Source organism: Barbus barbus (genome assembly GCF_936440315.1).
Source record: "Barbus barbus genome assembly, chromosome: 4".
In the NCBI taxonomy this organism is placed as follows: domain Eukaryota; kingdom Metazoa; phylum Chordata; class Actinopteri; order Cypriniformes; family Cyprinidae; genus Barbus; species Barbus barbus.
Window position 1 is genome coordinate 39,613,308 of NC_136732.1, and position 144,179 is coordinate 39,757,486.

General features: G+C 37.6%; 7 protein-coding genes across 8 annotated transcripts; 2 read left to right on the forward strand and 5 right to left on the reverse strand.

The window, feature by feature from the left end:
- Positions 1 to 20,529: 20,529 nt before the first annotated feature.
- Positions 20,530 to 25,852, reverse strand: LOC306863521 (uncharacterized protein). The gene is made up of 4 exons (XM_079406898.1): positions 25,794 to 25,852; positions 25,465 to 25,703; positions 25,291 to 25,356; positions 20,530 to 22,318 (listed from the first exon to the last, which is right to left on the reverse strand). Exons 2-4 carry the CDS (start codon positions 25,631 to 25,633, stop codon positions 21,132 to 21,134), a joined length of 1,422 nt encoding a protein of 473 aa, XP_079263024.1. The 5' UTR covers positions 25,634 to 25,703; positions 25,794 to 25,852; the 3' UTR covers positions 20,530 to 21,131.
- Positions 25,853 to 30,270: 4,418 nt separating this feature from the next.
- LOC306863373 (uncharacterized protein) lies at positions 30,271 to 40,594 on the reverse strand. Its single transcript, XM_079406672.1, has 2 exons — positions 40,402 to 40,594; positions 30,271 to 32,580 (listed from the first exon to the last, which is right to left on the reverse strand). Exons 1-2 carry the CDS (start codon positions 40,568 to 40,570, stop codon positions 31,019 to 31,021), a joined length of 1,731 nt encoding a protein of 576 aa, XP_079262798.1. The 5' UTR covers positions 40,571 to 40,594; the 3' UTR covers positions 30,271 to 31,018.
- A 695-nt stretch (positions 40,595 to 41,289) lies between these two features.
- Positions 41,290 to 49,259, reverse strand: LOC306863481 (uncharacterized protein). The gene is made up of 7 exons (XM_079406828.1): positions 48,860 to 49,259; positions 47,256 to 47,591; positions 45,619 to 45,945; positions 45,384 to 45,524; positions 44,698 to 45,039; positions 43,562 to 43,852; positions 41,290 to 42,939 (listed from the first exon to the last, which is right to left on the reverse strand). The coding sequence occupies exons 1-7, from the start codon at positions 48,891 to 48,893 to the stop codon at positions 42,836 to 42,838; spliced, it is 1,575 nt and encodes a 524-aa protein (XP_079262954.1). The 5' UTR covers positions 48,894 to 49,259; the 3' UTR covers positions 41,290 to 42,835.
- Positions 49,260 to 58,159: 8,900 nt separating this feature from the next.
- LOC306863715 (uncharacterized protein) lies at positions 58,160 to 61,654 on the reverse strand. Its single transcript, XM_079407227.1, has 3 exons — positions 61,444 to 61,654; positions 60,305 to 60,431; positions 58,160 to 59,627 (listed from the first exon to the last, which is right to left on the reverse strand). Exons 1-3 carry the CDS (start codon positions 61,465 to 61,467, stop codon positions 58,744 to 58,746), a joined length of 1,035 nt encoding a protein of 344 aa, XP_079263353.1. The 5' UTR covers positions 61,468 to 61,654; the 3' UTR covers positions 58,160 to 58,743.
- A 3,019-nt stretch (positions 61,655 to 64,673) lies between these two features.
- On the forward strand, positions 64,674 to 67,904 carry LOC306863937 (uncharacterized protein). Of its 2 annotated transcripts, none has more exons than XM_079407546.1 (4): positions 64,674 to 64,827; positions 65,242 to 65,547; positions 65,707 to 65,841; positions 66,500 to 67,904. In XM_079407546.1, exons 1-4 carry the CDS (start codon positions 64,779 to 64,781, stop codon positions 66,628 to 66,630), a joined length of 621 nt encoding a protein of 206 aa, XP_079263672.1. In that variant the 5' UTR covers positions 64,674 to 64,778; the 3' UTR covers positions 66,631 to 67,904. The 2 variants fall into 2 exon arrangements, with proteins under 2 accessions (XP_079263672.1, XP_079263673.1); XM_079407547.1 differs by having other exon boundaries at positions 65,734 to 65,841; positions 66,500 to 67,900.
- Positions 67,905 to 94,447: 26,543 nt separating this feature from the next.
- On the forward strand, positions 94,448 to 100,407 carry LOC306863724 (uncharacterized protein). Its single transcript, XM_079407239.1, has 2 exons — positions 94,448 to 95,044; positions 98,931 to 100,407. Exons 1-2 carry the CDS (start codon positions 94,666 to 94,668, stop codon positions 99,560 to 99,562), a joined length of 1,011 nt encoding a protein of 336 aa, XP_079263365.1. The 5' UTR covers positions 94,448 to 94,665; the 3' UTR covers positions 99,563 to 100,407.
- Positions 100,408 to 112,430: 12,023 nt separating this feature from the next.
- On the reverse strand, positions 112,431 to 126,314 carry LOC306868639 (uncharacterized protein; the record flags this gene model as incomplete). The annotated part of the gene is made up of 3 exons (XM_079414898.1): positions 125,716 to 126,314; positions 118,692 to 118,839; positions 112,431 to 112,545 (listed from the first exon to the last, which is right to left on the reverse strand). The coding sequence occupies exons 1-3, from the start codon at positions 126,242 to 126,244 to the stop codon at positions 112,431 to 112,433; spliced, it is 792 nt and encodes a 263-aa protein (XP_079271024.1). The 5' UTR covers positions 126,245 to 126,314.
- Positions 126,315 to 144,179: the final 17,865 nt, after the last annotated feature.

Sequence of the window (144,179 nt, forward strand, 5' to 3'; positions counted from 1 at the left end):
CCGCTTTCCAGCCAATCACAGAGCAGGAAGCAAGGTCACCCTTCCCATAGGAACAGAGCCAGCGGGAGGAAACCGGGACAGCGTAATAAATTAACTTATTTTCATCTCTCTCTGTTTCTCGCGTAATGCGCTCAGAGTCTGTTTTCCACTAATGACAAACTCATGAGAGGAGATGCTTTAACGTTTTAAATTTAGCATATATAAAATCTAAAAATATTTCCTCACCCTCATTAATTTGTGTGATGCTTTGTGTGCAACAGATCCCGAGTAACAGACCCAAATTTATGAATCTGCAAGCTGGCTCGAACTTTCAACAATCAGCGTTAACATGTCTGCAAATCAGTGGAGATATACGACTTAATCAAACATCCCACCCCGCCCTATTTCATCTTAACCGAAAGTGATGTAGCTGAGTGTACTCTTCTGTTTCGAAAAAGAGGAGGAAAAGTGCATTCGCTAATAGATTGAATCTAACAGATTTGATTTAATTTTGCTGCGCGTATCTGAACATTATTACAATTTGAAGCTTTGGCAAACTACTGTTCATGAACAAGGTGAGAACCAGACCTGTTACAAACCTAAAATATACTCAAATTAATTAAAGTGTACTATTAAAGTAGCAACAGACGATGCTTAGTTAGATGTTATATAGAAGATACTGAAGAGGTTACTAATTAAATAATTAAATAATGTTTATGCAATACTGCATGCATGTAGCCTAATCTATATATATACTGTATAGATAAACATATAAGATGTTTATTTTAACTGGCCTTTTTTAACTTTACTAAAAGGACATTTTTACATCAAAAAATAATCCAGAACCTTTTTGAATTTTGTTCTCATATTTGGGATAATTACAGAAGTGATTGTATTGCTGATCATAACTTCAGTCCATTTTCATTATTCCCCTTTTAATAAATAAAAGGAGGTTGCCTGATGATTATCATTTTATGAAATATAAGAGAAAATACTTTAGATTTAATTTCTAAAATGTAAATCCTTGATATAGCCTAATTTTCTTTTCTTATTTTATTATACCATTTCCAAAAAATCTGTACATTTTACAAATAATTTTATTTGAGAGAATTATCACATTTATTCAAACAAATAGTACACTTAAACATCCATATAATATATATATATATAAATATATATATATTTTTTGCTCCTAAGTTTCTTGCCAGTGCATTTTTCCATATGTACACAGTACAGAAGTGCAGTACTCAAATAACTTTTTAACCCCAAGACTTTGAGCGTGATTTTCTTCATAGAAAAGGCGGAAGCCACCACAACCTCTGCTGCAAACTCTTTTCAAAGCTTTAACAAACGCTGGCCATTAAAAATCTGGCACTAAGGGGAGTCACAGAAAAACTGTATTCTCCATCAAATACAAATTTCCTCAAAGAGGTCGAACTGATGGCACAATTTGATCCAGTCCTGAAAGAGCACCTTAACCGTGCCCAAAAACGGACCTCTAGTCACAGCACCTACCTTGGCCACCACAACAAAATTAACTCATTGATTTGATGAGCGACAAGGACATTTAAATTATGTTGAATGACATAAAGCTGACAATTTTTCTCGATTGCATTCCAGATATCAGCCACACTGAACAGCTGTCAGTTGTGATCAGAATTGTTTCACTACTTTATCATCCTACACAAACCATAAAACCATACAGCCTATTCTCAGCCCCCAGCACTGGGCCACCCTGAAAAAAACCCAAAAAAACATGGACATCACCTTGAAAATGTGGCCTGAAACAAGGTTGGGGGAGTGCCATTGAGCCACTGAGGTTTCAGGCAGCAGCGGAGAGAGAGGCACTGATAGAGGTTAGGGATCAAACCAAACGCTCTGTGATAAAGACTGAGGCCCAATCCTTCTCAGAGGAGCTGGGATCAAACCGTTTCAGGTTTATTCCCTTTCATGAATAAACACCAGCAGCTCAAGCAGGGTTATTGTCCTTGATGGCAAGTCCTTTAATTCCACTGCAAGCTCTTTGCCATTCAAGTCTGAGTGTCCTTTATAGTGCAGGGCATCACATTGTTCTGTCAGCACATCATGTGAGAGTCTTTTAAAGGGCTGAGGTCCACTGAGGTCATTTGATGAATCTTTAAGTGATGCCCTGAAGAATCTGGAGGTCACATTTTTTCAGTGTTGATGTTGACCTCAGCCCTTCAGGAAAGATTGTCCTCATTGGAAAAAGTGGAAAAGAAGTTTGGAGTCCCTCCCAGTGACTGTAGCTGAAGCAGAGAGGCGCTTCTCAAAGCTGAAGCTCATCGGATCCTACCTGAGGTCCAACATGTCACCAGAACACCTCAGTGGCCTTGCTGTCATCTGTATTAACCATGCAATTGCTGGTTAGATTTGTCATTAGGTGCTCTCACCCAGGGCGCAATAAAAGCTAGAACCACCACTGATTTCATGAAACAAATTGTATTCTGTTGTATATAGTTTTGCTTCTAAATAGTGAACATATTTTAATATGCCTCAACCCATTCAGAAGTACCAGTACTTACATAGAAACCTATACATAGTAGCCATAAAGACAAGCTCATTTTAAAGTAAAACGTCAGAAGTACTTAGGCTTTTGCATCTGAACACAATTATATAACTTCAATTAATGTAACAGTATGGCATTACACAGTACATACATTAGTACAACAGTTAACAATACAAAAGTCAGTAAATTCAGTAAAGTGTAATTGTTATCTGCAGTCAGCACGGTTGTTTTCTCCGTGGCTGTGAAGTGTGCTGAAGTGCAGTCATCTCTGCAGGGCTCTCAAACTCCACTCCTGGAGCTACAACAGTTCAAACTTGGCATCTCGTGTAGAGCTGATGAATGAATGAATTTCTCATGTACAAACTGATGAGGTTGTGGGTCAGTTTGGAGGACACATGAAAAGGTTTGTTTTTAGTAAACTCCACCAAACTCACACTAAAACATCAGAGTCATGTAAAACCCAGTAAACCTTGAGATTGTCGTTTGTGTCATTAGAATAAAATATTTGGATATAATAATAAAAGTAACTAAATTGAACAATAATGTCTTTTTTCTAATTTAATTTAACATTTTAATTTCATTGACAGTTTTAATAAACATGGACTTTCATTAAAAAGGCTTATTTCTGCTATTGCAGGCTCATTCTGTAAATGTAAGCTATACATTTAAATTACAAACAAGCACAAACTGGGTGCTTAATGCTAATTTGCCACATTTGCAACATCAGGTGATTATGTTGGCCCATCTATGCAAATATGTCTTTCTGTATAGAGACAAAAGAATGAGGTTAATCACGTCAGTTTATAGTGATTGTCTCATCAAACGCAAAACAACGTTTTTGCAAACAGTGTTACATCACATCTAAATGAATTCTAATTTTATTCTGACTAGGAGTAATTGTCCTCTAAAACCATCAGGAATCCAGTGAGAAGTTTGCTGGTACAACACTCCAAATATTATACATTATTATATCCATATATTTCATTCTAATGTCACAAATAATAGGCTATTCTTAAGGTTTTTATAGGAATCTTTTACAGTGTGGGTTTGGTGAGGTGTACTAAACACAAACATGTCGTGTTGTTGCAATCAGTGAGTGCTGTTGGAAATGTTCTTCTAGAATGAGCATTGTATCAAGCTCCTGTGTGTAGGTTCAGTTATTTCAATTTAATGGCAAAGAAAATAACTTATTCATTTCCATTAAAGTGAAATTACTGAACCTGCACATAGACGCCTAATAAAAATGCCGATTCTAGAAGAACATTTCAAACAGCACTTAAAGTGTAACCACTGTTTATGCAACAATATCTGAGGTTGTGTCTGCCTTGTTTTCATCGAGTACAGCTTGCCTGCTGTTTTAAGTTCAAGGCTGTAGGACTCATTAAGAACTCTACATTCATTTTAGTTCATTAAGGCGATTTTGTGTTTTTGTATGTTCGTGTGATAATGTTGCTGTTGCTGATCTGTGAGGGGAATGGATGAGAAACAATAAGTTTTGCTGCTGCAATTTTTATGTATAATTTTTTTTCTTTGACATTTATCTTTATAGATCAAATTTGCTATAGTTACTTCACATGGTTAAAATTAAGAACAGATAATGCTAAATACTTCATATAAAAATGAGCCACATAGAACAGTTTAAATGAATATGAAGAGATTTATATGGAAATATTACAATTCTGCTTTGTGGTACTCTTTCTGTTTAAAGAAGATTTTATGATTTCTGTGAGTTTCTGCACACATGAAACTATAACATGTTCATTACTTTATTGCTCTGAATGTAGTTATTACAAAATAAGACTATATTTAAATATTGTGTTCTCTGGTGTAGTTACTTACCTGTAATTGTTTTCGGAAAATCTGCTCCTCCCACAACAATCACGTCATCAGTGAAGCTCCTCCCACAACAATCACGTCATCAGTGAAGCTCCTCCCACAACACTCACGTCATCAGTGAAGCTCCTCCCACAAAAATCACACATTCAGCAGTTCAGCAATAAATGCAGGAATATTCCCATCAGTTCAGAAGTGAAGACGAGCATCAGAGCATCAGGAAGAGCTGAAATCTGCAGAGACTGAGTTTATTAAAGAGGACAGAGAGAAGATGAGAGATCCCTGCAGAATCAAACACACTGAAGATACTCAACAACTAACAGGTTGGTCTTTATCCTTCATTAACGAAGCCATCTGATAAGTTTTAATAAGTTTGTTTTACACTTTGAGTAAATTACTTTAATTTCAATGTTAGAAATTGTTCAAATGCTAATACTTTTGTTCTAATATAAACAATTGTGTATTTGTGTATGACTGTTAAATAAAGTCATTTTCATAATTTAATTTTCTCAGGATTTATTTATACACATGATCAGGGCAAGATTAGGCTGTTATGGCTGAGTTTTGGGGTTTCTGGTTAAAGGCTGGTGTTGATGTGGTTTGCTTATGGCTGAGAGTCTGTATAAAACCTGTTATGGCCACTTCAGGACCAGTTATAAGTAACTTACTGAGACTTGGCCCAGTTATGGCCCATGTGTGGCTCCTGTCTTTAATTCAGATTAGGGCCACTCTAGGGCCGCCGTTGCAGTATGTGGGCCGAGGGAAAAGTGGTTGTGTGGACCGGAGCTGGGCAGAAAACAATTGATATGTGGGTGTGTCGTTTAAATTTGAATGGACAAATACACAAATATATCCTATATCAAAATATCCTTCTAAACACTGTCGCTTATGTCTTAAGCATCAACCATCTATGTGAGGACATATCAAATACCATGTGAGACTAATTTTTAATTACTTTTCGTTTATTTGAGCAGATCGGCTTTTTGTAAAGAAAAACAAAAAAGTGATCACCTTATAGAAGCACAAGTATATGTTCCCTGTATTATTTCCCTCCTCTCGCCGCTTCACACTCCAGTCCAGCGGGTGGCACTAAAACACAAACATTTGGAGGAAGAAGTAGTTTAGTTTCACCACACTCTCTGTTGTTTTGCTGGGATGCTGTTTTAATGCAAACTGTAAGAAATGTTGTTTCTTTAAATATAAACATACAGTTTTTGGATCAGGTCAGTAAATATCTGTAATATTCTCATCCTCAGAGTCGTGACTAAGTTTTGAAGCAAGCAGGAATATCTGGAGGAGTATCATCTGAACTGAGATCTGCTGTGAAGATGGTGTTTGTTAAAGAAGAGAGTGAGGAGAACATGATTGAACCAGAAACCTGGAGAATAAAACAGGAGGAACCAGAAACATGGAGAATAAAACACGAGGAACCAGAAACCAGGAGAATAAAACACGAGGAACCAGAAACCTGGAGAATAAAACAGGAGGAACCAGAAGCCTGGAGAATAAAACACGAGGAACCAGAAACATGGAGAATAAAACAGGAGGAACCAGAAACCCGGAGAATAAAACACGAGGAACCAGAAACCAGGAGAATAAAACACGAGGAACCAGAAACCAGGAGAATAAAACACGAGGAACCAGAAACCAGGAGAATAAAACACGAGGAACCAGAAACCTGGAGAATAAAACACGAGGAACCAGAAACCAGGAGAATAAAACACGAGGAACCAGAAACCCGGAGAATAAAACACGAGGAACCAGAAACCTGGAGAATAAAACACGAGGAACCAGAAACCAGGAGAATAAAACACGAGGAACCAGAAACCAGGAGAATAAAACACGAGGAACCAGAAACCAGGAGAATAAAACACGAGGAACCAGAAACCAGGAGAATAAAACACGAGGAACCAGAAACCTGGAGAATAAAACACGAGGAACCAGAAACCAGGAGAATAAAACACGAGGAACCAGAAACCCGGAGAATAAAACACGAGGAACCAGAAACATGTAGAATAAAACACGAGGAACAAGGAGGTTGGTGTTTATTCTTCATTCATATTTAGTGACTGTTTGTGGTATATTAGGCTTACAAAGCTTTAACTCTCTGGGGTCTGAGGGGGTTTGGGGCCCTGGAGGAGTTTTGACATGCCCTGACATTTGTGGGTTTTTTTTCAGTATTTCTAAAAAAAATATATATATATAGTTTGGCGAGTAAACAAAAATATTATATAAAATGACACAGCTTTTTAAATATCTAAAAGTACACTCTTAACATCAGTCAGTCAAGCATTATAAATATATTATGATAATTAATCACGTATTATTTAATGATATAACTTTACTTTAGTGATTAGAATTAAAACTTGGTAACCATGTATGAATGCATATTAGTCATTTTAACTGAACTTAAGACTATGGTGGTGCTTTATTGGTCATTCAGTGTTTCTGTAAAAAATAAGGAAAAACTATCAATAATACTGATAAGATTCTACTAAGGATTAATGAGTTTCTGGATTCATGAATATTAATCACGTTGTCTGCACTGGCTTGAACTGATTTGCTGAAATCAAAACATGGACGATAGTAGGTGAGCACCAGCCAATGAGATTTTCATTTGTGCATTAGCTCCACCTACTACCGGAAAACCGGTAACAGTTCCAACCAGAAAAGTTCCAACCGGTAAAAAAAACATTCTTAAAAGCTGAAGAATTCCAAAGGAACTTTGAACTTTTGTATTTTGACAGGAAAATACAACATAGAATATCGTTTATATGTATATAACAGCGCTTTTCCACTGTGGTACGACTCAGCTCGGCTCGATTCAGAACGGCACAGATTCAGAACGGCACAGCACGGCATGGCTCGGTTCGGGTTGCGTTTCCACTGCAGTTTATTACCGCTTTAGAGTGGGCTGGATTATTCACGTGTCGTTATAGTTGCACCGCCTCTACTTCCGTGACTCCTGATAAACTTTTTAATTCCGTGTCGCTCCATCAAGCTCTCGCTGGATCCGCTCCTCGGCTGTCAACAAGAGGACAGTCTGTACTTCCTCAACAGACAACGAAAAATAAATTTTTCAGTTGTTTGAAAAAGGTGCTCTCACTTAAATCAGTTGCGTTCGATCCTTCGCTGACTGTGCTGATTTAAATCTAACGGGTCTGTTGTGTCTCGTGCCGCAAGTTCAATGACACAGGCAGTGACAATTCTCTCCGGCCAATCAGTGATCAGCAGAGTTTACACATCACGTTTTGGTAACGGTACGGCTCACTTGGAACATTGTCTGAGGCGTTACTAAAAAAAAGTACCAGGTACAAGGTACTGTACCCAGTGGAAAACCCCCCAAAAGTGAACCGTACCGTGCCGTACCATGCAGTGGAAAAGCGCCAATAAGACACATTCTCTCTCTCTCTCTCTTTGCATGTGAGACAAAAAAAGCAAAGTGACACAGATCGCTTGTCTGAGAGTGAAACTCTGAAGCGCTCTGTCAGAGTGTTCAGCGAGTGAAAATATATCTGTGCTAAACTTATACATAGCCTCCAACTCACACACTGGCGAGTAAAATCTGAGCATTTATTAGCCAGTGGCTAATATTAGACATCATTTAGTCGCCCTGGGGTGAAGATTTAGTCGCAAATGCGAGTGATTTACTGGCAATGTGCTAGCCCGTTTGTATTTCTTCTTTGCTAAACAATAGGTCTTGTTTAAGAAAATGGTATCAGATCGGTACATGGGTTCAAGTACTCACCAATACTGATGCCAGCATTTTTTGTGGTATCGGTGGAATTTCCGATACTAGTATCGGAATCGGGAACAACCCTACTTTCAAGTATTCCACACAGCTGTTTCCAGCACTTTAAAACTCTAAAAATTATCATTATACACAATGTACATTAAAAGCTAGTTTTGTGGTTAAAAAGCACTTGTGTAAAATTTAAAAATACATCAAATTACCACAATAACCAGTAGATGGCAGCACAGGAGTACTTATTGGCTTATTAGTCATTCATTTGTACATGCTTTATATTTTGAAATTATAAAATAACTATTATAAAACATCAGATCATCAAGAAATCTAATTCTGTCAAAGTTTTCTGCTATTTTTGTGTATGTAGTAAGAAAAGTTACATATCACCAAACTTTTCTTCACTTTGCATCTGAATTGCACACTTAAAATTAAAATCATCAATTAAAATCACTGAAGTTGTCTGTCAGTTCAATAAAATGCTATAGAAGAATAATCGTACATTAAATAAGAGTTGAATATATTAATTTTCTACATGAAAATTAGATTTTGCATGTTACTGATGTTACTAAAAGTAAATTTGCTATGCTTCCCAACTCAAGCTTAGTGCTTTACTGTCAAATGTGTATTACCAAGAATGTAATATTATTAGTAACTGCACTTATTAATGCAAAACAGTAGTAATTTATGATTAAATTATCTTTATTTTTGATACCCCACACACCAGCCCCCCAGCGCTACCAAACCTGCTTCTGGCACCACCATTTGTAAAAGTTAGTGGCGCTGCTCTGAAATGTTAGTCTGGAGCCCTGCACTGTTATATCAGGGTTCACTTATATGTTCACATTTAACCATTTTTACTTTGATTTCAGAGTTGATTGAAGAAAAAGAGAAGAATGAAGAATCAAGTGAAGTTGAGGAGAAAAATGATGTCAAAACTGAAGAAAAATCTTTGAGTTGCCCTCAAAGCAAACTGAAAGATTTAAAGAAAAGAAGAGCCAAGAAATCTTTCACCTGCACTCAGTGTGGAAAGAGTTTGACACGCAAAACAAGTCTTGAGCGTCACATGAGAATTCATACTGGAGAGAAACCGTTCGCTTGTGATCAGTGCGGAAAGAGTTTCACACAGTCAGCAAAACTTAATGATCACATGAACATCCACACTGGAGGGAAGCAGCACGCATGTGATCAGTGCGGTAAAATATTTTTATGGGCTTCAGTTCTTAAGGAACACTTGAAAATTCATGCAAAGGAGAAACCACATTCATGTAAATTGTGTGGTAACAATTTTGTGCGTCTACAAAATTTGAAAGTAGGTCAGAAAATACACACCGCTGTGGAAGAGTACATGTGCTTTCAATGTGAAAAGACTTTTACTTCAGCGACGTGTACAAAACTGAATGAAAGGATCCACACTGGAGAAAAACCTTACAAGTGTTCACACTGTGACAAGAGATTCAGTCGGTCAACACATCTGAAAACACATGAGAGGATCCACACCGGAGAGAAACCTTATAAGTGTCCACAATGCAATAAGAGATTCAGTGATTCAGGAGTCCTAAAAAGACATGAGAGGATCCACACTGGAGTGAAACCTTATAAGTGTTTACACTGTGACAAGAGATTCAATCAGTCAGGAGAACTGAAAAGACACAATAGAATCCACACTGGAGAGAAACCTTATAAGTGTTCACACTGTGACAAGAGATACAGTCGTTCAGCACATGTGAAAAAACATGAGACGATCCACACTGGAGTGAAACCTTATACGTGTTCTCGCTGTGACAAGAGATTCAAAAGATCAGAAGACCTGAAAACACATAAGAAGATCCATATTGGAGAGAAACCTTACAAGTGTTCACACTGCAACAAGAGATTCAAAAATTCAGGAGAATTGAAAACACATGAGAGGATCCACACTGGAGAAAAACCCTATAAGTGTTCACACTGTGACAAGAGATTCAGTCATTTAGCAAATCTGAAAAGACACGAGAGGATCCACACTGGAGAGAAACCATATAAGTGTTCACACTGTGACAAGAGATTCAGTGATTCAACACATCTGAAAACACATGAGAGGATCCACACTGGAGAACAACCTTTTAAATGTTCACACTGTGACAAGAGATTCAATCATTCATCACATCTGAAAAAACATGAGAGGATCCACACTGGAGAGAAACCTTATAAGTGTTCACACTGTGACAAGAGATTCAATCAGTCAGGAGACCTGAAAACACATGAGAGGATCCACACTGGAGAGAAACCACGTGGGAAGCGTTTCATTCAATCTTCTGCTCTACACAGTCATACAAAGAAACAATCACAGTGAGGCCCCGTACACACAGAGACGTATTTAGCTGTACATGTAAAAACAATGGTGGACTATATGCTTGTGTTCTTTCTGCAGAAGCTACTGAGCCTATTAGCTTTACTAATTGTATTAGCTTTTCTTGTTATGTTGGGTTTGTATACAGTGTGCAAGGTTTATGCACATGCTCCAAGTCTTATCTGTTTTTAGTGTATCTTTGTGGCAGAATTACAGCGCCACCTACTGGTCTGTCATGAATGCTACATCATTCTGTTTCAGTGATTTTGTATGTATGCACATATTTCTTCAGACAACACTGTGTTTACGGAAGAACAAGACAATAAAAGATGGGAAAGGGAAAACTGACTTTGTGTGGATGAGCCCTAAGCAGATCATCTTCAGATCCGATGCGGTCTCCTCATCAAATACGACACAATAATGCATCAAGCTGTAGAATATAATCTGTATAAATCTGTTCTAACCAGAAATTACAAGTGACATGACAAAGAAACATCATCTAAAGTTTTCACAGTGAATAACGTTCATCTTCATCTTCAAAACCAGCAAATTCAACTGTGATTCAGATCAACTCAAAGATGGAGTTCCTCCCCAAAGAACAATGTTAAAAAGTTGTATTCTTGTATATCAGTTTGTTTCATGATAAAAATGATATAATTTGGTTTTCTTATGAGTTTCATATTATGTTCAGTTGTCTTATAATGCATATGTATCACTTGTAGTTTTCTTAATTGTAGACACTTGACACAAACTGTTCTTGTTCAACACTTTTAAAGAGATTGATTTTTAATTTGTTCTTCACTGTTGTTTTTAAAATGAGGTGATTTTCAAAAATCACCACTTCCGATTTGGACTCATTGAGCTGCAGGAAACTAGAAGCCGTCCACGCCCTTATTTAATCCAAACACTCAAACAAAGTAGAAATATTGGAGTCATTGTTACATCTTAGGGGCAGATACAGCTGGATGTCATCAGCATAACAATGATAAGCCACATTAAATTTTTTGACAAATTATACCCAAAGGCAGCATATATAGAGAAAACAACACAGGACCAAGGCATGAGCCCCGAGGAAATAATCTGTGAAGATGATATAAAGCTTCAGAGCTCCACCGCAAAGGATCTTCCATGTAGATAGGATGAAAACCAATTTGAAACAACCCCTTCAATCCCCCCAACTCCTGCAAACCAGACTGAAATTTCTCAAAAATTTTGTTTCCATTAAAAAATGTAGAAAGTTGATTAAGAACCACCTTCTCCGATAATTTAGTTTAGAAATCGGTCTGTAATTGTTTAGCACTGAAGAATCCAGAGTGGGCTTTTTCAAAAGAGGCTGCACCAATGCATGTTTAAAATATGAAGGATCAACACTCTTTGAAAGACTCTGATTTATTATGGACAGGAACATAGAACCCACCACATCCCAAATCTGAGTTAATAAACAACGAGGAATTACATCTAATGACTAGAGACTAGACAAACCCACATTACTCCTGTGCTTAAGGCCCTTCATTGGCTTCCTATTGGTTTTAGAGTGCATTTTAAAATTTTGGTCATAACTTATAGAGCTCTGCATGGTCAAGCCCCTGATTACATCCAGGATCAATTACATGCACATTCCTCTGGCTGGTCTTCTGACCTAGACCTTTTAACTATTCCTAGAACACGTCTAAAGACAAGAGGTGACCATGCTTTTTGTGTTGTTGCTCCAAGGCTCTGGAACTTGCTTCCTTTAACACTGAGGACTATGGCTTCTAGACTCTTAAAAAAAATCTTCTTGAGCATATGCATGCAAATTTATGTCAAATGGGCTTTTTTGACGAATATCCACATAAACACATATTGTTCCTGACCTGGGGGCTGTTTCATAAAAGACGCTAAGAAAAGCAGGGATTAAAGTCCAAAACCTTTTTTGAAATAACCTAACAAATCAATCGAGAAGTTGTCAAGTTTCTTAAATGACAATTCAAGTGTACGCAATCTCACTAATTCGATCCAGGTTCAATGAGTCGAGATAATTTGATGTGCATGCTTATTCGTAGCAGCCCGTCGACCATGGATCAAATCGATCCACCATGGCAAACAGCAAATATTGGGCTGCTTAATGCATTTTAGACACTGTATTTTCCTCAGTGCATAACTGACACGTCACAGGTATATGTTTCATCTGTAAATATTAGAAAGTCATGCAAATATATCCATTTTGCTGTCAGGAGTGGGCGAGGCTTATGCGAACGAGTGCCGCTGAGCGCATGCGCGATACACAGACGGAGCAGAATAGAATAATAGCGCAAGAATTCTGAATAAAATATATATTCTGCAAAAATATTTGTTGTTGGACATTAAATGTGACACGTAGAATTTTAATCCTACATATAAGTGTATTTTTATGATAGCAGTAACTGTAAATCAGATGTAAGCTGGCTAATACAGCCATACTAGCTCAAATGAGTTAAATGTGTGTTCCTCTTATCAGTTAAAATGTAGTCTGATTTCTATTTGTAATAGATGTTCTGAGAGATAATTGTTAACGTGAGTGGCGTTTCTCTTGCGTGAGTCTCAGTAAAAGTAAGTAAGCATATAGAACGTGTGTTCTGTCGTTCCTCTTCCCCAATTTCCCTCCTATCAAGATATATTACAGTGGCGACGAGGATTCAAAGTACAACCAAATATGGCGAATGACATTGCAAATGAGAAAAAGATTAGTGTGTTTTTCTCTGTTATCAGAGCAGATACATATGTACTGTTAAAGAATCTCGTCACACCTACGAAGCCCAGCGCAATGTCATATAACGAGCTGAAAGCAGCTTTGCTAGCGCATTACAGACTGCAACCACTAGTGATCGCGGAGCGGTTTAAGTTTCAGAAACGCAATCAAAAGGAAGGCGAATCTGTGGTGGATTACATTGTGGCATTGAGGCAGCTATCAGTGAGCTGTGAATTTGGACAGTATTTGAGTGATGCGCTCAGAGACAGATTTGTGAGTGGACTAACTTCAGAGTCGATGCAATGCAAACTGCTGAGTCAAAAGGATCTGACATGCCACCAGGCTTGTGAAATTGCCTCATCCATGGAGCTGGCCTCAAGAAACACGCTGGAAATTTTGGGTAAGACAAAGGATTTACAGTGAATGAAGCAAAACTTTTTCAAAGGAGAGGAAAAGGAAAGTTTAAAGGGAGAGATGATTCTGAAAAAGCAAAATACCAGAAGAGAGAACAGAGACAAGAAGAAAGCAATAAATGTTACAGATGTGGTGGGAAACATTCTGCCAGGGACTGCAGGTTCAAGAATGAGAAGTGTCATGTGTGTAACAAAATCGGACACATTGCTAGAGCCTGTAGAAATAAAAGAGCAGTTGGACAGACAGTATGTGGAAGCAGAAAGTTGTAATGAAAGAAAAGAGGAGGAGTCTGGAGTTATTTGGTCGATGGGAAGTGTATGGAAATGCAGCTGGACACGGGGGCAACTGTGTCGCTGATGTCAGAACTGTCATGCAAGGAGTTCCTGTCACACTTACCATTAAGCAAAACCAGAAGCCAATTACTTATTCAGGTGAGACAATTCCATTGCTTGGATCCATAGATGTGCCAGTGCAGTATGAAATGTGACACTGCCATTGGTCATTGTCAAAGGGGAAAGACCAACCCTGCTGGACCGGAACTGGCTGGAGAAAATTCAGTTAGATTGGCCAAACATTTTCACTGTGGAGAAAGCTGAAGTGGCCTCTGACCCAGCAGTAAAAGCAGTGTTGAGACGTCACGCAGAGGTCTTTTCTGACAAATCGAGTGCAATTAAAGATTTTAAAGCAACTATCCGAGTCCGTTCTGATGCAACACCGATCTTTCAGAAAGCTAGACCTGTTCCTTATGCTTTACGAGAAGCAGTGGAAAAGGAACTGGATAGACTGGAAAAAACAGGCATAATATCCAAAATTGACAGAAGTGACAGGGCAGCGCCAATCGTAGTCGTGCCTAAAAGTGACAAGTCCATTCGCATCTGTGGTGACTATAAAATCACTATAAACCAGAATCTGGAAGAGGAAACATATCCACTACCCAACACAGAGGATTTGTTCGCTAAGCTGGCAGGCAGAATATTGTTTAGCAAACTGTACTTGGCGCATGCCTATCAGCAATTAAAACTGAACCAGCACTCAGAGAAATACCTCACACCATTAATACTCACCGTGGCTTGTACAAGAGCCATCGTCTGAGTTATGGAGTGGCCAGTGCTCCTTCTATTTTCCAGGATGTCATGGATCAATTGCTTCAAGGGCTAGATCATGTCACCTGTTTCCTTGATGACATTCTTGTCAATGTCAGCTCAAAAGAGGAACATATCAGGAGACTGGACAAAGTGCTTACGAGACTGGAGAGGTATGGTCTCAGAATAAAACTTTCCAAGTGTCAGTTCATGCAAACCAGCGTTGAGTATTTGTTAACACCCCCAAAACCAAATAATGTCACAGAGCTACAGTCTTTTTTGGGCCTCCTGAATTATTATGGTCGGTTCTTGCAAAATCTCTCCATTCAACTTCAGCCTTTACATAATTTGCTTAAACAGAAGCAACCGTGGAGCTGGACTGCTGCTTGTGATATGGCTTTTGAGGAAGCGAAACAGCTGTTGCTTGGAAGCACAGTGCTGGTGCATTATGATAGTAAATCTGTGTTAGTGAGCACTTCTCCTTTGCCGAGATAATCCATCCACCTCACAGGTGTGGCATATCAAGATGCTGATTAGACAGCATGATTATTGCACAGGTGTGCCTTAGGCTGGCCACAATAAAAGGCCACTCTAAAATGTGCAGTTGTACTGTATTGGGGTGGGACCGGAAACCAGTCAGTATCTGGTGTGACCACCATTTGCCTCACGCAGTGCAACACATCTCCTTCACATAGAGTCGATCAGGTTGTTGATTGTGGCCTGTAGAATGTTGGTCCACTCCTCTTCAATGGCTGTGCGAAGTTGCTGGATATTGAACTGGAACACGCTGTCGTATACGTCAATCTAGAGCATCCCAAACATGCTCAATGGGTGACGTGTCTGGTGAGTATGCTGGCCATGCAAGAACTGGGATGTTTTCAGCTTCCAGGAACTGTGTACAAATCCTTGCAACATGGGGCCGTGCATTATCATGCTGCAACATGAGGTGATGGTCGTGAATGAATGGCACAACAATGAGCCTCAGGATCTCGTCACGGTATCTCTGTGCATTCAAAATGCTATCAATAAAATGCACCTGTGTTTGTTGTCCATAACATAGGCCTTTTGTGTACATAGAAAAAGTCTTCGATCTTTGAGTTCAGCTCATGAAAAATGGGGGCAAAGACAATAGTGATGCGTTTATAATTTTGTTCAGTGTATATTTACGGACGGACATTCACACTCATAACTGACCACGAGCCTCTGCTGGCGATTCTCGGACCAAAGGCAGCAATACCAACTTTGGCAGCTCTTTGAATGCAGCGATGGGCAATAGTGCTGATGGCATATAATTATGGCATTGAGTATCGAAAATCAGCTGACCACATAAATGCTGACGCAATGTCCAGACTGCCAACTGTGGTTAAAGATTGCACTGGGGAAGAAGGAAATGTGTTCTATTTTTCCCAAGTGGATGAACTTCAGGTGTCTGCAAGGGACATAGCCCAAGCAACACAGAAAGACTCTACACTATGCAAAGTGTGGAATTATACAGTGAATGGCTAACCCAACTATGTGTCGGAGGAGAATCTGAAACCGTACTTCACACGTAGACATGAGCTGTTGGAGGACCAAGGCTGTGTGTTGTGGGGAATGCGTGTTATAATTCCACCCAAATACTGATCAAGACTTTTAGACGAGCTACACCATGAGCACTCGGGGATCTGCTGCATGAAGGCCCCTGCTCATAGCTACCTGTGGTGGCCCGGATTAGATGGCTGCATTGAAGAGAGAGTGCGCACCTGTAGCTGCTGTCTGGCAGTTCAGAAGTCACCTGCCGGGGCACCTCTTCATCCGTGGAGATGGTCTGAAAGGTCATGGCGGAGGATCCACATTTATTTTGCAGAAAACGACAAGCAGTTTTTTCTAGTAGTGAACGACAGCTATTCTAAATGGTTAGAGGTAGTGCCCATGTCATCAATCACCTCCTCACTAACCACTGATGCACTTCGAGGATTGTTTGCAGCTTATGGAATACCAGAGGAGGTGGATAATGGGCCACAGCTCGTGTCTGCCGAGTTCACTGATTTCCTGAAGGGAAATGTAATAAAACATACGATTCCCTGCCTATCACCCAGCCTCAAACGGAGCTGCAGAGAGATCTGTTCAGATACTTAAACACTCACTCCTGAAAAGCATCTGTGAAAAACAGGGTAAGCAGATGCTTTAATTCAAGCACAAATTGGCAAATTTCTTGGTAATGTCCTGTAATACACCTCATTCAGTAACAGGAAAAACACCATCAGAGCTGTTCCTTAAGCGTCACATCCAAACACGTTTTTCACCATTGAAGCCTGATCTAGCTAAATCTGTTCATGAAATACAGCAGGGACAAAATAAACTGTATGACCAAGGGAGATAAGTCTTAAGATCCTTTGTGGAGGAGGAACCAGTACAAGTCCGATATTTGTGAGGAGGACAGGAGAAATGGTTGTGTGCTTCAGTGATCGAGCGGAAGGGTCCTGTAAGTTATCTCGTGCAGGAGGGTCAGAGAAGGCGCACTGTGCATGTGGGCCTTATGTTGACAAGAAATGCTGCAGAAGGATCCCCCATGCATGGTGTGCTAGGGATCCCAAATTCACATGTAACTGAGGACAACAGTGGACCATTGAATTTTCCTTCTGTCAATGACTGTTCCATGCCAATCACTGAACCTAAGAGCCCTGAAAACAGAGAGAACTTGACAGCACAAGATACAGGAAGTGCAACACCTGAAGCCGGTTTAGCTGGCTAGCCAGGTAAGTTTCAGTTTAGTTTGCACCAATCCTGGGTTTTAGGTACCATGAAAGTGGCTTGGCTTTTAGCTGCGTTCATTGCCATAGTAAGTTACACTCCACAGCTAACCTGCTCCGGGGCAGATTATGTTCTGAGTTGGAGATTTCAAACTGAAATTGGACCAATCAGGTGTGAGCAAAGTGACACATGTCTGACACAAAAAAAGTCACTCCCCCATTTTCTCTTCCTAGAAATTAAAGGTCACTATGAAGTACTTAAAAAAAATTATAATAATTAGATAATTAGAATTTACATATGATTTATATAATTACAATGATTTCTATTATTATTACTCCATTACACACAAGCACTTTTAGTTTAACAAAAAAAGCATTTATTTTAAATGAATATTAATATATGCAGATATTATGTAATATAAATGAGTAGTAGAATCAATAGATAACCATTTAAAAATGGCTACATGTGACCTTACATGTTTGAGTCTCTATCACTATATATGATCAACTATATAAACTAACTTCACAAGTTTCACTTGTGACTGCACTGATAGCGCAAGATAATTTCCTTTATTTGTCCTCTTTCATGGACAAGTACTTCAGTGGAAATGCATTTAAATTCCTCATTTAATCTCTCAACCTTTAACAAAAGAGATTTGAATCTCGCTTATAGGTATAAATGCCCTGTTTTTTTATCTGGTTTTAATCTAAACAATTTTTAATAACAGGGGATTGTAAATCACACAATTTTTGTAAAAGTCAATGACCGGGAGACTTGAAGTTTCATTGAAAATCTGTTATGTACATTTGAAAAACAGCCACAGGTCAAATTTACCCCGTGGCAGTTCTAGTGTTAAGTAAACAGACAGGTTTTTATGCATAATAGGACAGGTTTTTTATGCATAATTATTAGGCTACTTTGACCATCGCCCACTATAGATCAACTAACAATCTATAAAGGTGAGAATCAAGATATTTTGTGATAGTTAATGCGTTTGGGAATGTTTCGAATAAAAAGGAAAAAATAAATAAAACATAAGTGCTATTGTGGCTGCTGTGTCACATGACGACCACCCCCCCCCACCCCACACACACACACACTTGTGCCCCCCTTTGACGTGTCACACATTTGATTGCTTCACCATTAAGTACGATATCTCGATTCACAGTTATTTTTTCGTGCAGTAAAATACATGCAAACTGTCTTGTTTACATTAAGGAACAAACAAGATTTATTTAACCAATTCAAGACTTCCACCATTGCAGATGTCAGTTTGCTTGCAACAAGTTCTTTAGTTCTTGCATGGACAAAAAGCACAGTATCATCTGCATACATTAAAACGTTAACACCTGGACATACTTGAGGGAGATCATTAATATAAATACTAAATAAAAGTATTTATATTAATGATCCTCTTTGCAGATCCTCTCCAAGTCATCTAGGTTTTGATGCTGATGTATGGTAACTCGAACCTTCAGCTCCCTCCACAGATTTTCTATGGGATTAAGGTCCGGAGACTGGGAAGGCCACTCCAGGACCTTAATGTGCTTCTTCTTAAGCCACTCCTTTGTTGCCTTGGCCGTGTGTTTTGGGTCATTGTCATGCTGGAATACCCATCCACCACCCATGTTCAATGCCCTGGACCTGATGATACATGGCCCCGTACATTGTCCCTTTGATGCGGCGCAGTTGTCCGGTCCCCTTAGCAGCAAAACACCCCCAAAGCATTATGTTTCCACTTGGAATAGTAAAGACAAAATTGCTCTGTTGGCTGTGGAGTCAAGACATTTGAAAATATGATTAAAAGATGAATATGAGACAAAACTACAGAATGTCACATTTTATTATTAGCCGTTTCAACACATACATGTTTTACCAAATAAGAAGAACAGCACACATTGATGTGATCATAAGTATTGGGACAGTTGAACATAAGGCAGATATAAAAGATTAAAAGCTATTATTTAGTTGCAGATCCCTTGCACACAATCACAGCAGTGAGTCTGTGACCCATAGACATCACCAGACTCTTGGTCTCATCCTTTGAAATGCTTTTCCCAGCCTTTAATGCAGCCAATCCCAATTGTTGCTTGTTTTGGGGAGTTTCTGCCTTTACTCTCCTCTTCAGCTGGTGAAATTCATGTTCAATCAGATTTAAATCTGGAGATTGACTTGGGCAATCTAAGACTTTCCATTTATTTGCCCTTATAAATTCCTTGACTGAACTGGCAGGGTGTTTTGGGTCATTGTCCTGATGCAATATGAAACACTTCCCAATGAATCTGGTGGCATTTTCTTGAATATTGGTAGGAAAGATGGTTTTGTACCCTTCCAAATTCATTCTGCTACTGTCATCATACATTAAGTCATCAGTAAAGTTGAGAGGGCCTGTTCCAGAGACAGCCATGCATGCCCATGCCATTACACCACCTCCACCATGCTTTGCAGATGAGGTTGTATGCTTGGGATCATTTGCATTTCCCTTTTTTTCTCCACATTTTGCTTTCCCATCACTTAGATAAAGGTTCATCTTTGTCTCATTGGTCCATCATATTTGTAAATGTGAAGTGAAGTGGCATACTGCCAAGTATGGTGACCCATACTCTGAATTCGTGCTCTGCATTGAACCCATCCAACGTGCACACACACAGCAGTGAACACACACACACCGTGAACACGCACCCGGAGCAGTGAGCAGCCATTTATGCTGTGGCGCCCGGGGAGCAGTTGGGGGTTCGGTGCCTTGCTCAAGGGCACCTCAGTCGTGGTATTGAGGGTGGAGAGAGCGCTGGACATTCACTCCCCCCACCTACAATCCCTGCCGGCCCAAGACTCGGACCCGCAACCTTTGGATTACGAGTCCGACTCTCTAATCATTAGGCCACGACTTCCCCAAAGTCTTCACTTCCCCAAAGTCAAAGTAAATGTCTCGACTCCACAGCCAACAGAGCAATTTTGACTTTACTGTTCCAATACTTTTAGAGGGCACTGTATATCATTAATTGAAAGGAAGACCATGTTCTTGTTTCTTTGAGAAATGGTTTATTTTAATTTCAAGATAAATTAAGACATTGACACATTTAAATCTGTCTGTTGCATGTTCAAACCTTAATATAATTCATATTAACAAATTTATATATATATATTCTGTTGTATATATATATTTATTTTATTTTTTTTCATCCAGAAGTGAATAAGTTTAGACACTTTTGAGAAATGCTTAATGCATTACAATTCAACTAAATTTAGTCAAGTAAAATCTTGCATGTAGTAGACTATACGTAGACTAAAACAATTCAGATGATTAACATATGACTAAATGGCATTTTAGTCAAAAGGCTATGACTAAAACTAAATAAACATTTGCTGTCAAAATTAACACTGCATGCTTCAAGTACATTAAAGATATTAAAATTATTTTAATGTGTAACAGTGAATAAATTATTTACGAGTGACATGCCCCTTAATGCTAACTGACTACAAGTGCATTGTGGGGCTCTGATTAACATTCAACAGCTTTCTCAAAAATTGCGTACTGCACTTTTAAATCACCTTACTGGAAAGTGCAGATAAGCTTTGAGACTTGTTTTCCATTTAAAGCTCTTTTTACACAGATTACCTGCGTAAGGAATCGCTTTAGTGTGAATTCTCATGTGACTATTACATCCTTGTTTACAGGTGAAACACTTTCCATACTGAGAGCAAGTAAAAGGCTTTTTGTTCCCAGCATGAATTAACATGTGACTTTCAAGGCTTCCTTTACATGTGAAAGCATTTCCATGCTAAGGACAGGTGAAAGTCTTGTCTGAAGTGTGAATACGCACATGCTCATTGAGTTGTTTTTTTTGTGTGAAACTCTTTCCACATTGGGAGCAGGTAAAAGGCTTTATTCCAGCATGAATTAACATGTGGTTCTTAAGGCTTCCTCTACGTGCCAAAGTCTTTCCACACTGAAAGCAAGTGAAATTCTTTTCTGAGCTGTGAATAAGCACATGCTCATTGAGTTGTTTTTTCTGTGTAAAACTCTTTTCACACTGAGAGCAGACAAAGGGCTTTATTCCAGTATGAATTAACATGTGGTTCTTAAGGCTTCCTCTACGTGACAAAGACTTTCCACACTGGGAGCAGGTGAAAGGCTTTTCTGAAGTGTGAGTTACCAAATGATCCCGAAGGCATCCTTTGTACGTAAAACTCTTTCCACATTGGGGGCAGACGAAAGGCTTTATTCCAGCATGAATTAACATGTGAGTCTTCAGGCTTCCTTTACAAGTAAAAGTATTTCCACACTGAGAGCAGCTGAAAGAGTTTATTCCAGTATGAATTTTCATGTGATTCCAAAGGTTTCCTCTTTGGCGGAAAGTGTTTCCACACTGAGGGCAGGTAAAAGGCTTTTTCCCCATATGAATTAACATGTGATTCTTAAGGTTTTCTTTGCGTGTGAAAGTATTTCCACAATCAGAGCAGGCGAAAGGCCTTTTTCCAGCATGAACAATCAATATGTGTTTGTCAAGGCTTCTTTTCTGTTTGAAATTCTTTCCACACTGAGAGCAGGTAAAAGGCTTTATTCCAGTATGAATTAACATGTGAGTCTTAAGGTATCCTTTACGTGTGAACGACTTTCCACACTGAGAGCAGCTGAAAGGCTTTTCTGAAGAGTGAGTTACCAGATGATCCTTAAGGTGTCCTTTTTGCGTAAAACTTTTTCCACACTGACAGCAGCTGAAAGGCTTTATTCTACTATGAATTCTCATGTGATTCTTAAGGTATGTTTTACGAGTGAACGAGTTTCCACACTCAGAGCAGGGGAACAGCCTTTTGACTTCTGTTATTTGAATGCTGCTTTGTAAGCAACTGTTTTCAGTTTTGGAGCAACTCGCTGATTTTACTCCAGTGGCATCATGAGCTTTCTGATCCCGAAGCTTCTCCTCGACTTCATCCAGATCTTGTTCTTCTTTCACTTTCATCAGGCCTAAAATAACAACAATAAAGTGATGAAAATCAATTATTCATATTTCAACCACAGAAATTAGATTTTGTTTTAATAGTTATTGCTATTATTGGTCACACCACAAGATGAGTGGTCGCTCCAAATGACACAAAGACTTCATATCATTAAAAATCTATTTAAAGACGTGTGAAAAGTGCAGCACGTGGCATTAACTGCAGGCATTTCTTTAGCCCCAGTTATTTCTGTACTTTGCCCAATATTGGCTGCTCATTTGACCCTTTCGCCAGCAGTTTGATTAACAGGCAGTCTGACATATTATAAAGCCTAAAAACAAACCAAACAGTAGAGTAGATTAACATTGGTGAAAAATAGTGTGTATTGACATCTTTTCACAGTTAAAACAAGATACTTTCTGATGTTCATTCATGTTTATTTTGTGCTATGACTAGTAAAGATGAAGAGATCATGTGCCACTTGAACTGAGGCGCTATAATCTGGCAGTATAATCTGATAGAATATATTAAAATAGTTATTAATAAATAAAATTACTAAGAAATACATAATTGCCAAACTAAAATTACATGCTCTGAATTATTTGCATTTATTTCTCATATTGTACAAAGATTAAACAAACCATCTGAAATGACCCAAATTGCATACAAATATATTCCAAATTATACTAAAAATGTTTTATGTTTATAAACCATTAATTGAATATAAAAGCACAAAACTGCCAATCTGGGACATTTATCTAGAATGGAAAACACTCTGCAGTGGTCGCGCCACATGATATTTTCAAATTCAGTCAAAATTTAGTCACCTAAACAAAACAGGCTAGCTTCCCACAAAAGGTCACTGTGAAATTTATAATGAAATTAAATAATTGCAGAAATAACTTATTCTATTTTTTTTTAGGTCATACCACATGATATCCAAATGTGGTAACTACATACCAGCCATTAAAAAGGTTATTTTTTTACGAATTTGAAAGAGACTTACAAACTTGCTTAATGCTTCCATGGGTCCTTGGAAAATTGGAATATGATGCAAAGTCCTATCTTTCAATGGATTTCAACATAAAAGTCCCAAAATGGTAGTTTCTTGATGGTCGCACCACATGATATTTCATAGAGAAAATGGAACTCATTGGACAAAGTTTGTTTTCAGATCTCAGTCGAATATTCACCTTAGGTGTTATGATCATGCCATTTTGGCTATATGGGGGTGCTCAAATATCTGATTTCACATAGAACTACCGGTTTTCCCCTAATAGGTTAATATACTATGGAGCCCTGTTCGTCACCTGTAGGACAAAAAAAACAACAATACATTTGCAATCCGTCCCCTCAGTTTATAAACCATACTCACGATTTCTTAAACTGTTCCCTCGGTTTAACATATCGTGCCCATGGATTAATAAACCGTACCCACGAATTTCTAATCCATGCACTCAAGATTTTGTAAACCGTACCTTCGGTTTTTGAATCCGTACCCACAAATTCATAATCCGTGCGCACGCTTTCGCAATCCGTTCCCGCGGGTTTGTAAACTGTACTCGCGGATTCATTTTAGAAGAACAGCAAGCTAGCCAACGTATTAACGAATCATATTGTAGCTTATTATTGTTTTATTGCATATTATTATGTGGAATAGACCTACAGCAAATTGTCTTTAGTGATTCTCTATCTATTGTAACGAGGTGGAATACGACAATTTAATAAGAAAGATGTGCGTCAAAATCTTGTTTAATTTGTGATAATTTGTCTTAGCACTTGATTATTATTGTATAATAAACCTGGCATTGTGATTGACTTTAGAGTAATTTGTTCCTCTTTTGTAAGTCGTTTTGGATAAAAGCTTCTTCTAAATGCATAAGTAACCTAAATGTATAATAATAATGTAACTAACAAATTACAGTTACTAGATTTTTGTATCCTGGTTACATAACGCTGTTACGTGTATTCCGTTACTCCCCAACCTTGCATAATTGTACATTAATTATTTTTAGGTGGAAACGGCAAGAAAACAGGTAAACCTTTGTCCACAAAATGTTTGAGATTACACTAATTAAAAACAACATGAATCTGATGTCTCACACACTCTGAGCTCAACAATTGTACTATTCTAAAAAAAGCAGTGAACGGAAATAAGATATAAATCTTTTCATTGTCAGTTCCATCGCATTTTTAAGACGTTTGAATGATCATCAAGCCCTTATTTTTACATCCAGGTAACAGGCCCGTTCATCGGGAGCACTGAAAGAATTCCCAGTGGCCTGGTGGCTGATTTGGCCCGCTGCCCTGCGTTTTTTATTTTTATAGTTATTATTTCATATTTATGTCTTCCCAGTATACCAAAGTGAAAATGAATGAGTCACAGCCTAATAATGCAATAGTATGTTCAGTGTTAGGATTGTTCAATAAATATATTGTACTAATTTCGACATTTAGAAAATATGCTTTAATATATTTGTATGAAATATTGGTTTGTTCAATCTAGGCTATTTAAGTCATTTTAAGATAAATAACAACATACAAACAATTTGCAATGATGTGGTTGTTTTGAAACAAGTTCATAACAGTAAACCTGCTGGTGAAGAAGAGACAGATGCAAGAAAATAAAGGGAGAGACAGATATTGGGGGAAAATTAATAAAAGGAAAAGTGAAGTGATGGTGCAGTTCAAGAGAGAATGGCCATACAAATAATAGGGTTGTCTGTGGTTTCAGAAATTGTTGTGGGTGTATAGTATAGTCTTTAGCTTTTGAAAAAATTGCTTTTTGGGAACAACAGCTTGAGCAGTACCCTTAAAAGAACATCTTTGTACCTTGTTTACCTCTAATAAGTACATATTAGTGCCTTAAGTGTACAAATTACTAATCTAAGGTATTAATATGTACCTTTTATGGTTAAAAAAGGTACCCCTGTTCTTTTAAGGGTATTGCTCCAGTGGCAAACTGTTGTACCACAAAACAACAGTGGTTGAAAAAAACACCTTTTTTCCTGTGTGGCCTGGATGAGTGTGACATTTCCTGGCCTGAAACAACATCCCAGTCCAGCCCTGGAATATAAAACTTTTTAAGGATCTGCAGGCACCCAGTTAAATCTTCCTAAGCCTAATATACCACAAGCAGTAATGTAAGATGATGAATGAAGAATAAACACCAACCTCCTTGTTCCTCCTGTTTTATTCTCCATGTTTCTGGTTCCTCGTGTTTTATTCTCCTGGTTTCTGGTTCCTCGTGTTTTATTCTCCAGGTTTCTGGTTCCTCGTGTTTTATTCTCCATGTTTCTGGTTCACTGGTGTTCTCCTCACTCTCTTCTTTAACAAACACCATCTTCACAGCAGATCTCAGTTCAGATGATACTCCTCCAGATATTCCTGCTTGATTCAAAACTTAGTCACGACTGTGAGGATGAGAATATTACAGTTATTTACTGACCTGATTCAAAAACTGTATTTTTATATTTACTGAAACTACATTTCTAACAGTTTACATTAAGCCAGCATCAGGTCAAAACAACAGACAGCGCGGTGAAACTAATCTTCTTCCTCTGAGGTTTAATGGTGTTTGGGAAGCAAACGAATGTGTTTTAGCGCCCCCCGCTGGACTGGAGTGAAGCGGCGAGAGGAGGGAAAATAATACGATAAATATTTATTAAACATATGTACTGGTCAATCTCAGATAAATTTATTTAATTTTGTACACATTTTATAAGTGGAAGTTGGATGCATTTTTCTCAGGATTGTTACCAAAACTCTTTTTAAAAAAAGCATGTTTCAAAATATTTCAACAAATTCCTTCATTTTCCCTCAGGCAGGTGTTTATTTTAAAGAAATTGTTGGTTTCATGGTCAAAAAATAATATTTTTCATTAAAAAAAAATAACTCAATAAATAATAATAAATAATATTTATCTACACAAGTTGTTTTTTCTAAGGTACACTGTCATGGCAATTTTAAATAACTCATCAGCATAAGAGACAAACTCACTCAGTAGTCTTTAAGGTTTATTCTTTGCAAAGAAGGTCAGACAGTCATACAGAAACACACAAGTCACTGCAGAGTGTGACAAACGGGGTCCTGCACTCAAGGTTACAAGCTCACAGTTGTACTTTTCCATACTTGGTGAGTAAGCAAATAACACTTTACTATATCATGGTTTTAAAGCCCATTTCCCTTTAGGGCCCAAATAACCCTTCAGGTCACGAACATGCATCTTAGGCTAAAAGCCCCAGACCCAATTCTTTCTACACAGCCATACCAAAAAGGCTTTGCACTACATATTCTCATAAGCATATGAAAGTCAACATAAAATTTATTTTCTTCAACAATTCCCCCTTTTTATCATTCATTGATAACTCATTAAAAATGAAAAATTCATTACTACATGTAGAACTGATTCTCATAAATGGTGGTCTACCAAAGATAATTTCAAATGCTCAGGTTTACCCTTGCCAATGTGGGTATTACAGATGAGACATCGCTTACAAAACTGTTCAGCAAAAGTTGTGAACCCCTTTGTAAACCACAGTTCTTTGATCATTTTCACCATTCCCCCTTTCGATGCATGGTCTTTCCCTGTGTCGAGGTAAATAAGGCTTGCCATCACAGCTCATCCATTCACCATCAGTCATTTTATAGCCACACTGTTTCCACTGATTTCTCTCTGCTCCGAAGGCAAATGCCTGCACGCTCTATAAGGAAGAAGAAACGTCAGGGGCAGTGTCAGATAACAAAGTACACTCCGTTTCTTTTGTCTGCTTAACCACTGCAGCCTTCGCAGCTGTGTCTGCTGTGGCGTTTCCTGTGGATACAAAGTCTTTGTTATTTGTGTGCGGGGCACATTTACAAATGGCTATTTTGTCTCTGTCCTGGACACCTGCTGCCACCGAAGCCTTCGAAAAGCTGAAAGAAGCCTTTACCCACGTTCCAATCCTCATCCACCCTGATCCCAAGAAACCTTTCATTGTGGAAGTGGACGCCTCAACTACGGGGGTTGGAGCCGTTTTATCGCAGCAGCAGGGGACCCCAGCCAAACTCCATCCATGTGCCTTCTTTTCCAGGAAACTCAGCCCGGCGGAAAGGGATTATGATATCGGCAACAGGGAACTTCTGGCCATCAAGTTAGCCTTCGAAGAGTGGAGGCATTGGTTGGAGGGTGCTCAACATCACTTCTCTGTCCTTACTGATCACAAGAACCTGCAATATGCAATAACCTGCAAAAGGGAAGTCGTGGCCTAATGGCTAGATTCGGACTCGTAATCCAAAGGTTGCGGGTTCGATTCTAGGGCCAGCAGTGATTGTAGGTGGGGGGAGTGAATGTCCAGCGCTCTCTCCACCCTCAATACCACGACTGAGGTGCCCTTGAGCAAGGCACCGAACCCCCAACTGCTCCCCGGGCGCCGCAGCATAAATGGCTGCTCACTGCTCCGGGTGTGTGTTCACGGTGTGTGTGTGTGTGTGTGTGTGTGTGCACGTTGGATGGGTTAAATGCAGAGCACGAATTCCGAGTATGGGTCACCATACTTGGCCATATGTCACTTCACTTTCACTTTCAATATTTGCGTGATGCCAAGAGACTCAACCCACGCCAGGCCTGATGGGCTCTCTTTTTCACCCGGCTCAATTTCACTATCTCCTATATTTAATTTTGTCTTCAGATATTATGGCATTCCTGAGGACACTGTATCGGATCGGGGCCCACAATTCGTCTCCAGGGTATGGAAAGGTTTCTTCAATCTCCTGGGTGTGACCGTAAGTGTATCCTCTGGATACCATCCCATAGGTTGACCTTTGTCTCTTATCTTTTTCACTTTTTCACAGTTTTTACTGGGCAATCACTGCATTCGACAATTATGCCTTCTTTTAAAAGAGAGTCAAATACTGGTTTTATTCCAAGTACTGCGTCTCTTTTCAGGGGATATTGACGTTGACACGGCCTGTAATCAGATTTTGGGGTGATTACAATTGGTTCACATTTTTTAATCAGTCCCACATCATACTTATGCTTTGCCCACAGCTCGGATGGCACATCTGCTAAAGCTGGGTGAATTTCTGAAGCGCAAATATCTGTCATGCAGTGATTTCCCTTTTGTCAAATTTCATGCTTGCACTCTGACATAAATGCTCCTAGACTCTCGCTGTGTTTCACACCAGCGCTTATCTCACACCAGTCTGTAGCAACAACATAGTTTTTCACAAGCTCCCCCAGTTCAGCCCATGTCTGCTCTTTAGCCTTGGAGAGTGATAAGTGAGGCACAGACTCTAGCATTAGGAAAAAAGGAAGCTGTTTTTCTGCCAGGCTGACTGAAACAGCACACATATTTTCTGTCCAAAATATCTTTTCAAAACTCAAAGTTTTTCCTTTTAATCCCCGAAACCAGTCTTTTTCATACTGGTTTTCCCGTTCCATTACAACATGTGACGTGCAATGCAAATTGTCAGGCAACGTAATCTCTGTGTTAAATGTCTTGGTCTGACTTTTAGCCAGTTTGCACATCATTGCAGCCCAATCGTGATTTATGATGTGCCATTCATAGGCCCACTGAGGCTCTGCTCGCAAACAGCACCATTGCTCCCCCTCTTCTGTCTCTCTGACACCCGAGGAGTCTGCAACTAGTATCAAATTTAGTCTGCATAACAGATCTCGACCCAAAATGGATACAGGGCATTTTGGTGAATAAACTAATGCATGATTTAGCACTCTGCCCCCCTCTGTTTCACAATTCAGAGGCACTGTAAATCTTTCGAAAATCGTATGCCCTGATGCAGAAATTGACTCATTTGCTTTGTCTGATAATGACGGTTGACATGGCAAGTCACATGGTCGTATGGATGATCTTGAAGCCCCAGAATCGGCTAAAAAATCATTACCCCCTCCACCAGCATGGGGTTTTTAGGCAAACATGCTACAAAATGTTAAAAACGTTCTTAAAAATATCTTCCTTTGAGTTCAGCAGAAGAAATTTATACAGGATTTATATCAAGATTACTTCCATCAAAAAATACTACCAAATATGCAATATTGAGTCTCAGACCTTTCCAATGATATGTATGTTTTAAAGATTATAAAAAAAAAAAAAAAAGATTTTAAAAGGCCGTGATACATTTTGTAAAATAACACTTGACTCCACCCACTAAGGGAAGGAGACTGCTAAAATATTTTAAAGTACCATTTCCATGGTAACACAATGACCAGTTTTTCACAGGATGAATACGGAGGAGGTTTTAAGCTTTCAAATGATATATAATTTATGATTAGTAAAAATTTTTATAGAGAGAAAAAAAAAAGACACTTAAGGGTTAACTTCAAATTAATTGATAAAATCTAAAAAAAATGCCCAGCCCTAGCAGTGACCTTAGGAAATATAATATTTCCATTCCTGTTTGGTCCAACAGTGAAAGAAAAGGGCAGACAGAAGAGATAAAACATGTGAATTTGACCTTTTTTTGTGCCAGGGTAATATAACACAAAGTACAGTGTCATAAATATACATTAATTATTTTAGGTGGAAAACAGCAGGAAATCAGGTTGAGATCACGTAAAAACAAAGTGAATCTGATATGTCTGAGCTGAGTTCAAAAGAGCATTTGATTTCTAAAAGGTTTTGAGGTAAACAAAACAATATATGTAAATCTTATTGTCAGTTCCATCGCATTAAGACCTTTGAAATGTGGATTTAAGACATTTTAATGATAATTAAGCCCTTATTTTTGCATTGAATGTAAAATTCATTGCTCTTCGCTTCCAAAACTCTTTCAAAGAAACTTAATTTTTAATCTTTTTTATTTATTTTTTAAGACGGAATCTAGTAATACACATACTGAACTATTCAAACTCTGTACTGGTCAATCTCCAGTAACCCTTTTTTTTTTTTTTACACTGTTTTAAGTTGAAAATAATATATATATTTTTTAAGTCCTGGTGTTATGGGTGTCTAGTGTGTAAAACAAAGAGCACGACAAAGGAGTACAAAAGGAGTTCTTTTAATTAATCACTGACTGAGAAGGGCACAACCAAACGTAAATCCAAAATAATAGCAAAGGAACATGAACACAGGCTTTAAATACTAAACTTAATCATCGGAAAACAGAAACAGGTGAGGAGCTAATTAACTAATCAGGAAAACTATAGGTCAACGGAAGACATGGTTCAAAACACAAAAGCCCATCTCAAAATGTTCCTTCATTTTCCCCTCAGGCAGTGTTTATTTTACAGAAATACCCTGTTAACACACAACGTAACAATATTGTAATGTATTGGTCATTTTTGGTCATTTCACAACTTATCAGTCGTAGTTACATCAAACTTTAAAACTGTTATTTTAAACACAACAATGAAGCTCAAATTAACATTAAATCTCAGTCTCTCTTAACCAGAATAGTGTCCTGAACAAGAACCGTTTGTGAAAAGCTTCTACTTTCCCTTCATGAAAGAGTCAGCAAACTACAAGTAACATAATAACACAAAACTTTTTGACAGTTCTTTGGGGAGGAACTCTATCTTTGAGCTGATCTGAATCTCTCAGTTGAATCTGCTGGTTTTGAAGATGAAGGTGAACTTTATTCACTGTGAAATTTTAGATTATATTTCTTTGTCATGTCGCTTGTAATGACTGGTTAGATTTATCCAGATGATATTTTATTGCTTGATGCATTATTGTGTCTCATTTAATGAGGACACAGCATCAGACCTGAAAGTGCTGCATCTGAAGATGATCTACTTGCTGTGATAGTTTTTTTTATGACTGTGTAGAGAAGATAAATGATTGAAACGCTTCCCACATTCAGTGCAGTGATACGGTTTCTCTCCAGTGTGAATCCTCTCATGTCTTTTCCGCTGTCCTGAAGAACTGAATTTCATATCGCATACTGAGCACATATAAGGTTTCTCTCCAGTGTGGATCCTCTCATGTGTTTTCAGACTTGATGACCGACTGAATCTCTTGTCGCAGTGTGAACACTTGTAAGGTTGTTCTCCAGTGTGAATCCTCTCATGCAGTTTTAAACCGTTTGCTGTAGTAAAAGTCTTCTCACACTCAAAGCACAAGTACTCTCTCACACCTGTATGTATTTTCTGATGTTCTTTTAAATTTTGTAGCTGTGAAAAACTCTTTCCACACAAATAACATGAATATGGCTTCTCCTTTGTATGAACTCTCAGGTGTTTCTTCAGGACTGAAGCCCACAAAAACATTTTGCCGCACTGATCACACGTGTGCTGCTTCTCTCTAGTGTGGATGTTCAAGTGATCCTTAAGGTTTGCGAAGGATGCAAAACACTTCCCACAATGATCACAAATGAACAGCTTCTCTCTGGTATGAACTCTCATATGTGTCGTAAGGTTTCTTTTTTGTCTGAAACTCGTCCCACACTGATGACATGCGTACGGTTTTTCTCTAGTGTGGATGTTCATGTGTTCCTTCAGGCTTGCTGATAGTGAGAAACTCTTCCCGCACTGATCACATGTGTACGGTTTCTCTCCAGTGTGGATCCTCTCATGTTTTTTCAGATTTGTTGAATCCCTGAATCTCTTGTCACAGTGTGAACACTTGTAAGGTTTCTCTCCAGTGTGAATCCTCTCATGCCGTTTTAAATACCTTGCTGAAATAAAAGTCTTTTCACACTCGAAGCACATGTACTCTCTCACACCAGCATGTATTTTCTGATGTTCATTCAAATTTTGTTGACATGAAAATCTCTTTTCACACAAATTACATGAATGTGGCTTCTCTTGTGTATGAACATTCAGGTGTTTCTTCAGTACTGAAGCCCACATAAATGTTTTGCTGCATTGATCACATGCATATGGTTTCTCTCCAGTGTGGATGTTCATGTGATCCTTAAGGCTTGGTGATTGTGTGAAACTCTTTCCACACTGATCACAAGTAAACAGTTTCTCTCGTGTATGAACTGTCATATGTGCCGTAAGGCTTCCTTTTAGTCTGAAACTCCTCCCGCACTGATCACATGTGTACGGTTTCTCTCCAGTGTGGATCCTCGCGTGTTTTTTCAGGTCTCCTGAGTGACTGAATCTCTTGTCACAGTGTGAACACTTAAACGGTTTCTCTCCAGTGTGAACTCTCATATGAACATCAAGATTATATTTGCATGTCAAACTCTTTCCACACTGAGTGCAGGCGAACGCTTTCTTGGCTTTTCTTTTCTTTAAAACTTTCTGTTTAGTTTGAGAGCAACTCAAAGTTTTTTTCCCAGTTCTTAAGTGAATTTTTCCCTCAACTTCAGTCAATTCTTCATTCTCCTCATTTTCTTCAATCACCTCTGAAAAAAAGTAAAAATTCTTTATTTTCATCAACTCACAAAAAATAAATGTGAAAAGACTGAATCCTGATGTAACAGCAGAAAGTAGACAATTGCTATACATCATTTTAATTGTTCAGATGTAGTTTTATAAATACATCTAGTATATTATACACATACATATATATTATACACACACACACACATCATGAATGAGGTACATTGATCTTCAAATTATGATTTTTAAAACATTATAGACACACATTCCATGTTTCTATAGTAAGAACTATTAAATATGCTTGATCAACTACCCAGTTATCAAACGAAAATAATTTTGTTGAATAAAAAAAGTACCCAGTTTACAGAAAGTGTCCCTTGCTATTTGATTATTTAGCTATATTACTGCAGAGCTCTAAACAATTTTCAATTACAACAAACACAATCTAAACCTACTTAAAGGTCACCTATTATGCCCCTTTTTTACAAGATGTAATACAAATCTCAAGTGTCCCCAGAATGTGTCTGTGAAGTTTTCAGCTCAAAATACCTAGGGGTGTGAATCGGCACTGGTTTCACGATTCAATTCCATCACGATTATCTGGTCAACGACTCGATTCAATTCGATACAGCGATGCATCACAATTATTTCAAATTTATTTTGTGCATTTTATTAAATTATATAAGCAGACTACTTTTTTAAAATAATTGTTACCTAATTAATTAATATATAATTAATTAATTATAATTAAGAATTCTAAATAAATATAGAATTCCAAAAAAGATAGAATGATAAAGAAAAAACACTTCAGCATCTGGGAGTGCTTTAAGTATTGAAAGTTTACAGATAATCATAGTTATGTTTTTTTCTTTTTTTTCCTCAGCATTATTGCCATTTGATTTTTACTGATGAGATCATAGACACTGGCAGCTTTAATAGACATTCACACTAATGCACCAATCTATTTCTACATAGCCTAGTTTTTTTGTCCTGTTCTGAAAACATGACTATTTACATCAATTTAGTATCATAAAAGTAGATGCAAGTGCATTTAACCACAGCCGTGAGCTTCAGGACAAACACAAAGCGCACGTGAAAGTCTGTCAGTACATGAGATTTGTGCATGTATTACGTACTGCATTCCAAACGGCAGAAATGAAAGCATATCTAAAGTAAAACACTAAAACAACAGTGAGAGGAAGCACTGTCAAGCAATGCGCCCTTGTCTCACAGCGCATATTCTGTGCAATGAAGCCTTCCGCATTTGTCTCTAGCACATGTGCACATGTGCCATAGGCGGGAAAAAGCAAAGCTCAGATTTTAAAATAGCACGTATGCAAATGACGTGACAGGCTATAATCGATTATAGTCTATTACTGCATCGATGCAGAATTGTCCACCTCCACATCGCGATGCATCGATTGATTTCGACACCCCTAAAAATTCCCCACAGATAATGTATTATATCATTTTGAATATGCCTGTTTTGAGTAGAATCAGAAACAGGCTGTTTTAGCGCATGTCTCTTTAAATGCAAATGAGCTGCTGCTCCTCTACCCCTTTTCCAGGACCAGTGGCGGCCTCTCCAAAATTTTGAGGTCAAAATTCACAATTCATGTCTCAAAATGTGGGTTTTTGGGGGGGTCACAGCTGTAATATCATAACGTGCTACTGAAGTTGGAAAGCACTCCTTTTCTATCGCAAAACATGAATGTGCCGATTCTGCTGATGTAATTACAACCACTAAGTGATGGAGTAGTGGAGGGGGAGGCCAGGTGAGTGCTGAGCTCTCGTGCCTCCGTTGGTAAAAAAATAAATAAAAATAGCCAATCAGCATCGAGTATTCACTTTCAGCGCTGAGGATTGTTGAGAAAAGAAACCTGGGTAGGGAGGCTAGCCTCCCTTCTGGTATATCAACCAATCATTATAGAGACGTAAATAGCGTGATATTAGTTTGAATGTCTCCCGCTGAGCTGATAATGTACGAAGTAAGTTACTTATGATGAGTAGCGATATTGAATATTTGATCGCCAACAGATTTACCAAGCTGTCAGTGTATATACAAATTAAAAATAAAGGGAGAACACTGGATGTAGGCTACAGCAGTCGGTTTAATTAAATGGCACAATAGGCAGCTCTCTTTTAACACAGACTTTTAAGAAGGGATGGATGTTTGCTTCAAGTGATAGGCCAGGTAAGTGAAATTATATTATCTTGCTGTATGAGTCTTTTTCTTTACGTTTTCTGACTAAAAGCAACCAAAAGCCATTTTAAAATGGTTAAGCAAATACGTTAATAATATTAATAGGCAAGGATCCCCAGACCAATCAGTGTGCCTCCTCTATTTCAAAACCCACGAGCTGCCACTGTCCAGGCTGAAATTTCAGCTTGTATCTCAGATATCTGCCAAAAAAACACATCTGTTTGGTTTTGATTATTATGTATATCACGCAGGGACGTGCAGAGAGTTCTTCAGGCAGGGGCTCAGATGTAAAATAGGGGTTTTGTAAAAAATAAATAAATAAAAATTATAGCTCAAAAGTTTGGATACGTTGCTATTTTATAGTTTTGCAAGAAGTCACTTATGGTCATCAAGCCTGCATTTATTTGATCGAATTTTTAATATACTTTAAAATACATTTTATGCAATTCTAGGCCTGTAGGTGGCACTTGGGCTTCATTAACTATGAGAGTTTCATCAAATAGTAAACGGTGCATCATACATAAACGTAAGTGAATTGAATACTGATTACCATTATTGCGATTTTGACGCTGCACGGTTTTGTGCACTGCTTTTGTAGTCATTTAGCATCCGTTTAATTTAATCTATAAAATGAGACAAACCGCAGATCCAGATCGCTCCACAAGTAAGCTCGTCTGTCCCATGCAATTTTCAATGGATTTATGAATAAGAATGGAAAATGACCGCTCCACTTCACATTATTGTCCAATGAAATTTGAACTTGTGCCAGATCATGATTGGTTGGTGTAGTATACATGACAAATGGGCATTGATGAATTATGTAATATTCTAAATTATATATGGATTTGTAATTAAATCGACACACTAGATTTGATTATTGATCAATTTTAAAAATATATATATATTGTTTGGTTTATTTTTTTCCTTCCGTGACCCACTCATTGAAAGAACTATATTTGAGAGCCTAGGTTTCCGAGCAGACTGTGGAATATCAGTCAGTCAGGCAAAACGCACGTGGCACGCTTCAGACTGACAGATATGTAAAAAATAAACATATGGAAGGAAAAAAATTTTTTTTTCCAACTTTTGAGAGATTACTTGCCATTTTGTACACGGTCATGTTAATTATAATTCAAATGCATTTTGTTTTATTGACTACAATATCTTTGCTATTTGTCTGAGAAGGGCACTTTTGAATAATTTAGAAAAAGGACAGGGGCTTGAGCCCCCAAAGCCCCACTTCTGCACGTGCCTGATATCCGCTGAAATCATGCGTTTTAAAGCCATATAAGTTTAAATTTAAAACACAGTCTGTTGAGAAGTTTTTGTGTCCCTTTGCTGCAACCTTAAGGCAGTAGCACACCCCTCTCGGCCTGTTCATTTCCTTGTTAGCCCCAAGCTCCACCCACCCAATCTCAAGCCAATCAGGACTGTCTCATCTGTGCCCACAGCTTGCCCTTTTGTTGTACATGGCTGTACTGTGCAGAGGATTGAGTTTTGTTGTTTACATTGTGTTTTTCCTGTGTGTGTGTGTGATTGAACATGTAAGTGCTTATTTTGTATGACTTAAGTTTATCCTAAAATGTGTTCATGTATTTCATACTTGCCATATTTTCTGTTTAGTCATGTGCTTTATTTAAATGTTTATTGACTGAAACTCTGGATTTCTGTCCCCTTATAGAAACCACACGCACAGCACTATACACACAAAACCTCCTTGGTTGTGTAATAAAGACTATTATACCTGATGTGACTAGACTGGACCTTCTGGTCTTACCGACAGCCCCACTGGCTTCAAGCTAGCTACCTAAGCATTCCTGCTACCTCCTTCTCATGGTCTCATTGTCTGTGAAGTTAAACAGTGGGTAAAGAAATTGCATGTTTATATTAGATCAGTATATTAAGTGACAGCAGCGTAATATACAGTGGTGTGAAAAAGTGTTGGCCCCCTTCCTGATTTTTTTTGCATGTTTGTCACTTTAATGTTTCAGATCATCAAACAAATTTAAATATTAATCAAAGAGAACAAGTAAACACAACATGCAGTTTTTGAATGAAGGTTTTTTTTTATGAAGAGAAAACAAAATCCAAACCTACATGGCCCTGTGTGAAAAAGTGTTTGCCACCTCTCCACCTCTGAATGGCTGAAGAAAAACAAAATGAAGACTTTGGAGTGGCCTAGTCAAAGTCCTGACCTGAATCCTATTGAGATGCTGTGGCATGACCTTAAAAAGGTGGTTCATGCTCAAAAACCCTCCAATGTATCTGAATTACAACAATTCTGCCAAGATGAGTGGGCTGCAATTCCTCCACAGCGCTGTAACAGACTCATTGCAAGTTATCTCAAACGCTTGATTGCAGTTGTTGCTGCTAAGGGTGGCCCAACCGGTTATTAGGTTTAGGGGGCAAGCACTTTTTCACACAGGGCCATGTGGGTTTGGATTTTGTTTTCCCTTCATAATAAAAAACTTCATTCAAAAACTGCATGTTGTGTTCACTTGTGTTATCTTTGATTAATATTTAAATTTGTTTGATCTGAAACATTAAAGTGTGACAAACATGCAAAAAAATAAAAAATCAGGAAGGGGGCCAACACTTTTTCACACCACTGTACATTTACCTATACTAGGGATAGGCGATATCTTATAATTTGCGATAATACTGGTAAAAATTGTCCCGAAGATAAAAATTAGTCTTCCCGCAATAATAGCAATAAAGTCTAGTTGTTGACATCTTTCTGTGTACGCCTGTTGCGGAAGGCGGACGTGAAATTGAGGAGGAGTTTATCGCAAAAATTGGTCTGAATAAGTGTACTACAGTAGCATGTGTGTGATACAGTTTTGCAAGTGTGTATGAGCCCGTTTACAAACCTGTTGTCCAACAAAGATTTCTTTTATTGACATGCTTTTTCTCCAAATTAACTTGACATAGTTGAGGGTTTGAAATAACTTCTTTTTGTGACCAGACGTGGTTTCATATTATAGAATGATAGTATTATACAGTGATAAAGGCTATGTGGATTCGCATTGCATTACCAATATACTTTCCTCATTAAAATACCTAAGATTGCTTGAAGAACATAGATAAACCATTTATTTTGTGCAATCATATGTTTATTGTCTTCAAGTTTCATCAGTTAAAATTTCTCTATCTCCGTTGTGCGTTTTATTCAGCGATAGCTGGATACCTTTGTCCATATTAGAAACACTAGAAAGCGTCATTAATGTTCAGTGTCTGCTCTATATTTCCCCGTTAAATCATGACTGATAAAAAATATTTTTGAAACCAAAGCTGAGCTGTCTCATACCCTCTCACTCACAAGCACTCGTCAATGTGAGCGTTTGTTTGTTGTCGTTGTCTGTCTCTTTAGTTTCGTTTTCTACTGTGAAACAACGGCTAGGGACAGTGTAGTCTCAGCCTCAGATGTCACGCCCACGGACCGTTGGCTAAACGTCTGATGCATATGGCAAACTTTTCTGGAAACACTTCAGGAATGTCAAAGTCGTCATCTGACTGGTTGAATTAAACCGGATTTCTGGGAGACGTGAGTGTCGTGTTAATTTTCAGTCTGCCGGGAAACAAAGACCAAACCCCCTCACGAAAGCCGTCGTGTTTACAAACGTGACAACGAACGCTTATCAGGGTCAACTAAATGCTGGATTTTCAAAAGTATGTGAAATATTTAAAGATAGAATCTTTAAAATACATCCGAGAGTTTCACACACCGGTCAGTTATTGTGGCGACATTTCCACGCCCCGAAATGTGAGGCTAAACGAGACAAGCTGTGATTGGTTGTTTGACATGTCGGTTAAACGGCCTCATGGGTGGGCCTTGGCCAACGAAAGCGGCCATCTATTCCAGACCTTCAGCCATCAGTCTGAAGGTCTGGCTACGCGAGACTAGGGACAGTGTTGCCACCATGTGGGAAAACCTGATTACTGCAAAATAACTTAAGTGCGCATGTGCGATCTGAGCGTACAAAGTATGCGCGGTTACAAAAACCGCACGTACTACTCTGATGATGCAATTCGTGTCACGCGCACTGTACGCTGCCCCTCGCGTACGTGCAAAAAGTGAAGTATTTTGGCCTTTAGTCATCCCTCTCCAACCGTAACTGCAAGGAGAATAAATTTTGAAGCTGGAATAATGAGTGGATTAAGAAAGCTCTTTCAGTCGGCAAGAGACGGGAACAGCCTAACGTGGATGAAAATGTATTGCCAAGGAGGATTGTATGCATCGCAGTCAGGGAGAAGGCTACTGACAGTAGTTTAGGCAAAAAGCTTTTTATTTTTACCCAACTTCAATATTCTTTATTGACTTAGCATTTGCTGTGCAATATGTGGCAATCGGAACGGGTGCAGTCGGGCCTGTCTCTTCCCAGCTGGGTTCGGGTCCAACTTTCAAATAATGGTCAGGTCCGGGTAGTACATTTAAGGCATTTCTCAGGTCTGCACAGGTTTGGGTCCCACTTTCAAATAAAATATGGGTCCGGGTCAGTTCCGTGCAGCACATTTACAAATTTTTGGACCCTTGAAGACCTCTAGTGTGTACTCAGTAATGCTCACAACACCCTATTTTGGGTAAAAAAAGGAAAGATAATATTTCTCTCTAAAGAAACAGGATTCCCTGAATTATTGTCATTTACATTGTTATCGCAATAAATACCAGAAATATTGTGATATATTTTTAAGCCCATATCACCCATCCCTAACCTCTACTGCGATCTACACTGTTAATATGACCCAAACAATCAAATAAAAGAAGCAAATCACTCACTGCTCTGGACATAATAACGTCTATAGCTGTAGTAAGATGACATTTCTTACTTGAATGCTGTTTTAAAATGCTCTAGTGTGAAGATAAACATGGCGGATTGAGTGTGTGCAGCTTACTCAGGGTGGGGTCCCTGCTAATACGACTGGGTCACACTTTACGGATTCTGTGATCATTAAACGCTGAGACACTGCTTATGATTTAAGGAAAAAAGAAAAAAAAAAGGTGGGCAGATTTTTATCATTATAGGGTGGATGTGCACACACACTGCCGACACTTATGTTCAAACAATATGTAAAAGTGAATTTTGCATCATAGGTGCCCTTTAAAATTTTCTGAATGAAATGTGAATGGTTGACAGGGTGTTGTTGTGCAGTTGCTAGGGTAAGTAAAAAAGAGCCCACCACCAAACCTCTACAATTTCTGCTACTTTGTGATAATATGCACCATATTGATAGCATGGCATTCTATCACTGAATTAAAGCTGTTCATCTGGAAAATTGTTATTTATACAGCATCATGTTGTTCAAAGCATGTAAGTTATGCACTTAATTTTTGAAAATAAATTCATACGGATCTACTACACATCATAACACAGACTCTAACAACCGACCACTCAGATCTAATCATCTGTGCCATTATTTATATTATTTACTAGTACTTCTGATTCTACAGAAGTTTTCATATCAGTGAGCATCTTTATTATTATTTTTAAGCCAATTTACAATTTGCTTCAGTGTAATGATTGAATAGGCTTCGCTATACTGACCGACTACAACCATAAAATCTGATTATATTCTTTCAAGTTTTATAATATCCTTAATGTTTCACAGCATCATTAATGAAGAATCAGGAATAAACACCAACCTCTTTCGCCTTCAGCATCTTCATCCTTCCTTCTGTAGAGATCTGGAGCACTCTTCTTCTCACTGTACTCTTTAATAAACTCTTCCTGCTGCTCCGAATCCATGCTTTCACTCGTAAATGATTCGAGATGCTTTGAAACGACGCAAATCTGTTGCAGCTCGGTGCGCATCTCTTCTCGTGTTTTTACAGATGACAGTCTGGGAAAAATTAAAATGAAAGGCACCTTTCTGCCACCCACTGCTCCGGAGTGTGAAGCACACCGTTTAGCGCTCAATTACTGAGGATAACAAGGGGATAAACAGAGAAAAAATGGGTTTAAGAATAAAGGAGAGAAAAAAAAAAACTTTTTAAGTGATTATTTCTGTTTCAACACTGATAATTCCTCAAAGAGGCGCACTGTAAAGATGGTTCAGGCTGCAGGATTGTGTGGAAAGACTTAAAGTGATAGTTCACCCAAAAAACAAGACTTTTATTTACTGACTCTCATGTTGTTCCAAACCTGTATACATGTCTTTCTTCTGCTGAACACAAAGGCTGATGGAAGCCAATGGTGCCCTAAAACAGTCTTCTTCAAAATATCTGCTTTTGGAAGGCATTTTTCTATTTTTTTCTGAGGCAGAAAGTTGTACTTTACTAATAAATATATTAAGAATATTCTAGCGGGTCATAAAACTACTCATTAAAGCTTAATATGGACCAATGTATTTAGAAATATATATTGGGAAAAAAGCTCAGCGTATTTGTCTATTGTCCATCTGTTTTGTAAATGTGTACACAAGGATTTCTTGGGTGGATATGGAAAATTTCATTAGAAGGAAAACAAATACTGTATCCAAGTTGAATAATTTTGATATATATGGATACAATGAAGGAAATAATAACTTCTTTTCTTGTACAAATTTTTATTACTTTGGGAAAATTTCACATAGAGAAGAAGAAATGGTCAGGATCCAAGCCAAATTTGATTCATTTTCTTCAGGAGATTATAAGGACTTCTGCACCAATTTGGAGAACATTGTTAATAAAAAAGCAAAGAATACTAGTAATGTTTTTCATAAATATACAGTAGAAAGAAAGGACGCAGCCTTTTGTTTGAGAAGCACCCAGTATGTATTTCCTAAAAACAAGGCCTTAACAACTGAAATGTGCAAACTTTGTGGATGAATTACAAATATCTCCAAGCAAAATATAAATTGCATATTTCATAATATCATATTAAACATGTTAACAATTTTAGCAGTGACTGGATGCTTTCAGGATTATTGCGTACAGCAAAATATGACTCTCCTAATGCAGACGATGCTGCTTCAGCTCCACCTTGTGACTGAATATCATAATTCTGTTTTAACCGATCTCTCACTGACTTTAAAGATGCGCAGGAGACAAAGTGAAGATGAACAGAGTTTTCTGAATAACCGTTATTTGTGTCTTTCTCAGTCTGACCAGCACAAATTCAACAAGTGTTATTATAAACGGCAGCATTCATCATCAACATCATCTGACAAAAAAACTTGACATGGAGACTTTCTCTGATTTGACTTAATGCAGCATAGCTTACAACACAAGCTCCACTAACAGATAAATAATGATGAGTAAAATAATATTGCTATAACAGAAAATCAACACTTCCTTTATAACGTGCCCTCTAGAAGCTTGCGTTCTGCAAATGAACATTGCTTTATTGTTCATCCCAAAGAGGCACAAAATCACAGACTTTTACATTTAGCCATCCTTAGCCATCTTCAAGAATCGGCTAAAAACACATCTCTTCCATCTTTATTTAACTCTAGCACCCTCTATTCTAATGCTATTCTTAAAAAAAAAAAAAAATTGCCCCTTTTAGACTTGCACTCTATTCATTTACTGCTTGTTCTCTTAAAAATAGTAATAACAAACATTTAAAACATTTAAAAAACAAAATTAAAAAAAACTTTGCTATGCGTACTGCGTTAAGCTAAATGAGACATGTCATAGCACTTGCATATCATTGCTCTTTTGTTGATTTTGATTGCATCCATTGTCCTCATCTGTAAGTTGCTTTGGATAAAAGCATCTGCTAAATGATTAAATGTAAATAAGGTAAACACTGACAAAAGCAAAGTAGTGTTTTAAGTTCAGTGTTTGTCTGTTTCTGCATCATCTTGACTCTGGAATTGGTTCAGACGTATGAACAATGTAGGTACAGCTATTCCAGCAGTGATTCGGTAGCTGTAGCTCCACGGATCAGTTCAGTGTCATCAAAGCGTCCTCAGTGTGGACAGAGAATGGTTGACTTTGAAGCGCAACACTCTCTGCATTACATCTTCTTGTCATGTGCTCATCACACAAGAATTCACTACAACTTCTTTTTTTTCAACGTTTTTCACATTTTTCACAGAAATGTTGTTGAGCCTGATTGTGGATGATGTCACAGTGGTGGGCGTGTCTCATCTCATCAAACTGGACTCGTCGTCTGCTCCTCGTTCCCTCCATCAGTAACTTCCCCATTCAACAGCGGCGTCACAGGCGTTGGTTCATTCACTCCTTCAGCTGCGGAATCTGAAAGAAAATCACAGACATTAAAGTGAAAGAAGCAGTTTTTGTCGACCTCAGACAATAAGATTTTCAGTGAATGAAGACTTAAATTTCTGCTCTTTTCCTCACAAACAGCATGATCAGGAATATGTTTTGTGGCGTTTTGACCATTTTAAGTTATCAACAGATGTGATCACTGAACGTGAATGGGTTTCTTTTGTTATAATAACCAGCTGATTGCACATTTGGCCTTACTTCAGATGTACAGAACAGACACTCAAGAAATAGTTGCTCTTATTTTTGATTAAATGTGCAATAAGAAGAAGCACCGTAAAGTCACATTATAAAGTTTTGTCTCAACAATTAAACACAGAGAATATAATGCAAAAACTCCACTGACATGACCACTAGATATGCTTTTTTTTTTAACATTTTTGAAATTTAACAAAAATTATTTTCATTACAACATTTTGCAAATTCTTAAAACTCTCTCTTAAAAAAAACACCCTTAGTGGTTCACGCTGCTCATATAATCTGATATGCACAAACACAGGCAAGTGGAAAACCCTGTTGCATAAATAAATAAATAAACACACAACCATACACACACACACACACACATATTAATAAAAGCTGTCCTACTCACTAGTGACAGCCACATTGAATCTTCTGAATGTGGTCTGTTCGCTATTGATGATTTGCAGTTCAAAATGTCCAGAGTCTGTGATTCTGATGTTTCTGATGGTCAGCGATCCAGTCTTCATGTTCATCTCCAGTCGGTCTTTAAATCTCTTACCAGTGCACGCCTTTCCTGAATCACTTTTAACAACGAGACAGTTTTGAGCTCCAAACGTCCACAGTATGTGATCATCCGTCTGAATCTCAGCAGCAGTCTGGAGAAGGACAGAACCTCCCTCCTTCACTGACATCGACTCCTCTTCATGTCACAGCAGCACAGAAACAGAGAAATACAGAAAAACAAGCCACTGAATGAATTCTGTTTGCATTTTCAATATCACATACATTTACATGAGATTTTCTTTTTTTTAATGTAATGGCTAATGCCGTAAACTATACAGGGAATCCTCTTGGTCCAGATTTATTATTTAGATAAAATAATCAACAGTCAAATACAAACTGAGTTGTAAACAAACATTTTAGTTAATTAGTTTGTTTATTTACTCTTAATGAAATAAGCCACTTTTGTTAGTTGGTTAAATATAAACATTTTAACAACTGCGTCATAAAATTTATGGGGTCCATGAAAACAACTGTTATTATTCTGCCAGGCCAGTAGATGGCAAAGTCACTTTGTAAAAAAAAAAAAAACTATAATTTTCACAAATTTGCATTTTTGTTTTTCAGTACCTTGAAACCCATTTTCAAAAGTGTGCTTTTCAGGCCCCCACAACACTTTTGTTTAGTAAATGGACAGTCAAAACGCATAAAATGTCTTGTTTTAGTTGAAAACTGTGTTGTGTAAATGGATTAATAAAGATGTAGCTTTAAGAAATGAAGATACATTAAAATTAAGTAATCAACATTGTCAAAGACAATCTATGATTCCTTTTCTCATCGTCTGACTTATTTCTCCTCAAATTATGCCTATTCATTCATGCAATATTACAGCTTTAATCTCATACGTGTATAGGCCTTATTCTCATGACATTATGAATGACATGGTCCTATACTTGCAAGCAGTCTAAAAGAAATGTAATATTTGAGCACTCTGAGAATGTGTTTCAGATCATTAGCACACTGGAAGAGTTGAGATATACTTACCATTGACAGTAAGAATGAATCTTTTGTGTTTGGTTTTTATAGTGCTTCTGTTGCTGATGTTTAGTTTATAGAGTCCGGAGTGAATAGTTCTGACGTTACTGATAGTGAGATCTCCAGTTCTATCATCCAGCATCAGTTTGCTGCTGAATCTCCCATCAGCACCCGCATATGTACATGGCCTTCTGGTGCCTCCACTGATTTCAGCAATGCGATTGTCTTCAGTTTCATAGCACCACTCTATCATTTCATTAGCATTTATTTCAGTGAGACCAGTGCGTAGAGTTGAGGAATCTCCCTCCGTCACCGTCTCTTCCTTCTCTTCCTTCTCTTCACCTGACACAGCTTCACACAGAGAACAGAAATGTGTTCATGAGGGTCAAAGTCCGTGTCAGGAAAGTCATTCAGTCTCTCAAGCAGCTGTTATATTTCCAATGAAATCTGACACCAACTGACTCATAAATTTTGTTTCTCAAATCATTTAAAAAACTGTATTTGATGACTTTATCAATCGGTGACAAGCTCATTTATTTATTAATGCAGGAGTAGAAGGCAAGCAGCTTGTCAAACTACAGATTCAGATCCAGTACTGGACTCTAACATACTGTAAATGGACAAACAAGTGACTCAAAATAATTAAAGAAGGTTTGGAGGAGATGGATATCCTGTTTAAAGTAAATAATACTTACCCACTTGCTTTTCTAATTTAGAGATCCTTTGGCGATAGTAAATCAGAGCCAAAGCTGCAGCCACAAGCAGCAAAACAGGAACTAAAACCCCAAAAAAGATTCCTACTATAGCACCTGAAGAAAGACCTGGATCTGGGACAGCTATAAAGAGAGTCAGTGAATGTAATAATCTGAAACGACTTCACATGTATGCTAGCAATACCATATGCTGAGACTTGTTCTTTCAGCTCCTCACCATTGACAGAAAGAAGGAATCGCTGCGAGCTCTCATGGCCTCTGATCTGGAGCTCATAAAGTCCAGCTTGTTCAGATCTGCTGTTCTTGATAGTCAGAGATCCGTTCTGATTCAGCTGCAGGCGATCTCTGAATCTCTCATCAGCATTGTTTAATGAGATTTCACCTGTTTCACTGTCGATTTTAGCTAGGAGGATTCCTTTATCTCCAAACCTCCACAGCATCAGAGCATCTTTGTGCATTTCAGCATCATTATGTAGAGTGACAGGATCTCCTTCTGTCACTGATACTGACACTGATTTCTCTCCATCCGTCTCAGCAACCACATCTGCAAACAAGCAGAACGTTAACAAAATGTTTTCCACAACACTTCCCTTCATGAAAACCTGCACGTGTGGTGCAAAATCTGCAAACCCTAACTCAATAATTGCTAATGTGTGGTCTGAAATCATAAAACCTGAATAAACATAACCACTATACAATATGTATAGTGTGAAATAATCGCCACTCCGGATTGGTCTCTTTCTGTCTGTTGTCTGGCTGACAGATTCTGCTGACCAAGAACACCATTTATCGAAGCTCATTTCCACCACTGAATTAAATATTAAAAACAAGTAATTGCATCTTTTTATCTTACAGTTCTGACTTTTTCTCTGAACTGTGTTCTCTCGTTCCGGCGTAATAATCAAGGAAATTTGCTGCCGTACCATGGGTGCAGCAGGTGCAATGATATTATGCAGCGCCTGAAAGTAGTCCCAGTAACTAGTTATGATATAGCTGGGGACTACTTTCAGGCACTGCATAATATCATTGCACCTGCTGCACCCATGGTACGGCAGCAAATTTCCTTGATTATTCCGAGAGTATAGTTCCTAGCCATATTGGTCTAGAAAATTGCAACTTTTCATTTTCCGCCAGTCTTAGTACACGATGCAACTACAGAAGAGTCAAGTTTTAAATAGGAAAGTTATCGAAACTCTTTAGTCATTTTTGAGCGAGATGCTAATGGGGGGGGGGGGGGGAATTCTATGATATTTTCCTCTTTTTTTTAAATCTGCCATCTCTCTCTATCTATAGTCGATCTGCTAATATACGTCCTGACTCCTGTGCACTCAAACAGAGCGCTGTCTTTCTACCAGTACAAGACACGCCCCCTTACTGCTGATTGGCTACACGTGTTTTGGGGCTCGGTCAGACACTGCGGTCAAAAGCGTTTTTCAAAAATGGCTTAGTGCATGTGGCCTGGCCGCCACTACTTAGGCTAATGTACAGAGCGGAAACCCTCATTTATCCTCTGTATACTGATGTTGCCTTTCGTAGAGAAAGTGAGGGGGACGGATCGGGTCACTATGAATCTGGGGGGGACATGTCCCCCCCGTCCCTAGTGCCATCTGCGCGCCTGTACTAAGCTAAGCTAAAAGTGCTACCGCCAGACATGGAGATCGGCTGAATGGATTCAAAAACGGTAAAACTCAACTGTTTAACGCTTGGGGAGTTGTAAAATGAGCCTATTTCCCAAAAAATTGGAGTGTTCCTTTAAATATAAACTCAACATTGGATCTCGGAATAGAATTCTTAAGCAATGGAAAAAGTTCGGAAGAGCAGCTGATGTTACAGTGAAAGACTTGAGACACTCACCAATGACAGTCACATTGAATGCCTTCGTTGTAGTCTTTTCTCTAGAGATAGAGAGTTTATATTGTCCCGAGTGTCTGATTCTGGTGTTTGTGATGGTGAGAGATCCAGTCTTTTGATCCAGCTGCAATCTGCCACTGAATCCAGCATCATCGGTGACAAAAAATGAGGTGAAGTCATCTTTTCTCTTTATTCGAGATATGAGAAAGTCTTTAGGTCCGAACATCCACAGTATGGTATCGTCGTTCAGTAGATCAGAGAGGTTAGTGTGTAGAGTGACAGAATCTCCCTCCATCACTGTCACTGACTCAGATTCATCCGTCTCTGTGCCAGACACACCTGGAATACACAACAGTTTTACTGACACCACACTAACTAACACATTCACCTCAAGTCACTGTGCAGCTGCTGAAAAGACAAACAGACATGGAATTGTGAAGGGAAAAACTGAGAAGATTAAGACCATACACTGTACAAAACTAAAAGTTGAGCCAACTTAAAATTTGAAGGCAACCAGCTTCAGCAGATTTTTGAGTTTTCTCAACTTGTTGTTTTAAGTTTATACAATAAAAACTTGAGAATCTCCTACAAAAATAATTAGAGAGAACTCAAAAATCTGCAAAAAGCTGGTTGTCTTAATTTTAAGTTGGCTCAACGTTTAGTTTTTTACAGTGTACACAGCTAAGCAATAAAACAAGATAAATGTAAGCAATAAATGTATGAAGCAATGCTGTTTAATTGATTAATGAAACTTCTGTCATTTGGTTCCCGTTTACTCCCACGGTATTTTATTTTTTTCAAACTAGGACATCAAAGGCGCCCAGAAACTGTTGAACATGTTTTCTTTTATTTTCAACAGAACAAAAAAAAAGTAGTTCTGAAGAGAGTCTTAACATACAGTTTATGCAACTGACCCTGGGTCTTTCGTGTTTCTTCTCAAGTAGGCATAACAGCAAAAAATATTATATATAAAAAAAAAGTTTATTTCTATTCAGGGGCGGACTTATTGATTTGGGGGCCCTAAGCAAATTCCAGGTATGGGGCCCCAACATAATAACTATGTGCTCTTTTATGCCTAACCCTTATTTTTCTTGCTCGCTCTCATATAATTTATATCCCTTCGAAACTTTTTTTTTCTTTTCGGATCACAAAGTAAACTTTTTCATTTATTTTTTTTTCAAACATAAAATTATCCCAACTAATTTCATATTCCAAGTGTTCTGGAGGCATAGAGTTCGCCGAGAAACAAATCTAAAATGTAATCTGAGTTAGCCTTTTATTAAGCGAAAATCTCCAGTCATTGCATTCGTGGATTTATACTGGAGTACGCGGCAGCTCGCGCCGGCACGCCAAGGAAACGCGCACAAGCCAGTCAAGACAAATCAAAGTATGACTTGAAACACTTTCTCTGCTGAGGTGAATATCTCTGTTCTGAGACAGTCAGACAGCCCCTGATTCCGCTTACCTGATCAAGTCCGCCCCTGTCTCTATTGGATGTGTTACTCCTCATGTCATTACTAAATAATAATTGAATAGAGATTCATACCCTTGTTTAAACATGTCTAAATCGAAACCGAAAGGAAATCGACTCGAGGTTCAAAACTTACCGTGCATTAATAATAAAAACACAAAGAGAAACATGTTCCAAATGCTGCCGTAGAGCTGTGAAGAATCTGAATTTATTAAAGATGATTGTTGAGATTGTTATGTTTCCGTTCCGCTGAATCACTAGTCGCTCGCACTAGAGGTCCTAAACTCAAAAGACAGTTTTGAAAAACAGTCTCCAGCGGAGAGACGAGATTACGACTTTCATCAACAATGTGAATGACGTTTAAAGAAGAACCAGTCTAATTTTACCCTTGAAAGAAGTAGATACTGTAGCCTAAATCTGTCCTGAAGGCGTGGCGCGGTCGACGCGCAGTTTCTAAAGTCCAATGGTTCGCAGCACATCAGGTGTTTGAGCACCTGCCCTTTTTATTCATCGGGAGAAAGACGTGTCCTTTTCTCAGGTGCTTTCTATTTATTTTATTTTTATTTTTAAATAAATTAATATTCCAGTTTGCGCACAGGTTCCCTGTATATTGTCACGATTGGACTAAAAAAAAAAAAAAAAAAATTTAATTAAATTAAATAAAAAAAAAAAACAATCCTCGATTACAATTCACCTGTAAAATACCGGAAATGGCGCATTCCTGTGTTGAGAATCCATGAACCACATTAAGATATAGGCTATAAAACACTTTTAAAATAATCATTAATATAGCAGAAAATAGTGCTATCATTTGTGAACCTACTCTAAAACCAGAGAATATACAATGTGTTTCCACTGATAATGGTCTCTATTATAGATCAGTGTGTGTTTATAATTATGTGAATTGTTCATCGCAATTTCAAAATAAAACTTTGATCTCACTCTGAGTGTATATGTTTTGATGTCCACATGCTGGTTTAAGAAATTTCAATGGTGTTTTCTATCTTAAAGAAGTGGCCAAACATTAGTAGACATTTAAATTGAATGTTTGAATTAAATGCCAATCTCGCTGTTAATTAACCAAAATTGCGCATTTTATTAACCAATGTCTTTGCTGCTGACCAGTTCAACCATACTAAGAAGCAAAAATGATATTAGATGAACTAACAATTGTGCTGCATTGTTTTGTTTCTTATTGCTGAAGAATGTTAAACCTTCTTCTTTTACTTTTCCTTCAGCCAGAAGCTTATTCATTACAATTTTTGTACACTTTCACATTTGCTATAAATATAACTTTTTATATTAAGAACAAACAATCAAGCCCTGCTCATATTTATAAAGTAACGCTAAAGTAACGCAAAAGTAATTACTTCCTTTAAAAAGTAACTAAGTAACGTAATTAGGTAGTTTTTAGAATGCAATATTGTAATGTATTACTTTTAAATGTAACTTCCCCAACACTGATTATGAGTAACATTAAACATAAATACATCTTGATCGCTGTTTATGAAACTGATAACCGCTAATTCAGTGAGTGAAAGGCGTTGCCTAACAATGTACAATTCTAAACCATAAGCAGCAGGAAAATGACAGCGCGAAATGGGCATTTATACCTCTGGACGCTCCAGTCCAGCGGGTGGCGCTAAGACACATGCGTTTGTTTCCCAAACACCATTAAACCTCAGAGGAAGAAGTTTAGTTTCACCGCGCTCTCTGTTGTTTTGTTGTGATGCTGAACAGGAATGTTGTTTCTGTAAAATGCAGTTTTTTAATCAGGTCAGTAAATACCTGTAATATTCTCAGAGTCGTGACTAAGTTTTGAATCAAGCAGGAATATCTGGAGGAGTATCATCTGAACTGAGATCTGCTGTGAAGATGGTGTTTGTTAAAGAAGAGAGTGAGGAGAACACCAGTGAACCAGAAACATGGAGAATAAAACACGAGGAACCAGAAACCTGGATAATAAAACACGAGGAACCAGAAACATGGAGAATGAAACACGAGGAACCAGAAACCTGGAGAATAAAACACGAGGAACCAGAAACCTGGATAATAAAACACGAGGAACCAGAAACATGGAGAATGAAACACGAGGAACCAGAAACTTGGAGAATAAAACACGAGGAACCCGAAACCTGGAGAATAAAACACGAGGAACCAGAAACCTGGAGAATAAAACACGAGGAACCAGAAACCAGGAGAATAAAACACGAGGAACCAGAAACCTGGAGAATAAAACACGAGGAACCAGAAACCAGGAAAATAAAACACGAGGAACCAGAAACCAGGAAAATAAAACACGAGGAACAAGGAGGTTGGTGTTTATTCTTCATGTATCTTTAAAGACTGGTTGTGGTACGTTAGGCTTACAAAGCTTTAAACACATTGTGCCCACAGATCCTTAATGTAATAATAAGACCTAAAATGTCTTAAATTCATGTTTCAAAGTTCTTATGGAAATGTGATTGAACCAACACCAAGAAGATTTAGACTTTTTTTTTTTTGGAATTGTAAAACTGTGTTGAATCAAAGTATCTTTATTCTATAGTCTTTGGTTGAACTGGTGTGAGACTGAATCAGTAGAAGTCAAATTTGAAGTAAAGTTGCTATGACTGTGGTTATATTTAAATCATGTGAATGTGTCAGTAGAGCAATATTTGCTTGTTTGGTTCATTTCACTGTAAATCAGTAACAGTTTTGCAGCAGGTTTGCTAACAGACTTTTACTGTAAGATATAAACCTGACAGCACTGTCACAACATGGAAGTAACCTTGTTTATTTTAATAATTCAAGGAAAAGTTCTTGGAGCGCTACTTGCTGAAAGGAACTCTGTTTAGTGATCCCAGAAGGCGCTCTTTGGTTGAGTTCAAAAATATATCTATAGAAAAACAGATGATGAGATCAAACAGACTGTCATCTGCTCAGTGCTCATCGCTGCAACCTTCCTATGCAAAGATGTTAGCCAGTCACAGCAGTGGGCCTTTCCATTGAAGTCTCACAGCAGACACACCCCTTCTAACGGAGCGCTCAAGTCAGACGTTAAAATCAGTGTAGAAAATAGACATTTCTATTTAAAAACATTTTAAGTGTACACCTCAACATTATATTGGTCTAAGGCAAAGGTGCACTTAAGGCGTGTCCGAGTCCACTTTTCCTAGTTTAACGATGGGAAAAACCGTCCGTGCACGCAGCACATGGTCTAATGCGCCATGGCAGATTCGTTACTTACACAGCAAGTGCTTGTGGGAGAGCAAATACATAGCCTACCTAATTCTGGTACATGCAATGACTATCCATTGCGATATGCAGGCATTTGTATATTTATGTATGGACATCAACTTGTGATAGTCACCACTGAAAAGCTATTACTAAATATAATGGAAAAACTTTAATATTCTGTAAAGCTGCTTTGCAACGATTTGCATCGTGAAAACCGCTGTACAAATAAACTTGAATTCTCTAAAGCAGTGCAACATGGCCCCGCCCCCTTTACATATGAAACTGTAAAGTAACATCTTGTGCATGTGTATTACGTGTTCAGTCTATAATATTTCTTTACAAAGTGACATCGTCAGCTACTGGCCTGTCAGCATAATGCAGTGTTTTTAGTCATTTTCGTGGATCTGTGTGAACAGGGACAGTTTTGACAATGTTTTTGTCTGTAAACAAATGTTTTATCCTTTTATTTTTCAAATGTTCCAATTGATTTTCATATTTTTAATGATTTCACTTTAGGCCTGATGAGAGTGAAAAAAGAAAGACGAGATCTGAATGAAGTGGAGAAACATCAGTGTCAAAAAAATCATGATGTCGTTGGAGAAAAATCCATGAGTGACAGCATTCAAATAACAGACGTCAAAAGTCCTTTCAGCTGCTCTCAGTGTGGAAAAACATTCAAACAGAAAGTGAGCCTTAAGAAACACATGAGAGTCCATAGTGGGGAAAAGCCTTTCATCTGCTCTCAGTGTGGAAACACTTTCACGTGTAACAAAAACCTTAAGGATCACATGTTAATTCATGCTGGAATAAAGCCTTTTACCTGCTCTCAGTGTGGAAAGAGTTTTACACAGAAAGGACATCTTAAGAATCATCTGGTAACTCATTCTTCAGAAAAGCCTTTCAGCTGTTCTCAGTGTGGAAACACTTTCACACGTAAAACACACCTTAAGAATCACATGTTAATTCATGCTGGAATAAAGCCTTTCAGCTGCTCTCAGTGTGGAAAGAGTTTCATATGTAAAGGAATCCTGAGGAATCACATGCTAATTCACACTGGCATAAAGTCTTTCAGCTGCTCTCAGTGTGGAAACACTTTCACACGTAAAGCACACCTTAAGAAGCACATGTTAATTCACACTGGCATAAAGTCTTTCAGCTGCTCTGAGTGTGGAAAGAGCTTTACACAGAAAGGACACCTTAAGAAACATTTGGTAACTCACTCTTCAGAAAAGTCTTTTACCTGCTCTCAGTGTGGAAAGAGTTTCATATGTAAAGGAAACCTGAAGAAGCACATGTTAAGTCATGCTGGGCAAAAGTAGAGTTGCCAATCTTTCCGTATAATAATACGGATTCATCCCGTATTTAAGGCATCAAAGAAGTGTTCCGTATGAAAGCCATATGGAATGTAGTTTGTCCCGTGTTGTTGTTTTTTACCTCTCTCTGATGAATGTCATTTTGTTACAATTTTCTGTTTACTATATATATATATATATATATATATATATATATATATATATATATATACACAGTGGGTACGGAAAGTATTCAGACCCCCTTAAATGTTTCACTCTTTGTTATATTGCAGCCATTTGCTAAAATCATTTAAGTTCATTTGTTTTCCTCATTAATGTACACACAGCACCCCATATTGACAGAAAAACACAGAATTGTTGACATTTTTGCAGATTTATTAAAAAAGAAAAACTGAAATATCACATGGTCCTAAGTATTCAGATCCTTTGCTCAGTATTTAGTAGAAGCACCCTTTTGATCTAATACAGCCATGAGTCTTTTTGGGAAAGATGCAACAAGTTTTTCACACCTGGATTTGGGGATCCTCTGCCATTCCTCCTTGCAGATCCTCTCTAGTTCTGTCAGGTTGGATGGTAAACGTTGGTGGACAGCCATTTTTAGGTCTCTCTGGAGATGCTCAATTGGGTTTAAGTCAGGGCTCTGGCTGGGCCATTCAAGAACAGTCACGGAGTTGTTGTGAAGCCACTCCTTCGTTATTTTAGCTGTATGCTTAGGGTCATTGTCTTGTTGGAAGGGAAACCTTCGGCTCAGTCTGAGGTCCTGAGCACTCTGGAGAAGGTTTTCGTCCAGGATATCCCTGTACTTGGCCGCATTCATCTTTCCCTCGATTGCAACCAGTCGTCCTGTCCCTGCAGCTGAAAAACACCCCCACAGCATGATGCTGCCACCACCATGCTTCACTGTTGGGACTGTATTGGACAGGTGATGAGCAGTGCCTGGTTTTCTCCACACATACCGCTTAGAATTAAGGCCAAAAAGTTCTATCTTGGTCTTATCAGACCAGAGAATCTTATTTCTCACCATCTTGTGGTCCTTCAGGTGTTTTTTTGTGTCTTGCACTGAGGAGAGGCTTCCGTCGGGCCACTCTGCCATAAAGCCAGGTACTTTCCGTACCCACTGTATATCTTCATGAAAGAAATGTGTAAAAATAGACATGCAAATTGAAATTTTCTGTTTACATGCAAAACACTACCACACAAATAAATTTACTGTATGAATTCAGATGTGCATATTCTTTTTCTGTGTACTACAAATAGACCCAGTAAACTTTTACCTACCATTGTTCACACCCATGTGGGGCCCAAATGGGTTGCACCTAGGGCCCGGTCAATTTTGTCCCATAAAAGAACATGTCGTCTGCTGAGAACCTGATTGATTCTTAATCTCTTTGTTTATTTGCACTTGATTTTAACACCACACAATTATATTTAATTGTGCAAAAAAAAAAAAAAAAATGTTGACAAATGAATCAAACACATCAGAGTTATATTTAATAGTAGCAAGTTAATGCCTCGTTCACCCTTCAAGCAACACAGCGGAAAAGTGACACGATCCCTGTCATTTTAATGGAGAGCTAGTAATTTCCGGTGACATGAGTGACAGTGACCATTGGCAACAGGACGTAGGCGTGTCCAGTGCCTACAATGGAGGAAATGTTAGTAGAGCTATGGCAACAATACTCCTGCATTTATGATGTTTTCTCAAGGGACTACTTTGACAGAGTGAGTCAAGGTCAAATAAAAACAATATTTTACCTCAAGTTCTCTTTGGAGGATTCAAAGTCCATACTGTCCTCTTCATGCAATCCAGGTATGTGTCCACTGTCAGGTGTTCTTTTTTGAGCTTTTCTGACGACAAGACAGCCAGAGCAAAACACACCATTAGCCATTGTTTGTTTATGCTCACGGTACCTTCTGTTAGCCGATAGTCCCGCCTTCTTGAATAAAGCATGCATATTGTCGCAGGCGATGAAGGGTCAGGTAGCAATGTGTAGTCTGAAGTCTTACTTTTTTTTTTTACTTAAGACAAAAAACGGCTGCATAATAATCACAAGAGTGAAAGAGAAGTCCGCTCCGATGTAGAACAACCTTTTCTGCTGTGAAAAATGCATGGAACAGTTGAGAACGGACACTGGTCGGGAACCCACATTGAATTTGCTGTTCTCTGTGCTCGCTCTTCAGATGTCTGCGCTACACGCAAATAGTGCATATGTTCTTTCAATTACTGCGTTTAAATCGTTTAAAAATCACATTAAAATGTGAACGCAGGAATTGTTGGGTGGAATTGAAATGCACATATTTTATCGAATACTCGGTTCTTGGAAACCGGTTCTCGATACCAAACCCTAATGTTGGGAAGCTGTTTGTAGGCACATGCAAAATCATTGTTGAGGAACTTTGCTGCCGTACCATGGGTGCAGCAGGCGCAATGATAATAAGCAGCGCCTGAAAGCTCTAGAGCAAAGTTCCTTGATTATTACGGCAGAATGAGAGTATAGTTCCTAGCCATATCAGCCTAGAAAATCGCAACTTTTCATTTTCCATCAGTCTTAGTACACAATGTAACTACAGAAGTGTCAAGTTTTAAATAGGAAAATTATCTAAACTCTTTGGTCATTTTTGGTGACCAAATGCTAATGGTCTAATCCGATTCAATGATCTATGCTAAGCTAAGCTAAAAGTGCTACCGCCAGACCCGGAGATCGGCTGAATGTATTAAAAAACGGTAAAACTCAACTGTTTAACTCTTGGGGAGTTGTAAAATGAGCCTATTTCCAAAAAAAGAGATACTGTCTCTTCTTCCCGAAATCCGTCACAAACTGAGCAGAAACACCAGTTTTATGTTACCCTCTTGGACAATGATCAGGACTACCACTTGATTTTTCTGTAGATTTATTTGCCCCAGTTTCTTTCTTTTTTTTTCTGTGACAACACACACTCTTAACACTTCTTCTTCCTTATCGTCCCCTCATCTCTCCTCCCACAGCACCCCTAGCTGTGTACATATTGAGTTTTGCTTTTTTTGTCATTCTCTTTAGGTTATATTAATGTAAATTAACCACAATAACAATTGGCATAAGGAGAAAAGAAAGATAACAATAATAATAATTTGAGGCCATTACAAGTAGAAAAAAAAAAAAAAAAAAAAACTGCATATGAATTATGAATATGTTGGCTAACATAAATAAAGACTTTAGGTGACAAGAAACTGTTGTCAAAGGTCTATCAAAAATGCAAAAATGATTGGGTTGTTGTGCACGCGGGGTGGGGTGTTGGGTTTATGTCCCCACCAATGTCAAAAGCAAACCTACTCCCTTGGTGCACATAAAAGAACTTAAAGTTCTCTACCTTCTCGACCTCCTTACCCTGTATGTAGAGGGCAGAGTGCTCGGTATGGTTTGATCTTCCGAAGTCAATTATAAGTTCCTTGGTTTTGGAAAAGTCCAGATTATTGAGGCAACACCATTTTGTCAAACGCTGAACCTCCTCCTTGTAGGCTGTCTCATTATTGTCCGTAATCAGTCCCACTATGGTGGTGTCATCAGCAAATTTGACAATGGTGTTAGTGGAATGGATGGGGGAGCAGTCGTGTGTTAAGAGCGATTAGAGGAGGGGGCTGAGGACACACCCCTGTGGTGTGCCAGTGTTCAGGATGAGAGTTGATGATGTGTGACTGCCCATCCTGACATTCTGAGGTCTGTTGCACAGGAAGTCCAGTATCCATGTGCACCGTAAACTGCCTAGACCCACGTTGCTCAGTTTTTGTACGAGTTTGTGGGGGGTGACTGTATTAAAAGCTGAACTGAAATATGGAGTGGTTGTAGTTTTCTAAGTGGAGCGGTGACAATTCTGAGAAGCAGGGTATAACCTAATTTTGTTTATTGCAGGAGCTGAGCGCCTAAGGCAGGGATGGTCTTTCCTTCACGAGTGCTGTGTTATGCGTGGTGGTGTGTGTAGGCATGAGTGTGTGTTTATGCACTAGTGTAAGGGAATGGTGACTTGCAGTGGAGGCCTTGTTGTGCCCTTTATTCCCTGCTGTCATGCCTCCTGCACTCAGAATTCGGATGTCTGGGGCTACTCAGGTCACTCTTATTGTATTTCATTATATTGTATAACTAACAAACCTGTATTGCCTCAAAAGCAAATTTATATAGTCCCTGGTGAAACTCCATGGTGGCGTAGACACTAGGTGTTCAATCTCTTAAACCCTCTGTGTTCTGCTACAACAGCATAAAACTTTATTCAGATTTCAGAATGTGTTCTTTGTCATTTGTAATACATACAGTATGTTGAGGATCATGTCCTTCTGATGTTCATCTGTTGTTCACTACTGTTATGAATATTATAAGCAACTTTTTAATACACAAAGAAAATTCTCAATATTAAACAAATACCCAAATTTACATTCTTAGGATGTTTGTGCTGTAAGAATGTACAGGAATACTTAAAGATATAAGAACACTGATTTGTTAGGTAATGTTTTCTCATTAAAATCATACGATTTCCTATTAATTCAACATCATATTGCTGCTAATTTTTCTCTACCTCATATTGCTGCTATTCAAATACCCTGTACAACTTTTTGCACATTATTTTTTGCACATTCCTCTCATTACTATTTGTCAACAACATACTGACCTGCACATTTATATTTATATTTTTATATTTTATCTTATTTTATCTTATCTTTTATTTTATGTTTGTACTTCTTCTTAATATTTGTATTCTTATAATTGCACTGTCCTTGGAGCGGACCTGACCTACATTTCACTGCTGGTTATACTCTGTATAATTGTGTATGTGACAAATAAAACTCTTGAATCTTGAATCTTGAACAGAATGTATGGGAATACTAATAAATAGACACATGCACAAAGCGACCATAAAGTCCTCAAGACACATCAGATTTTAGCCCCAGAGCTTGTTTAATACCAGGTTCAGATACCCATCCCGTCTTACAATATATCTTGCATCTGCATTTTCTGAATACATCATATGTGGAAGAATAACTAGTAATTTTAAAAACAACAGTGAAGAAAAAGGTTAAAAAATAAACCCCGGCTCTCTTAAAAGGGTTACAGTCTCTTCTTCAGCTTCCTGAACAAGAACAGTTTGTAAAAAAGCTTCTACTTTCCCTTTATGAAAGAGTAAGCAAACTACAATTGATACATGCGCATTATAAGACAATTTAACATAATATGAAACTCATATGAAAGCACAATGATATTTATATCATGAAGCAAAATACAACTTTTTCACATTGTTCTTTGGGAAGGAACTCCATCGAGTTGATCTGAATCTCAGTTGAATCTGCTGGTATTGAAGATGAAGCTGAACTTTATTCACTGTGAAAACTTTAGATAATGATTATTTGTCATGTCGCTTGTAATGACTGGTTTATCCAGATGATATTTTATTGTTTGATTCATCATTGTGTCTCATTTGATGACGTGACATCAGACCTGAAAGTGCTGGATCTGAAGATGATTTAATTACTGTGATAGTTTTTTGTATGTCTGTGTAGATTAGATGAATGATTGAAACACTTCCCACATTCAGTGCAGTGATACGGTTTCTCACCAGTGTGGATCCTCTCATGTATTTTCAGGTCTCCTGACCAACTAAATCTCTTGTCACAGTGTGAACACTTATAAGGTTTCTCTCCAGTGTGAATCCTCTCATGCAGTTTTAAACGGGTCGCTGAAGAAAAAGTCTTTTCACACTCAAAGCACATGTATTCTTTCACACCAGTATGTATTTTCTGATGTACTTTTAAATGTTGTGACCATGAAAAACTCTTTTCACACAAATGACATGAATGTGGTTTCTCCTTTGTATGAAGTTTCAGGTGTTTCTTCAGCACTGAAGCCCATAAAAACATTTTACCGCATTGATCGCATGGGTGCTGCTTCTCTCTAGTGTGGACGTTCATGTGTGCGTTAAGGCTTGATGATCGCGTAAAACTCTTCCCGCACTGATCACAAGAGAATGGTTTCTCTCCAGTATGAACTCTCATATGTACCGTAAGGCTTCCTTTTATTGTGAAACTCGTCCCGCACTGATCACATGTGTGCAATTTCTCTCCAGTGTGGATCTTCTCATGTGTTTTTAGGTCTCCTGACCGAGTGAATCTCTTGTCACAGTGTGAACACTTGTACATTTTCACTGCAGTATGAACTCTCATGTGAACACCAAGACTATTTTTGCATGTGAAACTCTTTCCACACTGAGTACAGGTGAAAGATTTCTTGGCTCTTCTTTTCTTTAAATCTTTCAGTTTGATTTGAGAGCAACTTTTTTCTCCAGTTTTCGAGTGATTTTTTTCTTCAACTTCACTCAGTTCTTCATTCTCCTGGTTTTCTTCAATCAACTCTGAAATAAAAGTAAAAAATTGTTAATTTTCAGTAACTCGTAAAAACAAAAATGAAGTGAAACCTGATGTCAAGAAGATAGTTGCTATACAATTTTTGGTAATTTTGATGCATTTTTATAAACTACTTATTTATAAACATTATAGGCACAAATCCCATGCTCCTATAGGGAGAACTAATGCATCTGTTTGAACTAATTTTGTTGAAAAAGTTTCTCCTATTATTCATGGCTTCATATAAGTTAGTGATTTTCAAACTGGGGTACACAAAGTGACGGAGGGGGTATGGGAACAAACTACTGAAATGTACTGGTATTTTAATTATTTCACACTCTTTAACATTCAACTGAGCATGTGTTTCTCACAGGGAAAATATATAAGTGTGCCCCCCTCCCCGTCATTAAATGGGAATTTATTAAAAAGTATATAGGATAAGTTGTATTAAAATAATGTGAGAGAGTTATTTTTACAAAGATATATGTTATATGTGCTCGTTTTTAAAATATGTTGTGACTAGTGTGAGAGAGGGGGTATGCAACTGTAAAGAGTTTCAGAAACACTGATCTAGATTATTGAACAGCTCTAAAGATTGTTCCTATTACAACAAACACAATCAAAATCTGCTTGAATCTTTATAACCATCGGCCTCATTAATGAAGAATGAAGAATAAACACCAACCTGTTAGTTGTTGAGTATCTTCAGTGTGTTTGATTCTGCAGGGTTCTCTCATCTTCTCTCTGTCCTCTTTAATAAACTCAGTCTCTGCAGATTTCAGCTTGATCTGATGCTGGTCTTCACTTGTAAACTGATGGGAATATTATAGCAAGTATTGGTGAATTGCTGAATGTGTGATTGATGTGAGAGGAGAGTCACTGAACATTCATTTCTGTACGTGTGTGCGTATCATAAATAAATCAGTTAACTTATATTTTCTTTAACTAATTTAGACATTTAAGCATTTATGTAAGTGAAGCAGATGTCCTCCTAATTCTATATCTGAAGAGACCAGAGCCTTATACAGTGTTGTCTCTTTGTAAATCATTATATTACTATAGTAAAAGCATCGAGACAAAGAGCACATCAATTTAAAATGCTCATTCTGTAACACTGCAATCTCATATGTGGTCATTCCCACATTCTATGCATTTCTGTCTTTCTGTTGTTCACATTTCTATTAGTGCTGTAAAACGATTAATTGCGATTAATAAAAATAAAAGTTTCTGTTTACATAATATATACCTGTGTACTGTGTATATTTATTATGCATATATAAATACACACACATGCATGTATATATTTAAGAAAAATATGTTAAGCTTCTACATTTAAAATCGTTTTATATAATATCAATTATATGAATATAAATAAATACATGGAAATATCGCCATGGAATGTATGGAAATATCCATGGAAATATTGCAATTAATCGCTTGAGAGCACAAATTTTTATCTTTTGTTTTTCCATTTTGCCCCTGTACATAGAAGATATCTGTATAAATAAATATATTATATATATTAAATTCTTCCAAATACAGACAGCAGTAAGACTGAAATAAATGAATGAAAATAGCATTAACACAGAAATGTAAAAACAACACCCATCCTCATTAACTACAGGTGAGTACTACATTAGAGCTCATAGCATCTAAAAATAGTGTGGTTTTCTAAAAACTACATTCATAGTAATAATGGAATTAAATTATTAACACATTATAGTTTAACTGAAAGTGATTGTAAAGAAAGAGTACCACAAAGCAAAAATCTAATGCTTAATGTTTCACAGCATCATTAATGAAGAATCGGGAATAAACACCAACCTCTTTCTTCTTCAGCTTCTTCATGCTTCACTCTTGAACGGTTCTGGATCACTCATGTTCTCTCTGTACACTTCAATAAACCCTATTAATACAGGTTTCTGTATGCAGGTTTTCACTTCTAAATGACTCAAGATGCTTTGAAAACGTTGCAAATCCTTTGTTTTGAAAAAGCAGCTCAGACCACGTCTCTTCTTTTTCTTCTTCTTCTTATATTTTTACGGCGGTTGGCAACCAGCGTTTTTGGTGCATTACCGCCACCTTCTGCTCCGGAGTGTGGATCAGAAAATAGGTTCACAGACTAAATCACCCGCTCTCCCTTTTCCTTTCTCCATCCCACCTCTCTTGCCACTTTTGATTTATTCTCTCCCATATCACACTTTTAACCTCTGCTTTGCTAACACGTACCTGCATTTCTATGTTTCCTTTTGTTAATGCCCTTTTTGCTAATCTATCTGCCATTTCATTTCCCTTAATCCCTACACGACCTGGAACCCATATAAATTTCACCTGCCTTCCTTGACTTATTATTCTTGTTATTAACTGGAGTACTTCAAACAGAATATCTTGGCGACTTCTTGAATAGAATGACCTTAGACTTGCCAGAGCTGATACCGAATCTGAGCAAATCAAACATTTGTCCTGTCCTGTCTTTTCCACCCACCTTAATGCGATTAACATGGCCAGCATCTCCACTGTGTAAACCCCTAAACTATCAGATGTTCTTCTATTTAATCCTATACTTCTGTCTGGTATCACCGCCCCCAGTCCCGTTACATCGGTCTCTGGGTTCTTTGCACCATCCGTATAAATCTGTATATACTCATAATATTTTTCCACTACCCAATTATTAAACACTCTTTCCAGATTAATACCCTCCTTTGCCTTCCTTTTTTCCTCTAATACAAACCAGTCTACCTCAGGCCAGGTTAGCCTCCATGGAGCAATCTCTGGATAAACTACCGTGAAACTTATCCTCAAATGAAACACTTCCAATTCTTTAGCAACAACATTTCCAATCCGACCAAAATTCTCCTTTAGAATTTTCCCATTCTCCCAACTCCCCTTCAGTACTGCTTTAGTGGGATGCGAATTTGTATGCCCTTGTAAACCTACCCAAAAGTTAGCCATCAACTGCTTCCTTCTTAACTCTAGTGGCAACTCCCCCATTTCTACCTGTATGGCTGACACTGGCGTTGTTTTGAAAGCTCTGCAACATATTCTCAGTGCCCGAGCCTGGACTACATCTAACTTTTTTAACTGCGATTTGGCTGCCGACCCAAATACTACGCTACCATAATCTAATACTGACCGTATTAGAGCCACATATATTCTTTTCAGTGATAATCTGCTCGCACCCCACTCTCTTCCCCTCAAACATTGCATTATGTTTATTACCTTTTTACACTTTTCCTCCATTTTCCTGATATGATCTGCAAATGTTAATCGTGAATCCAAATTAATTCCTAGAAATTTAAAACTTCCAACCCTCTCTAGGTCACTTCTATACATTTGTAACTTTATTCCTTCCGGAATTCTTTTCCTTGTGAAAAAGACTGACTGAGTCTTTTCTATAGAAAACCTAAACCCCCAATCATATCCCCACTCAACCACTTGATCAATTGCTCCCTGTATTTTCCTGCTTATAAATTCCATATTCCTTCCTCTCTTCCACAATGCTCCATCATACGCGAACAGCGATCTTCCTATATCTTCTGGAATTTTCCCAAATACATCATTGATCATAATAATAAAGAGTAATGGACTTATCACGCTCCCTTGAGGTGTACCATTTTCAGCTATGTATTGATTTGACATGTCTGTCCCTACTCTTACTTGAATTTTCCTACCGAAAAGAAAATCCTTTGCCCAATTAAACATCTTCCCTCCAATCCTTATTCAGTTTGATCAGTAAAATCATCAAACAAACTTGCCTAAACTTGTGTAAACATGTCTAAATCGAAACCGAAAAGAAATCGAGGTTCAAAAGTTACCGTACATTAATAATAAAAACACAAAGAGAAACATGTTCCAAATGCCGTTGTAGAGCTGTGAAGAATCTGAAATTATTAAAGATGATCAATGAGATTTTTATTTTTCTGTTTCGCTGAATCTCTGCTGTTTGTCGTCCCACAGTCGCTCACATTAGATCCTAAACTCAGAAGACAAAAACATTGTTTGTTTACAGGTTTACAAAACAAAAAAAGATTGTTTTAAAAAAAAAAACATCAACGGAGAGATGTTACACGAGATAAGATTACGACTTTCATCAAAAATGTGAATGACGTTTAAAGAAGAACCAGTGTAAAAAAGAGCAATCCAAGGCACTCTTCTTCAAAATTATGTAAAACGCCTTTATTTTACTCACTATTTCATGATAGAAATTTTAAAAGACATGGGAAGAAGCAACCCACACGTAGTGGCGCAAAACGCCTTCATTTTTTTTACATTCACCTGTAAAATACAGGAAATGGCGCATTCCAGTGATGAATGAACCACAGTACACGATATAGTAAACAATTTGAAAATAATCATTAATATAGCAGATAATAGTGCTATCATTTGTAAACCTATGCTAAGACAGGAGAATGTGTTTCTAATTATGTGAATTATTGATCATCGAGATTTTGAAATATTTTGATGTCCACGTGCTTGTTTAAGAAATTACAGTAGCATTTCTATCATAAAGAAGTGGCCAAACATGAAAGAGTTAGTGGAGATTTAGATTAAATGCCAAGGATCTGATCGCACTGTAAATCTAACAAAAGCAATCACTGGGCCGTTGGCGACCTCTGCCATCATTTGTACATAATTGATACAAGTTAATTGATTGTTGTATATTGTTTATATGATGTATATTGCATTATGTATAACAGTGTTGTTCAATAAAACTTTGAAATTAGTTGCTTTTGATATTTTATTTTACTGAATTAATATTGCCTCATTGTCATTATATACATATTTAGATCATTTTAAGGGCTATTGTTCACTTAGGACTGTTTTTATTACCACAAAAAAAAAAAAAAAAAAAGAAAAATCAGATTTTATCTGATTACTCAAATCATAACTAAAAAAAAATAATTAAAAACTAAATATTATGGGGGTTTAAGTTTATGGACTTAATGTACAACGTTCCTCCTCCAAAACATATATTTTAAATGGTAAGAACACATATTCAGTCAACAACTTGCCACAACATCCTCTATAGGCAACCAGCAGCGGGAACGCCTACTAGTGGTATTTGGCGACATGAAGCGACAAAGTGGTCACTGCTAGTGTGAACAGAGCGTTTAGAGATTTACTGCGTGTTTAAAGTGGCTGACAAACGACCAGGGAATATGATTACCGATGTTGTGATGTTCTTTGTGTGCTCGTGGGGTCTGGTTGGTAAGTTATGAGTGTTTTTCATTATGAAAGTCCATTCATTTTTATAAATAAAAGCTTGCAGTGGTTTTCATTTATTTTTTTATTTTTTTTAAGTCTATCAGTTCCGTATCTCTCTCATATCTTTACAAATGTAATTTAGTAGTTTTGTCTCCAGCTGAGAAATCCAAACAGAGCTCGATATTTAGTTTGAAATCAGTCTGATCCAAAAACAAATGTTTGTTTCACTTCTGTTTTCAAGAGAGGAAAATTACCTGAAACTGAACTTCTGAACTTTCATTGTTTTAATGTCTAATAACACTCACTTTAAATGCTTACATCCTTATAACTGCAATTAATCCAATATTCACTAAAGAATGTCTGCATAATACAAATCACTTTAACTGATGATTATAGTCTGTTCCCATTTTTCTGTAGATGTGAAGACCGTATCAGTGATGGAGGGAGATTCTGTCACTCTAAACACTGATCTTACTGAAGAACAGAAATATTTGTTGATACAGTGGATGTTTGGAAGCACAAGAATAGCTGAATTTGACAGACTCACGCAAACCAACTCAACATATGATGGTGCTGATGAGAGATTCAAAGACAGACTGACGCTGGACCATCAGACTGGATCTCTGAACATCACAAACACCAGAACCACCGACTCTGGACTTTATAAAGTAACAGTTATCAGCAAAGAGACCAGCTACATGCATTTCAATCTTACTGTCTATGGTGAGTGGAGAATAACTGTTAGCATGACCATTCTTCATTTCATTTAGGTATTTTTCAATATTTCTTGCATGAACATTTGAAGATAAATATGGGTCTACTATAAATAAAGATCAGAAGTACGTGCGATTAGACTGACATGAAAGTATTTGTAATTATCAGAATCTCTGCAAAGTATTTTATCACCAGAAAGTTCATCAAGCTGCAATTTTTTGTCATCCACTTGTGCAGTAAATAACGTATCTGTCAATCAAACTGAGGACGCCAACATTACTGAACTCCATCAGCCATGCTCAGGTACATCACTTAAGTCAGAAATCACACTCATGCCGTTGTTATCAAACATATCCTTATGTGGCACTTTATGTTACTGCTGATGGGTGCTAAACAATCCACCACATAAACCAATTAAAATTGCAAGATGTGAATTTGCATTGCATTTATGCATTTGGCAGATGCTTTTTCTTACATTGCATTCAAGGTTTATTTGATCAGCTCATGCATTCATAGAAAAATTGAAATGTTTGTGCAAAAATATGTGCACTTCCTTTTTTTCTTATTGTGATTTCACTGGAGCAGAGAGCAGACCACAGAAGAGCGCTCTGTGAAACAGGTGTCTGAGCGCGGGCCGTGTGGCTTTATAAAACATTGAAACAACAAAAAAAGATCTCAGAGAAAGAATCACATAATTGCACAGGTTTCTATGAGAGCTGAGATTAAAGAAGAGGCTGAAGCTTTTAAAAGAGCCTAGAATAATATTAATTATGTTCTAGCTAATGCTGTTTTGGCAAAGAAAGAGTGTATGCAAACACATTTAAACATGCAGACAGCAAAGCTTTTGGATGTTTTTCCTACACAATGAATGCTTGAACTTTAATATAACCCACAAAACCTGTAAGTCTTATTGAAGAGGAGGTAAATGCACAGTTCTGATTCAGCGTTTCTCTTTTTTCAGATCACATCCACTGTTGTGGTTTTATTGAAACTGTGATCCGATTGGTCGTCTCTGCTCTGGTGGGAGTGGCTGCTGTTGCTTTTATTGTTTATGACATCAGATCTACAAGAAGTGAGGCTCGACTCAAGTGAGCTGAACAGGATGGAAGAGACTAGATATCTCCGTCAGATCCATAAAATCAGACCATCAGTGTGAAATGAGCAGAAGTTAAGAGTATAGAAATAAGACATGCATTAATATGTCCTGTACTTGCATTGCTATCTATTAACAGATTGGGTTTTGTTGTTTTTAATTCATTTATTGATATGCACAGAATATGATTGTGATTGATTTATTAGTTGGTTAATTACATAGCTTTAAAGATAATTATCCTAAAAAAAAAAAAAGAAGCTAGCACCATAAATGATCCCATAGAATGATCTCAGCTCTTGTTTCAGTTGACCCTCCAGAGGAAATGTGTGACTTCTCATAAAGATTTAGTTTTACAACATAGTGAAAGTTTGTATTTCAATATAATTCAAATAGCAGTTGAATGTCATTTACAGAATTCATGTGATACTGAATGACTACATAAAACAGAAACGATGCACACATTCTCCTTGATGTTTTTATGTACATTTATTTTGGGAACAGATTATGTATAGACTGACAGATGAACTTACTGGAATCCTTCTGCACACAAGACACTGTAAATACAATAACGACAAGGCTAATGAATAAAGTGCATTTATAAACTGCTAGAGATCTTCACAGGAATAGCGTTTTTAACATTTTAATTCCTATGGTCAAAATTACACATAATATGAAATCACTGTAAAAGGCCACTGGACGAGTTTGTTTTTTAATAGAAATGTATTGTCCTTACAGTGATATTGCAATATTTGTATGTTTGCACTGATTGGTAAATAAATCAGTTTGACAGGTCTCAGATATATATATACAAGTGTGTTGCCTCAAAATAGCACACCATTGAGCGCATAATTGAGCACAAATGCCTTTGCTATTTAAACAATGACCTATATCAAAATATCCTTGTAAACACAGTCGGTTATGTCTTAAGTCCCAGATATTTAGATGGACACATAACCCAAGGATGTTGTTTTTCATGCTAAACCTGTAAAAAATTGGGTTTTTTTTATATTTAATATTATTATTAGGCTATTATTTAGATTTTATTATTTTTAATTAGACTACATCTTATTATCACATGTTTTCATTGATCATAATTCCCATATTTACATACTGCAACGTTGTGTGATTTTCGATGAAATATTTCACTAATAATTTGCTAGTTTTTCTCCTAACATGGGTCATTGTTCATTGGTGGTGGCAAGTGGTGTCCCTCTACTTTACAACAGTTGAAATACATTTTTAAATACCAATAAATCATAAAATGTTTGTATTCTGTAGCGTAAACCCAATTTGTGCACTGTTAACGGTTACATTTTTTGTTTTAGAATACATATTTAATTGAGTTTTAGAGATTGCATTTGTGACAAAATATGGATGTTCCTGCCTTACTGTCAGGCCTCTGTACCCGTGTCTTGTGTCTTGGCACGTTCAGGCTCACACCGGTGCACAACATTTTGCGACGGTTTCCGGGTTGAACGACATGTTTCCTGGAAACGATGTGCAACGGGGTTTGAGATACAAAAAAAATCTAAATGTTCTTAAGCTTTTATTTGAATGGATACAGCATAGTAAACTAATTTTAAATGCATAGCAATATATTTTATATAAAAAACAACAACAAAAAAACAAGCATTTTTACAAATTCTGTCTCTCATTTGCCACCCGGAGAATGGCCCTGATGCTGATCAAGTACCATGCGAGGCTATAATTTTAATTCCTTATTTGTGCAGATCGGCTTTTTGTAAAACAAATAAATAAACAAAATACAAATAAACACAGCGCACCTTATAGGCGCACCAAGTAATTTATGTGAACTTTCCCCGTATTATTTTCCCTCCTCTCGCCGCTTCACACTCCAGTCCAGCGGGTGGCGATAAGACACTTTTGTTTTCCAAAGACCATGAAGTCTAGGAGGAAGAAGTTCAGATTCACCGCGCTCTCTGTTGTTTTGTCGGGATGCTAAACGGTTAGAAATGTTGTTTCTGTAAATAGAAAAATATAGTTTTTGAATCAGGTCAGTAAATACCTGTAATATTCTCATCCTCACAGTCGTTACTTTTGAAGCAAGCAGGAATTTCTGGAGGAGTATCATATGAACTGTGATCTGCTGTGAAGATGGTGTTTGTTAAAGAAGAGAGTGAGGAGAACACCAGTGAACCAGAAACATGGAGAATAAAACACGAGGAACCAGAAACCTGGAGAATAAAACACGAGGAACCAGAAACATGGAGAATAAAACACGAGGAGCCAGAAACATGGAGAATAAAACACGAGGAACCAGAAACCTGGAGAATAAAACACGAGGAACCAGAAACCAGGAGAATAAAACACGAGGAACCAGAAACCTGGAGAATAAAACACGAGGAACCAGAAACATGGAGAATAAAACACGAGGAACCAGAAACCTGGAGAATAAAACACGAGGAACCAGAAACCTGGAGAATAAAACACGAGGAACCAGAAACCTGGAGAATAAAACATGAGGAACCAGAAACACGGAGAATAAAACACGAGGAACCAGAAACCTGGAGAATAAAACAGGAGGGACAAGGAGGTTGGTGTTTATTCTTCATCTAGACTAGAGTTTTTGCTAGGGCTGCTCGATTATTGCAAAAACATAAGTACGATATTTTTTTGGGGGGGGGGGTCAATATTGTAATCACGATTATTTAACACTTATCGATTATGAGTGAGCCATATGTCCAAAATTTTATATGAGTGAAACAGCATAGTCTTCACTGTAAGAATTCAACTTTATTTTTTTCCTTCAGTCAAGAGCAGTTAGTGATTTTTAATTATTTTTTTGCTGTTTGATTAATATTAAGCATACAGTCGGCAGTCACTTTAAGAGCCACACAGATCTTACACATGTATTTTCATTCTCAACACTTGTTCATTTATTACATAACCGACGAGGGTTTACAAGAATAATCGCTAAGCACCACATTTTTAAACATTTTTGCGTGTATTTGCTCATTAAGGTGCACACGTTAGACTAAAAGATGACTTTACATATCCGTGTAAAGTGCAGGCACAGAAATCCTCCTGAGGAACAGCGCACGTTGTCTTTCTTGCTTTTAAAACATCAGTAAGTCTAATACACTTCAATAAATCAAGCATGTCCCATTTTGCAAGTCACATGATTTTACTGATCTGCACATGAAATAGGGCTTTTGTAGAGGAGTGACCGTGCACTGCTGGAAAAGGGGTGGAATGGGGTGCAATAATCTTTTAATCTCGATTATTGTATTTTCATGATCGTTGGTGGCTGAAATCGAATTTGCACAGCCCTAGTTTTTGCTACAAAAATTATGTGAAAATTAGAGCCCGACCAATATATCCATTTGCCGATTTTATCGGCTGATATGAGCCTGTCGCAGATATATCGGTATCGGCGAATATGCCACATGTATGGCACCGATATATATATGTGCATGCATGTGTGCATGGATACTTCCGGTCTTGCGACGTTCGCATACTGCAAGGGGAACTTCAAACGAAACTTGGCTAGATAGATATAATTAATGTTTTTCAAATTAAATAGCGGATAGTGGTATATCAAAGACAAGAGAAAATATCCTCCCTACATTATTGCCTACCTCTTTGTGGAAATTCATGAAGATAAAACGCAGAGATTTGCTTCATTCTTAATCATGCGGTTCAGCGTCAGTGGTTAGTCAGTCTACGGGGATCTCTTCATTCAAACACAAACCACTCAAATGTGCAATTTTCTTGAGTTGATTTTGTTTTGACTGCTATTTATAAGATCATAAGGTTTGCGACTGTCAAAATAAACACTCAAGATTTTTGTTTTATTAACTTTATTTGAAAATTATGAACTGTAACTGTACAATTTAACATAGCTTAATGTAATTATGGTAGGTTTGCATTAATTAAAAGATCAGTGTTTGCATTTCCGTGTGTTTTATTAATATTTATGTTTTGTGAAAGATCTGTTGCATAAATCATTGTCTATAAGCAGTGCATGTGTTTTTACGATTTCTTTTGCATTAATTATCAGATAAAAAAAATCTTTAACTTATTCGTATTAGTTGTATCCTTTTACAGCTCTTTTCATTTAAAAAATAGCTTGATGCAAAGTTAAATGTGTAAAATATTAAAATATGTTGTGAAAATTATGGAACAAACTGATATGTGCACAATTGAGAAAAGTATATTTATGAAGATCAATCTCAGCCCATGTCTCACAAGATAAATATTTAATTAAAAAAAATCAATGTAATACAAACTCGGGAAATAAGTAATTTGTACATTTACACAATTGGTAAAGGAAATAGACATTGTGTAGCTGTGTGTACAAACCATGAGTTCAATGTTCGTTTCATGAACAGTAGGGATTAGTGCATTTCATTAATTTATCGGACCCAAATTACCTAAATTTCAAATGCACTGGCACGGTTAACATTTATAGTATAGTAGGGATGAACGATTTATTGCATTTGCGATAATATTGCAATATTAAAAAACACGATTTTTCAACCGCAGAGGCTGCAATTACACTCTGTTGCGTGACACGCGAGAGTAAAGAGGTGTGCTCGACTTGAAGATCGATCGGTGTATGACATCAAAGTACGGAGAGAGAAAGCATAAGGAGACGCCCGCTCTCTTATAGCTCTAGCAGTATTTGATGACACACAGCGATCGGTCTAGCTGGGGTGGTGATGGCGCAGTGGATAAGACACATGCCTTTGGTGTGAGAGACCCGGGTTCGAATCCACTGTGAGACACCAATGTGTCCCTGAGCAAGACACTTAACCCCTAGTTGCTCCAGAGGCGTGCGACCTCTGACATATATAGCAATTGTAAGTCGCTTTGGATAAAAGCGTCAGCTAAATGAATAAATGTAAATGTAAAATGTAGCTGCGCTGCTTCAAGTCGAACACATCTAAGCAGTCTTCAGAGGAAGCATCAAGTTGGCACGCTATGTTGCCAAGTCCACAGTTTGCGGTCTTACATATCATGCAGAACTGACGCGCTACATGTAAATTATATCCTTTGTTGTATTTTCCTGTCAAAGAGTTCCTTTGGAATTCTTCAGCTTTTAAGAACTGCCAGGTTTTACGGTAGTGGGCGGGACTAATCCGCAAACGGCAATCTCATTGGCTGGTGCTCACCTATTATCCTCCCTGTTTTGATTTCAGCGAATCAGTTCGAGCCTGATTAATATTCATGAACCCAGCAGCTCAATAATCCTTAGTGCGTTTTATATTGTTCTTAGTAGTAGAATTCGTAGTAGTTTTATCAGTATTATATTTTTTTCATATAGAAACACTAAATGACAAACAATATCTTAAGCACCACCACCAGACCAGTTCAGTCAACATGACAAATATGCATTCATACATGGTTATTCTAATTACTAAAGTTCTATCATCATTAATGCTAAATTATCATAATATCATATAATGTTTGACTGACTGATGCTATGTGAGATATTTAAAAAAAACTGTGCCATTTTCCAAACGTAAGCGTTTAGTATATCAGATAATTAATATTAGTCTGGTGAGTAAACTAAAAAAAAATTACAAGCCAATGGAGATTCTATTGCCAAGCAGAGGGTTGATAATATTTACAATAATCAATTATCAATCATGCCCATTAAGTATATTAACAACACTACATACACCCTAGCGCACTGCATCAATTCTATCTTTAATCGGATAGACTAAATCATACCACACCAGCTTATATATCAGGCCTCAACACAAAACCAAACAACATCATCTCGGAAAATTATAAAATATCCCGGGCGAGCCCCCATTTAATGTTACAATCCCTAGCGATTTTAAGGGGTATAGGGAATAACATTAATTGCTGAGGTCTGATCTCGACCCGATACCAGTGTAAGCAATAAAAACCGAAGCGCTAAAGGCAACAAAACTGTGTTTATTTACAATGTTTACAGTGGGAAAACCCTTGTCCCTAAACCATTCAATATAATATTTACATTAAAAAAAACTAAAGTAAGAAATCAATAGTTTAATCAAATAATCAAAACTAACTCTAACTCAGTTATCAAGTCTAAACTTAACTAAAGGGAAACAAAAAGAAAAGAAAATCTTCAGTATCCAAAGATACCCTAAACTAAGGTACTCTCACTAGCAAAAACAAAGTAAGACAAGTGAGGCACACTCCTTACCTAGTGTATTTAACAATCATTCACTACAGAATGTAAAATGTATATCACGTTATATTCTTACCTTTCCTCCCCTTCTCTCCCCTTTATATACATACATACAAATGAAATTTACACAAATAAAGATAAGATGAAGCTTAATGTACAAAAACACACGCAAACATATGGAACTATAGCTTAACCCACAGTATACAAATTTAGCATTAGCTAAACAACACCATCATAAACCAACTAGCAACAGACACAAGCAAGACATCTGCCGCATTGTCTCAGCATCTAACTTTTATAGATCCAGCTGGTCACTAATTAGGACGAGACAGATGACATCATCTCCTCCAACGATGATTGGCAGGGAGCAGGACCAATGGCGTAGCACCAAAAAAGTAAAAGTAAAAACAAACAACAGAGAAACAAAAAGACGAGAAAAAACAACAAACAGCACCAGCCGTAACAAATTTGATAGGTATAACATTAAAATAGTGTAGATTAGTGTACAATGTTTTATAATAATAATTTATTCTATTTAGTGACCATTTCATTCATTTAACATATTTAAAATTGGGGGCATCCAAGTTATTTGACATATTTGAACATTAAAAAAAAAAAAAAGTAACTTTCCCTGGTAATTAGTTTCTTTTATAATGATGTTACTGTTTGTGAGAAGTAACTAGTAATATAACTAATTAGTCTTTTAAAGTAACGTGCCCACCACTGCATACTGTACAATGATTTATTACTTGTCTTTGTTGAATAATACAGAATATAAAAAGCTTTAAAAAATAATTGCATATTAAATCGCAATTCGATTATTTTCCAAAATCGTTCAGCACTATAGTATAGTAATAATAGCAGTGTAGATCTTATCTGTATTTAAAGTGATTTTCTAAATCCTGTAAACATATATAGAAGGCAAGATTTGGATTTCCCTGGTTCTCTGCACTGGCGTTTAGCACAACCGGAAGTATCTATCCACACACTCACTATACTGGAAATCCAAGATGGCGGAGATATGCAACTAGCCAATTGTTTGATACTGGTGACCCAGGTCAGTGTGTTGTAGAGATGTGCGGATGAGCTCAAACTTCATCCGAGTCCACTGCTTCAAATTATCCACCCGCACCTATATTTTATCGTCACAATACACTGATTCTAATTCTTAGTTTTGCGTGATGATATGGTGAATGGATGGTTCATTTTTAACAGCAGACTGATTTGCGCATCTGTACGCACCTATGGCGCATCACTGGAGTTGATCTCGGCAGTCAGTGCTTGTGTTTATACCAGCCACACCGCGTCAGCATAACAGTGAAAGCTAATACAGTGTTTCTTGATGATATTTCCCAAGGGTAACATGTAAAGAACCTTGAGGTACTCCATACTGCACTTGGGATCAATGATACCGCTTCATTCACTGCTACAAATTGATGGCCGTCAGATAAGTATGATTGAACCATTCTAATGCACTTCCACTAATGCCAACAAAGTTTTCTAGTCTATTCAAAAGAATGTTGTGGTCGATAGTGTCAAACGCGGCACTAAGATCCAGTAGCACTAATAGAGAGATACAACCACGATCAGATGATAAGAGCAGGTCATTTGTAACTCTAAGTATCACCGGTAACTGCCACTTCCCGTGTTGTGTCGACACCTTACGGTGTCGCTGGAGTGTCCTCTCCAGTGGAGCCACAAGGCCTGGATATGGTAATATGGAAAATCATCTGTTGCCCATGCAGCAGACTCCCCCTCTCCGTGCAGTTGGTGTATCCAAGGGTAGGACAGAATTCGATACAGCTAGCCTTTCCCATGGATGGGTATAGGTTTGAAATCGGAGTTTACCTTCTCCTAGATGAGTTGCCATCCAAGGCTAACGAGTCCCATCAAATGTTCCATATTTTTTTTGTATATCATAAATATTGTTATTGCAAATATTCTTGAAATATCGTGATATAAGTTTGAGGCTATATCGCCCACTCCTATAGTGTAGTAATTTAGGAGGTGAAAATACTGTGAAATGACATACAGTGGTAGGGCTGGGAGATAAATCGATTTTATCGAATGTGTAGTTTATGTCGATTTGTTTGAATGTATATCGTTTTTCTCTTTAACATTCACCGACGCTCCCCTCTGGGCTCCCATAGTTCCGAATGAGCTCAGCTCTCCCCCCGCACATTTGCCATATAGGGTTTGGCCGATAGACAATGCCATCGTCCATCGCCGATGGCTGATAGACATCATGATGTTAAAGGCCTAACGTTACTTTGTTTTTGTACGTGTACGCTAGCGCTCGCGTACAGTCGAATGTCCAGCCTTTCAAAGTATACTCCATTTGAAGTTGTATGGGAACTATAGAAAGCTTCAACCATGTTCAGTGTCTGCTCTATTTTTGTCTGCTCTAAGTCATGACTGATAACAAATAATTCTTTGAAACCAAAGGTGAGCTGTCTAATACCCGCTCGCTCACAAGTGCTTGTCAATGTGAGCGTCTTTTGTTGCAGTCTAAGCTATTTTGATGTGCGTCTCTTTAGTTTAGTTTTCAACTGTGAAACAACGGCCTGGAACAGTGTTGCCACCATGTTTCAACCCAACCCAATCTTTGCTTTTTGGGGTTGGGATTGTTCTGCATCAAGGCTCGGGGTAGATGTAGGCTGCTGATCCGATGCTGCTGCAGCTGGATACTGTATGGTCAGCAAAGACTCCAGCTCAGACACAGCTCTGGCTTGTATTCCCTCTATCTTGTCTCTGTCAATGTACTGGGTTTTGAACCTGGGATCGACAAGTGAAGCCATATCCAACAGGTCATCAGTGGTGGGATCCTGATGTTTGTCAGTGAGGTAACTGAGAATGGTTGTCTTCATTGTTTTTGTTAGTTCCGTGTCGTCATCATTCCGGCTCAAGATGTTGACTTTCAGCAGGTAAAGCACTGGCTTTACGTAGGACACATTCACATATTCCTTACCCGAGAGTGCATCAGTAAAGTCTTTCAGTGGACTCAGGGCCTTTTTCACAGACTCCATCATGTCAATATCCTGCCATGATGGGACCAAATGTCTCGTCTTCCTGTCTGCTTTCAGGACCTGAGAAATGGCCTTTTCCTGGTCAAGAACTCTCTGAATCATGTTGAGTCTGGAACCCCACCGTGTTGGGGACTCGGTGATTAGTTTCTGTAGAGGTAGTTTCAGCTCAATTTGTGCTTTACTTAGCTCCCTCTATTTCTTCCAGCTGAAAGAGAAGGTACTGACGACTTTCTTGCAGATAGATGTTACGCTTTCAACACAAGAGTCTTTGGCACTTTTTTCTAAAAAAAAGGGAAAAAAATAATGTATAGATTGAAATTTTAATTCATGTATTTTTAATTTGCACTATTTTATTGAAACCATACAGATTGTTCCATAATACCATAATTTAAATATACAAAACATTTAAATATAATAATGCAATTCATATTGTAAACTAATCTCATAAGTTCACACTTTTTTACCTGTATGTGTTTACAGCAAATGTGCATAAAAAACAAGCATACCCACATATATATTGTATGTAGTGTGTGTGTGCATTTATTAATCTGTAAGGCTATACTGTTATCTTAAAAAAAAAAAAAAAAACCAATAAAGGTTTATGCAAAACATGGTAGTCAGCATTGAATTGCATTCATCTTGTTTATATCTCTTGGTTATATCAGCTCACTCACAAACTGGCCCAGCTGGGGCTCAATACCTCTCTGTGCAACTGGCTGTTGGACTTCCTGACCGGGAGACCTCAAGCAGTACGGGTCGGCAGTAACACATCCAGCACCATCACACTGAACACTGGGGCCCCCCAAGGATGTGTGCTGAGCCCCCTCCTCTTCACTCTGCTGACCCACGACTGCACACCATCACACAACTCCAACATTTTCATTAAGTTTGCGGATGACACGACTGTGGTGGGTCTCATCAGCAACAGAGATGAGACAAACTACAGGAGCGAGGTGAGCCGCCTGGCCGGGTGGTGCAGTGACAACAATCTCTCTCTGAATGTGAAGAAGACGAAGGAGATTGTTGTTGACTTCAGGAGAGTACACACTCAGCATGCCCCTCTGACCATCAACGGTGCGACTGTGGAGAGAGTGAGCAGCACCAAGTTCCTGGGTGTGCACATCACTGAGGACCTCTCCTGGACTAACAACACTGTAGCACTGGCCAAGAAAGCACAGCAGCGTCTCTACTTCCTCCGCAAACTCAGAAGAGCCAGAGCCCCGGCCCCCATCATGTGCACCTTCTACAGAGACACCATCGAGAGCATCCTAACTAGCTGCATCACTGTGTGGTATGGCGCTTGCAACGCATCCTGGCGCAAGTCACTTCAGCGCATTGTGAGAGCAGCTGAGAAGATCGTTGGTGTCTCTCTCCCCTCCCTCCAGGATATTTTCAGCACCTGTCTCACCCGCAGAGCCCTCTGCATTGCAGGTGATCCCACCCACCCGACACACAGCTTCTTCAGTCTGCTGCCATCAGGGAGGAGACTGCGGAGTCTCCAGGCGAGGACCAGCAGACTGAAGGACAGCTTCATACATCAGGCTGTCAGGAAGCTGAACTCCCTCCCGTCCTTGCCCCTCCCCTCTTTCACCTCCATTTAACACAGCAACACACTAGGAAATTCGAAACTCGAAATTCACTATAGCATCTATAAAGACAGCCTTCATGCTTTCAATGTGGAACTAGCCACAGCTAGACAGGCTTTCTTTTCAAACCTTATAAACAGTAACTTAAACAACACCCGCACTCTTTTTGCGACTGTTGAGAGACTGACAAACCCCCCAAGTCAGATTCCCAGTGAAATGCTCTCCGACAGCAAATGCAATGAGTTTGCTTCCTTCTTTTCTGAGAAGATCAATAATATCAGAAAGGAGATTGGCACATCCTCAAGTTATGCAGAGGTCACACAGATTCGACCGCAATTTCAAAAAGAAGTGACAATGTGTGTTTTTAAAGAAATTGATAACAAAATTTTGGAAGAAATAGTACAGCACCTTAAATCTTCAACCTGCTATCTTGACACACTTCCGACATCCTTTTTCAAAAATGTGCTTAACTGTTTAGAAGCGGATCTCTTAGAAGTGGTGAACGCCTCACTTCTTTCTGGGACTTTTCCAAACTCCCTTAAAACTGCAGTTATTAAGCCCCTTCTGAAGAAGCGCAATCTTGATAACACCATCTTGAGCAACTATAGACCCATATCAAATCTTCCTTTTATAGGTAAGATTATTGAAAAGGTAGTTTTTAATCAGCTGAACAACTACTTAAAGTCAAATGGATACCTGGACAATTTTCAATCTGGTTTCCGAGCACATCACAGCACAGAGACAGCACTCATTAAGATAATAAATGATATTCGCGTCAATTCTGATTCTGGCAAAATATCAGTGCTGGTACTACTAGATCTTAGTGCTGCGTTTGACACTGTCGATCATAACATACTTTTAGAGAGACTGGAAAACTGGGTCGGGCTTTCTGGGATGGCACTCAAATGGTTCAGGTCATACTTAGAAGGGAGAGGTTATTATGTGAGTATAGCAGAGCATAAGTCTAAGTGGACGGCCATGACATGTGGAGTCCCACAAGGCTCAATTCTTGCACCGCTCTTGTTTAACCTGTATATGCTCCCACTAAGTCAGATAATGAGGAAGAACCAAATTGCCTATCACAGCTATGCTGATGATACCCAGATTTACCTAGCCTTATCTCCAAATGACTACAGCCCCATTGACTCCCTCTGCCAATGCATTGATGAAATTAACAGTTGGATGTGCCAGAACTTTCTTCAGTTAAACAAGGAGAAAACTGAAGTCATTGCATTTGGAAACAAAGATGAAGTTCTCAAGGTGAATGCATACCTTGACTCTAGGGGTCAAACAACGAAAAATCAAGTCAGAAATCTTGGGGTGATTCTGGAGACAGACCTTAGTTTCAGTAGTCATGTCAAAGCAATAACTAAATCAGCATACTATCATCTCAAAAATATTGCAAGAATTAGATGTTTTGTTTCCAGTCAAGACTTGGAGAAACTTGTTCATGCCTTTATCACCAGCAGGGTGGATTACTGTAATGGTCTCCTCACCGGCCTTCCCAAGAAGACCATTAGACAACTGCAGCTCATCCAGAACGCTGCTGCCAGGATTCTGACTAGAACCAGAAAATCTGAGCATATCACACCAGTCCTCAGGTCCTTACACTGGCTTCCAGTTACATTTAGGATTGATTTTAAAGTACTTTTACTCGTTTATAAGTCACTCAATGGCCTAGGACCTAAATATATTGCTGATATGCTCACTGAATATAAACCAAACAGACCACTCAGATCATTAGGATCGAGTCAGTTAGAAATACCAAGGGTTCACACAAAACAAGGGGAGTCTGCGTTCAGCTATTATGCGGCCCGCAGTTGGAACCAGCTTCCAGAAGAGATCAGATGTGCTAAAATATTAGCCACATTTAAATCAAGACTCAAAACTCATCTGTTTAACTGTGCATTTGTTGAATGAGCACTGTGCTATATGTCCGAACTGACTGCAATATATTTTATGTATAATCATTTTCTTTAAATTTATCTTAAATCATTTTCTATATCATTTTAAAATTCCTTGTTTTTATTATTCTTATTTCCATGTTTTTATTGATTTTAATGTCTATTTCACTTTCTTTTATGTAAAGCACTTTGAATTACCACTGTGTATGAAATGTGCTATATAAATAAACTTGCCTTGCCTTGCCTTGCCTAGGAACTCTGACTCTGTGACATCCCCCCCCACACCCATAGGACCCCCCCCCCACCGACCAACAAACTGTGACCGGCACCTGTCACTTGTGCAGCATTGGCTGATCACTACCCATCCAACATTGACTGCAAATTACCTCTTCGGATAGTCTGACAAAAATCTATCCGAACAGTCACTTCGACTTGTCACTTTAACAGACTGATAAGCTCTTCTTGCACTACACCCATAACAAAACAAAACAAATCTGCACAGTTTTGTTTTTGTACATTCAACTGGTTTGCACTCCATCTATTCTGCCATGTGCCTTATCTTTATCTAGCTCTCTTTTTTTTTCTACAATGTCCTCAGACTGATAAGCTCTTTTGAACTACAAATATATCTACACAGTGTTGTTTTTATTTAACTGGTTTTGCACTCTACCTGCCATGCGCCTTATGCCACTTTATCAATCTAATTCTTATTTTTTTCTACAATATCCTCATTTGTATATTTGTATAGTTGTATGTACATATGTTTAAACTGTATTTATCTGTATCTGAACGTGTTTAATGTTAACTGTATGCACCAAGGGTCTGAGAGTAACACAATTTCAATTCTCTGTATGTATGTGCTGTACATGTGGAAGAATTGACAATACAGCTGACTTGAACTTGAACTTGAATATGTGACCACATGATGGCTCAGAGCATTCAAATGCTTTCTAGCATTGTTCCACAGCAACAAACTTGACCAAACTAAGCACACATTATAAAACGAATGAAACCAGTAATAATAGCATGAAGTGATTAGCTTACTAGCATTCATTTAGCGTTGTAATAAACGTGCATGTTCTGTAAAGCTGCAATGAAACGATAAATATTGTGAAAAGTGCTGTACAAATAAATAGAGTATTTGCATAGACATACAGACTCATCCAGCAATGCAAGTGAAATGTCCACCAAAAACCTCCCCGAACATCTTAGCACAAACCATGATAAGATCGTAAGTAACACTGTTTGTCTTGCTTCAGTATAACTGAACATCCATTGTACAAACAAATGATCCCAACTTTTCCGATAAGGAGTTAATTGTAAGCATCCAGACTGTGAAAAGTGTTTACCACCATCTCTCGTGTACACGCACGCAACATCAATCAGAGCCGCCCGGAAGACTACTTTTAATGTTCTTTGTAAGTTTGCACTTCAATCATATTTAAAGGGTAATTCTAATTATTTATTTTTTTTAAATACCTAACTTGCGTTTTCTCTAGACTTAAATAGTACGTGCTGTAGGTTTTGATAGATCTGAGATTTAAAAATGGTGCTACCGGAAATGCTTCAGGACCAGACATGCGCAGTAGCGTTCCAACGCCTTAGTTATTGTTTACGTCCTTGAAATGGTCTATAGTGTGTGGTGTCCTCGGGATTCCCCCCACACATCAGGATTTCTGATTGTAAATATTCAGCATTTTGAGTATCGGTGTGCCTCTGACGTTCTTCCGAGCAGATTCAGTCACTCTTAACACACCTCACACCACAGGAAAATCTGATAAGATAATGTTTAGAACCACCAAGATACTCGGGACATTACCTAGGATTATCGGAAAGGGAGAAATCGGCCCAAAATCGGCCCGATTATCTTGTGGTGTGTTCCCAGCATAAGGAGAGATGACTGATAGGACGATGGCAAATTATTTGCAGATACTGAGCACCACTGATAAACATCTAATCTTGTGAAATGTATGGTGCTGCTGCTCCGTAGTATAGAGTCCGTGTGATTGTGAATCGTGAAAGTGAAATGAGAGTGTGCATTCGAAAGCGGTTTCAGTGCCCTGCCTGCATATTAGTAGCGCTTCCCTGATGCCAGCAATTTAATTATAATTACCCAACGATATAATTGCTCCCATCTAGTAGGCTATTTATTCCCCTTAGGGGTTCCGTAGTATGCTTAAATTCCTTTCCGAACACTGAATTGGGATGCGGCAGATTGCGGAAGAGGGGATGGGGGAAGGAATCATGATGCCGGCTCAACATAGTGATGTCTGTCAGCCATCTGTAAAGGACAATGGCACTGTCTACCTGTCCAACCCTACTAACGAAATCGAAGAACGAACTGATATGACATCATTTCGAATGAAATCAGGCCGAAACGAAGTTCGTTTTGAGTTTGTTTCGGCAGTTCGAAACCGCTCACCAAAGCTAACTTTCTGGGGGAGTTCATTTTGGCTCCTAAACACCTTTGAGCTACTATTGGTCCGTGGCGATTATGCAATCGTGGGTGTGTTCTGGAACTCCACCTTCTTTGACATGCAATTTAAAAATTTTTTTCGGTTCGTTTCTCATTCAACAAAGGTCAGGCAGGAGAACAACATCTCCAAGTCACTAGCAACATAAATACACTGTGTCGAATAGCTGAGCTGCCACAAATATATCCTGTTCAACTGCTCGCAGGGAGACTCAGAGAAAGCATTTAATTACTAGACAGAAATTGCAACGAAGCTTGGTGTCGATGACCTGGAATTATGCAAATAGGGACGCAGAGAAACATCAGATGCAAGTTTTCCAAAGTCATGAGACATTTCATAAGGCTTTTTTAAGAATAAATTTGAATAAAGTTGTTTTTATGCATTCAAATAATTAGACATATTACAACACAGAATGTTATAACAATAAAATATTTGGTGAAAGAAAATATAACACCCACTTATGAAAGTGGATAAAGATTTTCAATTTCTTGAAGTCTTTAACAACCTAGAATAGATGAATAGAAATGATGATTCTGTCTGAGCTAGGCATTTTAAAAGGAACATGCACTAATGTTAACGTAGCCTAATAGATGTGTAAACTGAAAACTATTTGCAGTGATTTATTGTTGGATGTATTTTGTTCCTTTGTGCAGTGGCTCAGGAGATGAGGCTTTGAGTCTGTGTAAATATGTCAAAAAGCTGAAAAAAATAGAAACCAAAGTTTAAAGTTTTTAGATAATATAATCTTGTTAAAATTGATTTAATAAAATTGATATCGGAAAAAAGTATCGTTCAGGAACCGGTATCAAACACAAGGTATCGTATCGAAAATTTTTGAATGATACCCAGCCCAGCCCTGTGTCAGGATGTGCAAATGCCACTCAAAAAGCCAGCTTCCTCCCCCGAATGAAGGGGTTTTTAGTCTAAATAAAAGGCTAGTAACAGGATTGTAAAATGAATGGATGTGATTATGATCATTTGATAAAATAAAGAGAGCGCACCGTAGTTATGTTTGGAATCATTTTACTTTGTTGGCTGTTTGATATCCTGTCACGGACACCATTGAATGCACCTTTTTTTAAATGGTTTCATGGTGTTGCTCCTTGTTGTGTTTTACAATACAATCGCAAAGTTGTCAATTGACATTATTGCCTTTTAAAATAAGTGATCTCAAATGTTACTGCGGCATGTGAGACTGTGACGCGCGATTGGTGAACCTCTTCCACCAGCAGTGCTATGGCTAAACACACTGTTGCTCACATGAAACATTTTAATGTGAGTATTATGATACAAATCAAGTAAAGCTTTGTTTATAAAATAAATAACTGGTTCAGAAATAATCTTATCAGAATGATATCCTGCACTGGATCAAGCTGCGTGTTGCATTGCATCACGTTCTTCTTCTGAGGTCAATTCTGGGGTGGTTTAAATTAAGACAGGAGTAGACATAATCTAGAATAGTTAATCAAGGTTTAAAAATAGTTTTCTGAAGCACAGATTAAGTACAGATTATTAACTCCTGGGTCCTGTTCTTCATACCTCACATCTGAGATGATTTGAAAGATGCCAGATCTTCTAATCATTATAACTGATCTCTGGCTAGTTTGGTTCTTCAAACAAATTTGTGGATTTGATTATGTCTGGATTAAGTTGTCTAAGATTACTGTGCGTTTTCATGTTCCCCGAAAAGGGCAGATGTATCGATACTCGAAACCACAATCAGCAATGCAGCGATTGGCTGGTGGCAAGGCAGCAACGCAATGACATCATATAATTATAAAAGACACCGGAGGAAAAACTTGACAAAATTCTGAACTTTTATAAGGAAACAGCCAAGCGAACAAAACTACAATAAATGGTATAATAAGGCTCTTTCACACTGCAGGAACCTTTTCATTGTACCTGAACTAATTGTGGAACTGCCCACTTTTTGTCAGGCTTGCACCGCGGGAACTAGGAACTGTTTTAGTTCCCGGAACTCCGTTTGAAGGAACCAAATTAGCTCTTACTTCAGAGTAGGGTCTAAAACAGCTGCATATGAACTATCGTAAGTGTACGCTGATTGGCTAAATGATGCGTACGAAAACGCTGTGTAAACATTCCATGTCCATTATTGTGAAACCCGAGAGACACAACAAAAACACCGCTCCGATCACAGCGTCCTCCATCCTCCTGTTGTTAACGTCATTGTTCTTTGTTTTCGTTGTTGAACGCCGTGCACAAATGGCGTCGCTGTCGACCGGCTTACATCACTTCCTAGTACCCACTGTCGGTGCGAATACAACCCTTTAAATGGTACTGGGAAATAGTCTGCGCAAAATCGTCCCAGTACTTTAAGTATATTCATAGCTTCTAGTATTTGTACAGGCTTTACATTTTTATTTCAATGTTGCAATTAGCAATTCACTTTGAAACAGATTTGTTACATGACCGCATTAATTAAAGTTTCTTAAAATCAAGTTATCTGCATCTCCTGCACTCCACCAAGCCACTCCCATAATATGTCACCACACAAATTAATGCACGACTCGGATGAACTGTACAGCATGTGTGTAAGACTCCATACAATTATATAGTAATTATTTTGTCATGAATAAATAACCATAGTAAAACTGTCTGTGTCTATAGTATTATAGACTACACAACATTATTATATTATTTTTCAATTAATTTTTAAACTATTATTATTTTTAATTACTGTCTCTGGATCAGTAGTGTAGCGGTCAGAATTGTTGGCTGCTTTGTTAATCCTTTTGATCTATTATTTTAAAAAATCACAAAAATCTAACCTTTCATTGGAGAATAAGAATTAAAAGGGGGGGGGGGGGGTATCATTATGAAATAAATATTTTTGAGCTCCATGACGGTGCCTCTTCTCTTCAGTTCACCTCACTCATTTTCTATAGAGTGCAGGTCAGGGAACTGAAATGGCCACAGAAGAAGCTTTAAGGTTTGGTTTTGGATTATTGTCCTGTTGGAAGATCCAAACATGGCCCATTATAAGATTTCAGAACGAGTCAGTCACTTTTTTATTTTATTTATCTGTTGGTATTTGATAGAATCACTGATGCCATGTGTGTCTAAACAAAATGTCCAGGACCTCCAGCAGAAATATTCTGCTGTATTTTTAATGTTGTGGGCCTGTATCTCATTGTTCATATGGGGTACTTTTTATCCCTGTGTTCACCAAACCCATCTTGAGTGTTTGCTGCTATAAATTTTTTGTTTCATCTGACCATAGAAGCCAGTCCCATTTGAAGTTCCAGTCGTGTCTAACTGAATATGCTGGGGATTGTTTTTTGGTAAAAGCGTTTTCTTTTCTTTTCTTTTTATTTTTTTGCTTGAAGCCCTCCCAAACAACATGTGGTGATGCAGGTGCTGTTTGAATTTTTTTTTTTTTTTTTTAAAGGTTTTCTGACCCCGAAACTCAACTTTTTTCTGCAATTCTCTAGCTGTGGTCCTTGAAGAATCTTTGGCCGCTCAAACTCTCCTCTTCACCGTGTATTAGGACGATATAGACACATGTCATCTTCCAGGCAGATTTTTAACATTTTCTGCTGATTGGAAATTCTCTTTGTATCATAGGATTAACCCTTTTAGTATAGGACTGAGCTTAATCTCTATCCACCCCTCTGTCACATTCCTCTCAGCACGTCTTCTTCCAAAAATGAACATTATCTGAGATGAACCATTTTCGGAGATGACGTGGACGTTTACATGTTCGCGTGGTGTCTCACATGGTCGATTGTCATACCAAAAGCGAAGCCACTCGTGGGTGTGATCACATTACAGATAATGAGCTCAGACGAGAAAGACTGGACCTTGCTTTGGTTTCATATGGATTACTTTATCAGATAATATTTTTTTCGACATTACTTCATTTAAAAGCAGACATTTCAAGCTTTCTATGCATATTTATCATGTTTGTGAGACAAGTATTCACTGAAATTCAGGTTGTTTTATAATTGCTGTTGAATAATATAGATGACGCAGCAAATAATAAGGGACACTTTTGTTTTTCAACAAAATGTATGTTAAATAATTTTGTAGTTGATCAAACATATTTAATAGTTCTCCTCATAGAAACATGGGATTTGTCTAATGTTTCAAAAATTATATTTTGAAGATCAATGTACCTCATTCATGAAAAGTTTCAGGGAAGTGTATAATTTATAAAACTGCATTAAAATGAACATTTTGTATAGAAATGCTTTACACTGTTACACAAGGGTTCACTTTTATGTACTTTCACATTTCTCCATTTGTCACTGACAAATGAACTGTTTTTCCTTTTCTTTTAGAGTTTATTGAAGAAAGTGAGGAGAACCAAGAACTGAGTGAAGTTGAGGAGAAAAATCATGTCGAAACTGGAGAAAAACATTTGAGTTGCTCTCAAACGAAACCGGAAGATTTACAGAAAAGAAGAGCCAAGAAGTCTTTCACCTGCACTCAGTGTGGAAAGAGTTTGACATGCAAATATAGTCTTGATGTTCACTTGAGAGTTCACACTGGAGAGAAACCGTTCACTTGTGATCATTGCGGGAAGAGTTTCACACAATCGTTAAGCCTTAAGGTACACATGGACATCCACACTGGAGAGAAACGGTACAAGTGTTCACACTGCGACAAGAGATTCAGTCGGTCAGGAGACCTGAAGAAACACAAGTTAATCCATACTGGAGAGAAACCGTACACCTGTGATCAGTGCGGGAAGAGTTTCACACATAAAGGAAGCATTATGATACATATGAGAGTTCATACAGGAGAGAAACTGTTCATATGTAATGAATGTGGAAAGAGTTTTGCACACTTGGCAAACCTTAAGGTACATATGAACATCCACACTGGAGAGAAACCTTATAAATGTTCACACTGTGACAAGAGATTCACTCGGTCTGGAGGCCTGAATAAACACAAGGTAATCCACACTGGTGAGAAACCGTACACATGTGATCAGTGCGGGAAGAGTTTCACACAAAGAGGAAACCTTATGACACACATGAGAGTTCATACAGGAGAGAAACTGTTCATATGTAATGAATGTGGAAAGAGTTTTGCACACTTGGCAAACCTTAAGGTACATATGAACATCCACACTGGAGAGAAACCTTATAAATGTTCACACTGTGACAAGAGATTCACTCAGTCAGGGCACCTGAAGAAACACAAGGTAGTCCACACTGGAGAGAAACTGCACACATGTGATCAGTGCGGGAAGAATTTCGCAGTAAAAGGAAGCCTTATGACACACATGAGAGTTCATACTGGAGAGAAACTGTACACCTGTATTCTATGTGAAAAAAGTTTGAAATGCAAATATAGTCTTGATGGTCACATGAGACTCCATACTGGAGAGAAACCATACACATGTGATCAGTGCGGGAAGAGTTTCACACAATCAGTACATGTTAAAGAACACATGAGCATTCACACTGGAGAGAAACCTTATAAGTGTTCACACTGCAACAAGAGATTCAATAAGTCAACAAATCTGAAAACACATGAGAGGATCCACACTAGAGAGAAACCTTATAAGTGTTCACACTGTGATCAAAGATTCAATCAGTCATCAAATCTGAAAACGCACGAGAGGATCCACACTGGAGAGACACCGTATTACTGCACTGCATGTGGGAAGCGTTTCAATCATTCATCTGCTCTACACAGACATACAAAAAACAATCACAGTAAAGACCCATACACACATACACACATTTAGCTGTATACATAAATATTTTGTATTGTTTCGTCCAGATGGATCCAGCATTTTAGGAGCCTGAAACTGGGTCCCAGAGTGGATAAATCTGAAAATGACACCTTTGCGTTTTGTGTGCACAGCGAGTCCTATATTTTATGAAACGATGATGTCATTACCCTATGTTTCGACCCCAGTCAGACACCGCTATGTCACGTAACAGCAACAACAACAAAGGTGAACTACATGCTTGTGTTCGTGCTGCAGAAGCTTATGCTTATGATCCTTGATGGTCGTTGGGACTTTGTGTTAAGAGACCCTTTTAGCCCCACCTTTATATGGATGCTAAATTTTCAATGGTTGCCCCCCCCCCCCCCCCACTGTCAAAAAGATGCTAAATAGATCACTTCTCTGTTCTCTCCATCGGACTTCAAACACATTCCAGAGAACTAAATGATCCTCGATAACAGACACCAATGGCCTGGTTGACCAGTGGACTACCTCCACAATTACAACACATAACACACACGCATAGAGACATTTCCTTTATTTAGACTATAATCAATCAGTTACTAATGTATATGGTATATGCATGTGTTGTTTGTATGTTTCCTTAGTATGTTAGCCTAGTTACCACTTGTTATCTGTATTAGTTAAGCTCTAAATGCTCATATTCAGGTATATGAATGTATCTGGTTTATTATCTTCTAGATGTCTCTTTCTTGATATCAAAATGCTCTGCTCTGCTATTGCAGTGTAAATTGGTTGGAAAAGCCCAAGAAGTTTGTTCGGCATTGCCGGTTGAAGAGAGTCTTGACTATGACGTGATTAAAATAACTGTTGTATGTGCTTACGAGCTGGTGCCTGAAGCGTATAGACAGAAATTTAGAGCATTTGAAAACAGACAAACAAATCTTTGTGGAGTTTGCCAGAGAGAAAAAAAACTTTGTTTGATAAATGGTGTGCAGCAAGTAAAGTCTCTAGCTTTGAAGTTCTGAAAGCCATAATTCTGGTAAAAGATTTTAAAAGGTGTGTTTCGGAAACTCTGGTGGTTCACCTAAATGAACGGAAGGTGACGTCTCTTTCTGCTGCCGCCGTTCTGGCTGATGAATTTGTCTTAACTCATCGTACTGTTTTCTCTCCTATGGTGAAGTCTGATAGGTTCGCTGTCCAGGGTGCTGAAGTGCAGCTAAAAGGTAGAGAGTGGGGTTCTAGGTTTAATCGGGGTGGGACCTATGGGGGAGGGAGAGCAGCGAAAATGTGAGCAGGTGAAGGACGGGTATGTTTTAACTGTCTAAGTCCCGGTCACTTGATTGCCGATTGGGAAGCCTGGAAAAAAAAGAATGTGGCAGCCAAGGCTAAGAGTGTGGGATTTGTGCATTCTTTTCCTTCTGTCTCTCCTCCGGCGGGTTATGAACCATTTTTGTTTAATGGTTATGTCGCAATTAATGCTGATAATGAAACTAAGCAAGTTACTTTGCTTCGTGACACTGGTGCTGCCCAATCCATAGCATTGGATACTATGTTAGATTTATCGTCTGAAACATATACCAATACAGATGTGTTGTTGCGTGGGGTGGGCTCTGACTGTATAAAGGTTCCGTTACACCGAATGTATCTGAAGTCAGATTTAGTGACGGGTTATGTCACTGTAGCAGTGTGTCCGAATCTCCCAGGGGAAGGGGTTGAGTTTATTCTTGGGAATGATTTGGCCGGGGGGAAAGTGTTTCCACCTCCCGTGGTAGTGGATACACCTGAAGTGTATAAAATAAAGTAAATTTTATTTTATTTCAAATAAAGTGATGTGTGATTAAAACACCCAGTGCTCTGATGCTGATGTTGTTGGTTCACAAAATCGTAATTTTGTAATTATTGTCTGTTAAACATACTATTGAAAAAAGAACCTCTGAGCTATATGAATTATAACCGGTGGTGCGGGGGGGAATTGGGTTTATGTCCCCACCAATGTCAAAAGCAAACCTACGCCCTTGGTGTGCTCAAAACAAGGTTTCAGTGTCTGCGAAAACTCAGAGTAAACCCTGAAAGAGCACGTGACATCCTTGTGGCATGTGTTGTTCTTCATAATATTGTTAGAATTAGAGGAGAGCAGCACCCTGCCAAACAAATTGAAAATGATGACCCCTTCCCTCTGGAAGATGTCTAGGATGGCAGGGCTGTCCGGGTCACTATTTGCTGTAATCATTTTACTTAATTTCTCCCTGATCAGAAATAAAGACAAAATCACTAGTGATCATCTGTTGTTTATTTCCTAAAACAGAAATGGGTCATTTATTATACTGGAACATCAGATTACATTGTACTTGCATAAAGCAGGAACATAATTAACATATCACAGTCTTCATATGTGCTGCGCTCATTGATGGCTGGTCCTGGCATAGGCCTGGCATGCTCTGTAAAAAAAAAAAGAAGCTATTTAAAATTCACTCACGTTTGTCACATCACCTCTATACATTTCAAACGGTCAAATTCTCACAGTTATGCAAGACAAATTAGGTCGACACCTCTGTAGGCCTTGCAGAAGTCTACTCTGTGACCGTGTCCTCATCAAGATGACCACAACCAGCAACATAGTCATCATCACTACAGTCATCGTCACCATGCTGTAGAAAAGCTCTTAGCATTACAATTGGTATATATTTAACCAAATGTCTGGAATTCAGATTGCTTACAACTGCAGGGCCTTCTGTTGGGGCTACTGGATAATACCGGTGAAGGTGGATGACACCATCTACTGCACACACTCTTCTACATACACACTGACATTTTATGTAGCCATTTGTGTCATGGTGGACACTGGCCTCATAGAAGCTCCCTCCTGGGATGCCTTACCTGTTTGCACAATGTTTTTATATGTCAATTTTATCTGCTGTCACGTCCGCTTCATGCCAGTGGAACTGCAACTATAGATATTCTCCTTAGACAGAAATAACTGCCCTACTGCATTATTGTGTTACTGCAGTATTTCAATGATTATTTGCAGTTAACATGCAGGAAATGCAATAAATTTTGTACAGCAAAAAAAAAAAAAAAGCACTACAAAGTTCTGCATTTACTGAAAAACCGAAAAATGTTACAGTAGCCTACTTATTTGTACTAGCCTACAGTAAAATTGCTGTTTTTCAGTCCCATAACTGCAGTTATTTTTTATTTTTTTGTAAGGGCCAATTTAATTTTCTTCAAATTACATCACTTTTGCAAGTTTCAAAAAGAAACGTTTATAGTTGTGTTCGTCTAGCTCAGGACAGTTGGACATTGTGGTGTATCAGAAGTAAAAAATGATATAAATACTGTTCAGTTTCTTGCACAAACCAATCGTTTCGTGTCTTAGGACATCCATGTATCGTCACGAGCCGCAGGGTTTAATTTGGATTTATCTGTGCAAGTTTGTTTTTTTTTACTCTCAAAGATTTGGTGCCATTGACTGGCATTATATGACTGATAGACTGCAATGGTTTGAGTTAAATATCTTTGTTTGTGTTCTACTGAAGAAACAAAGTCACCTATATCTTGGATTCCCTGGAGTAAGCAGATAAACATCACATTTTCATTTTTGGGTGAACTATCCCTTTAATAAATCAATTGATTTGAAATCCTTTTGACTACTGTACATTTTTAACAATATAGACATTAGTTATGTGGTGACTGCATCCATTTCAATTGTAGAAGTGCAGAAATATTTATTTCAGAAATTTTCATCAGCACCCAGCCTGTTTTATTTAGCTGTGCCTGTAGTTAAATCTGTATGCTGAAGCTGCGCTACCCATAGACAGTGCAGAACGGATGAATACAAATAGATGTGGGGGTCCCCCAGATTTTTTTTTATTTTTTTTTAATAATGATGACAAATCTGATTAAGCTCAGGCAGTTAGGATATGGCACATTTCGTATATTAATTTCTTTAATTATTTACAGTCATTCATTTGACTGAAGTCTGTTTTTAGGCTGTCAAAATGTAAATGCCACAACATTTATAGACCGCTAAACGAAAATAAATAAATAAATGAGTCATCAAGAGAAAGTCTGTAATTATAACTGGTCATTAATTCATTAATTATTATAATCAAAATCATCGTGCATGAAGTATGCATGCAGTCATACAATCTCATTAGTGAAATCTCCACCTGGTGGTGCAAATAAATTGCTACTGAATTTGACAGATACCCTCCAGTAAGATTATTATTTTTATTTATTTTTTAGATATTTCAACTATTTGGAAGTCACATTAAATATTAATTAGTGTAAGCAATTAAAAAGATGAACAATATAGCTTATCTCTCGTTGTTATATAGCCTAACATTGCATTGACTGAATATGTATATTTTTGTATTGTTGATGAACTCAAAAGCCTGTTCTTATAAATGATGTATAGTCATGAATACCATATGCCATGATGAATATATAGCTATAGCAACAGTAACATAAGAACCCCCAGCCTCTTCAAAAAAACAGGATAAAATAAGATTTACCTCCATTAAAGCACTGTTTTAGACATGGGATGTTTTGGTCATGGGATGGTCATTGTAAGTAGCCTACTGTAAATGCAAATCGGCTGAGAGTCTATTTAATTTTTAATGTTGATAAATAACTAGACAGATAAATAACTAACTCTTGAGGCCTGTGACGGTGTATTCGGCAATCCACTGATTTTTATATAATAGGCCTAACATAAATAATATAGCCTAGTTGAGTTGGATGACAAGTATCTGCTTCATACAGCATGAGCCGCAGCACAAGATTGGACCATAGCGCCTCCGGCAAACGCACAGAACTTTTGATAATAAAAAATATATATTTGTTTAATAGCCTCAGTGTCCCCTCACCTCTAATGCCATCTCCAGCGAGGGCACTCGGATTCTGTGAGGCAGGCTACTGCCCTGTGAAGATCTCCCAGGATGTTAAATACACAGAAAATGTTTTCATTTCGGTTATATATATTTGTTCGTTCAGGTTCCAGAGCAAAATAAGAACGGAAGAGCATTTAGAAAGAATTTTAATAAATTTTGCTAATATTCTTGAAGGTCTTCAAGGTCTTAGAACTCATTGAGAAGTATGAGTTAAGTTAATTAAGACCTGAGTGATTTTGTGTTTTCGTATGTTAGTGTGAACAATTGGTTTGATGTTGGTGTGATAATGTTGCTGTAATGAATGATCTATGAGGGGAATAGATGAGAACCGATATCAGGTTTTGCTGCCCCCCCCCCCCCCCCCCATTTCTGGTTAAAATTCAGAACATATCTGTGGGACAATCTATGTGGTGGAATTGCATATTAATGACTGACAGTTTGAATCCCTGATACTGTTTCTGTCCAGGAGGGGACACTGTGGAAACAGAGAATAAAGCAGGTTGAAAAGTCCACAAGTGTTTGTGTGCTGTTTATTCATGCAACAAATTAGTTAATACGAAAATATCTAAATACTTCCTATAAAATGAGCCACATAGGACAGTTTAAATATATATGAAGAGATTTATGATATGGAAACATTAAAATTATTTAAAGTAATTATTTATTTAAATTACTTTCTGTTTAAAGAAGAGTTCCGTCAGTTTCTGCACACATGAAACTATAACATGTTCATTACTTTATTGCTCTGAATGTAGTTATTAGAAAATAAGACTATATTTAAATATTGTGTTCTCTGGTGTAGTTACTTACATGTAATTGTTTTCGGCAAATCTGCTCCTCCCACAACAATCACGTCATCAGTGAAGCTCCTCCCACAACAATCACGTCATCAGTGAAGCTCCTCCCACAACAATCACACATTCAGCAGTTCAGCAATAAATGCAGGAATATTCCCATCAGTTCAGAAGTGAAGACGAGCATCAGATCATCAGGAAGAGCTGAAATCTGCAGAGACTGAGTTTATTAAAGACGACAGAGAGAAGATGAGAGATCCCTGCAGAATCAAACACACTGAAGATACTCAACAACTAACAGGTTGGTCTTTATTCTTCATTAACGAAGCTGTCGGATAAGTTTTATTTTAACAAGTTTGTTTTACACTTTGAGCAAAATACTTTAATTTCAAAATTACAAAGTGTTCAAATGCTAATAATTTTGTTCTAATATAAACAATTGTGTATGACTGTCAAATAAAGTCGTTTTCAGAATTGAATTGTAATTATTTATACACATGATTTGGACACGATTCGGCTGGGTATGGCTCAGTTTTGGGGTTTCTGTTTAAAGCGTTGATGTGGTTTGCTTATGGCTGAGAAACTGTACCAATAATAAAACCTGTTCTGGCCACTTCAGGACTTTTTTTTTAATATATTATTATTTATCTATTAAGCAATAAGCCCCAAGAAGCCATGGTTTGCAGTGAAGTTATAACAGCTAAGGCGGTTTTAGGCACTCCGGTGGTTATTCCATATACATAGTAGCCTAAGGTTTCACAAAATAAAACAGAGCAAATAACTGTAATGATATTAATAAAAACAGTATTCTTGCACCAAACAATGCAGTTCCTCAGAAACAGTTGTGGTTGGAACCTATGGTTGGAACAAAGTGGTTTCCAAGCAACACACAAAGTAAACAAAGGTGCAGGTTTGTAGTGTAATTTACAATGGCTTCTAACGCGGCTCAACCAATCAGAATCAAGGACCGGAACTATCCATTTTATAATATCATTTTTAATTAGGCCACATCTAATCATTGTCACGCGTTTTCATTGTTTTTAAATCTCCATATTTACATTCTGTAATGTTGTGTGATTTTCAATTAAATATTTCACTAATAATTCGCTCGTTTTTCTCCTCTAATCCTCACTCACGGAGACGGTTGAGGCTGATTAAATTACATGTGAGTCTATAATTTTAAATCACTTTCCTTTATTTGTGCAGATCGGCTTTTTTTTAAGGAAGAAACAGCCACCTTTAGACGCACCAAGTCATTTTCCCTCCGCTCTCTGCTTCACTCCAGTCCAGCGGGTGGCGCTAAAACACATGTTTGTTAAACCTCAGAGGAAGAAGATTAGTTTCACCGCACTTTCTGTTGTTTTGTCGGGATGCTTGCTTAATACAAACAGATAGAAATTTAAAGTTGTTTCTGTAAATATAAACATACAGTTTTTGAATCAGGTCAATAAATAGCTGTAATATTCTCAGTCCTCAGGGTCGTGACTAAGTGTTGAAGCAGGAATATCTGGAGGAGTATCATCTGAACTGAGATCTGCTGTGAAGATGGTGTTTGTTAAAGAAGAGAGTGAGGAGAACACCAGTGAATCAGAAACATGGAGAATAAAACACGAGGAACCAGAAACCTGGAGAATAAAACACGAGGAACCAGAAACATGGAGAATAAAACACGAGGAACCAGAAACCTGGAGAATAAAACACGAGGAACCAGAAACCTGGAGAATAAAACACGAGGAACCAGAAACATGGAGAATAAAACACGAGGAACCAGAAACCTGGAGAATAAAACACGAGGAACCAGAAACCTGGAGAATAAAACACGAGGAACCAGAAACACGGAGAATAAAACACGAGGAACCAGAAACCTGGAGAATAAAACACGAGGAACCAGAAACACGGAGAATAAAACACGAGGAACACGGAGGTTGGTGATTATTCTTCATTCATCTTTAATCACTGTTTGATGTATATCCACAGATCCTTAATGTAAAAATAAGACCTTAACGGTCATTAAACAGTCTTAAATCCATGTTTCAAAGTTGGAAATGTGACTGAACCAACACTGAGAAGATTTGATTATAATACTTTATTTTTGCTTTTTGGAATCATAAAACAGTGTTAAACTCTGTTAAAGAGCGTGTGAGACTGAATATGTTTTTAGCAGGGCTCAAAATGAACTTTTTTAGTCGGTAGCACTGGTGCTCCCAACTTCAAGGATTTGAACCATCAAAAATACAGGAGCACCCACTGAATATTAAAGAGCATCACTATTGCCAATTGAGTGGACGGTCTGGCAATATCCTGATGATTAAAAGCTTCATTGATTGAACCTGATCCTGAATTCATTGATCTTTCATGGCCAATTCTTGCTATTGCTTTAGAAGCGAGGAAGATGATTCTTATAGCCGATTTTTTTTAATATGTATTTTCTTTCTTTTTTTTCTTTCTTTCGTTTAAGCAAGAGACAAGAAAAAAGTTAAAATATGAGTTAATGGACAAGATGTTCATTTGGTCTGTTACAGGCTTTATCTGTAGCCATTTAAAATTAGAGGCCACCGCAGCATTTTCATCATGATCCAAACAAAGATGCTGCATACATGAGCAGTTTCAGATGTAAATTAATTTTTTTTAAATCTGAAGAAAAACAGAATGGTCTGACTTTAGCTTTGTAAAATTAAGTTACACAATTCACTCTCTGACAGCAGGTGGCGCTTATGGAACAGACAATATAGCATTTCCTTGGTTACCTGTTTTTTGTTTGTTTGTTTGTTTGTTTTTTACTTGCAATATACAGAGAAAATATGAGAATAAAAGGTAATTTAAGCTTTTCTCAAGACAGTCAGTTACCCTCAGAAATACATTCATATTCCCCCACTCCCAATTTAATATTTAGGATTTCCTTTCTATATTTTGCACGTTGTGACGTTAGCTTCCTGTCACATGACAATGGAGTGCTGCAAAAGGGAGTGATTGGCGGCCAATCTAAAATCCGCATTGGATAGAATGGTGGACCGGTTATTGTATCAGCTCAAAGTGAGCACATACTGTGCAGTAATTCACTAACGTTTAGCAGAGATATAAAGAGGTTGCACTACAACAGTCATTTGCACTCGCACAAATGCTCCCAAATATATTTTGGGGTCACACAGATTGCATTTCGGAGCATATGCAACTAAAATGGTCGCCATTTCCAGCCCTGTTTACGTTAGTAGAAGCCAAATTTTAAGTAAAGTCGCTATAGGACTACGGTTATTTTCAATTATTTGAATGTCTCAGAGGAATATTTGCTTGTTCAGTACATTTCACTGTAAATCAGTAACAGTTTTGCAGCAGGCTTTGCAAACAGACTTTTGCTGTAAGATATATACCTGAGAGCAATGTCACAACATGGAAGTAACCTTGTTTACTTGCTTAGTAATGCCTGATCTGTGATCAGTGATTACTGATGTGTAATTATTGAAGTTCAGTCAGATTTTGTCTCAATTTCATTTTATTATTAGCCTATTTTGTGTGTGTGGGTGTGTCAGTAAGTCAAGCCAGTGACCAAACTGGATGAAAGCATTTCCTGAGAGTTCAGAAAACCAGATGTAATGATGAGATCAAACAGACTTACCCCTTTTCCACCAAAGCAGTTCCAGGTGCTAGTTCAGAGCCAGTGCTATTGCCGGTTCTTAGTTGGTTCGACTGACGAGCGCTTTAAGAACCGGTTGCTTTTCCACAAGCTAGAGAGCCAATACAGAGCCAGGTCTTACGTCACTGAATACGTTTCATGTTTTGGATCACTAGCGCGGCACAACAGGCATCTGTACAAAGCAACAGCGCCACGCAGATCGATCGATCGGCACACAACACACTAAAGCACCGTGAGAGCGATCCAAAAGCAAAAAGAGCCGTCTGCTTTCCAGTCGCTCCCGCAGCACCCCGATATGCCTCGCACCGAACGGTCCGCGCAGCGCCGATCTATCCCCGACAAGCCTAAACAAACTATCAGCAATGGGGGCCGTTGCGTTGCTATTGATGTTCATGGCTTTGCGAACCTACATCGGCATCCAAACACGGCGAATCAAACGTGTTAGCGTTTAGCTGCTATTTCAAATATGGCGGTCCAAGTTTCTGTTCGTCTTGTTGGTCACGGTAACCCCGCCCCCAGCTCCTGACGCAAGCGGTTCTTCCTTCTAGCCCAGCAATGTTGTGGTGCTACTTACGAACCGCTTTTCCTGGTTCGGAGCTGGTGCTTTGGATGTCGAAAAACAAAGAACCGGTTTGAAACTAGGCTCTGGCTCCGAACCAGCACTGGAACTGCCTTGGTGGAAAAGGGGTAACTGTCATCAGCTCAGTGCTCATCGCTGCAACATTTCATGTGATGAGAGTAGATCTACATATAACACTAAAATTAACACCTCACATGATTAGTTAATCTCGACAGCTGTAATGGTAAAAACATAAAAGTGTTTGAGACTGTTCGACAGGTAATACTTCCTATGCAAAGATGTTAGCAGGGCCGTCGCTAGTGGGGTGAAAGGTGGTGACGATTATAGGGGCCCACGGCTGAGGGGGGGGCCCTGGCAATCTCAACTGACTGGATGGGGCCAGCCTAAAAAGACACTCAGGACAGTTGATGGGCCACTGCTGTGCATCGTCACGAAAGCTTATCATTTGCACGTGTTTTTAAGCCTTGCCAATTTAAAATTCAAAAGAGTTTAAAGCATTCAAACGAAAGACGCGGAAAAGCTGAACTGAGTACTCGCGCGTCATGTCTCACGGACAGCAACACCGAACACAGCTCTCCTGCGCCTCCTCCTGCACCTGAACGAACAACGCATCTCAAAGCGCTTAAACAAATTTTTCTCTTCTACAAAATTGTCAAAATACCCATCTTGGAGAGTATCCACGAAAAAACTGTAGGTTATGTCTTAAGTGAAAGTAAACAGTGGAGAAAGAAATTGGATGTGTATCATTATAATGGATGCATTGTTTCTTAAAGTGACCGCGCCTAATTTAAGATTCAAGATTTGTATTCTAGTATAACCAGCAGTGACATGTAAGTAAACGTAATTTACTAGCTGCTGTCAGTGTCCTTTCCATCAAAGTTATCTGACATTATCGAGATGAATTTGTTGACACAGTTTAACTCTGAGTTCTTGACATATTTTATTATCATTTTCTAAATGTATAATGTATAATTGATCAATTTTTACAGTAAAGACTATGTAGTGCTATTTTACATTTGATTATTCGGTTTCTGTACCTGAACACCTACAAATTTGAACAAACTAATTGTGTAAACAGCACAAATAAATAATTATAACGAACATACAAATTAAACAGTTTTAAACAAGGCCCACTGGTACAACCTGCACCGGGGCCCCGCAAACCCCAGCTACGGCCCTGGATGTTAGTCACAGCAGTGGGTGTTTTCATTGAAGTCTCACAGCAGACATGCCCCTTCAAACAGAGCATTCAGAGCCTAAAATCATCATTTATTTCTATGTAAAACATTTATAGGTGCAGGAAACATAAATAATAATAATAAATGCAGGTCATGACCCCTTTAAAAGTATTACATTTGAATTGCTGATACCTGCAGATTCCCTGTAGACAGCAGTAGCATCATGCACATGTGTATTACTTATTCAGCTTATAGATGTGTAGTGTTTCTTTACAAAGTGACATTGCCAACTACTGTTCTGGCAGCATAATGCAGCGTTTTAGTCGTGTGAACAGCGACAGTTTCGTTTGTACACAAAGGTTTTCCTTTTATATTCCAAATGTCCCAATGGATTTTCATCACTTTAATGTTTTCATTTTAGGCCTGATGAAAGTGAAAGAAGAAAGACCAGATCTGAATGAGGTGGAGGAGAAACATCAGCGTCAGAAAGATCATGATGCCAATGGAGAAAAATCAGAGAGTTGCAGCATTCAAACAACAGACGCCAAAAAGCCTTTCAGCTGCTCTCAGTGTGGAAAAACTTACAAATATAAAGGAAACCTTAAGAAGCACATGTTAATTCATACCGGAATAAAGCGTTTTACCTGCTCTCAGTGTGGAAAGAGTTTTACACAGAAAGGAGACCTTATGGATCATTTGGTAACTCACTCTTCAGAAAAGCCTTTCAGCTGCTCTCATTGTGGAAAGAGTTTTACACGTAAAAGATACCTTAACACGCACATGTTAATTCATACTGGAATAAAGCGTTTTACCTGCTCTCAGTGTGGAAAGAGTTTCATATGCAAAGGAATCCTGAGGAATCACATGTTAATTCATGCTGGAGTAAAGTCTTTCAGCTGCTCTCAGTGTGGAAAGAGTTTTACACAGAAAGGACACCTTCAGAATCATCTGGTAACTCACTCTTCAGAAAAGCCCTTCATCTGCTCTCGGTGTGGAAAGAGTTTCACACGTAAAGGATACCTTAAGTCTCACATGTTAATTCATGCCGGGTAAAAGCATTTCAGCTGCTCTCAGTATGGATCTGTAAATGAGGATTTAATCATCACATGAGAATTCACACTAAAGAGCTGCCTCACTAGATAATTCATACAAATTAAAAGCCTTACGCCTGTCCTTTTTGTGGCAGGATATTTCTACAGGTTTTAAAAGCGTGAAAAACTTGTGTGCTGTGTCAGGATGGATATTGTTAAGGTTTTAAAGCTATTACTGCTCTTACTGATGAGTTCCTTTGGCTCAATTCTCAGGATGTGAACTTTTTCTCTCAAAGCTATAAAACTATGTAATATGTTCAAGCTCTCTGAACAATTAGTTTCTTGTTCTGTTTACATGTAACACACTGCTACACAAATAAATGTACTGTTTAAATTCAAATGTGCATATTATTTTCTGTGTACTATAATATAGACTTTTCCCAGTAAACTTTTACCTACCGTTGAAATCAACCTGTAAACACATCCATGTGGGGCCCAAATGGGTTGCCCAAAAGGTGCAGTATGTGAGATTGACAGCTAGCGGTTGAAATGGGTACTGCAATTCCGGCCCGGAATCTGCCCGAAACGAGTAGAATTACTGGCTATAGCATTATTTTTTTCAGAGAAACAGCTATGTAAACAACATGTTTCCTAAGTATCTACAAACATGTTATGTTATTTTTTGGCTTTAGAAGAGTCAAAAACTTACATACAGCACTTTTAAGAAACACATGTTAATTCATTGTAGAGGTCTCCATTCCCACGGCTCTCCCGCCGCTTGATTAAATTCCCGAATAAAATGTGGTTTTCTACTCAACTGTTTTAAATATTGATAATAATAACAATAAAAAATGTTTCCTGTGCAGCAAATCAGAATATTAGAGTGATTATTGAGCAGAAGAGGCTTCTTAAAAAAAAACATTAAAAATCTTCAAAAACCTTTTGATGTGTATATTTGTAACAACTGGATCATTTCTATTAACAAGCACTCACCCCCTTAGTGCCCCTTTTTTTTGGTTTGGGCCACTGCCCCTCAAAATGCATGTGCACTAGTGATGCGCGGATGAGCTAAAACGTCACCTGAATTTGCAGCTTCAAATAAATTATCCACCCGCACCTATATTTTTGTCTGATTTCGATAACCGCACCCGATCATCACATTCAGGGTTCCTACGGTCATGCAAAACCTGGAAAAGTCATGGCATTTTAAAACAGCAATTTCCAGGCCTGGAAAGTTTTGGAAAAAATAAATAAACCCAGAAATTTTTGGATAAGTCATGTTTCACAATTCTCTGTACAATAGAATTGTGTTTAATCAGGTCCTGAATTTGCACTGACTTGCCTATGTATCACATTACTCATTCCCGCAGCTTTCGACTTTAAAATGAGGAAAATTCCTGTAAAACATTTATTCAATATAGCATGTAGGTTAGATGAGTAAATAAATTCACACAAACCATCAGATCAAATCAGTCATTTGAAAACAGCGCGAGTGATTCAGCTGTACCGCGTCTTCTCACTTCGACCTTCTCTTCACATCGGCGCATCTAGAGCTGAACGCTGCGATACAAGACTTTAGCTCGCGCATTGGTACAGTTGACAGAATGATCAATTGCCTAATCGGCTTATTGTTGCATCGTCACACAAATATATTATTTGCACGTGTTTTAAAGCCTTTCGGTACTCGTGTGCTCCAGAGGCGCTTTTCTGTGCACTGCAGTCACATCAAAGCAAAGCTTGTTGCGTTCAAGTGACCAAATACACACATATAATAACGTTAAAATGGCCATCCTGGTGAGTAGCCTCATAAGCACTGTCGGTTTTGTCTTAAGTTAATGTAAACAGTTGCGAATGAAAACGCATGTGTATCAGTAGGTATTGATGAAATGGGTCTTGTGACTGCAGCCTAATAACGCTGTGCCGTCTGTCATTAGTTTTAATCAAACAACAAAAGACAGAGTAAATGTTTTGTTGAATAATTTTAATATGTTAATTTACAGTTTATTTCTGTGGCCTATTTTTAACACAAGTTCATATTTTAGAAAAATGCAGTTAATATTGCATCATTAATGATTTATCTAATGACCCACCCGCAAATAATCAGAATGCAATTTTTTATTACCCGGCCCGCGGATTATCCACAGCGCCCGCAGATATAACCGCCATCCGCGCATCACTACTGTGCACAGTCCTGCTAATGCAAATTGGTCTGAAAGATCTGACATAACAAGGAGCCACATGAACGATACTGTATGAAGCATTGTTTGTTTACATCACGTTGTGCCTCACAATATGAAAATTATGTTTGGGATAACTTAATATTTAAAACTTTGTGAAATAGGCCTAGATAATGTAATATAGATATTTATGTTGACTATTCATCCAAATTATGGTGAAAACCAAAATATTGGTGTGTCAAAATAATATTTATGTGTTCAAAAAATAAAGAAATGCCTATATTATTTAACTGGCCAAAGGAGCAAACCAACCCCATGACGTCTCACGAGGTGGTACTGCAAGATAGCGGCGCCCTTGCTCTAAAAGCTATAACAAAACATCATTTTTTCTTTAAAATGAATTAATCATTAATCTTGGTTGTTATATATATATTAATTAAAGTGGAAATAACTTTACAAAAGAATGCAAACTTGACTGGCTGCTTGACTTCCACTTTAAACAGCTTCCCTGCTGTCCCTGTCCTTAAAGAATATGTCTGTTTAATTCATAACATAAAGAGGTTTCTTTTTAAAAACATTTGGTTAGTTTATTCAGTAGTATTTCTCATTACTGTTAAGCCAATTTGTATCTTTGTCCTGCTGTATTTCCTGGTCCCATTGCTTGCTCGAATAGTTCTTAGAATTGTTCTTAAGGCCAGTTGATATCTGCTGTATTGAGATAATGAGAAAAAGGACAGGCATCTGCCTACAATCAATGGTAGAGGAAGGAACTCAAGAGGGAGAAGAAAGGACGATTCTATGCTTTCAAGACTAATGTTGGGACATACAGGACTAAATTCGGCAATATATAATAGGAAGAGATCCAACAGGACTGATTGGTGCAGAGTCTGAGAAACAGTAGAACATGTACTTATTCAGTGTAATAGATATACAGAGGAAAGAAGTATTGATCAATGAACTTCAGAAGAACGGTGAGCAGCAATTAACATTAAACAAGATTTTAAATCCAGTAGGTGATAGTCTGTTAATACAATTTCTAAAAAGAACTCATAGTTCATAGTATAGATTATTATTATTACATTTTACATTTACATTTATTCATTTAGCTGACGCTTTTATCCAAAGCGACTTACAATTGCTATATATGTCAGAGGTCGCACGCCTCTGGAGCAACTAGGGGTTAAGTGTCTTGCTCAGGGACACATTGGTGTCTCACAGTGGATTCGAACCCGGGTCTCTCACACCAAAGGCATGTGTCTTATCCACTGCGCCATCACCACCCCAATTGCTATTCCTATTATTATTGCTATTCCTCTTCTCCGGGCTGTAGATGGAGGAGCTGAACACGCAGCAACATCAAAAGCTCGAGTCCTGATAGGTCTGGGGAAAGGAGATTTAAGTTTCTGATCCATTGCTTCAGTAGATGCAGTAATGCTCAATTTGCTCAAATCCGCCAGTAAAAACCAGTAAGAAGAAGATTAAATTTCACCCTGATCTCTGTTGTTTTGTCCTGATGTCATTTTAATATAAACTCTTAGAAAGGAAGTTTCTGTACGTAGAAAAATAGTGTTTATGAATCAGGTAAGTAAACACCTGTAGGGTACCACGGGGCTAAAGGCCCCCCTTAAGAAAAAATGTGCTATTCACTGCTCCTAAAATGTATAATTGCAGGAAAAGTAGATGCGTTATATTGAACATTAATGGAGCAACATATTTTGTGTGGAAATAAATCATTCAAGATGTTTATTTTGTTTAAAAATCGTATAAATGTATGAGATGGCAAGGGGGCATGGGGTAAAAGGTACTCTGTATTGATACAAATAAAGAAGAGAAGTGGCCAGTTGCAAAACTACATGAAAGTATATCTTGTATTTGCATGGAAGAGCAGGGGCCTGTACCATGAAGCCGGATTAGCTGGCTAGCCAGGTAAATTTCAGTTTAGTTTGCACCAATCCTGGGTTTTAGATACCATGAAAGTGGCTTGGCTTTTAGCTGCGTTCATTGCCATAGTAACTTACACTCCACGGCTAACCTGCTCCGGGGCAGATTATGTTCTGGGTTAGAGATCTCAGACTGAAATTGGACCAATCAGATGTGAGCAAAGTGACATATGTATGACACAAAAAAAGTCACTCCCCCAGTTTCTCTTTCTACAAATTAAAGGTCACTATGACGTACCTTAAAAAAAATACAACAAAATTGTCTGGCTTCAATGATAATTACAATTTACGATTTATATAATTATTATAAGATTTATATTATTATTACTCCATTACACACAAGCACCTTTAGTTTAACAATTATTATAAAGCATTCATTTTAAATTAATATGAATATATACAGATCATATGTAATATAAATAAGTGGTAGAATCAATAGATAATGCTTTAAAATGTGACTTTACATGTTTGAGTCTCTATCACTATATATTATCAACTATATAAACTAACTTCACAAGTTATGACTGCACTTATAGAGCAAGATAATTTCCTTTATTTGTCCTCTTTCATGGACAAGTACTTCTGTGGAAATGCGTTTAAATTCCTCATATTCTTTAATCTCTTAACCTTTAACAAAATAGTTCTGAATCTCGCTGGCTCTCGCGAGAAGTAAATCACACTTGCGCTGTGTTGTGATTGGCTGTTCGCCGCTGATGTCACACATTCATGTGCACACACTCCATTAACTCAGGATTAAGCCTGAGTTGACAGAGAAAGTTGATGATCAGCTTCATGGTACCGACAAAGCCAGATTGGAGTGGTTTGGATTTGTCAACTCAAAACTTATCCTATAACTCTGAATTTGTTCATCTACCATCATGGTACAGGCCCCAGAAGTGGCTCTAAGTAGATGTTCTGATGAAAAACAATGAAGAACTGGTTAAAAATGTATATTAGATTCAAGACTCTCTTAAAAAGTTGAAGGTTTTTTTTTGGTGCTTTTGTAGTAAATGACTTCCTTATATTACAAATGAGTCTTCTCCTTTGTGTGAACCGTCAGGTGTTTCTTCAGGACTGAAGCCCAACAAAAAATGATTACCACACTGATCACAGATAAATGGTCTTTCTTCAGAATGACTGAATCTCTTGTCACAATGTGAACACTTATAAGGTTTTTCTCCAGTGTAAATTACCTGGTGACGCTTTAAATGGCTCTCTGAAATAAGTCTGTTCACACTCAAAGCACATGTACTCTCTCACGTATGTATGTATTTTCTGATGTTCTTGTAAATATTGCAGACATGAAAAACTCTCTCCACACTCAGAACATGAATGCTTCTCCTTCACATGAACTTTCAAGCGTGTCTTCAGAGCTGATGCCACAAAAAATGTTTTTCCGCACTGATCACATGTGAATGGCTTCTCTCCAGAATGAACTCTTATGTGAATCTCAAGGCTTCGTTTTTCTGAGAAACTCTTCCCGCACTGATCACATACATACGGCTTCTCTCCTGTGCGGATCCTCATGTGTCTCTTAAGATGTGATGTTAGCATGTTACTCTTCCCACACTGAGCACATGTGAACTTTCTCCAGTATGAACTCTCGTGTGAATCTCAAGATGTTTTTTGTACGGGAAACTCTTTCCACACTGAGTGCAGGTGAAAGACTTCTTGGCTCTTGTTTTCTTTAAAAGTGTATTTTTAGTATTAGAGTGACTCAAAGGTTTTTCTCCAGGTTTGTCATGATGTTTGTCATCTCTCCTCGTTCTCTTCCATCAGCTCTGAAAAACGTTGAATTTCATTTTCAGTACATCAAAATAATTCAAACAGAGAAATATGAAGTTAAATGAAAGAGCAGTGATAAAATACACAACTTCTATTATCATTTTGATGCATTTCTATAAATTAATTATATGTCCCTGAAACGTTCCATGAATGAGGTACATTATTTCTATCAAACGTAATAACAACATTAAAATGTGCCGTAAAAGTACCATAAATTTGACAATTTTTTAGATTGAGAATATATTTTTCTAAAAACATTTTAATTATAAAATCACACTTGACTTTTTGTTCTGTGGGATTATAAATGTAAGAATCAGATTAAGATGTGCTGATCCTGACAACATCTCACGAAAGATGAAAAATGAAAGATCAGAATAAAGTTCTGAATAAAGTAACATCATGTTAAGCAAATTCTCCAGCATGAGGTTCCTGTCCTCTTCACTGTAAACCAAATGAGCCAGATTACAGAGACTCTCTTCTATTGTCTTTAATGGTTCATGGAGCCATCGTCCCATTCTTTGAGTAGTTATACAGATTGGATCAGGACTTGTGAAACTCTGGAGTCTGGAGCAGTTAACGATACCTGAATACCTCATTTCCATGCTTTATCTAAGGTCGTCACCCAGGTGTTTGTCTCCATCTCTAAACAAATGACCCCATAAAATGGCTTAAACCAAATGAATATTTTGGTCTAAATGAGTCTACTCCACCGAGCTACTGTTATAAACATGAGCCCCGTCAGACTGGTCGTGGCGGCGGTGTGGCAACAATATATAGTGATATTCTCAATGTTACTCAGAAAACAGGATACAGGAGGTTTAAATCATTCGAAATACTTCTGCTTAATGTTACACTGTTAGATATGCAAAAGAAATCTCTCCCATCTCTTGCTCTGGCTGCTGTGTATAGACCGCCAGGGCCATATACAGATTTCCTAAAAGAATTTGCAGATTTCCTCTCAGATCTACTAGTTAATGTTGATAAACTGCTAATTGTCGGAGATTTTAACATTCACGTTGATAATACAAATGATGCGTTAGGACTTGCGTTTACTGAGCTAATAAACTCTTTTGGAGTCAAGCAAAACGTCACCGGGCCCACTCATCGTCTTAATCATACGCTAGATTTAATTATATCGCATGGAATTGATCTTACTGATATAGATATAGTACCTCAAAGTGATGATGTTACTGATCATTTCCTTGTATCATGCATGCTACCTATTACTGATATTAATTATATGGCTCTGCGTTATCGTCCGGGCAGAACTATTGTTCCAGCCACCAATAACAGATTCACAAATAACCTGAGTTATCTCAACTGCTCCCATAAATACACATGAACTAGACGAAATGACTAGCAACATGGGCACTATCTTCTCTAATACATTAGAAGCTGTTGCCCCCCTCAAATTGAAAAAGGTTAGAGAAAAACGTACTGCGCCATGGTACAACAGTTATACCCATTCTCTCAAGAAAGAAACTCGTAATCTTGAGCGCAAATGGAGAAAAACTAAATTAGAAGTTTTTAGAATTGCGTGGAAAAACAGTATGTCCAGTTATAGACAGGCTCTAAAAGCTGCCAGGGTAGAGCATATCCACAAACTCATAGAAAATAACCAAAACAATCCAAGGTTCTTATTTAGCACAGTGGCTAGATTAACAAATAAACACACGCCACCCGATCTAAATATTCCCTCACAGTTTAATAGTCATGACTTTATGAATTTCTTTACTGATAAAATAGATAACATCAGAAATACAATAACAAATGTAGATTCTACTGCGTCTAGTATTTCAGCTTCATTCATCGCACCCAAAGAAAAACTGCAGTGCTTTACAACTATAGGACAGGAAGAGCTAAATAAACTTATCAGTGCATCTAAACCAACAATGTGTTTATTAGATCCTGTACCTACTAAATTACTGAAAGAGTTGTTACCCGTAGCAGAAAAACCGCTTCTCAATATTATTAACTCATCGTTATATTTAGGTCACGTCCCAAAACCATTCAAGGTGGCGGTTATTAAGCCTCTTATTAAGAAACCACAACTAGATTCTAATGAACTGGCAAATTACAGACCCATTTCAAATCTTCCGTTTATGTCTAAAATTTTAGAAAAAGTTGTGTCTGCTCAATTATGCTCCTTTTTGCAAAAAAATGATCTCTATGAAGAATTTCAATCAGGTTTCAGGCCCAATCATAGTACAGAAACTGCACTTGTTAAAATTACGAATGACTTACTACTTGCTTCAGATCAAGGCTGCACCTCATTGCTAGTATTACTTGATCTTAGTGCTGCGTTTGACACTATAGACCATGATATACTCATAGATCGATTACAAGTATGGAGTACCACAAGGATCTGTCCTAGGTCCTTTGCTATTTTCAATTTACATGTTGCCCCTTGGAAATATTATTAGAAAATACGGGATTAGTTTTCATTGCTATGCTGATGATACTCAATTATATATCTCAACAAAACCAGATGAAACTTCTAAACTATCTAAGCTAATATTGTGTAAAAAGTGTAAAAGATTGGATGACCAATAATTTCCTCCTACTAAATTCAGATAAGACAGAGATATTATTTATTGGACCAAAAAACCGTACACAGAATCTCGTGGATTATAATTTACAACTAGACGGATGTACTGTTACGTCCTCTAAAGTCAAAAATCTGGGTGTTATTTTAGACAGCAACTTGTCCTTTGAAAATCATATTTCCCATGTTACAAAAACAGCATTCTTCCATCTTAGAAATATTGCCAAGCTTCGAAACATGCTACCTGTTTCTGATGCAGAAAAGCTAGTTCATGCATTCATGACCTCTAGACTGGACTATTGTAATGCACTGCTAGCTGGTTGTCCTGCATCTTCAATAAACAAGCTACAGATAGTCCAAAATGCAGCGGCTAGAGTTCTTACCAGATCAAGAAAATATGATCATATTACTCCAATTTTACAGTCTCTGCACTGGCTACCTATTCAGTTCCGTATCATTTACAAATTATTATTACTTGCCTATAAGGCCCTAAATGGTTTAGCTCCTGCGCACCTAACTTGTCTTCTACCACGCTACAATCCAACCCGCTCTCTAAGGTCGCAAAACTCTGGACTTTTGGTAGTACCTAGGATAGCAAAGTCCACTAAAGGAGGTAGAGCTTTTTCACATTTGGCTCCCAAACTCTGGAATAGCCTTCCTGATAACATTCGGGGTTCAGACACACTCTCTCTGTTTAAATCTAGATTAAAGACACATCTCTTTAGCCAAGCATACACATAATGCATTTTATAATCTTGTACTGCAGTTATATCTGATCAAATGTACATTATTATTATTCTTTAGCTTGGGTTGAACAATTTATTTTTGCTTAGATGGAACAGCAGCTACGCTAATCATGTCTCTGCTTGTCTCTACGTTTCTGCCACGGGATTAACATCCCGTGGTAGCCAGGAATTACAGAACTTCAGTCTGGATCTAACCATTACATGATCTGAGATGACCGAACACCTGAGATGGAGGATCAGCGCCGGGAGATGACGTATGTGTCCCTGATCGTAGGCAGAGGCCAAACACCTGGATGAACGCCAGAGACAGATCCCCATTGAGGACCCCGCCACTTAGACAGCCATCGGAAAAGACCACTGGAACCAGCTGAGCCCATTCAACCTGACTTGCTGCAGTTTGGAACTGAACTGCTGGTTTGTTTGGCCAGAGGAGAATTGGCCCCCCGACTGAGCCTGGTTTCTCCCAAGGTTTTTTTTCTCTATTCTGTCACCGATGGAGTTTTGGTTCCTTGCCGCTGTCGCCTCTGGCTTGCTTAGTTGGGGACGCTTCATTTCCAGCGATATCGCCGACCTTATTGCAAAGACACTATTCAAACTTATTGACACTTTATTTTCCTTTTTTTTGATATTGTGCAGTGCTTTGACACAATTTGCATTGTAAAAAGCGCTATATAAGTAAAGGTGACTTGACTTAAAATGTAAACAACAGTGAAACACGTCTTTAGTTGAACTTTGAGAATGTTCTGTGGGATGCTGCTGTCTTCAATGAAAAACCTTGCTGAAGAGACATCAAGTGTCCCTTGTTTTTGCATCTAAATTTCCAACAATTCCATTCACTTCCATCCATATGCATGTGAACGTGGAAGATTGAAACACAACCTCAAGCCAGTTTCCCTGCATTCCTGTTCAACTTTACAATGACACTTCATATGCTCAATGTCCAGAGTGACCACGGCTTTAACTACTGCACTTCCTGAGTGTTGATCGCATTCATCAGCCCACTTACCAAAGTTATTGCAGGAAGAATGAGAGAAATGAGATTACAGATCATTTATGAAAAATACAGCTTTGTTTAGAAACTCTAAGTCAGGTTTTGCTTAAGATACACTTGCAATCCTGACAGGCATTCTGGAAAGTTCATGTATTGATACAGTTTAGTCTTTATGGTTTATTGATAAAAACAACAAAAGTCACATTTCTGTTCATCTAAATCTGATGAAGTGCTTGAATCTTTATAACACAAATGTTCTTCAGCATCACGAATGAATGAGAAATCAAAAATAAACACCAACCTGTTAGTTGTTGAGTATCTTCAGTGTGTTCGATTCTCCAGGGTTCAGGATCTCTCATCTTCTCTCTGTCCTCTTGAATAAACTCAGTCTTTACAGATTTACTCTTACATTTCACTGCTGGTTATACTCTGTATAATTGTGTATGTGACGAATAAAACAATCGTGAATCTTGATTTTCAGCTCTTCCTGATGCGGAGGGAATATTCCATCATTTATTAGTGAATGGCTGTGGGAGGAGCTTCAGTGATCAAGTGACTGTTGTGGGAGGAGCTTCAAAGATTATATGATTGATGTGTGGGAGGATCTGATCTGCCAAAATCAAAAATATATCTTTTGAATGAATAAATGAGGAATTTATATAGCGCTTTATTGTGTATTGCTGTACAGCCAAAGTGCTTTACAATCAATCTCTCCTCACCCACCACCAGTACCTTATTAGGCATGGATGTAAGCACTAAAATGTACTATATTCCAGGGCGGTTCTAGGGTGAGTGGATATCCGGGATTTAGCCCAGACCCATTATTGCATGTATCAGAATAGGTATATACTTAAAATAAAATAGGCTATTCTGAAACTTTATTTTTTAATAGACACGTATAATTAATTTTCCTGTAAAACAATGAATAAATGTGTTCAGAAAAGTTATCATAGTTTATAATTAATGTCAGTGTCACTAAACTAAGTATGAAAAATGTCCAGAGTTTTCATGTTATTAGATTTTTAACAAAAATTTGTACCAAGGGGGTGTTTTACCCCACCTATAAACGCCCCAATGGGTGGGGTAAAATACCCCCCGGTCAAACAAAGCAATTTGCTTTAAACATTTACAGCAAAATCGGAGGACATGCAGTTTTAGCTTAAAATTAAAAAAAAGAATATAATCAATAATTATGAATTACAAAATTATTATAGCCTATTTGAAAAAAAAAGTTAGCTGATGCTAACTGGCTAGCTAACTAGCTACCTGATGCTAACTTGAGGTAATTTTTAAATATAAAGTCCAAATATTTTGATTCAAACAACTAGAATACATTTGATTGAAAAACTAAGGATTTGACATTCAGAACAGAATAACTACAGTTATTATGCTCATTGCTCCCTGTTACCCCACAGACTATGTTTGAGAAATAAATAGTCATTCTAAAATATATATTATTATATTTTTATTAAATAACACGTACTCCCTGTCTACAGACAGGCCCTGTTCTCATATCATATATACCTGTGATGTTCTACAATACAAGCTTTAAAACACTTTTTTTTCTTACTGCTGAAAATTAGATAATTTACTGTGAAATCCGTTTTCTCTTCAGTACATCACCAGTGTAAGCTTCATCATGAAAACTTCCACATCACTCTCGTCAACGTAGTCCATAGTTCATTCAACGATACATCTGTAAAATTTCTGGGTCTCAAAAAACTGGATCTTGCCTGATGCAGCTCACATCAAAGCAACTCAGACTCCACACGACTTGCTTGGACTGGGCTGGGCGGTATATCGAGTTTGTACGATATCTCGACATATATATGTTATGAGCGATACAGTATGAAGCAATACCGTTAATATCGATATACAGTAGTTTGATACGAGCGGATCTGAAAATATCTAGGGAGGACATACTGAACCTAGTATGTGCTTTTTTATTATTTTCATTTTTAGTTTAGTAAATTTAACTTCTGCTTTAAAATCATTATTTTTGTTTCTAGATTGCAATGTTACAATGTAGTGTGATTTCAACCCTTTTTTTTTTTTTGCACATGCCTACATGGTTACGTTCACTTTATTTATTTGTTTAATCCAAATACAAAATACAGAGATATATATGTATACCGCAAAGCAGCCAAAAAATACAGAAATACCCTTTCTTTTTTCGTTCCTCTGATGAACTTCTTGGTACAGCAAATTCTTATTGAACTTTGATACAGAAGTAGAGCCACTGCGTGCTCCTGTGAGAAATGCAATTTGTTTGAATGGACTGCAGAAGCTACAAATGATTAATTAATTAATTAAATATACTTAATTTGAATAGAGTGAAAGCAGTGCTGGTGGAGAGCCCAGTCCCGCTCTCTTTAAACGTTCTCTTACTACTGCAGTGTCGACTGATGCATCTGACAATGGTCCTGGCAGAGATTTGACAACACGCAGATGCTGCAGAAATGCTCACTGCGGCTGAAAGAAAATACTCCACAGCGGACAAAGAGGCATTAGCCTGCATGCTAACTGTAGTAAACGGAGACATGGCTTGGCATCATGTGGGGGCATCACTTTTTTGCTATGAATTGACCACAAAGCGTTAACTACATTGCTGTACAGAAGAAATTGGACATGTTGGAATGAGAGTGGTGAGATGGTCAGCCCAGCTGCTGTGTTTTTCTTATCAAGAATGCCCATACCAATAATGGTTTACAGCTTTAAGAAACCTGAAATGCTCTCTGCAATCTTCCCGGGATCACCAACTCTGGTCTTCACAACAGCTTCTGAATCCTGTCCTGAGCCGAGTTTGCTTTGAACGCAAATCCTGAAGGGATGACCACACAACAGGAAGGATGATGATCATCTTTAGAGAGGCTTAGCTTAGCCCTCAGAGAGACCATTGGATACAAAGATACAAATGACCTAAATAAACAGTATTTTACTGTGCTTATGAAAACTGTATTACTGTATGAAGTAATTAGACACAATTACCTAAGTTACTTAAGAGCAGTGAGTGATTCTCATGTTTTTCTTGTTTGATTAATATAAGAAATGCATGGATCCGTTACACTGACACACATCCAATATTTTCGTAACTGTTTATGTTTATTTAAGACATAACCGATTATGTTTAACTTCTTGGATACTCGTCAAGACAGCAATTGTGCCATAATATTGTGTGTATTTGCTCAAGAAGTGCGTTTCAAAGCAACAATTTTCTGTTTCTATTTGGTGTGCTATTTATATGCAAAAACTTACTTTGGCGTGCTTATGATGACACGCACCTTCCCCACACCCCTAAACCTAACCATTTCACATACTTTTGAAAAAATATGCACGCCATATGCAAAGTCAGTTTCTGCATATAAACAGCACACCAAATAGAAACAGAAAATCGTGCCATTTAAAGGCACTTTCATGAAAGCAGGCTGCAATTTGGTACTGGTGTGCTGTCCGTAAAATGTCACTCAGTGTGTGTTCATTCAAACATGTGCGCACACATTACGATCTATCACAGCGTGTGAGTACCACATTGAGATCGATAAACGAGCAAGAATGATAGACTTTCTTGAGGAAGCAGCACTGGCCTGATCGTTCAGCTAGCTGAGTATAGTTTTAGGGGGGCTGAGATGACAAATAGGGGGGCTGAAGCCCACCTAAAAAGGGTCTAGAACTGCCCCTGATGACGATACGACCCTGTCATCATTCTTCTTAACCCATAATGAGTTATGCACGATAGACTGATAATGTGAGATGAGCACCATTTTGAAAAACCTGCTTCCCTCTGTTCAACTCATGAAATCCACCAAGGACTGGTCAGGACAAAACCACCTATATGAATGTAGGATTTCATAAAGTAGTTAGTCAAAAGACAGCATGAATCGGAAGGATAAAGTTAAATATATGTTTAATGAAAATGCATATGCATATTTCTGCTTTACTGTGACAATGTGTTTCTTGTCACAATAATCATGTCACATAATCATGTGCATGTGTGTGTTGAAGGCAGGCTATAGGCTTTCTTTACTATAACATGTATAGCTTCTCCCTAGAGAGAGACTAAATTGTATATATAAGGTAAACACGGCCTAAAAAGGTAAAACGTGTGTCTGAAATGTCTTGAAGACGCCTAGAGAAAAGACTATTTAAAGAGATGACAGAAAACATTCTGGAGATCTTTTCTGCAGAAAACTTCTCGGCTTTATTCTCATTTAATAAAGTATTTTCTGGCATCAAAACCCCACAAGGCTCTGAGAGTGATTCTTCATAGAGAAGGGAAACCACCACAGACTATCGACTAGGGCTGCACAATATATTGCATGCGATAGTCATGCACATCTAGTCAGTAAAGCCGGTTCTGTGATTATTAATAAATCTCCATCACCTGTTTTCAAATGGAGCGGCATTTAATACACAGAGCCGTAGTTCACCAACAAGATACACAATATCACGTTCAATATCGCAGGTGATTCATCTGCGATTGTGGGCACGAATTGCGTAGCTTGTCGGTGAACTACGGCTCTGTGTATTAAATGCCGCTCCATTTGAAAACAGGTGATGGAGATTTATTAATAATCACAGAACCGGCTTTACTGATGAAATGCGCATGACACCGCATACAATATATCGTGCAGCCCTATTATCGACTAACAGAAGGTACTGTGAGCATAAACAAACAATCGCTACCTAATAGTGTGTTTTGCTCTTGCTGTCTTGTCATCAGAAAAGTCCAAAAGAAAACCTAACAGTGGACGCATACCTGGATTGCATGAAGAGAACAGTATGGACTTTTAGTCCTCCAAAGAGAACTTGAGGTAAAATATATATTTTTTTGACTTTTGTTCACTGTTGCAGTAGTCCCTTGAGGAAACATCATAAATGCAGGAGTATTGTTGTCATAGCTCTACAAACATTTCCTCCATTGTAGGCGCTGGACACCCCTACATCCTGTCGCTCACGTCGCCTGGAAATTGCTGGCTCTCCATTGAAATGAAGGGAATTGCCTTTATACTACTAAACATAACCCTGATGTGTTTGATTCATTGTTTCAACATGTTTTTTGAACAATTAAATAGAATTAAAATTGCCAGCAGATGATGTGTTGTTTTATGGGACAAAATTGACCGTAGATGCAACCAATTTGGGTCCCATATGTGTGTTTACAGGTTGATTTCAACGGTAGGTAAACATTTACTGGGAAAAGTCTATATTATAGTACACAGAAAAAGAATATGCACATTTGAATTTAAACAGTACATTTATTTGTGTAGCAGTGTGTTACATATAAACAGAACAAGAAACTAATTGTTCAGAGAGCTTGAACATATTACATAGTTTTATAGCTTTGAGAAGTTCACATCCTAAGAATTGAGCCAAATAAAAAAAACAACCAATAAAAATACCAAATAGATCAGTAGTAACAGTAAGAACAGTAATGCCTTTAAAACCTTAACAATATCCATCCCTACACAGCACACAATTTTCCACACTTTTAAAACCCGTAGAAATATTCTGCCACAAACAGGACAGACGTAATGCTTTTAATTTGCATGAATTTTCTGGTGAGGCATCTCTTTAGTGTGAATTCTCATGTGATGATTAAATCCTCATTTACAGATGAAACAACATCAGACAGAGTATGCTGCACAACTTCTTGTCCAGGCCCTTGTCACTTCTAGGCTGGACAACTGCAATGCTTTCAACACCATCATTCCAACACTCCTCCAGACCAAACGAACCCAGCTCTCTGTCAGTGGATCACCAGCTTTCTGACAGATAGGCAACAGCTAGTGAGAATTGGTAAATTCACATCCAACAGCCGCACCACCAGCACTGGCACCCCTCAGGGTTGTGTCCTCTCCCTACTGCTCTTCTCCTTGTACACCAACGACTGCACCTCTAAAGACCCCTCTGTCAAGCATCTGAAGTTCGCAGGCAACACTACAGTCATCGGTCTCATCCAGGACAGAGATGAGCCTGCTTACAGACAGGAGGTTAAATAGTTGGCTGTCTGGTGCAGTCACAACAACCCGGAGCTTAACACGCTCAAAACAGAAGAGATGATAGTGGACTTCAGGAGGAATTCCCCTGCACTTCCCCCACTCACCATCATGGACAGCACTGTGGCACCACCATTTCTCAGGACCTGAAGTGGAACACTCACATCGACTCCATTGTTAAAAAGGCCTAACAAAGGTTGTACTTCCTTCACCAGCTGAGGAAATTCAACCTGCCACAGGAGCTGCTGAAATAGTTCTACTCAGCCGTCAATGAGTCTGTCCTGTGCACTTCAATCACTGTGTTGTTTGGTTCAGCTACAAAATCAGACATCAGAAGACTACAGAGAACAGTTCGGACTGCTAAATGGATTATTGATGCTCCCCTGCCCACCCTCCAAGGACTGTATACATCCAGAGTACGGAAAAGGGCTCAGAAAATCACTCTGGATCCCTCACATCCAAGCCATCTCTTTTTTAACTTTTCGCATGTGGTCGGCGCTACAGAGCACCAAATACTAGGACAGCCAGGCACAAGAACAGTTTCTTTCCCCAGGCAATCTACCTCATGAACAGTTAAATGTTCTCCCATTGTGCAATAAAAGTATATGCAATAATCTTATACTTATCACCCTACATCCTAGTATATCCCTACAACTTAAGTTTTAATCTATTCCTATTCTACTTTATCTACAGCACACCTGTACATAAAATGTATTCCTTTTTGTGGGTTATTTCTGTTTATGTTTTTGTGTCTGTGTACTTTGAAGCTTGTGACACTAAAACAAATTCCTTGTGTGCGCAAACATAATTGGCAATAAAGCTCTTTCGGACTTCTGACGCTCTTCTGGCTGGACTTCCATCAAGCACAATCAAACCTCTACAAATGATTCAGAATGCAGCGGCACGACTGGTCTTCAAGGAGCCCGAAAGAGTCCATGTTAAACCCTGCTTTTATTTCCCTGCACTGGCTTAAGGTTGTGGCTCTCATCAAGTTCAAGACATTGATGCCTGCATATAGAAAAACCACAGGCTCAGCACCCTTCTACTACCACTCACTATAACAAATCTACATCCCCTTCAGAAGACTGAGATCTACGAGTGAGCGACGCCTCATGGTACCATCACAGAAAGGGCTCAAAATCACTTTCCAGAACTTTTGTGTTCACCGTTCCTGGCTGGTGCAATGATCTTCCCACCCCAATCCGGAATGCTGATTCCCTAACAATTTTCAATCGATGGCTGAATACTCAATCTTTTTCGTCACTACTTGAAAAAAACAGAACTTGCTTTAGCTTTTCTTTAATCTTACCCTTTCTAGCTTTTACTTATTTGAACAATGCCTGAAATTTGGTTTTACGAGCACTTCCTGTGTATGTTTGCCTCTTTGAGATGAACTGCTTGATGCATTCCCCAATTGTAAGTCACTTTGGATAAAAACATCTGCTAAATGAATAAATGTAGACAAATGTAAACTCTATCCACACTGAAAGCAGCTGAAAGGCTTTATCCCTGTATGAATTAATATGTCATTCTTAAGGTTTTCATTACATATTAAGTGTTTCCTCACAGATAACAGCCATAACACCGTGTCCTAACTACATGCGACGTGACAAGGTTCCAGCGTCAAGCACTGTCATATAGTTTGTATGTTGTTGTTCCAGCCACGACGTCGCGGAAATAGAAACAGTTTCTAAATTAGAAATTTTGCGCGCTGCCGTCGTGGCTAGTTAAGACAAAAACTCTGATTAACATGGAAGAGATACCTTTTTTTGCGTGTCGTGTCGTTGCGTGTAGTTAGGACACAGTGTAAGGCTCTTCCTCACTATGAATTTTCATGTGTTTCATAAGGCTTCTTTTATAGTTGAAAGACTTTCCACACTGAGAGCAGATGAAAGGCTTTTCTGAAGTGTGAGTTATCAAATGATTCTTAAGGTGTCCTCTCTGTGTAAAACTCTTTCCACACTGAGAGCAGCTGAAAGGCTTTATTCCAGTATGAATTAACATGTGCTTCTTAAGACTGTCTTTACGTGGGAAAGACTTTCCACACTGAGAGCAGCTGAAAGGCTTTTCTGAAGAGTGAGTTAGCAAATGTTCCTTAAGGTGTCCTTTCTTAATAAAACTCTTTCCACACTGAGAGCAGCTGTAAGACTTCATCCCAGTATGAATTAACATGTGATTCTTAAGGCTTTCTTTACGTGTGAAAGAGGTTCCACACTGAGAGCAGGTAAAAGGCTTTTCTGAAGAGTGAGTTAGCAAATGTTCCTTAAGGTGTCCTTTCTTAATAAAACTCTTTCCACACTGAGAACAGCTGAAAGACTTTATCCCAGTATGAATTAACATGTGATGCTTAAGGTTTGTTTTACGAGTAAAAGTGTTTCCACACTGAGAGCAGCTGAAAGGCTTTTCTGAAGAGTGAATTATCAAATGATCATTAAGTTGCCTTTTCTTTGTAAAGCTCTTTCCACACTGAGAGCAGCTGAAAGGCTTTATTCCAGCATGAATTAACATGTGAGTCTTAAGGCTCTCTTTACTTGCGATAGGCTTTCCACACTGAGAGCAGCTGAAAGGCTTTTCTGAAGAGTGAGTAACCAAATGATTCTTAAGGTGTTCTTTCTTTGTAAAACTCCTTCCACACTGAGAGCAGCTGAAAGGCTTTATTCCAGTATGAATTAACATGTGAGTCATAAGATTTGGTTTGCGTGTGAAAGTGTTTCCACACTGAGAGCAGCTGAAAGGTTTTTCTGAAGTGTGAATATGCAAATGATCCTCAAGTAGACTTTTCCTGGTAAAACTCTTTCCACACTGAGAGCAGGTAAAAGGCTTTATCCCAGCATGAATTAACATGTGATTCTTAAGGTTTTTGCTGCACGCGAAAGTGTTTCCGCACTGAGAGCAGCTGAAAGACTTTTCCTCACTATGAATTCTCATGTGTTTCATAAGGCTTCTTTTATGTTTGTAAGCGTTTCCACACTGAGAGCAGCGGAAAGGACTTTGGACTTCTGTTATTTGAATGCTGCAACTCACTGATTTTTCTCCATTGACATCACAATCGTTCTGATCCTTATGTTTCTCCTCCACTTCATTCAGATCTCGTCTTTCCTCTTTCACTTTCATCAGGCCTAAAATGAATAAATGAGAATCAATTGGGACATTTGGAAAAAGGAAAACATTTGTGTATTAGGGCTGCAACAAATTATTGATTAATTGATTAATCTAACGATTATAAGAATGATTAATCAACTAACCATCAATTATTTAACTGATTAATCAGTAGACATTGACTGATTATTCAGCTTTTGCAATTACTTATAACAGGGGTCTCCAACCTTTTTTACATCACGGACCGGTAACACTTTGAAAATATTCTTGGGGACCGGCTCCATCAAGTCTCATATTATATACTTTATTTGAAAAAATATGATTCCCAATGCACACAAACTTCCCAGAATAGGGTGTGCCCTGTTGGTTACAGTGTTTACTTCCTTTTTAATTATATTTATTAAAGGTGCCATAGAATGCATTGATACAGTATTTTAAATTGTTCTCTGATATCTACACAGAAGGTATGTGGCTTAGGTAAGGGCAAAAAATCTCCAGAAACGATTTTACATGTCCATTTACAACCCTAGGATTTCTCCCTAGAATGAAACGGTCTGTTATTGGCTTATTTGGCAGGGTCATGAATAATAATGAGCTCTGCTCTGATTGGCTGGTTCACAGTGCTGCTCAATGTTGAGCTCTGCTCTGATTGGCTGTTTCACAGTACGGCTCATCAGCAAGAAGGAAGCACAGGGAGGAAAATATATATTTAAATACTTTCTCTCGCAGTTATATCGTCGGGTAATTATACTGTATATAAAACGCGGGCATCAGGGAGCCGTTATTAATATGCGAGGCATTGAAACTGCTTTTGAACGATCCATCGATCGCGTTATAGTTCACTTTCAAGAGACGCGATCACACAAACTATGTTTACATTATGGAGCAACAGTACTTACCACACATTTCACAAGATCAGATGCTTGTCAGTGGTGCTCAGGATCTGTAAGTCATTCGCCATCATCCTCATCTCTCCTTACTGAGAGTGAAATCTTATGTACTGTAACAGGCTACCGCTAGCAAGGAGCTAACCATGTCCCTTTAGTGGCTCGCGTTATTTGTAGTGCTGTCAAATGATTAATCGCGATTAATCGCATTCAAAATAAAAGTTTTTGTTTACATAATATATGTGTGTGTACTGTGTATATTTATTATATATATATATATATATATATATATATATATATATATATATATATATACACACATGCACTCACATACAGCATACATTTGAGAAATATTTACATGCATATACATTTATATATTTATATTTTTTAATTATATATAAATATATTTAATATATAAGCATAACATATTTTTCTTAAATATATACATGTATGTGTTTGTATTTATATATACATATAAATATACACAGCACAAACATATATTATGTAAACAAAAACTTTTATTTTGGATAAGATTAATCGCGATTAATCGTTTGACAGCACTAGTTATTTGCTTTCTGTGCCTTTCTGAATGCAGACACCAATCCATCCCTGCACTTCACACCCCCTGCACGGCCTGGAACATAACATTTATTTTGTTATTTTCGCTGTTGTCCGCGCTTATTTATTTACAATACCTGCAGAGCTTCTGATGGTTCGGCCGGCTTAGAACAAGGGCGGGTTTATGCAAATGTTGGAGGCGTAGTGATCCCGACTGTTGCGCAGTGTTGGGGAAGCTACTCTGAAACTGTAGTTTGACAAGCTACAAGCTACTCGTAAGTTAAAGTAGTTAAACTACAGTCAAGCTACCCTTTTGGAAAAGTAGTTAGCTACACTACAAGTTACTATCAAAAAGTAGCTAGCTACATTGAAACTACTTTTGATTTTTTTGAACAACGTATATTATAAATAACTGAATAAGTGTCTGAGGAATGTTTTAAGTAAAATATTTAGTGTTTAAAACAATGCAATACAATTATGATTTCAAAGAGTATTGTTTTATTACACACAACACTCAAATATCTCAGACTGTTACAAAAAGTGTAACCTTTACTTGTCGTTTCTTTGAGAGACATGAACTTGGACAAATAAGGCCATGGGTAATTAACGTTAGTTGTTTCTCCATCCTCCAAATCTGCCGCCACGTCTTGCTCCATCATGGATAATATGGGTGTGTCAACCCACTTCTGTACGTCAGTGAACCGTTAGCCGCAAGATGCGTGAATAAACAACAGGTGGCGGTAATGGCAAAAAATGAGTTTGTAATCTAACAAGAAGAATATCCTTGCATCGCGCTGATTCGCGCAGGCTCGACAAAACGCAATGTAGCTTTTGCTCGCGCTACACCGCTACTTGCTGCAAAAAGTAGTTAGCTACTGGAAAAGCTACACTGTTTAAAAAGCAACTGAGCTACTGCCAAGCTACTGAAAAATGTAGTTAAGTTAGTAGCGTCGCTACTTGTAGTTAACTACTCCCCAACACTGCTGTTGCGTCACAGTCGGTGTTATGTTCTGATTCGCCTGTTTTTCAGTGGTCTTTTTTAATCACGAGATTTACATATGAAGGAGAAAACTGTGGTGTTTGAGGCTCACTGTATGTCATTTCCATGTACAGAACTGTTATTATTTAAATATGCCAGGGTAAAGACAGCTTTTCATTCTATGGCACCTTTAAATATTTATTTATTTGTGAGAAATACTTTGTCATTTAAAGTATAAGCATGTTTATTTTACACTTTTTTTTTTTTTTTATAAATTTTAAAAATGATGTCAAATTTCTTAAATAATAATTAAAACAAATAAAATTATATCGGCTTTAAATCGGCCATCAGCCACTCTGCTTTCCAAGATATCGGCATCGGCCATAAAAAAAAACAATATCGGTCGAACACTACACATCATCCTGCCTAACATCTCCTTTTTGTAACTCATATGGATAAGAAACAAAATAAAGGTAAGTGATAAGTAGGGATGCAATGATACCATTTTTTTCAGAAGCAACCCAATCTGCCGATATCGATCTCATACTAGTGCAGTTTATTTAATTTTTTTGTAAATCAATGACAATATGGACAAGCTGATTTTAATGAAAAATACATACATATATTAAGGCTGTCAACGTTAACGCATTAACGCATGTGATTAATCTAACCATTTTAACGCATTAATAGCAAATTAATCGTTTGATATGGTTTGACCCCAACTTTTTGCCGTCATCACAGCATGGAATGTAATCATTGCCTGCGTCCCAATGTGCACACTATCCATCCTAAATTCTATGTGATATTAGTAATTTTCAATACTATTTAGGGCAGATAGGGTGTATAGTATGCACATTGGGACGCAGGGATTGTGTGATTATGACGCTGAGCTCGACAAAAGTGAAGCGAAAGGGAGCGAGAGAGCAGGTAACCGAGAGAGAGAGAGATATGTATACTCATATGTGATAAAGGTACAGTGAGCCAGAGTTGCCAGGGTTGTGGTTATCCCGCACAATTGGGCTATTTTGAAAATACAGTCGTGGGAAAAATGACAGAGCCGTGGATTGCGGTTTTTTGGGCTACTTTTATAATGTACTGCGGCTGCCCAAAGTATACACATGTGATCGCAAAAGGAAGTTATTACAAACACTCGATGGTGGTTTAAAGTGAGTTCCGAGTAAAAGTGTACTATTAATCTCATAAATTGTCTAATGTAGCATGATGCTAATGTTAGCTCTAATGTACCTGCAAAACAGGTCCAATTCTTCTTCATAATGTATTTTGTCATAATACTTCATGTAAGGTCGCAAGAAAATGTCAGTATAAAGGCTGAATTAAAACAAAAGAATAATAAGGATTATGTCTCATACCTGGCTGAGACGTGAAAGGTTATGTTTCCTTAAACTAGTTTGTCATGCATTCCTTTATTTCAACACATTTACAGGTAAATCCTGGTATTTTAAATTTGCGATTAATCGTGATTAACGAGATTAATCAAGATTAATAAATTGACAGCACTAATATATATCTATTTATATAATACATATATAAAAAAAATCAATCTATAGCCCGATTCGGACGGTAATTGTTTCTCATATGGACGTCTTTATTATCTTGTTAATGCTTTAAATTGATTACAACAATAAAATAAAATTTAATCATGAACAAGAACATGAACAACAATATCACAATAGACCACAGAAATTCCAAAATAACATTCCCTTACATTCAACTTCCAAACGTGCGTTATCTTTGCCATGTTATATTCATTTAGTTGACTAGTGCTATAAGCTGTCAATGGCATTCATAAAAACACTTACACTGACAAGCTACGCAATTTCGCGTTCATAATCGAATGCAATGCGACAATGAACGTGATATTGCGAAGTGATCTACGGCTCTGTGTATTAAATTCCGCTCCATCTGAAAGCACATTATGGAGATCATGACGAGATGCGCATGACAATCACATGCGATTTATCATGCAGCCCTAATTTTTGTTTGTTTGTTGATCACAAAGTACAAAGTAGATGAGAAAACTAGGATGCCGGGTGTATTCAAAGCACCAGCATTACCGGTACTGTTTACAGTGTGTGGAATGGTGCGCTGTGATTGGTTGAGCGGATTTATCGCATTCTGCAGAGAAGGGAGACTGGCGTTTGTCGCGGCTTGGAAAAAAGGGAGAAAACATGACAGAATAACACGGCAGATATCGTATTTTGCGTAAAATAAAAAAATTGACTTTTCAATACCGACCAGATAAAACACTGATTATTTTTAATAATTTGTTAATTTTTATTTGTTAATTATAATCCGTTTATTTGATAACCAGAAAAAAATAATACACAAAATTTGAGGGAAAAAAAAATCATAAGGCTACTTTAAGAAAAAAATGAATAAATATATGTTTTACAAACTCATATAATAAAGCCCTATTCGCACAGGATTAGTATTATCTGGGGACCATGTGTGATTCACCCCACATCTGAATTTCGTGTGGTGCATTCGCACGGGATAAGCAAAGCCTGTGATTTTACTCGAAATTACTGACTTATCTCCCTGATGTCAAGGCTTTAAAGTCCCGTTCTATGGTCCAGTTAGATGGATTAAAAAGAAAGAAAAGAAACTAATATAGTTTTGTGCCCAGTGTCATTTACTAGATATAATTTCACCAGGTTAAAATAATATCTCAAGCTTTGTTTGTTTTATTTGTAACACATTAAACCTTTTCAGCTTTCTCTTTCTAAAAAAAATGGTATGGTGTAGCGATATGACAGCACCCAAAATACTATCAAACACTCCAACGCAGCTCCATTCTTTGCAAAAGATGGATAAAAAGGCACAGGAAACAAAAACCTTGAAAAATGTTATACGACCTGCCAAATCACAGAGATGCCGATTCGCACGGGACTAATATTATAGATGCCGATTCGCACGGGATTAAGATCACAGACAACCTCCGCAATTATTTAAAATGACTAGAGGTCACCAGGTAATACCAATCCCGTGCCAATAGGGCTTTAGACATGCTAAAACACAGACTTTGGTAACAATAAAAAATATGGTGAGAAAAAATAAAACATTTAATAGTGCCCTAAACATGTAATTTTTGTTAAACTTTTAATTAATTGATGATAATAAATTGTCCAGATAAACTCGCACTGTGTGATTGTGTCTTTGATCGCTTACTGTATCTAGATTACATGATTAACTAACTAACATATTAAATATTAACTAACATTTTATATTCATACTATTAGGAAAAACAATGTTAAGTTTGATCACTGGCTTGACTTACTGTCACACAATAAAACAAAAGATTTTGAATGAAATCTGACTGAACTTGAATAATTACACATCAGAAATCACTGATCACAGATCAGACATTACAAACACTGCCATGTTGTGACAATACTGTCAGGTTTATATCTAACAGTAAAAGTCTGTTTGCAAACCTGTGAAACGCTTAAAATCCACAGTGAAATGTACAGAAAAAGCAAATAATGGTTGAAAATACCCTAGTGAAAAATAAATATACTTAACTGTATTTGAAATACATTTATTTCATGCTAAGTATGCTACAAATACATTTTAATTTTTATGTATTTCTTTACATGCCCTGCAGCTTTACATTCAGTATACTAAACTGATATACTTCAAGTCTGCTAAATTGGAACTAATTTTGTACTTAATGCACTTTCATTGTGCTGAAGTAGTGCTGAAGTCCAATTAAAGACGTACTTGGTATATTTGATTGTGCTAAATTGAAACTATTGCAAGTATACTTTAAGTACACTTTAAATATTTTGCATTTAAAGGGCGATGTTACACAATCCTCAGTAAAAGTGACATTAACACGCACAAGTAATACTCCAAATAAAGTTTAATTACATTTTTTTCGCTTTATCTGTCAGTAAATCTGTTAATAAATCTGAACTATACTTAAATGCATTTTAAATATAGGGTAACCACAGACCTGTAGCGTTTTTGGCTTCTACTAATGTAAAAAAAAAAACACACGCTCAGAGTTAAACACTGCTTTATGACTCTAAGGCCCGGTTTCATAGACAGGGTTTAGCCTAAACCAAGATTAGGCCATAGTTCAATTAAGACATTTAAGTGATTTTTTTTATAAATGTGCCTTTGAAAAAACTTTACTGGTGTGCATCTTGAGACACAACAAAGGCACAGATATATTTTAAGATCAGTCAGTGCAAGTTTCTTTCAGTTGAAACAGCTCAGACTAACATTTTAGTCTAGGACTAGGTTTAAGCCTTGTCTGTGAAACCAGGGGTAAAGAGCAAGAATAAAGTCAACGAATTAAATTTTCTCTGTGTCTGTTCAGTCGCATTTCTAGTAGAAACAGTTAAGGCCTTGTTTTAACAAGGACCTGCAGACACCCTGTATTTAAAGCTTTGAAAGCATGTACCACAAACAGTCATTAAAGACAAATAAAGAATACCAACACCAACCTCCTTGTTCCTCGTGTTTTATTCTCCAGGTTTCTGGTTCCTCATGTTTGGTTTCTGGTTCCTCATGTTTGGTTTCTGGTTCCTCTTGTTTCATTCTCCATGTTTCTGGTTCCTCTTGTTTCATTCTCCATGTTTCTGGTTCCTCTTGTTTCATTCTCCATGTTTCTGGTTCCTCTTGTTTCATTCTCCATGTTTCTGGTTCCTCGTGTTTTATTCTCCATGTTTCTGGTTCCTCGTGTTTTATTCTCCAGGTTTCTGGTTCCTCGTGTTTTATTCTCCAGGTTTCTGGTTCCTCGTGTTTTATTCTCCATGTTTCTGGTTCCTTATGTTTGGTTTCTGGTTCCTCTTGTTTCATTCTCCATGTTTCTGGTTCCTCGTGTTTTATTCTCCAGGTTTCTGGTTCCTCTTTTATTCTCCATGTTTCTGGTTCCTCGTGTTTTATTCTCCAGGTTTCTGGTTCCTCGTGTTTTATTCTCCTGGTTTCTGGTTCAATCATGTTCTCCTCACTCTCTTCTTTAACAAACACCATCTTCACAGCAGATCTCAGTTCAGATGATACTCCTCCAGATATTCCTGCTTGATTCAAAACTTAGTCACGACTGTGAGGATGAGAATATTACAGGTATTTATTGACCTGATTCAAAAACTGTATTTTTATATTTACAGAAACAACATTTCTAACCGTTTGTATTGAGCCAGCATCAGGACAAAACAACAGAAAGCGCGGTGAAACTAATCTTCTTCTTCTTCGTTTGGTTCAATGGCCGTTCACTCCTCAGGAAGATTACCGCCACCTACTGTATATCTATCAAACACTAAATCGTGTGGTCTAGTCCTGTCAGCTCTAAACATGTCAAAACCACATTAAATATCTGATTATCACTCAAACCCTTTCCCAGAAGGCCTGTTCCTTATATTGCTAAAAAGACTGTTACGCTGATCATCATATTTACTACATACATTCAAAAAATAAAACGAATCTTCTTCCTCTGAGGTTTAATGGTGTTTGGCAAACAAACGAGTGTTTTAGCGCCCCCCGCTGGACTGGAGTGAAGCGGCGAGAGGAGGGAAATGTCTTAAGCTGATCTGCACAAATAGATGAAAAGGACTTAAAATGATAGACTCGCATAGTATTTGATCAACATCAACAGTCTTCGTGTCTGAGGATTAGAGAAAAACGAGCGAAGTATTACTCTAATATTTCAATGAAAATCACACAATGTTGCAGCATATAAATATGGAAATTAAGATCAATGAAAACGTGACAATGATAAGATAGCCGGATCATTATTATTATTACTATTATTATTATTAACAACAACAGCGACAAAACAACAACAACAATAATAAAAACTAAATCCAAGCGCAGATTAGCTACTAGTTAGAACTGAATATAGAACTATAGAATAAACATTGTATTGTCCCTGTAATGAGTAATGAATGTGGGAAATTTCAAATATATTCATAAATGTGACTAGATAAATAGTAATGAAGTAATGAGCACCAGCAATAACAAGAAATATTGCTGGTGCTCTCTATTTTTAAGAAGTTTCATGACCATTGTCAGTTTCTGTATACATGAAAAACTGTAACATGTTAATAATCTAATTACTCTATGGCAATTAATGTAGTTTTTTTTTATAAAATCTAACTATATTAAGATTCATATGGACATGTGTGTTGTAGTATAGTTATTTACAGCGTTTTTGTATTATTGATTATTTCCATGTCACATTGTGAGAAAGAGTACTGTCTTTCAGTCTAACACTTACAGGCTTTTATCATATATCCTGACATAATGTGTTTATCAGCAAACACTCAGAATAAAGAGAGATGAGCTGCTAATGATCCTGAATGTGTTGTTGAATGAGTGTTGATCGTCTGATATTAACAGCTGCTGAAAAGACTCTTTATTTCATCTCAATAGTTCCTGTTTTCACCTCATTTATTATGTTGATGTCTTCAATTAAATTAGCTTTAAGTGGCAATTTCCAGACTGTTTTTAGTCCCGCTGTCCGCTTTCAATAATGTTCTTAGATCTGTTCACAGAATCACACATTTAAATGTCATCTACTGAAAGAAAGCGAGATAACAAATAAAAATGTAGGCTGCACAAAATTGTATTTCTTATTCGTCTTGTCAAGAGTCTTTTACTGACAGCAAAATGTTAAACACATCTTGTGTCCAGCACAGTAGGGAAAAAAGTGCCACAGAGAAAATAATTATGTACAAAAACTGTATTCCTTATTTTTATTCGTCTTGTCGGGATACAATTCGTTTAGCCTTTATAACACAATACGAACAATTGTCTCAGAGGGAAAAAATGTAGGTTGTACAAAAATGGCCAATTATAATTGTATTCGTCTTGTCAAAATACTAAATTCGTTAAACATATTGCTGTAAACACAGTAGCCTAGGAATCTATAGGAATCCTAGGAAGTGTCGCAGAAGAAAAATAAATAAATTCGATATATGTCATTTAAAATTATAAGCAAAATATAAACAAAACCGAGTTGAAAGTTCTTGAAGGACAGTGCATTTTGCTCCATCTTTATTCTGCTCTGTCACTCATCACAAGATGGCTGTTAGTGTTGTGTCTGCGGGCCGTATCTTCACCACCGGGACAGCCTGCTCTGAGTTATGCACACACAGATCTCGCAAATACAAGGCACTGGTTCATGTGTGCAGCGCCTGCAGAACAGTGGAGTGCAGGCTCTACCTCTGCTTGAATAAAGCCCAGATATATGTGCTTTTGAAAGGACGGGAACGGGATATAGTTAGACCGCCCGCTGCCGCGTTTTATTCGGAAATTTAATCCCATGTTGCAAGAAATAGTCGGGTCCCGCGGGAATGCTGACCTCTATTCTGGAGTCAATACTGAGGGTATTTGTTAGTTACAAATATGTATTTCTGTGTTTATGTTTTCAATTATTTTTTCTTACCATTATTTATATATATATATATATATATATATATATATATATATATATATATATAACATTATTCATATTGTACTGTAAAAACAATCTCACTAAGTGATATACTTTTTTTTGGCAGATCAGCTCCTCCCATGCTGCAATTCACCTTCAGTGAAGCTCCTCCCACAAGAATTGTATCGTCCGTGAAGCTCCTCCCACAGTAATTGTATCGTCCGTAAAGCTCCTCCCACAGTAATTCACCAATAAATGTATTATTGTTCATATTCATATTATTGTTCAATAAATGAATATTCCCATCAGTTCAGAAGTGAAGACGAGCATCAGATCATCAGGAAGAGCTGAAATCTGCAGAGACTGAGTTTATTAAAGAGGACAGAGAGAAGATGAGAGATCCCTGCAGAATCAAACACACTGAAGATACTCAACAACTAACAGGTTGGTGTTTATTTTTCTTTCTTTATTAAGTGCTGATGGTTATAAAGCTTCAAGCAGATTTAGATTTGCTGTAATAGGAAAACATCTTTAGTGCTCTGCAATAACCCGAAGCATCAAATAATAAGGCAGGGCTCCAGACTGCAGCCATTTTTTTTTTGCTGCAACTTAATTTATTTCCAAGGTTGCACCTTGTCCAACTTATAAGCGCTGCCATTTCTGTTGCATATGAGAAAGTTCAAACAGAAAAGCAAACAAAATGTAACAAAACAGCGCTACTGGGTTGAGCTGCTTATCAGCTCGGACCGATTGAGTAATTATTGGTTAAATGTTAACTTTTTTATTATCTTTACCTTTTATATTTTATCAACATATTTTATTGTCTGCTGATCGTATTTGCATTATAGGCAAATGGTTGCTGTTTGGGCTTTGTTTTAAATTTCTCAATAAAGCTTTTGAATTGAATTAAAAGCCTTTATTGTCATTGTATTTTTTCTGGTGTTAGAAAACAAACATATAACCACAGACAATATAACACTATACACTCTTAAAAAAAAAGGTGCCAGGAAGAACCAAAAAGGGGGTTTCGCGGCGATGCCATAGAAGAACCTTTTTTGGTTCCCTGAAGAACCTTTTATTAAATGGTTCCTTGAAGAACCTTTTTTTTCTTAGTGCCATAAAGAACCCTTTTTGGTACTGCAAAGAACCCTTTTCAAAGGTTCTTAAAAGAACCCCTTGCAGTTCTTCATGTCACTTTATTAGGTTCTTTGTGGAACCATTTATGAAAAGGTTCTTCATGGCCCCAATGTATTTAATAGACATACAAAGAAATCCAGGAACAGGAATAAATGCATGTTTATTACTTTTATCCCTTGTGCCACAAAAATCATATGAATAGGCAACCAAGATTAATAAATTAGACAAATTGCCCAAAATCAAACTGAAAACAGCATTAAATAAACCAGAAAAAATACAATAAAAACAGTACAATATAAAACAGTACTGATACTTGTAAGATGAACAGCAGCTGCAACAAATATGCAATTTATGATTAATTTTAACTACAGGGAATTTAAAAACTTCCTTCCCAGAGAAACGCATTTCTTTCAAAAAGAAAGCCTTAAACTGATCCATCTTAAGACTTGAGAATTGTAACGATGAATTGCAGCTACAAACAAATACAGTTAAAACATCCAAAAGTGATGGAGAGACTATGAATTTTCACGAACAATGAAAATTATCTACGGTTTAATATAAACGTGTGAGTGTATGTGTTGTGTGTGTGTCTGTATGTGTTGTGTGTAGGGGTGTAACGATACACAACTCGCGGTTGAACGATTCATGGGCATTTTCCAAAATGGAAGGGATTATCCGTCCCCTTGTAGTGGGGAGCGATGTAATTTCCTCGTCTTCAGCTGGGATGTTCCTGTGACAATGCAGCACGATCTGTATGCATAAAAAATTGCCTATTTGATATTTAAAAAGGTTTCATACATAGTTTTTATATATTAGCATATTTAAATATAAAATGTATGGTTTATTTACAACAGTTATGCTAAAAAAAAATAAAATTAAAAAAAAAGACATTAAAACGGCAACATCTGCTGACAGACACCATGCTGCGTTGTCACAGGAACATCCCAGCTGAAGATGAGGAAATTACATTGCTCCCTTTACCAAGTGCATTCCAAACGACTGCATAATGATACACGTGCCCTGCTCACTCCAAAGTCCCCACAACAAGGGAACAGGGATGATCACTTCCATTTGGAAAATGCCTGTGAATCTTTCAACTGCGATTCGCGTATATTTACACCCGTGAATATGTTTGTGTGTCTGTGTAAGTGTGTTTTGAGTTATCTATACATACAGGAGAAGTGTGTGTGAGTGTCTCTCGGTGTGAGAGACACCGTGTTTGGATTGCAGGGAATCTACAGGGAATTATAAACCCTCTGTACACATACAGGGACAGGTATAGTCTTTTGGAAAACGAAAGCCTCCAAAAACGTAAAGGTCTTTCTCAAATATTTCGGATACGCAACATTGTATATTTGGTAGAGTGAGTACAGGAGGCTGAGAGCGAGGGAAATATCAGTGCCCCCATCATCTTTGACCATGTCCTCTCCATCCATCTGAATGGTAACTGAGCCAGTGGTTAAAGGGTTCCCGTCTTCACAGTTTTTTAGGACGATGGTTGGGGTTGGGTACAGAGGATCCTGTGACAACAAACATTTTTAGGGTTTGTAGGAAATAAGCGGTGATTTTAAAATATAATAAAAACAGTTTCTCAGTTTATGACCCTTTTACTTTGCTTAATATTTTAAAGGGGTCATGAACTAGGACACTGTTTTTATTATCTGGTCACTGTTGCCTTGTCTGTTATTACAGATTGTTTGATATGTACCGAGTATTTAAGTGATGTTAATACCACACATTTATAAGGGTACAAATCATTTCTGTTTAAGTTACCTGATCAATGACATAGAGCGATGACTCCTTTTCTTTGAAAAGTGATGGCATTAGAAGAATGGCTGCATTAACCATCTGGCCTAAAAACAAAGTCATAAATTTTCACAATTTGGCAATAAAACAAATATTCATTGTTTCTGTCAGAGCATCACAACAAATTAAATTGACAAAAGTATTGAACATGCAAAAATTAAACGAAGAATATAGCTACAAGCAGTGCCACTCAGGAGCTTTAGGAAAACAATGCACAGTGGGGAACATGCATTTATCTCTCTGGCAGCCTGGTTGTTAGGGTTAGCACACAGCAATGAAGGGGTTACTACAGAACAACAGTGTTAAGCCACGGTCACACTAGACTTTAATGCGAATTTCCCTTGGAAGCTACAACGATCATGATATGACGTCATGCTCTGCAGCGTCTTTTAAAAAGGTTAATTTTAACACATGACAAATAATACATCTAAAATGTAAAAACATACAAATCTACTACACTTTTCTGCAGCGCTGCAGTTTTAAATTTGTTCTTTTAATTCAGCTACGAGGTCATGCTGTGATGTATCGATCTGCCGTTGGACCACGGTGTCACGTGATGTGAATTCGCATGGCAGAGTTCACCAAGCTTTAACTTTGGAATGTAGCAAAATGCAAAACTTTTCATATGGGCTTGCGTTTCCGATCTGATGCATTTGAATGGAAGTCAATGGAACGAAAAGTGCAGTGTGACCGCCCCTTAAAACAGACAGACACTACAGACACGCACACAAACAGGGACAGTTTCTACTTGTTAATGGACAACAGTATATCTTGGCATGATGAACAAGTTTAGTATAAACTGCATTAATTCCTTAAGAGTTTCAGAGCCTGCAAATTTAAAAAAAGATCCATATTCCATCCAAAAATGGGAAAAAAACAAAACACCTCTAGCTAAATAGCTAATACATTTACTATAATCGCACAATTAAAACATTATTAGTGAAACAAATTCTGCTGATAAGTACACACCATTTCGCTCTACTTCAGTCTCGCATGCATCCAGTGCCAGCTTCAGCATTTGCTTCATTGCGGTGTTTGGAGCCTTCTCCAGAAGTTGGGGAGAGAGTTTTCTTAAATTTGTAATAACACACTTGTCCACGTCAACATTGGTGGTGGTGCTGCTCATTTCTTCTAGAAGCTGATGATGAATAAATAAAACAATTAAAAAAAAAGAAAAAGAAAAGTGAAGATACAGAATCATAAGCTTTAAAGTAATTTCAGTGTTTTCCCAGAGAATGTGGCGGCACGCCACCGTCCCATAATGAATGGAAAATATTGGAAAAAGGATTTAAACTTCTCTATAACATAAAAGGTATTTCATGTTGTTTTGCACCATTGAATTGGATTGGAAAATTGTGTTACACTAAAATATAGCTTTGTGCTCTTAGGAAATCACAAAAGATTGATTTAAATAAGTATATAGTCTGTTTGTGCTGCATTTCAAAACAAAAGCTCACACAATCAACCTATGATCCAGTATTTTCTGTGTCTCGGTTGTTGTCCACCAAAATAACCTTTGCAAGTGTAGAAAAAAAGTATTGCATTAAATATTAATTATTATATTTTACAGTGCATTTGTTTTACAATATATGGCCATTACGGTCACAAGAATAATAATAGCATTTAGTCATTAATAATAATAGTAATTGTACAAAGTTTTCTTATGGTACATCCCTCCGCAGTCTCACAAAATGCTGTGGGAAACACTGAATTTTTCTAAGTCATAGCATGATGTTTTATTATCAGGCAAAATATTTTATTGTTTTAAAGAAATTAAGTTTACCCAAAAATGAAAATTTCTTGATTAGGTCATCCAAGTTGTATGTGATGTTCGTTCTTTTTGACTACAATTGTTTACCTTGGTCGAGGTTGTAAACTAAGGAAATCATGGACATTGCAGAGCTGGACCAAGCTGAACATTTTTTGTAAAAAAATAAATAAAAAATGATTACATTTATTTATCAGCTGTGCTCATGTCAATTATTGAATGTTTTCTTAAAAAAACATTTTCAGCTAAAATGAGTCATATACAACTTGGATGGCCTGGTGGTGCAAGTGTGGGTATCTGCAAGTTGGAGTAATGGCCATGACAAAAAGTAGATGCATGCTAAAAAGTAGGGGCATAGAGAAAGGTCTGGGGTTGGGTAAGGGGTTTTCTGTTGTAGTAAAGCCCCCTTTCGACACACCCATTACTCTGATCTGCAGCTATCACTGTCTCTAGGTGAGTAAATGAGGAAAATTCATTTTGGGTGAAGTACTCAAAGCAAGAACTTTGTCTTGCTTTGAACACACTACCCTTTCCACAAACTTAACACTTATCCTAAATTGTTAAACTTCTTAATGCTTGAAAAATTAAATCGTGTCTGCCTAAAAAACAAACAAAAGCACCATCAATACTTACAAAGACTGGTCGACGAAGGCAGGGGAACTGACAAAGAACCTCTTTGGTTGAATGGTGAGAAATGTACTCAGCCCTGTATTTTTTTGTTCTTTTAAGCCTCTGCCTTATGTGGTCCAGATTTGGTCTCAGCTTTCTTGACTCCATCTGCATGTATTTAACATGTTGAGCAATGCTGTGCTCATCTTCCCCATCATCAACATTGTCTGAATCCTTGCAGAAAAATAAGTTGATGCAAGTATCAGTACAGTGGCATCTGTATAGATTCGGTAGAATGTGCACAGTATTACAAAGCAGGGCTGCACAATATCAATCACTCACAAATACACATATTGCAATATGCATAATTCTGATCTAACTGGTGATTTTAAAAGGGATCATGACCTGCATGTCAAACTTTCAGTGTTCTCTAAAGTTCACTTATGTTACATCAAAATGGGAAGTTGTGGCCTAATGGTTAGAGAGTCGGACTCGTAATCCAAAGGTTGTGGGTTCGAGTCCCCGGCCGGCAGGGATTGTAGGTGGGGGGAGTGAATGTCCAGCGCTCTCTCCACCCTCAATACCACGACTGAGGTGCCCTTGAGCAAGGCACCGAACCCCCAACTGCTCCCCGGGCGCCGCAGCATAAATGGCTGCCCACTGCTCCGGGTGTGTGTTCACGGTGTGTGTGTGTTCACTGCTGTGTGTGTGTGTGTGTGTGTGTGTGTTCACTGCTGTGTGTGCGCACGTTGGATGGGTTAAATGCAGAGCACAAATTCCGAGTATGGGTCACCATACTTGGCCGTATGTCACTTCACTTCAAAATTATATTGTTTTTGATCTATGAGAACACTATTTTGATATGCGTGTTGCATCCAAGACAAGTAAACATCCACTGTTGTACAATTTTGCACATTTTCCCACCATTATGCGTAGAACTGTTTTAAAACCTGTGATGCTGAAAAAGGTCTCGTTACATAGTTAAATATTGAATATTTAGTCTGTCTCAGGCAACATGCTTTTGCTGCTGCTCAATTTTTTGAGGCAACTCAGAGCATGTTTCATACTCTTTATCCTGATTGAAGCACATTTGTTTCAATCTATGAGAATAATCAGCCTACACTACCAGTCAAAGGTTTGAGCAGTAAGATTTAAAAAAATTTTTAAGAATTTTTAAATATTTTCAAATAGAAAACACACACATACATATATATATATATATATATATATATATATATGTGTGTGTGTGTGTGTGTGTGTATAAATAAATATTTCAAAACGTTAGTTTTTGCTGTATTTTGGATTAAATAAATGCAGGCTTTGTGAGCAGAAGAGAATTCTTCAAAAAAAAAAAAATATTTTTAAAGTCTTACTGTTCAAAAACTTTTGACTGGTTGTGTATGGTAGCTTATAATTTAAAGTTTAAGATATTTATATTAATATTAATAAAGTGAGTCTGAGATGTTTATTTGACAGTGATTTCACATTTCTTGTTTGTATGAAGGCTAAATACAAATAAAAGGTGAACATTTATTTGTGCCATCTGTTGCAGCCGTTCTTGGCAGTTTTTAATGAGGCTTTTTTAAAAGTGTTCATATCAATATCGGAATTATATCGTATCGACCAAAATTAAGAAATATCGTGATATAAATTTTTGCCATATCGTCAACTTCATTCAAATGCACCAAAGGTTTTCTTTCCTTCTTGAACTTATTCCGCAGAGATTCAAGTAAAGCATCCTAGGAGAAAGCACAAACAAATAGTATAAATATTTTTATTCAATGGGGAAAAGTTGCTATACCTACATCAGCTGTTACAATGTTATAGCTGTAACAATATAACAATCAAAGTTACTTTGTGTAAAACAAGTGTATTCTAGTCATCTCGTTAACAGGATAATCACCGTTTTATATGTGAATTAGCTTACACATTTGCTAATGTGCGCTGTGACTCATGCTGCTTCAAGCGCATCATTCTGCGCATGGGACGCGCATAAGCGCTTTGTGCCGCTCTGTATTGGAGCCTTTTCGTATTATAATACTTTTGCGCAGTGAAAGATTATTACTAGTCTTTCTTGTTCTGTCCTATCTATTATATGTTGCTGCCTTCATCTCGAGTATCTTTTGATGCTGAATTATCCACTAACCTGGTTTATAATAGTATTTTTGTCATAGATTGTGATTATATATTTTTTTATTTATGTTGTTATCTATAGTAAATTGTGTTTAACATACAAAAAAAGTGAAAATCAGGTCAACACAGGGAAGTATTGAAATTCTACATTGATTAACAAAAACTGCACTGGTATCGGATAGATATGGTATCGGCTGATACTCAGAATTTTTAATATTGGATCGGTTCTGAAAAAATGGTTTCGTTGCATCCCTAGGTACTAGTACCCTTGCTGTCCATGGAGGGTCAGAAAGCTCTTGGATTTCATCAAATATCTTAATTTGTGCACCAAAAACAATGGAGGTCCAACAGATTTCGAATGACATGAAAGCAAATAATAAATTACAATTTTAATTTTGGGGAACTACCCCGTTAACTGCAATCTGTGTTTCAACTCTCAATTATACTGAAATGCCAAAAAAATAAAAATAAATGAATAAAATTTTAAAATGGAAATTAGAAGGGTCAATAAGATTCACATTTTATAATGTGATACATACAAATCCAGAGCCATATTTCTCTCTTAGAAATGGAAAGCTCATCATCACAGACCTCATCAGATCCACATACTGTGTGTGTGAGGGATACCTGTAAAAGGGAGGAACCTGAAGTTAGCAAAACTATGGTTTTTAACAGTCGCAAAGAATCTATAGACTAGGGTTGTAACGATATACTAGTATTATGGTTTTATCATGGTTTAAACATCCACGGTTATACCTCTAAAATGGTAAACATTTGCATATCTGCGGTTTAAATAATAATAAAATAATAATAATAATTCACCCGCACATTAGCAACTTAGCAGAATGGAAATATTTTGGATATTAATACAAAAACACAGGTTTGTCCTGGAGGACAGATCCAATTTACAAAAAATGTGTACACAAAGTGACAATGTACTTCAAAGTTATAACAATAATACTTTTTAAATAATAAAATTTAAACATTTTAAGGAGCATCATGTTTGTCCATGGTTTAACTTTAACCATGTTTAAATTTTCATTTGATAACATTTTAACATTCAATTTTTTTTTTTTTCCATGAGGGGAGACTTCAATACTTTTGTTACAATGGTTTCAATGGTTGTTGTATAAGGACTTGTTCACTCAAATAACTTGTTCTTATTGTTTTAGGAATCATTGTTACTGATAAGAATTATTGTTTACTGTGAAATTTTCTGAGACGATTATCATACCATGAAAATACCGTTACAACCCTAAATGGACAGTATTTTCAATTTAACCATCACAATGTTGGACAACCCCATTAAAATACACACCTGCACAAAAAAAAAAAAAATAGTTTTTGAAGTCAATATTTCCATGTTAGAAAACAAAATAACTTACATTGTTGTTTGGCTAAGGTGGTCAAATAAGGCTTGAATTAATGCATTTTTGAATTTATTCTTAGTAGGAGACTTCAGCTGCGGGTCCTGCTTTTCAAGGGCACTCATTAGAAACATAGGATACCGTACTTCAGTATTGGAGTGCAGAACCACTGGAGTGGTATGTGATATTACATGTTCAGTGAGGTCATGGTGGCTAAAAACAACAAATAGCATAAAGAATATTATATTCATATTATAATATTAAGTGTTAAACTTAATACACACCTCATAGAAATTTACTCATCAAAATACCTTCTTAACTAAATAAATCAGGACTAATACTCACGATTTCAGACCTTCCAATGCAGACATAAATTGTATCTGTTCTTTGATTTTTGGGAAGAGACGCTCACTCATTCTTTCAGTCATTTTCAATAACGTTGGACCATCTACTTCATTCTCTGTTCAAAAAAATAATTAAAAAGTAAAGTTCAAGGTAGTTAGAGGGTAGTAGTACGGTCCCCCCATACTACCAGTAGACCCCCCCCCCCCCCCCCCCCCCGAACGGATAGATGATACAGTACACTCAAAGCTGCAGACTTTGTGCTACTAATCAGAGACTATTTTATGGGCTACACTAAAATAAGACACATAACATAGGTTAGCCTCACATTGGTTTGAAGGGACGATGGATTAGTGTGATGAAATGCTGGTCTGACAGGTGGTAGCAGTCCAAACTATGAAAATCGACCTCCTCTCCAGCTTTAAATATTACTGTATCCTCAGAGGGAATGACATGGTATGAATGGAGATGTGCATCAAATCCAACTGTGCTGAAGAGCTGGCCAACGATAAACCAACTGGCTCCAATGTTGAGGATTTTGATGATCTTAACAAACTGTGGGATGTCTTCGTGCAAGAGATCAAGTATTACAAAGTCTCCCAGTGAGTACTTCACAGTATTCAGCAAAATTTTCTTGCTACTCCAGATATTTTCCTCTTGCAAGCTTTTAGAGTAGCACAGAAGCCTTTCTTGCAGTGGTTAATCAAGCTCACAGAGGTCCAAACGTGACACTGCCGCAGAACAATAATCTTTCCCAGGAACTCTGTCTCCCTGCCAATCCCAGCACTGTCGAAGCTGGTTTCTCTTTGCTAGAGAGGAGCAGATGTTTTTGAAATTGCATACAACACGAGACACTTTTTTAAAGTACAGGTGTTTTGCTTCGAATCTCATGCACCAATGTGCTCTGGGAGGACCAAAGTCTTCAATCAAACGCGGATAGTGAAGAAGAAAATGAAGCTTTGGTGTAAAGGAGTCAGGAAAGAGACTTTTGAAAATGGTTAAAAATGAAGTTATTAGCTCAGCTAAAGGACTGATCCAATGTACACTTATTGTGGGTGCCAATATTACTTCTGCAATGTGCCTTAGACAAAGAATAAGCTGCCAGTTCTTGTCACTTTTGCTTATTCTGTTCCCAATGATTAAAGGGATTGTCCGAAGCAATGTCCACTTTTCCACAGCTTTTCCAATTATTTGTCCATCAGAAAGAAGTCTCTCAGATATTGGTCCTGGTTTATGAGACGAGTCATTCTGTCCAAATGGAAAGTGTGCTAAAGCATTGCTGACCTCCTGAACACTCACAACTTTTTCGTTATGCAAGGATCTTAAAACCAATTTCAAGACATGAGGAACAACTCCCTCCAGAAAATCGTGCATAACATCAGGAGGGAATGCATTGGTCACACTGAAGTTTGGCAAGTCACTAAAAGCACAAGGACCTGTTACTCCATACAAAGATTTTGTGGTAGGATCTTCTGCCACACACTGGAGATGATAGTTGTGAGTCTCTGGTGTCCGTAGAACACAATCTTCCTCTTTTGTTTTCAGAGAAAGATCTTTATAATGGCACAAGCAATACCTGCAGACCCGTCCGCCACTGAATGAACAGCTAAAGCCTGCAAGAGCATGGGCTGAGAGATTATCAGCAGATACTGTTACAAGCGCACCTCGGACACAAAGCTCCTTTCCTTCCCACACCAGTTCTATACCATTACTTTCCAACTTCTTGAGATCAGAATTAAGTGGTTCCACAATCTTTTGGATCCCGTATTTTTTCAAAATGTTGTACTTCACAAGTAACAGAAGATGAATATGCTTCAAACTGGCTCTGTACTTAGGATGAATGTTGCCTATAGTGAAGTAAAATGCAGAGACTTTGTGGTGCAGTCTTCTAGATCCAATTGGATTCACAACCTCAAACTCATCATTGTACAAATGAATTCTGAAAAAGTGGTCTTGACTGTTCCAAATTGAGTTTTTGTAAATTGCACCGTCACTGTAGTCTGTTAGTGAATCGAGATGTGCTACCCTCCGTTCAAAAATATGCTCTAATGTTAACTGATCGCTGACAATTAATTTCAAAATGTCCAAGAGTGGAATATATTGGAAGGTTTCTTTTTTTCCAAGTGAGTCAACACCAAGAACGTACCCAACTGGTTCGATCAAATTCAGTTTTTCAGCGCAATACCGATCAAGTTTATGAGTACTGCTAACAGCACTGAAGCAATGTTCAACAAAATCCTCTTCACTCAAAAAGGAAAACAGTGGATTCCTGATGTCAATATTTAAATTGTCAAGACATTTACAAAAGATGTCCTTATATTTTTGATGAAAAAAATTAAACAAGGCTTCAACTTCACTTATTACTTCTGTTTGCACACTTCTCTGTATTGCATGCTTTTCTTGAAGATTTAGGGAAAACAAAGCCAAATGTCTTTGAAGAGTTTCAGTAAGTTTGTCCACAAACTGAGAGAGTGACACTCCACTGTTCTCTTCAGAGTCAACTGGATATGCCTCTACAAAAGGGTTCAAAGGAACTGCTGGATCATCAATCTCAGAATGGTTTCTGCCAGTGGATTTATGATTACGTCTTAAATGATTTTGTAAAGACTTCACTCTGGAGAATACACGAGGACAGCCATCCACTCCACATGTCACAGAAAATCCTTTTTCATTTTCGTGGTACAACTGAAGATGTTTTAAAAGTTTGTCATGTGTTGCTCTTTTAACAGGGCAATATGAGCACTGAAAAGCATATTCCATTCCATTCTACTGACCGATGAATGCTGGTTTTGCATGCCCCAGTGAAGCTTCATCAAGCCACTGGCACACCTCTGTGGTAGTCCAACGCTCAGTCATATCTGGGAAGTATATAAAAAATAAGTGTTGTTAGCTGCACATAAAGTGTATTATTCGCTGAAAGCAAACTGCAAAAGTGCATCATGATGCATGAGTATCACTGAGGAGCCTTGCGGATTTATTTTAGCAGACATCACTATAAAGGCCATGGACAGTAATTATTTCTCATGGGGACATAAACCATTTCTCAGGTATGCAACATGATTTTAAAATGTGTATTCTATAGAATTATACACAAATATATAAACCAAGCAGCTTTATAGTCATTTTATATAAACAAGTTGCGATTTCTGCTAATCTCCACATTTCACATCCATCATTTTGAGAGATAAATGCAAGACAGAATACTATACAATTAACATGTCTATTTTCCATGTCTAAAACTTTGACAAAACTTGATTTCAGGGCTCACGACCATTAAAACTACCACGTGTGGTAAATAAATATTTAGGAGCACCTGTGCTTCTGACCCGCACACTGGTTTGCACTGAGGGAGCTTCAAAGGTTTCTAACGTGTTTTTGCATCGTTGGGTAATGCATCACAGACATCTCTCATTATAACAACAAGAAATGAGCGACAGGCCGAGGCCTGCTCACCCGTTTGGGCAGATAAGAATCTTTTTTTTATTTTTTTTTTATAAAATTATTATTTTTCACCAATTAGAAAAACAACAATAAAAAACCTTTGATATTGTGTTTTGGTTATTTAAAATACTTTTATTTATGCACTTACCGTCGATTTCTGTCAGATTGAGGAAACAAAACCTGTCAGCGCGGGCGTAACGTAGCCTGAAGTGAAGTGCGCAGGAAGAAACGGCGCGAAACTGCATAGGGCAAAAAAATAAAATAAAGTCATAAACAAGTTTCGCTCTTGTAAAAGTATGTGTCGTTCTTGATCAAGTATTTCACAGATCCTTCTGATATGTTTAGCGATAGTCGGAGGTTTGGTGTGATCGGTGTGTGCGTGTGGAGGAATGAGCGACAGGCCGAGGCCTGCTCACCACATTTGGGCAGATAAGAACATTTAAAATGCCCATTTAACTAACAGACTAGTCTAACGTTACCTCACTGGATTAAGGTTGATTTTACCATTTAACCACTCATGACCACACAAACCAAGAACGAATAAATATTATAATTATTTCAGTACATTATATGATATTTATAATGATTCCATGAATTCACTTACCGTGAGCCTTTTGGAGAGATTCAAAAATAACGGACAGTCTTCCCAACGCCTCGAACATCGGCGAATGAAGCGAAGAAACTGCTCTACACCTTATTTGGGCAGATAAAACCATTTAAAATTAGATTATTTTTCACCAGTTAGAAAAAAACAACAATAAATAAACCTTTATATTGTGTTCTAGCTATTAAAATAGTTCTATGTATGCACACTTACCGTCGATTTCTGTCACTCGCTGAAAAAAACGCATCCTCTTCCAGCGCGGGCGTAACTTCAAATGAAATGAGCAGGAAGAAACGGCGCGAAACTGCATTTGCCAAATTACAAATAAATAAATAAATAAAATAGGACAATTTATTCATAAAGTTTGGGAAAGCCATCCTGTTATGTTATGTTACGTTAATTAAAATATTTTATTTCAAACACACCATTTTACTTCTTGACTCGCCTCACCGCGCAATAAAGATTGAAAGGAGGGGGAGGGGAAGAATCATTTCCCACAAATGATCACTTCGTCTATTTAACGGCGTCAGAAATTGAGAGTCCTCTCCAAACTTAGATTTAAGTCACTGCAAGCTAAGACCTGTCATGGCCGTGATTTTCCTCATTACTAAACTATAACCCCCCCCCCCCCCCCCCCCCCCCCAAAATAATAATAATAATGAATAATTAACGATAATAATTAATCATGTCTTTATCATGTGTTTAAAAAGTAAGTAGGACTATGTGAACACAGGTTGGCATTTAAAACACTAGCTTACATTAAATTTAATTATTACATTATTACATATGAAGCAGACTAATATTTATTTTTAATATGAAATCACAAGGCATATCTCTTATCTGATTCAGTTCATAGATCACTCTCCTATTGAGCTCATGATTTGATTCAGGTGTGTTAAATAAGGGAGACATACGAAATGTACAGAGCTGTGGGTCAAGCATTGAAAAGCACTATAGGCTATGCAAATGACATTGTGCTATTTATTATAATCGGATGCCTTGTGTCACATTATTTTTCTTAAGAATCAATAAAATCATTCTGGGATTTATTCCAACAATATGAGGTCACACGCAGAGGCGTCATGCCCATTCAAAGTGCATGTGCCCCCTCAGGTTTTTGAGTCAAGTGGATTTTGAAAAAAAAAATAGCTGAATAATATTTTCTATTTTTGATACAGTCACACCATCATGATTAAATCATTCAGTGTGTCATATCATCAGCAGCTAATTAATCTAATTTTGTAATTCATATAGATGCAAAATTTAGTGAGACAAAGTGGAACTTTTATATTTTAAGATTTTGAGCCTATACCTCAGCCTTTTTATTTAATTTTAAAACATGATTGCAGACAAATAGATATAAAAGGACTGATCTACTGGTCTTTCTTTAATTAATAAACTATTTATATAACTCTAAAATAATACTTTATATTGCACTATAACTAAACCCAACTAATAGAAAATGAGTTTAGAATGAGTTCTTCACCAGACAGGACAATTTAGTTAAAAAATAAAAAAAAATAATATATATATATTTGCAACATGTTGAGTGTGAAAAACCATTAGTCTAAAGAACCTTGATTTCTGTGCTACAAAGAACCTTTCTGTGCTACAAAGAACCTTTTGTGCAATGGAAAGGTTCTTTGGATATAAAAGGTTCTTCATGGAACCATACAGGGTCCCAAAGCACCTTTTTTTTTAAGAGTGTGCAGTATAATAATAAAGGTATATACAACAAGCGACTGAGTCATAATATTGCACATTGATCAATCTGAGTAAAGTGAGCATTGACAGTACTGCACATTAACCTCTACACTGATACGAAACAGTAAGTATAAACAAAAAGTACAAACTGAAAAGAAGACGTGGCAGTAGTGATTAGTGACCATATATTTTCTTACACATCGACATGCCACTTAGTGGCATGTCATTTAGTGCCATACTAAGACTTTACCTCGCTAATAACGCCTCAGTCAGCTAACATAAATGTTTTATTAATTGCTTTTCACACATCGTCTGATACAATATAAAACACTCAAAGAGAGAGAGAGAGAGAGAGAGCGCGCGCTCTCGGAACGGATGGTATGTCTTTAGCCATTAGATCTATCTCCAGGGATTTAACTTGCATATGAATAACACACAACAAATAGAAATTGTCATCTTTGTTACCTTGTCCCCGACCGTGTGTGTATTTATTTGTAGGACATAGGATTGACTGTAAAAACCCGGTAGCCTATAACGGGTCTATTGGCTAACGGAACCCCGACTGAAAGGATTGTTTTTCTTCTTTTTATTTTTATACGGTATACAAAATGATGTCCGCATAT

Bases quoted from the DNA above. Each gene is read 5' to 3' on its own strand.
- LOC306863521 (XM_079406898.1), bottom strand. From the start codon at position 25,633: ATGGTGTTTGTTAAAGAAGAGAGTGAGGAGAACACCAGTGAACCAGAA. The intron at 25,357-25,464 runs GTTGGTGTTTAT...TTTATATTCCAG, and splicing joins AAAACAGGAGGAACAAGGAG to GGCTGGACTGGGATGTTGTT. The intron at 22,319-25,290 runs GTGTTTTTTTCA...TTGTTATTTTAG, and splicing joins CAGGCCACACAGGAAAAAAG to GCCTGATGAAAGTGAAAGAA.
- LOC306863373 (XM_079406672.1), bottom strand. From the start codon at position 40,570: ATGCGCACCGAGCTGCAACAGATTTGCGTCGTTTCAAAGCATCTCGAA. The intron at 32,581-40,401 runs GTTGGTGTTTAT...ACTTTTTTTCAG, and splicing joins AGATGCTGAAGGCGAAAGAG to AGGTGATTGAAGAAAATGAG.
- LOC306863481 (XM_079406828.1), bottom strand. From the start codon at position 48,893: ATGTTTCTCTTTGTGTTTTTATTATTAATGCACG. The intron at 45,040-45,383 runs GTAAGTATTATT...CTCTGTGTGAAG, and splicing joins TAAATTAGAAAAGCAAGTGG to CTGTGTCAGGTGAAGAGAAG. The intron at 42,940-43,561 runs GTGAGTAGGACA...ATTTTCTTTCAG, and splicing joins ATTCAATGTGGCTGTCACTA to ATTCCGCAGCTGAAGGAGTG.
- LOC306863715 (XM_079407227.1), bottom strand. From the start codon at position 61,467: ATGAAGAAGCTGAAGAAGAAAGAG. The intron at 60,432-61,443 runs GTTGGTGTTTAT...TATTCCCATCAG, and splicing joins AGAAGCTGAAGAAGAAAGAG to TTTACAAGTGAAGACCAGCA. The intron at 59,628-60,304 runs GTTGGTGTTTAT...CTTTTATTTCAG, and splicing joins AGATACTCAACAACTAACAG to AGTTGATTGAAGAAAACCAG.
- LOC306863937 (XM_079407546.1), top strand. From the start codon at position 64,779: ATGATTACCGATGTTGTGATGTTCTTTGTGTGCTCGTGGGGTCTGGTT. The intron at 64,828-65,241 runs GTAAGTTATGAG...ATTTTTCTGTAG, and splicing joins GTGCTCGTGGGGTCTGGTTG to ATGTGAAGACCGTATCAGTG. The intron at 65,842-66,499 runs GTACATCACTTA...CTCTTTTTTCAG, and splicing joins ACTCCATCAGCCATGCTCAG to ATCACATCCACTGTTGTGGT.
- LOC306863724 (XM_079407239.1), top strand. From the start codon at position 94,666: ATGGTGTTTGTTAAAGAAGAGAGTGAGGAGAACACCAGTGAATCAGAA. The intron at 95,045-98,930 runs GTTGGTGATTAT...TTTTCATTTTAG, and splicing joins AAAACACGAGGAACACGGAG to GCCTGATGAAAGTGAAAGAA.